The 144,179-nt window shown below is 35.0% G+C and overlaps 9 protein-coding genes, 1 long non-coding RNA gene and 1 other non-coding gene across 29 annotated transcripts; 7 read left to right on the plus strand and 4 right to left on the minus strand.

Annotated features, from left to right (window-relative positions):
• Positions 1-1,241: 1,241 nt before the first annotated feature.
• LOC104887205 (WRKY transcription factor 55) lies at positions 1,242-10,026 on the plus strand. Its single transcript, XM_010671801.4, is given in 4 exon segments — positions 1,242-1,851; positions 7,312-7,449; positions 9,115-9,631; positions 9,633-10,026. Coding segments are annotated over 4 exon segments (1,128 nt in total). The 5' UTR covers positions 1,242-1,441; the 3' UTR covers positions 9,696-10,026.
• An 868-nt stretch (positions 10,027-10,894) lies between these two features.
• LOC104887160 (rhodanese-like domain-containing protein 7) lies at positions 10,895-16,695 on the plus strand. Its single transcript, XM_010671758.4, has 5 exons — positions 10,895-11,317; positions 14,002-14,253; positions 14,342-14,440; positions 15,327-15,611; positions 15,990-16,695. The coding sequence occupies exons 1-5, from the start codon at positions 10,925-10,927 to the stop codon at positions 16,377-16,379; spliced, it is 1,419 nt and encodes a 472-aa protein (XP_010670060.1). The 5' UTR covers positions 10,895-10,924; the 3' UTR covers positions 16,380-16,695.
• Positions 16,696-35,573: 18,878 nt separating this feature from the next.
• Positions 35,574-45,288, plus strand: LOC104887162 (F-box/kelch-repeat protein At3g06240). 18 transcript variants are annotated; one of them, XR_008967905.1, is made up of 7 exons: positions 35,574-35,819; positions 36,821-36,939; positions 37,559-37,961; positions 41,235-41,510; positions 42,921-44,019; positions 44,167-44,255; positions 44,838-45,288. XR_008967905.1 is itself a non-coding variant. In XM_048638188.2 (7 exons), exon 3 carries the CDS (start codon positions 37,569-37,571, stop codon positions 39,024-39,026), a length of 1,458 nt encoding a protein of 485 aa, XP_048494145.1. In that variant the 5' UTR covers positions 35,582-35,819; positions 36,821-36,939; positions 37,559-37,568; the 3' UTR covers positions 39,027-41,510; positions 42,921-43,668; positions 43,760-44,019; positions 44,167-44,255; positions 44,838-45,288. The 18 variants fall into 18 exon arrangements, 17 of the variants coding, with proteins under 17 accessions (XP_048494145.1, XP_057248422.1, XP_048494147.1 ...); XM_048638188.2 differs by having other exon boundaries at positions 35,582-35,819; positions 37,559-41,510; positions 42,921-43,668; positions 43,760-44,019; XM_057392439.1 differs by having other exon boundaries at positions 35,582-35,819; positions 37,559-41,510; positions 42,921-43,668; positions 43,769-44,019.
• Positions 45,289-46,603: 1,315 nt separating this feature from the next.
• On the plus strand, positions 46,604-48,549 carry LOC104887159 (transcription repressor MYB6). The gene is made up of 2 exons (XM_010671757.4): positions 46,604-47,079; positions 47,638-48,549. The coding sequence occupies exons 1-2, from the start codon at positions 46,950-46,952 to the stop codon at positions 48,498-48,500; spliced, it is 993 nt and encodes a 330-aa protein (XP_010670059.2). The 5' UTR covers positions 46,604-46,949; the 3' UTR covers positions 48,501-48,549.
• A 1,310-nt stretch (positions 48,550-49,859) lies between these two features.
• On the minus strand, positions 49,860-51,776 carry LOC109134432 (repetitive proline-rich cell wall protein 2). Its single transcript, XM_048639935.2, has one exon. It carries the CDS (start codon positions 51,759-51,761, stop codon positions 49,860-49,862), a length of 1,902 nt encoding a protein of 633 aa, XP_048495892.1. The 5' UTR covers positions 51,762-51,776.
• A 14,840-nt stretch (positions 51,777-66,616) lies between these two features.
• LOC104887158 (proline-rich extensin-like protein EPR1) lies at positions 66,617-69,333 on the minus strand. Its single transcript, XM_048639936.2, has one exon. It carries the CDS (start codon positions 69,053-69,055, stop codon positions 66,920-66,922), a length of 2,136 nt encoding a protein of 711 aa, XP_048495893.1. The 5' UTR covers positions 69,056-69,333; the 3' UTR covers positions 66,617-66,919.
• Positions 69,334-77,132: 7,799 nt separating this feature from the next.
• Positions 77,133-80,733, plus strand: LOC104887157 (uncharacterized). Its single transcript, XR_789314.4, has 2 exons — positions 77,133-77,888; positions 80,452-80,733. It is a non-coding gene; the product is annotated as an uncharacterized LOC104887157 (long non-coding RNA).
• On the minus strand, positions 77,464-77,535 carry TRNAP-AGG (transfer RNA proline (anticodon AGG)). Its single transcript has one exon. It is a non-coding gene; the product is annotated as a tRNA-Pro (tRNA).
• Positions 80,734-88,546: 7,813 nt separating the features above from the next.
• Positions 88,547-111,422, minus strand: LOC104887156 (uncharacterized). Of its 2 annotated transcripts, XM_048638200.2 has the most exons (20): positions 111,379-111,422; positions 110,444-111,210; positions 110,146-110,352; positions 108,086-108,147; positions 106,935-107,412; positions 105,094-105,294; positions 104,228-104,483; positions 102,286-102,526; positions 101,988-102,151; positions 101,304-101,891; positions 99,899-100,065; positions 98,323-98,539; positions 98,031-98,231; positions 94,077-94,193; positions 93,629-93,871; positions 91,382-91,562; positions 90,431-90,627; positions 89,607-89,758; positions 89,187-89,460; positions 88,547-89,030 (listed from the first exon to the last, which is right to left on the minus strand). In XM_048638200.2, exons 2-20 carry the CDS (start codon positions 111,205-111,207, stop codon positions 88,776-88,778), a joined length of 4,965 nt encoding a protein of 1,654 aa, XP_048494157.1. In that variant the 5' UTR covers positions 111,208-111,210; positions 111,379-111,422; the 3' UTR covers positions 88,547-88,775. The 2 variants fall into 2 exon arrangements, with proteins under 2 accessions (XP_048494157.1, XP_048494158.1); XM_048638201.2 differs by lacking the exons at positions 108,086-108,147; positions 111,379-111,422 and having other exon boundaries at positions 110,444-110,617.
• Positions 111,423-134,291: 22,869 nt separating this feature from the next.
• Positions 134,292-135,296, plus strand: LOC125495259 (uncharacterized). Its single transcript, XM_057392561.1, has 2 exons — positions 134,292-134,474; positions 134,640-135,296. Exons 1-2 carry the CDS (start codon positions 134,292-134,294, stop codon positions 135,294-135,296), a joined length of 840 nt encoding a protein of 279 aa, XP_057248544.1.
• A 5,231-nt stretch (positions 135,297-140,527) lies between these two features.
• On the plus strand, positions 140,528-141,682 carry LOC125495272 (uncharacterized). Its single transcript, XM_048639938.1, has one exon. It carries the CDS (start codon positions 140,528-140,530, stop codon positions 141,680-141,682), a length of 1,155 nt encoding a protein of 384 aa, XP_048495895.1.
• Positions 141,683-144,179: the final 2,497 nt, after the last annotated feature.

The raw sequence follows: 144,179 nt of genomic DNA on the forward strand, positions 1-144,179 counted from the left end.
CATTTGAGTAATTAAAGTGGACACTCTTTAGTAATCCTTCAAAATAGGTGTTATTTTTATAGAACCCTTTATTAATCGTTTAAAATAGATATCATTTTCAAGTTTTTGCTTTTTCATATGTATAAATATTTTGTGTCATTTTTGCAATTGTTTTCTTTCTCTCATTGTCATTGTCAATTTTTAGAAATCAATTTTAAGGGTTCCATCTTTATGAGTGTCATGTTTATGAAATTCTCAGTCATTTTCCATATGATTATAAATAAGGTGTTAACATTATAAATTTTATTTTCTTAATAGCATGATGCATCATATTATACATACTAGTGTCATTTTTCAAGTGTAAGAGTCATTTTTATGAGATTTACAACTTATGATCGACAATCCGTGTCACATTTCTATTATAAAAATGTCATGTTTAAGGCTAGCCATATCATTTTTATAAGCAACTGTGTCCCTTTTTAAGTATAAATGTGTCTTTTTAATAAGTGTCATGTTCCAAACTTAGTAACTTTTTTTATGATCTTATTTATTATTTTAATGAGTGATAATATTATATGTTCCAGATCACGTTTTCAATTCAAGAATTTCATTTTATGAGAGGCATATTTTTATAACTTTTTGTGTCATTTTTCAAACATATTGGTACTATAATAGTATATATATATATATATGTATATATATATATATAATCATCTATGTTTATGAATTATGATGTTCTATAATACTTATATCTTTACAAGTGACATCTTCATTACGTAAATGATATAAAGGTATTATGAAAACAAAACATCTAATAAAAACACATGAAGACGACTATACTAGTAAAAGTCTTACATTAAGATTCTTAAATACTAGAACCACAAAGTGCGTTATTATTACTTGACAGAAATTTCCATTCCTCTAAATTCTAATCCTCTTAAGTCTTCTTCAAAAAGAATGAAAAACAAAATAAGAAGAAAACCAAGGAAAATTCTTCTTTGAAATCAATGAGGATAACGTCTTCTCGTAGACTTTCAAATTAAAGATGGAGAAAATAACTTATTATAATATAACATTTGCATGCATGACTTAGTCACACCCTTCACATACTCCTCTCCCTTTCTACACTTAAATTACCGTGTAAAATAAATTAAAGCCTAAATACTTTGAACATTCTATGCCTTTTTCCCTACTTGTTCTTTTTATAGCCAAACACTTCCTTCACTTTTTTTTCTCTCTCTCTTAATTCATACACAAGAAAATCTTCTTGAAAATCTTTATTTCCAAAAATATTTCATTCTTTTTCTTAAGTGTCTTAGTATTTACACTGACCTTGTACCAACCAAGTATAGTACCTTAACATACTTATTTAGTGCATATTAATTGTACTAATTAGCCAAATTTAGAAGTATATTATATAGTACATATTCAGATATTATTCTACTTAAGCATATTTATATATATGGAGGGGAGTAATAATCCTATAATTAGTTTACTTCTTCATGGTTGTGACTTAGCCAAAAAAATGGAATTTGATCTTTTAAACTTATGGGGAGCATTATCACCAGGTGGTACTAAGAATTTGGCTGAAAGATGTGATGAAATCATAGAGATCTTTAGCAGGGCAAAGTATCAGGTTTTGCTCAACCCTCTAGCATTTAAGATTCATCATTCTCCTCCTCCTACACAACCGCTAGAGATGGCGGCTGCCGCGGCGAGCTTGGAGTACCCGCAACAACATCCGCCACGAGGGAAAGGGAAGGAGGTTGCTGGAGAGGCTGTAGATGTATATATGAAGGCGGAGAGTGGAGGCCAAGAAAAGCAAAGCTCTAGCTTAGGGCAGCTAAGGACGACCTCTAAGAGGTCATCAAGGTATGAAGTAAAAAGAAATATACTTTATGTAAGATTATGAATGTCACATGTGATTAAAAAAAAAGTATGGTATTAAAAAATGATCATATGTCTAAATACCAAATACACCTTTTATATAATTCTCGCGAAATAGAAGAATCCCTTTGGTAAGATCAAAGAAAAAACTTTTTCTTCTTCCGCAAAAAAATTCTTCTAAAAATCCTGAACTTAATCTTACTTTTCAAAAAAGAACGTACAATACTTTTGTGCTTACAAGACAAAGTTCTAGTATGTCGTTCTAGACCTCATTTTAAATGAAAGATATAAGGTATATAGATGTGTATATGTGAATAAACAACATATATTTAGAAAATATCATTTTTATTACATAAGCATTTGGAGGTAGCAACAAATATTATAAGCCACATATATGATCATTTCATCATCATTGTTTGGTAAATTAAGGAAATTATTAGCATATACTAAATCATGATGAAAGCGTGTCTTAGGTACGTAAATTACTAGCTTGCTGATTTGACGAGGTCCAATCATTCCTTGGAGGGTATAAATAATAATGAATATAAAGACTCACATTATTATTTTTGATGGTATATCAAGACTCTCATTAAGACTTAGGCTATGTTTGGCAACACTGGCTGAAATGGAGCTGAAACTGATAAGGTGACTGAAACTGATTAGGTAGCAGCTGAAACTGTTAAGGTGCTGAAACTGATAAGCTAGCTGATTGCATAACCTGTTTGGTAAAATTATTTATGACTGTAGCTGAAATTTTAAATCAACATATCATTATATTTTGCAGAAATAAAATTATTATTAATATAAAACATATATTGTACTTTATTTTAAAATACAATCATTGTGCTTTCCAAATCAAAGAAGCAATGTCATCACGAACTTTTTCCATTTCTTTAGAAGTCTCTCTTGACGTTTCATTGTTTCTAGCATGGATAACGTCGGGAAGTTCTTCACAAGGCATGTAATCAGGATTCTCATCGACCATTCTAAAGATAAGGTCCTCTGTAGAATTTTTTCGTATGTAGTTATGCAAGGCAAAAGCGGCCATAATGACATCAAGTTGAGTCTCGACACTGAATTGTGGCATTTGCCCTAATATCTTCCATCTTTTTTTCAAAACTCCAAATGATCTCTCAATACAACTTCGTAGGGATGAATGAGATCGATTAAAGGCTTCTCTTTCATTAGTCGGTGGCATATTCGTGAATTCATCCTTGTGGTACCTTGTTTTCGGGTATGGTACCAAATAGCCTTTTCTGTCCGGATATCCTTTGTCCACCAAGTAGTACTTACCTGTGATAGAATTATCAAAATTAAAATAATTTACGAATTTAAATTTTTATCATTAGCACTATGTATAAAACATTCATACCTTCTGGGGCTTTGAAGCAAGCATCCCAACAATAATTTGGTTATCACTTTCCTGAATTTTTGTTATCTATATTTCCTAGGTTATTGGAAATTATGCGGCAACACTACTCAATAAAAACCAAAACATTAAACATCTATGTGATATATATGTAGGCTGCAGCAACACAGATTAAAATCATTCAACTGATGAGAAGCATCAAAATTACAAGCTTTCACCATATAAGCAAGAATGACGGCATAATTGAGAAGAAAGGGAAAAAATAATTTTATCAATAATAACAAATATCACAACTCTATTCATAATAAATCAATGATACATACCTGCAAAACTGAAAGTTTGAATTTTTTTTTGATCTCTAACCTCTGTAGAATGACGGTAGAATTGAGGAGAAAAGCAAAAAATAATCTTTAAGCATGTATTAGGGTTATTAAATATTTAAGAAAATATCTTTTAGATTTAAAAAGATAAAAAGAAAATAAAAAAAATTTCAGCACCTGATCTCAGACGCTATATTTTACTCCAACTCAATTTCAGTCCATTTTTGGACTTAAATTTTATTTAAGTTCCTCCACCAAACACCACTAATCATATAAGGTGACTTAACATTGTAGCACCTTATCATTTAAGTCACCTGAAATGCGTCCCCAAACAGAGCCTTAAGAGGTTAATCTTTGTTCTTGAACTTCTTGCCAAGAAATCTATTACCCCATCTAGAGGTATTATGTGCTCCTTAATTTTAGGTTCATGGATTCTAAAATTGATCCTAATAAAGTTAGAATACCATGTTAAGTACCCTAAGTAGAAAAATGTAGACCAAGATCTTTCTTCAATGGGTTTTTATTATGATCTTTTTTATCATTTCCTTTATTTTATCACTACATCCCATTTTATATGAGGTGATACTAATGAATGTTTGTGTTTTATTTTGTGAGAAAAGTTGTATTACCATGTCTAAAGATGGTAATGATTATGTGCAAAAGAATAATTGTAGTAAAAAAATTACATATATGGATTTTGGAGATTGACATGCATTATTATAGATACATTTAGGTTGTTGTTTCAACCTTTTTTTTTTGTGTACACATTTGTTGAAATGATATCTCAATACAAATTAAAGAAATGGCTAATACATGTATGATCAAGAGTACATTTGAGGGCAAATTTGGCACTTTTTAGCCTAATAAGAAGATATTGTGAGCCTCAAACACTTACCACCTGCTTGGTACTTGGTCATAAATGGCGGTAGTATTGGAAATGAATTTGTATGTAAATTTGTGAAGAAAATCATTATTCATTTTCATGGTAATGCTAATTCATCCTAAAATGTCTATTTTTCTTCTAAAATTTTCATCCACATCCAATACCACCGTGTAGGTTAACTAGCTTTTAGGCCTGGGCTACAACTCGAATAATTATATCTTTCATTATTAATATTTTACCCAGAAGTAATAACATCAAGTATCACTTGGTTTAGTGGTTAAGACATTAGTATATATAATTGTGACCAAGGGATCGAATCTTACATAATGCATTTTCTATTTTTTTTAGTGTATGTAGACATTGTAGATTACATGATATAAAACACCCTAAGAGAAGGCACCACATGATTTTGTTTCTTGCTTATAGGAACGCCTTTTGATATATGAACTAGTTATGAGGCCCGGGCTATGCCCCTGGTAAAAAAAATTCATTTATTAATATAATACTTTATGATAATAACACTAAATACAAGTTAGCCTAGTGGTTAAGACTTTAGTATATATATTTGTGGTCTCGGGATCAAACCCTATACTATGTAATTTCTATTTTTTTTATTGTACATGGATTACATGAACTAAAACTCCCTAGGGAGAGCGCCACGTGGTACAGTTTATTGTTTATGCACGTCTTTTAATATATTTGTATAGATAGATGGTAATGGAAACTGCTTCCCTTTGAAAAAAAACACAAGCTTAAGAGTGAGATTGCTTCCCCATGGAGAAAGAAACACGAACTTGGGGATTGAAATTGGCTCTACGTTTTTGTGTGACAAAGTCAGTTTAGGTGTACAGTAAATTATTGTGAAACCGATCCACCCTAGATGTTTTGATTAATTAGATATCACAATTTTTCCACCACGAGCTAATAAATCTTCTTTTGTGAACTTTCCAGTATGTTTAATTCTACTCCATTCGTTTCTTTTTAATTTATACACTTACACTTTTCATGCATGTTAATGCAAAACTTGAGAATATATATCTCCAAAATTGTATTTATAAAAATGATAAAAAGTACATGATAATAAAATACATACTACGATAAATATAACAAAATCCCACATAACTATATTTTTTATTCACGTATAAATCACAAATGAGAATTAAAATGCAATCTGTAAATAGTGTAATATATAAAAGTGTAACAATTAAAAAGAAATAGAACTAGTGTTATCTAGCTAGCGTCAAATTCAATAATGTATATGGAAACACATGTTTGTGCTATGCATCGCGAATCCTGGTGAAAGCAGAATTGGTCCGTGAACCTTAGAAAGGTATGAATAATAATCTAGTACTTCACTATCGCAATCTATCATAGTTGACATCAGCCGTCATAAATATACTCCATCATTTTTAAATAGTATTAACTATTGCTTAACTCGATATAATTCCATATGCTTAACAAACGATTATTTAGTACTTTACCCTATATTATATTGGTTGTAGGTTTTAATTAAATTAGGACTTATTTAGAAAAAAATGTTGATCAATTGATCCAATCCACCATGCAATATGACTTGCGGATTCAATCTTTTCTTTTAAACACTGGCCTTCATATGCACGCGATGCGTGCGTTAATTTGAAAATTTGTTATTTTATTAGATACTCAATTCGTACTTTATTTATGATTAAACTTAAATGTGAAAAATTCAACCGTTAGATGAATTTAGATATATTAATTCGCTAATGTAAAAAAATAAAAAAGTTGTGAGTGATTGTTAACATTAATTTTTTGGGAATGAATATTGAACAGAAAGAACAAAAATTATGAGTTGGTTTAACTGAATTAAAGAGTATCAAAGGTCGTGAATGTTCACACTTTTCATGTGCACGTTATGTATGCCATCTTTTTTTTATAAGGTATAAATATTTTGTCCATTTAATTTTTGATTGAAGTATTTGATGCATATACCATTTTAAACTTGTTTTAAATGGCAAGTTGGAATGAGAATTTTTAAATGATTTGCTTTTGTAATTTTTTTCATTCCATTAATTAGATCATTAAGGGTATTGTAGTCACTTCAAAAGAGGACACCACACCTCCTCCCTTGGCTTATATAATAGAGATATTTTGGGTGATTTCATGAAAGTTTAGTGATGAATATAGCTATATATGTACTTAATTAATTAGCTACACTTAATTACGAAGTCTTATAGTGAGATTGTCTCAAACAAGACTTACTACATACTTCATTATTATGATAGTTCGAGCCTCACTACCTACTTATGCTTGAAAGTAGGGATTTCCTTATATTTCTTCTTACTTTTAGGCGTTGACTTGTAGAGTTGGGTTGAACTGACTTACGAGAGGTGTTGGTCCAATAGAATCTCTCTTAATAATGAGTTTCTTGGTAGGGGCTCCAACAATTTTTTTACTATTATATTTGTTTACTTCGATTTTTTGGCTGCAAAACTTTTCTATTATATGCTTTATTAATTTAGACATATGAGCTTGTACTTTTCCTGCCTCTTTTCCCGTAATCTTTAGTCATTATATAGACTCCTCTACCTATTTGTGTTTGATCTTAGTATAATCATTGTATCATCATGGATTTATGGGTCTCTTAAAACTCGATGCTAGACGAAGCATAATAATATTTTTTTTAGAGAATGTATATCGAATATTCTCCTCCTAGATCTAGGATTTATCTTTGTAAAATATTATTTTTACAAGTCTTGTTAGTTTCCTAATATGATCAGGACTATCAATATATATTTTGCTCTATTAATATCGTTTTTTCTTTGTCGAGGGAGGGAGGGGGGTTTATTTACCCTTTTTGTGCTAACTAATGACATTATTTTCATTTTGAAAAATAGTAGAACTGATGATCTAGGGGGTAATCGAAGGATGAGGATGGCAGCTCCCAAGATTGGGAATACGGAGATGCCACCGGAGGATGGATTCACTTGGAGAAAATATGGCCAAAAGGAGATTCTTAATGCTAAGTATCCTAGGTAAGTCGGAAGTTTTATTCTGATTTTGATCATGTTTTGGAGGTTATTTTAGTTGTCATTTCAATGTAGTTTGGTCTCATGTCAAGAGAAGTGAGAATTTTATCGCCCACCATCTTGCCAAGTTAGTCCCCTTTGAAGTAGAGCAGGTCTGGAAAAATCACTATCCTTTGGAGATTTTCCAGTTCCCACCATGTACTTTCGGATATTTTAGCACATGATTAATAATTGGCCTTTTCCTTTTAAAAAAAGAAGTAAGTAGGCTTAATTAGTAATTACCACACCCAAACACCTAGGGTAATGTAATACATGTACATCACTTTGGTCAATTATAATATTACCTTTTCCATACTTTTACCAATTCATCGTTGAACTTCTTGACTAATTAAGCAATCATCACGTTTGACTCATTACGATTATTTCTTTCTAGATCATCTGACTAATCAATCTGCTTCTTTGACGTAGTCTAGCTAACTAACTCTAAACCTTCTTTTTGGTAGCATAAAATTGATAGGTACATATTTAAATCAAATCTCTAGATTTTCTAGTAGATTAAAGTCACTATTACACAATCTTTTTTTTGAATGCTACTTTGTTATTACCAAACCATGTCAAGAGTTAAATTGACTTGTACGGACGGTCATAATTTTGGGAAACCCTTGTTAGACTAAATTATCAGAATGATTATACTTATCTCTCTTTTATCATAAACTAATAATTGTTATATCATTCTAAACTTTAATAATTAAGGATGTATCATCTATACAAATATATTAAGGGTAAGATATCTAACACCTGATCATTAAAATGAAAAGTAAGAGTTTAACCATCAATACACTATGACTTTATTGTCTAATGTTTCAAATAAAATATGATGAAATCTTGTAATGATTATAATTAACTAAAAAGATTCAAACAAGTATATAAATCTTTAACACTCTTATTACGTAACTTACAAGAGAATATTGATATCATATTCTCTTACCACAATTCCTTTTAAGGTTTTGTTTTCAAACTCAAACCTTTCAATTTTTTTTACTTATTATCACGTCGTAACGTGAATTTTTTAATTTCTTAATGGATAAAAAATATAAAAAGGAGCAAAATAAGTTATGAAATTTAAAAATAATAATATATTTATTTATTTAACGGACCTGAGGCATAGACCGGACAAAAAAAACTAGTAATTTTACTAAAACATGTTAATAATTATTGTTTCATTATTTTTATCATATATTCATCCACTTGATTTAAGTATTAGGGGTAAGTTTAAAAAAATTAATCACAACCTGTACCTTATTATAAATTGTGTCAATTTCTCAAAATCCTAAATTAGTACATAAATGTGAGAAAAACTATCGCTAGTGGGATTACAACTTAAATTTTCAAATTTTTAACTTTCAATCTATTCTTATTCAACTTTTTAGTTACCTTTTGTTGAAGTTATAGTAAGACTAGTAACTTATATATTGACCATCAAGCCAGTCTTTGTAGTAAATTTTCAAATCTATGACTTTCAATCTATTTTTATTCGATTTTTTAGTTACTTTTTATTTAAGTTATAGTAAGACTAGTAACTTATAATTTGACCATCAAGCCGTCCTTATAGGACTTTGTCGCGTCATTTATGTTTCTTTAACATTTTTTTAACCTTTACATAACATGTAGGAGTTACTATAGATGCACTCATCAAAAACTATGCAACTGTCCAGCCAAGAAGCAAGTCCAACGCCTAGACGACGACCCATACACCTTTGATATCCTCTACCGTGGAGAACACACTTGCCACATGTCCAACACCGCGCCGTCGTCGGTCCCACCACCACCATCACCACCACCAACCGTTCATCATGACATCTTTGTTCCTCATCAGCCAATCACAACCGTTGGTTATGATTGGCTCTCAAGAGCTTCTTCTGAGGATGCATGCACCATATTCAGTCATAATAATAATCCCCTACAACAACAATTATACAGTGTGAGCAGCAGTACTAGTAGTGTCCTAGGTATGCATATTGTTGAAGCTGCTCCATCCTCCACCGTTAGATCTCATCAAGGAAGATCAGATCAAGTGGTTGATTTGTTAACTAATAATCATCATTCACTTGTTGATTGGAGTGAGATGTTCAATTCTGGGAGTAGTAGCACCAACAGCATGGAAATCATTTTTCCTCCAGCTAATGATAAAATGGGACAACAAGGATAGTATAACAACATTCATTTATACTTCATCTCGTGTAATGTTTTGACTTTAACATTTGCCGATATATAACTTTGACTTGATATTTTAATTAGAAAAAGTTGATATCTTAAGAATTAAGATCGAGTATTTATTTATTGAAATTAATCTAAAAGGTAGAATCAAAGTTAATTTATAATCATTACAAAAGTTTAAAATTTTCAATTAAATAGGCTTTAATTGAATAACGTGAAGTATTAATGATTAGAAGCAGGAAAATTGTGGTAGCAGTAATTAATTTTTTGTATATTTTACTTTCTAATCTAGAGAAAAATTTACTGTATTTATTTACGAATTTTAAGTGTTGTATCATACTATATGAAAAATTAAGGTTATTCTTTTATTTTGCATTATAACTTTTATTGGAAAATATATTTCAATATCTTCTACGACTCCGATCCTACCCTACTGTGTAGTTTGTATGGAAAATGAAGGTTGCTGCACTATAGCTTTTATTTATGAATTTTAAGTGTCACACCATACTTTATGAAAAGAAATAGTGTTTTTCGCCCGTGTGCATGTGAAAAACAAAATGTAGTATTTTAGCTTCACCCAATTTAAACGATCGAATTGCCACTTATATTTATAGGTAGTTTATAAGAGGAAACGTTTTCAAGAAAACATATTCCCAAAGTTTACATATACACCCTCTTAAAAGAATGAAATACTATTATAAAACTACAGTCGTGTGAAAAGAGGGAAAGTTAGTGATTCTATTAAAACTAGAAATCTAATACACACAACTCATATTTACAACTATCATTGCAATTTTCAGTGTAATTACATAGGACAAATTCATCACCATATGGGTTCATATTTGCTACCTGTAGATACATTAAGGTATGCAATTTACGAAGTATCAAATACATGTCTCCCGTGATGAACAACATTGCTTAATTTTCTCATATCAAACATCTTATAGGCAATAAACGCGAAAAAATAGATGATATCCTAGTGAAGTAGTGATATTGACATCACCCTTAATCCCAAATCTTATAGATTTCTCATTTTTCCTTCTTACAATTAGCAAGAACATTCAACTTATCATTTTTTCTTTTATCGCCACAAAAGCAGTAGAAAGTACAAAAAAGAAAGGGGGAAAATTTGAACCTGTGACCTACCTCAGTCTTAACCATTAGACCAACACATGTTTATACATCCTTGATTACATTCAACTTATCTGTTTAAAAACGATAAATTCAATTTAGATAAGTTTAGACGAACATACACAAGTCCACAATGTCACTATACCTCGCTCAGGCTCGAGAGTGGAGAGAGAAAAGAGCATCAATGCAATCCCCGGCTTTGCTAAGATATTACACTACTCGAACTGCTGTCGCAGCAGCTGCAGCAGGACTACTAACGCCCTTTTGTTCTTCCCCAATTTATTCAAAATCCCTAATTTCTCCTTCTTCTTTGCATTTCTCCGCCATGAAAGCTTCAACTACAACCTCTCAAAAACCTTCTCCTTTCATCTCCAATCTCACTCTTTCTCTCTCCTCCGCCTCCGATTCGATCAACTCAGTGGGGGACCCCACCTCCCACCTCGTCGTCGTCTCTTTCTACAAGTTCGCCGATTTTCCCGATCACGCCAATTTTCGTAACCCTATTAAGCAGCTTTGCCAGGATCTGGTAATTGTAATTCTATCTTCTTCTTTTTATTTGTTCCTTTAATTATCAAATTAAGAGTATGTTTGATTTGATGGAAAACATTTGCCGTGGAATACACAAATGAATATTAGTTTTCCGTTGTTTGGTTTGATGGAAAACTATTAAGCTAAGAAGAGGTTGGGAAGGAGAGAGCGGAGAGAAATGTTTATAAAGAGATGCAAAATATAGTCCGGTGGAAAACGCAAATGAATATTAGTTTTCCGTTGTTTGGTTTGATGGAAAACTATTAAGCTAAGAAGATGTTGGGAATGAGAGAGCGGAGGAAAATGGTTTTTCTAAAGGGAAATGTTTATAAAGAGATGGAAAATATATTCGTGTGGAGAACGCAAATGAATATTAGTTTTTCTTTGTTTGGTTTGATGGAAAACTATTAAGCTAACTAGCTAAGAAGAGGTTGGGAATGAGAGAGCGGAGGAAAATGGTTTTTTTAGAGGGGAATATTTATAAAGAGATGGAAAATGCAAATGAATATTAGTATTAAGCTAAGAAGGGGGTGATGGAGATGTTGGAAATGTGAGAGTGGAGGAAATTGGTTTTCCTTCGAATTTTGGAGGGAAATGTTTATAAAGATGGAAAATTCTTTTCCACCCTGGTTATCCATTTTAAATCCCTTGTCTAACCAAACAACGGAAAAACCTTTTCCTCCAAAAGAATCGGAGCCTAAGAGTTCCATTATAGTTCCCTTTTTGTTATGATTTCTAGGATATTCAGCATTTTAGGTTTTTTTTGTAGATATGTTGTAGATGTATACATTATAATGTTTGTATTGATTGTGAATTAGTTTTATTACTCAATGTTAGACTGTGGTATACATGGTTGTGTTGTATTATATATAGGGTTTTTGATTATGTGAAAGCTAAATTTGGGTTTTGTTGTTGCAATTGTTGGTAAAGTCTTTGATGGAGGTTATGAAGGAGAGAGGTAGTGGTGGTGTGAGTTAGTTGAGAGGTATGCGATTTGCTGAATCTGAAGCAATTAGTATGGAAAGGTAGATCAAATTATTGGGTTTATTCAATGATGAGTTTGGGTATGCTTTAATCAGAGAATATCCTTGAGTGTCGTAGGGAAGAAAAATTAGATGGAGCTGGCGGTAAAAGGAGGGGTCAGATGTCGGAGTATATGACTGTTGTTTTGTGTTATGATTAGTGATTGATGTGTAAGTGTTGCATATAAGGGAAAAAGGTACCACAATAGTTTGGCTTTTTAGGGCTTTAGATTGGGATACACTGACATTACATGTGATTGGACTAAGAAGATATAGTTGTAGCGAGATTGTTCTTTTCAACCCTTAAGTGGGAAAAGTTTTAGAACTAGCAGGATATAGCATAGGCAAAAGTTTGGTTTAAAATGCAATAATGCAGAAATTTTCTGTCTCATATTAGGATGGACTAGAGGATTTTGTGCAAGTGTATACATCTTAAATCTGGCCTTCTCTCCTAGCATAACCACGTGCTGGTGCTGACATCTGGAGAACAATGAACATTTATGATTTGTTTGTATTCTTTTGAAATATGGTTTGAATGCATGTGGTGGAAACATCAACAAACCGTAGTGTAACCAGAACCGTGATAGATTTCGACTGAAAATCAACTAGACTCGGTGATATCCCTTTCCCATAGTGGCATGAACTGATTTTGACATGAACAGATGGTGAACTTGAATTGTACACAAGTCGCTAACCCGATGTAACTTGATAATAATCCAGAAGGATCCAGGCTTTTAAGGTTGTTTTCTAAGTCTCTACCAAATAGACCGTGGCTCTAAAGATTGTTTGTTTGTGTACTTATACCTTCCCTGCATAGTCTATAGATTTATTTCGTTGGCTTGAGACACCTGGTATAAGAGTGAATTGCCGCAATAGAGGGTGAGAGCTTGATTTTTGAAATTGAATGCCCCTGACCCTTTTTCTTTGAAGTGGATTTTGATTGGCTCTTTGATTTGAGAATCCTTCAATTATCTTCCCCATCCACCTTAGTTTCTTCCTGCAACTTGCAAGGACTCTGTCTCCTCTTCACTTAACTTCTCTAGTCATCATGAGTCATGACGCAGTAGATTCCAATCCTTTCGAGACGAGTGAGTGTGATAATCAGTAACTAGTTTTCAACTAATGCTAAATGTAGGTTTTGGAAATAGCTTTGAGGCGAAGCTTTGGGATCAGATAAAATGCTCAAGTACAGGGAGTAAGTTCTCATCGGCTAAGTGGTTGTGACATTATTGATTATCCTTAATAAGAGTGATTTATGTAATTCATAATTATGATTACTGCCTTCCATTTGTCTTTGTCTGAGTTCGTTCAACTCATTTGTGTTGTGCTTACAATTTGTGGTCTATATAGCATCCAACACCGTGTTATAGTGTTGGACATTGGAGCAACCTTGATTTATTCCAAGATATGATCCCCTAAAACAACTCTTGCATTTCACCTATCAAAAAAGCTTGAAGAAGAAAAAGTTCCGATAAGGGCCAATAAATTCAAGAAAAATTTGTGGGATAGTCCAAAAAATATCATCTTGTTCTCATTGTTATTAAGTTGCTTTACATGATCATTGGTGGTTTTTCCAGGTGCCTTTTTCCGTTGCTTCGATTGATTTTAGTTTTGTCCTAAATTTACTCTATTTATGCCTTACCTGTCTGATATTGTTCAGCGTGTTTCAGGTGGTATCATTCTTGCACCAGAAGGAATTAATGGGAGCATATGTGGTCTTCGTGAATCAGTGGAACGCGTTCTTGAATTTATTCAATCTGATGATCGTCTGAAGGGCCTAAGGCAGATCGAGTCACCTGTGACTCCTGAAGATGAAGAAATACACCATGGACATACTAGCAAATCTCCTGTTGGCGCTGGAGAAGATGCACCATTTCGATGGGATCATGTTCGGGTCAAGCTAAAGAAAGAGGTAAACTTCTGGATGCATATGCAGTGAATTGTTTCTAATGAGATTGTTGCTTATGCGCTACTATGTGTGTGTGTTCACGTATTTGCAGATTGTCTCTCTTGGAATGCCTAGTGTTTCTCCCACGGAGAGAGTTGGAACTTACATAAGCCCTAAAGAGTGGAATGAATTGATCAGTGACCCAAATACGGTAAAAAATATATACCAGTAGTTTTTGTTTGACAAGTACGTAGAGAATGTGCAACGGGTATTTTCTTCAGTTATGTAGATTTGAAGTTGTCTGTTTCAAACTATTCGTATTCCGTTATCACTCCGCCAAAGTAATTCTATATTAAAAATATGTATATCATTCTCTGCATCCACTTAAAATTGGTCAAATTTATTATCAGGATTTGCTGTAAGCGTCCTGATTTTGGACATCACATACGTGGTTAAGCTTATTGTAATTTTGCTTCTCAGCAGATATTCTAGTCTGTTTGATTCAGTATCAAAATCAAGTTAAACTGATACCATAGTCAGAAAGTGGACATCATCCTCTGCATCTGCTTAGAAGTTAGTCAAATTATATGATAGAATTTTCTACAACTAATTTGATTTTCACCAGAGACTTTGAGACCGATTTTCCTCAGTGGTCTAGTGATAAAATCAGGTGATAACTAATTGCCAATGTTATCTAATTCGCTAATTCCCCACAAAATACAATATGTTATGTGCAAATCTTTCAGTGGTACATGGTGCAAATGTCACACTTCTGCATTGTGCAGTAGGTTATAGTTGCGAAGTATGTCACACCTGTTTTAAGTACCTTTTAGTTGAACCGGCACTCTATCAAGTTCACTTACAGCTTAAAATCTGTAGGAGAAATGATTCGAGAAATGAGATATAAACTCATTGCATGAATTAGTCCAATACAAATCTTAAAGTCTGTCGAAGTTCTCTTTCCCCTTTTTTGTCTCTATTGATTTTGAAGAAACCATCAACAACTTCCTCGTGGGTTAATGGTAACTGCTTTAGTTTAGTTTGATTTTATTGATTTTTGAAGTAATGTTACAAATATGCATTATAAACTATCTTAGGTGGTCATCGACGTGCGGAACACTTATGAAACCAGGATAGGCAAATTTAAAGGAGCAGTTGATCCATGCACAACTGCGTTCAGAGAATTTCCTTCTTGGATAGAAAATAATTTCCAATTGGCTGGTTCAGACAGCCTGCCATCCCAGGAGGTGCACGGAAACAGAAGTGAATGCCAAGAGAATATTGAAGGAGGTAAGACACCACCTCGGGTTGCCATGTATTGCACTGGTGGGATTCGGTGCGAGAAAGCTTCTAGCTATCTCTTAAGCAAAGGCTTCGAAGAGGTAAGCGCTCTTTTCTGCAACTTTGTTTCTTAAATATTAGAGACCAAGTTCAATACTTAAATGAACTCTTCCTGCTTGCATAAGCTTTGCTTTCACGGAAAAAAAAAATGAATCTTGTAATGGTTGCATATTAAAGCTCTATTACAATGGCCATCCAAAATAAAGCTCCATTACTCTGTGTTTCGATGTCTTTTCATGTTGCATGTATCATTCTCAAATGTTAGACCAAGGAAAAAATATTGATTGCTTCGCATTGGTGGTTTTGCCAAATAATACTCAAACAAGCTATCACTTCATAGCTGTTAATGTCAAATTTCATTAATATTATTTTTGCTCCCTCAAGGTTTCTTTGACTTGGTCATTCTGATGATATGCCAGGTTTATCATTTGAGAGGAGGGATTCTTAAATATTTGGAGGAAGTTCCCGAATCGGAGAGTTTATGGGAGGGAGAATGCTTTGTCTTTGACAAGCGGGTCTCTGTGGATCACGGGTTAGCCCAGGGCACTTTTAAACTTTGTTATGGCTGCAAGCAACCGGTGAGCGATGCTGACATGGAGTCCCCTGAATACGAGTATGGGGTTTCTTGTCCTTACTGTTTCTCGACAAAATCGGAGGAAGAGAAAGAGAGAGCACGAGCTCGGCAAAGACAATTCGAGGTTTGGGGCGTCATTGGTGGTCCAGACAAGGGACGTCGACCGACACATAGTACAAATGATTCACAAAGAGGCAGACCAGGCAGTATTTCTCAGCTGTCACAATCTGTTTAGGTTAGCTGGAAATGTGGAGTGAGGGAGACGTAGATTCTAGTCCCTTTTTTCATCTTTCAATTTTGTAAGGAATTTAGCCTACTTGGAACAGTAAGCGAAAATTTGTCTGATTATTGAACGAGACAAGTTAAACGAAGTGTAAGAGTTAAGCTGAAAGTACAAGTTTAGACTCTTTATCCAAAGGGAAGGGTTTGACGGTTAGCAACTTAGCATTCTTCGTTTTGGCCAACTCCTTTTTCTTATTCCTTTGTTGTGGTTACAATTTACTATTTATCAAGAAAACAGAAACACGAACAAATTGTTCCCATTCTTCCTAGTTGAGAGTCCTGAGGTATTGTGTGTGCATTTTGAGCTTCGAAAATAGGTTGCTAGAAGTATTTTGGAAATTATTCTGGAGACTAGTATTTTGGGCCATCATTATTATTTTTATTATAATTATTATTATCATCATCATCCTTTAGGTATTTAAGATGAAAAATCCTACTAAATTAGCATCTCTCACAAGTATAATTAGCCTGGTATGCAGGTAGAATCCTTGAAAGGAAGGAGTTGGTAAGAGAAACCTTGTCCCAAAAGAGCCTTCAATGGGGTTTGATCCCATGACCTTCAAATCATAAGATTAAATATTATTTGATTTTTTATATTTTTTGGCTATTAGTATTAGACCTAAGGAAGTAGAAAGCGTATTGTGTATAGAGCTTATCAATACTAGCCTGCCCGAATTTGAAAAATCAGCGGGCTCGGACACCAAAATGTGGCCTGAAGTTGGGGTTTAGTCTTGTACTTGGCGGTCTGACTTCATTTCTGATTGTGGGCAATATTATAGGCTCATATTTTGGCCCGGCTCAGTCCGACAATTAGAGCCTTTATAATTCCCCTCCTCATATGTACGCTACACTGTAGTAATGAGAAATAAATGAAATAATGAAAATTGTCCCTGCTCGGCCTACTTATGTTTTCTTAACTTTTCCATTTGTTTCTTAACAATTTAGGTCAATAATCCGATACTAAAACAAACAAAGCAACATCAACCAATGAATTGTGGCTAATCACCATATTTTATTACTCAGTACTGCAGCGCAACGTACGTATGAGGAGGGGAAACATAAAAGTTTTAATTTGCCGAGTCGGGACAATATATTGGCCTGCAATATTGATCACGTTCCAACCCGAAATTAAATGGGGTCGCCAAGTCCAAGACCAAACCCCAACTTTGGACCACATTTTGGTTCCCAAGCCTACTGATTTTTTGGTCGGGCTCGAAGACCAAGCTAGTCTTGATTAGCTCCACACGCAATATTAGGAGTGCTTAACGCACGAGCCGAGCCTGAATTATACGAGGCTCGGCCTGTGAGCTCAATAAGTGAAGCTCGGCTCGATTCGAGCTCGTGAACTTCTCTCAAGACTCAAGTTCGAGCTTGATTTGAGACAAATTAAGAATAAAGATCTTGCTGAATTATAGACTAGATTCAATAAGTATCATGAAGAAATATATTTTATTGGGATATTCTATATGGTGGCCTCCAAGTTTCACTTTTTCTACATGGTGGCAAAGCAAAAAAAAAAATATTATACAAAGTGACTCCTAGCTTGAGGAGATTCTACATAGTGACCAATTTTTAGTAATTAATGGTTCAATAACTAAACCCTATCCTTTCTCACTTAGCCCAATACCTTATCACTACCAACCAACCACCAGCCATGGCCACCACCTTCTTCTTCCATAACCATCCACTGCCGCGACCAATCTCTGGTACCGCCTTCTTCTTCCATAACCATCCATCGCCGCCACCTTCTTCTTCCACAACCAGCCACTGCCACCACCTTTTTTCTTCTCTCTCTTCGGATTCTCTCTATGCGAATTCAGTTGGGTGGGTTTATGGGTTTGTGGTGAAACCGGATTTGTGGGCGGTGGGTTTTGTGGGTAAGGGGTTTCGGGGGTGGGTGAATAGGATTTGGTTTCGTAAGTTTGTGAGGGTGAGGTTTCAGGGTGTGGTTTTGCGGGGTGGGTTTCCGGGTCAGTGAAGAAGCTGGATCTTTAATTTGGGTGGTGGGCTTCGGCAAGGTGGTGGGTTTCGTGGGTAGAGGGTTTGTGGGTGTGGGGTTTTGTCGACGCGGGTTTGCGGGGGTGAGTTTCGTGGGTGGTAGGGTTTCGTCAGGCGGTGGAGTTTGGGTTAGGGTTAGGGTGGTGGGGTTTGGGTCAAGGTGGTGGGGTTTGTGGGTGAAGTTGGGTGCTTGGGTTTTGTGGGGGTTCTCGGGGAGGTGGGGTTTGCGTGGGAGTGGTGGTTCTTTGGATGGGTAGGATAATGGTTGGGTGTTTGTGGTGATGGTTTGGTTGTTTTGTGGTTGAGGTTAGGATAGGTTAGCCCACTAAGGTCACTAGGTATAATTTCTCAAAGTTGAGGGTCACTTGGTATAATATTCTTTTTGACCTGCCACCACATAGAAAACTTAAAAATAAGAGGCCACCATATAGAACATCCCTATTTTATTTCGTTTTTACATGCTAACCAAATGAATTGCTTACAAATATACATTAAAAAAAATCAACAAACTACATCTCATACAAAAAGAAAAATCATGAATTATTCAATGTAAAAAATTGTATAAAAAGATACATATAATAACTTTTTAAAGTGTTTTAGCATAGTAATAAATTTTTATAGGCTTTAAGTTATATATTTTTTTTTTATATGAAATAATAATCGAGCCTGTTCATGAGCTTTGGAGCCGAGTTTGGCCTAGTTAGGCTTGGCTCGCTAAAGTCTCGAGTCGAGCCTGAATCTGAGCTGGGCTACCACGAGCCCGGCTTTGACCGAGTCAGATCTGAATTGTTTGCGAATAGATCGGGCTCATTATCACCCCTTCGCAATATATTCTCCAAAATAAATTAATTAACTAAACTACTAGTATGGCCATAAAAAAATAAGCTACTAATATGAACCGACCTCATGTAAATTTAAGTTGGAGACAAAAACATTATACGGATTACGGAGTACTTGAATAAAGACTACAAACGGGGAAAATAAATCACTCTCTTTCCCTAAAAAAAATAAAAATAAATCACTCTCTTTATTTCAAGAATCACTCTCTTCATTTTAAAAATCACACCCATTATTGAAAAAAGAAAGTGAGTAAAAGAGAAAGTTCCAAAGAGATAGAAACAAGGATTTTTTTATTTTAATAATGCAACTTTTTTCACGTTCGCAAATAATAAGCTAATCTTTGGCTTATTCTCTAATAAAACAGCCTTTATAGTCGAGGTTCCTACAGTAGGAACCTACTATAATAGGTTGCACCGTCCACGTGGCAATATGACCGTTGGGGGGAGTTAATTGCCCTCTTTATTTACCAACCTTTCCCTTTTCACCCACCTTTCGTTTACCCACCTTCCCCCTACCTTCTTCCTCCTTGAGTTTTTAGCTTCACGGAAATTTGCAGAAAAATTCCCCCCTCAAAAATTCATTCCACTAGGGGAAAAAAACGAAAGGGCTGCGGTGCAAGGGCTGCGTTTTCTGAAAAACGCAACCCTTAATAGTGAAAGGTTGTGGTTAGCCAAAAAAAACTGCAGCCCTTCGTATAAGAAGGGTTGCGATCAATGCAAAAAACCGCAACCCTTTTAGTGAAGGGCTGCGGTTAGCCGAAAATCGCAACCCTATAAGTAATAAAGGGCTGCGGTTTTTGGGCTAACCGTAGCCTTTTATGGGATTTTCTTTAAATTTTATTTGAAAGGAAGGAAAAGTATTTAGGCTTAAAATGTTAAGCGTGTATTTCACACAATCTCCTTCACTCATTCTCTCTCTCTCCTTGTCGACCTTCACGCCACTCTCTCTCCTCATTTCACCTTCACGCCCTATCTTCCCTCTCTCTCTCCTCTTTACAATTGCAAGTTCCGTCGTCTCTTCCGCCGCCAAACACAGATCTCTCTCCTCTTTCCGATCTTCTCTCACAACTAAATTAAACTTACTCTCTTTTTTTCTACTAATTTTCAATTTCAAATTTCTCTCAAAAACCCTCGTAATTGAAATCCCTTACAATTTATATATAGAAGATCGCTAATTTGGTACAATCGCAACAACAACAATTGCAGCAACAACAACAACATCTGAAACGGCGTCGACCGTTCAGCTTCTCTCTCTCCTCTCATCTTCACGCCTCAACTTCTCTCTTCCTCCTCTCATCTTCTATCTTCCTCTAACCCTCTCAATCACCTCTTAACCCAACGACGTCGACCGTTCGACAAGATACCGGCGGTTCGCCAGATGCAAAAATCGAACGTCGTTTCGCGAATTAGGGCATCAAGACTTTATAGTTCTTGGAATGCGTCTGGTCCTTCTCTCTGATCCTTCCAATGCGTCTGGTCTCTCTGGCCTCCTCGTTCTCCCGCAATCCTTCGAGTTCGTCGTCTCTATATCATCTATCATGTTTCTTTGTTTTTGTTGTTGATTGTTTTTGTTTGATTTTTCATTTTTTAGGGCGATTTATTTGGGAGAGACGTTTTGCAGCTATATTAGTATTAATAAGGTCAATTTTGTTCCAGTTTTCGTTCTCCTCGTTTTTGTTCCGGTTTCGAGGTTTGAGATATTGCTATTAAGGTCAATCATTGCTTTTTTTTGTTGTTGTTAATTTTGTATACTTACAAATTTGATTTTGAGTGTAAAATGTTGTTGTTTTCTTGTTGTTTTGTGATTGAATTAATGAATGTGATAATCGGTGAATTTTGCTACATTACTGCTAATAAGAGTTCAAGTTTCTGTTTCGTTGATTATGAGAGTAAATGTTGCTATTTTGTTGTTTGGTGATTGAATGAATGTGATGTTCGGTAAATTTTGCTATGATCGTATTGAAAATAGCTCCAGTTTCGAGGTTCAAGATACTTAGAAATTTGATTGTGAGAGGTTAAATGTCAGTTTGTGATTTTGTTATAATTTTATCAGTTTGGAATTGATTTTCTGTCACTTTGACATAAAAATGCAAAAAAAAAATATTTTTATTTTTTATTTTATTTGGGGTCCAAAAGGGCTACGGTTTAGGCCCAAAACTGCAGCTCTTCCAAAACTAAAGGGCTGCGGTTTTGAGCCTAAACCGCAGCCCTTCACGTTTGCCAAAGCGCTGCTACGGAAAGGGCTACTGGCCAAAAACGTACCCATGAGGGTTGTTTTGACAGCAACCCTTCCTTATTTTTCCACTAATGTTCTTTTTAAATTGACCCCAAAAAAATCATTAAATCACCCAAAATATGGCAGGAGGAGGAAGATCATATTCAGCTTCTTCTTCAAATTCAAGAGGAGTAGTGTACTGCAAGTGTGGTGGAATTGTGGTTGTACGAACACTGAAACATGAACCCAATATTCGGAGGAAGTTTCATGGATGTCCTTTATCGCCCGTTAGTGTTAATTAAAATTTTGACCAATCACCAGAACTTTTGTAGTTAATTAGGGTTTAATTTGTTAAATTGGATTTTTTTGTAGGATTCAAAGTGTGACTTCATGAGGTGGATTGATGAAGGTAATTTCACAAACGAATTGGATGACCTTTCGATTTCGCCTTCTAGATTGAGATGTAACTATATGAGAGTTGGAATATGAGTTGAAGTTGAAGGATGACAAAATAAAAAAAAAATACAGATCAAAAAGAAGAAATTGGAGGAAATCAATCAGGAGCTGAACATGAACCTAAGCCAATTGCGCATTGAGAGGATTAATTGTGCTGCAAGGACTGAGAATAATTTACCAATGGTGGCTTTTTTATATGGATATTTTTGCAATTGTGTTGTATAACCTAAAGTAATGTTGTGACTTGTTGTGTCTTTGAGTGTTTTACCTACATTTGGTGAATATATGACACCTTAACCTAAATTGGTGAATGTATTACACCTTTTATAATGACTAATATGTGAGGAACTTAGCATTTTAGCTTGAATACAAGTCATTGCAATTAATAATGTTGATAATGTCAAAATAAATTCAAGACTTAATGCCACAAGTCATAATGTCATACAAGTCAAAAAAAGTAAACCCGATGCATAATGTTTCCAAAAGACTATTGTCTTGCAAAATGCCACAAGGCTTCCAAACTGATAAAAAAAAATCCTAATCATAAAGACTACTGAGTAGGCTGATGGACAGTTGATATATATACTTGGCTTCATTATGAGCATGAAGCTTCAAGGTGAGGCATTGATCTTTGTGTAGTAGACTGATATGGCTGCATGAAACAACATTAAAATACATTAGCATCATAACAAAAAACTCCACATATAGCAACAACACAAGCGACAAAAAAAAACTTACATCAACTACATGGCCAGCATCAGATGTAAAAAAGACACCAAGACCTGCAGGTACTTGACTCCTACCCCTTCCCCTGTCTCTACTAGCACTACTTGCTCCCCTGCCTCTTGTTCCCCTCCCTTCCACCATCATTGTTAGCACCCCCGGTACCCCTGCCTCTTCTAGAACTAGTTGTTTTCCTCCCTCTTTGTTCATCATTATTAGCTTCCCTCCCCCTGCCATTAACTCCCCACTTTCTTCTAGTTTGTAAAGTAGATCTTCCACCACCACCCCTTGACCCGATTCCTCCTAGAATCATTCTTCCATTCCTACCCAACTGGCTTGGTTGGGCTGTTGCATAATGATGAGGTGCTACTCTTGTTGTTGCGTTTGTTGTGGTCACTACTGCTGTTGTTGTTGATGTTGTGGGCATTGTTGTTGCGTTTGTTATGGTCCCTACTGCTTTTGTTGTTGATGTTGTGGGCATTATTGTTGCGTTTGTTGTGGTCAATACTGCTGTTGTTGTTGATGTTGTGGCCATTATTGTTGTTGTTGTGGCCAAGGTTGTTAATGTTGTTGTTGTGTTTGTTGTTGCCCTGCTTCCAGGTGGTTGGCCATCATTTATGGGCCTTCCTTGGGGCTCTTTGGAGGTGGTGCAGGAGGAGTAGCAGTGTCTTTGTTTGGGCACTTCCTCTTATTATGACCCGTATGTTGACATATGTCACATGTCATTTCTATGCCAAACCTTCTCAATACACCAGGTTTCTTGGAGTCTTCATAAGGATCTTTCCTCCTATTTTTTCTAGGTCTTCTCGGACCTATTTTTATAGGAGGAGGAATGAGATCTGAATCCACCTTTGGTGCATGCCTTTCACCTACACAGGGGGGAATTGACCTTGCAACCAAGTACACAAACATCTCATTAAATAACTAAATTCACTGACTTTTAAAAAAGAGATTGAATGTAATAGTTGCTTACCTCCATAGGCTAACAAATAAACATCTCTACTATAACACTTGTCAACATAGTCCTCTGCTTGCTTGTTCAAGAAAAAGATGCATGCTATGGCATGACAATATGGAACATCCATCATCTCCCACATATTGCAAGTGGATGTCATTGCTTCAAGATCAACAACCAACTGATCCAAGAAATAGCTGACATTGAACATTGTATCTGTTGAAGGCATCACATCACATTGAGGTGCTTTACTTTTTTTGTTTTTTCAGTAGCACCTGAATTCTTGGACACAATGAGGAAGTACATTTCTCCATTTATTTTCTCTTCAACACTAGTTTCTGCATTAGTGCTGCTCTAATTTTCTCCATCTTTTAAAGTAAATGCTTTGTTCTTGCATTAATTATGTAGCCTTTGAAAGTTTTTGCCATGTTGTTTGTCACTGCATCACTTTTCATCCTACAATCCATGAAATCCCTACAAAACACCTTTGGGTGTGAGCTACAAAAGCATATGCAACATGCTCATTGATCTCCCTCAATTCTGCCAGAGCATCCTCATAGTCAGTGATATTGTAGGCTTTAACTATTTTCCAAAATGCAAGCTTGATTCATATCCCTTGAATTGTCTTTGCCATAATGCATATATATGTCTAGCACAGTGACGATGCTCAGCTTTTGGAAGAATTGTTGACATAACATGCAAAATAGCCTAAAAGGGAAAACAAGGTCTTAGCACTAAGATGAATGTAATATGATAATGATAATACATTTGGATGGATGAAATGAAATAATTACTTACAGGATGTTCATCATACACTATTGCAACATCATCACCATCTCCAAGCTCCAAATAGTTTTGTAGGAGCACAAAAAACCAGCCCCATGACATGTTATTTTCACCTTCCACCACAACCGATGCAATTGGGAACATTTGTTCATTCCCATCCCTTCCCACTGCAGACAACAATTGTCCTCCCAAGAATTTTTTAAGAAAACATGCATCCACACAAATGATTTTCCTACATCCTTGCAACCAACCAACTATCAACCCTTCAGAACATGTGAATAGCCTCTGGAATACAGGTGGACCATCACTTATGGCAACATCAGTCACAAAATCTAATATGGTCCCTGGGCTGCTAGCTTTCAATACTTGTGTATATGGCACAATCTTATTGCAATGCTCATGCATACTACCATGTAGCAACTTATGGGCTGCATATTTTACTTTGTATGCAAAATCTCTTTTCACCACAACCTTAAAACCTCTCTTAATGGTCTCTCTAATCTCTTTAGCTGGCCAATGTGGCCTACACTTGAATATATCTAAGAATTGAGTAGTAATCCAACTGGATTTCAGTTGCCTATTCTTAGTCATATTCCTATTGCAAGTGTGTATATCATTAACAGTTCTAACAACAAATGTGGACATCCTACTATCCCAAGCATCATATAAGTAAAAAGGACACCCTTTTAAGCAATATATTCCTACTTGTTGTTTTCTATTCTTATTACTTAAACCAACAGTTACATTCCTTTCTTAATAAATTGCATACTTGGCAATAACTTGTTTAAAGTCATGCTTGGAAGGAAATCTCTGACCTACCTTCCACGTGAACTTGGAGAAGTCTGTGTTGGAGCTCACAAGCACTGGCCTTCTTCTTTTTCTTTCCTCCAAAGTCATATCTTCATCATCATCACTTGTGTGGGGTGTTAAAATTTCATCATCACTCTCCTCATACTCAACTGACATACCCACTGGCAGGATTAGATGTTCCCTCTTCTCCTTCCTTGCTAGGTTGATGGACCCCTTGCTCTGTCCTTTCAAGCCCTTCTGATGCCTCTCTTTGCAGTTGATCAAAAATCTCTTTCAACTTCTTATTGCATTCTTTCACCTTCACCCTAACATCAAAATACTCCTCATCACTATTATCAGAATCCAACCACTCATCTTCAAATTCATCTTCCCTTAATTCAGGCTCATACTCCTCACTTTTAGGTTCAATTAAATCTAACTCAGTTTCCTCACCATCATCAACTTACTTATTGTTTTTAGGTGGTTTGTATGCAGGGTCACTCACACCAGTGTCATCACCAGACAAATCTGAAATATTGAGCTAATCTTTAATATTCAGCTCATTTCCATAACCTTCTGAGCCCAGTTTTGTGTTCCCAGCAGAAGTGAAAGGAAGAGAGGCAGTGTTATGCTTTAAACGTGAGATAGGATCAGTGCTTAGGGTTGGTTGGAAAAAGGGAGGTTCATTTGTTTTTTTTTTTTGGCTTCTTGTTGAGGTGGAAGGTTCTATGTGCAAAGCTAGGGTGGGGCCAGGTACTTGGTGCAAATTTGATGTGGAATCATGTGAGATAGGCTGACTGTTTAAGATTGGGAAGGATAATGGCTGGTGCTTTGGCTTTTCTTTTTTTTTGTTGAGGTGGAAGGTTATGTAGGGTCAAATTTGAGGGGTAAAGTTGATGTGAGTTCATTAGTCTTAGGTGGACTTCCACTAGTGTTGTCAACAACTTTCTTCCTAGGACTAAATCTCACATGTTCTGGTCCCCTCCTTATAGTCAACTTCTCAGGTCCTGTTTTTGGTGGATTTTGAGCAATGGGATTCAAATGGCTTTGTGGAATAGGAGGGGTCAGTGTAAAGAACAATTAGTAAACCCTTCTTAGTGTGACATATATAGATGTCAATACACATGTTCTCCTGACAAATGCACCCATCTCTAACACCTCATCATCATGATACAAATGTCTTAACCCAGTGTTTAAGGGCAGTCGTGGAATCAAGTAAAACATCCCAAAAAATTTCGGGTATTCACCACATTTCTTCCCTAACTCCTCTAAGTACCAGTAGCACAACTCATCAGGATCTACACTAAATGTCCGTACTACTCCACCTTCATAAACCATATCACCCCTCTTATCATTATTTTTAAAATCACCACCATGACAAACTTTTAAGGTCACATTATCCATCCTACCAGTTAAATCAAAAAAATTAAAAGATTGCAAATTTTTCAATCCCAAGCACAGCTTAACCAAATTCAAAAATTTAAGGACTTAAAGATAAAGGTTCAACAAAATTGTCTCCAATTACTCGAATTTCTAGCCAATTTGTTCACAGCTCCACCAAATCAAGCTCCACCAAATTAAGCTTCACGAATTGCATCAACAACGAAATGCGAGAAGAGAGAGAAATGCAAGAAGATAGAGAATTATGAGAAGAGAGAGAATTGCAAAAATAGTGAGAACTCACCTCACTATGTTGATTGCATGGAATTGATGAGAGAGAAAGCTTGAATGTCACTAATGGAGGAAGAAAGAGATTTAGTTTTTTTTTCTATTTTTAATTTTCTGAGTAAGTCAACTCTTCGTTTTTTTTGTTTGTTGAGGATTTAGGAGGGAAAGAAGTCAATTAATGAGGAGTAACTTGTTCAACAGGTTAATGGTAAATTATACCCAATGTAGGAACCCCGACTACAAAGGTTGTTCTATTAGGGAATAAGCCAAAAGTTAGCTTGTTATTTGCGAACGTGAAAAAGGCTGCATTATCAAAATCAAAAAATCCCAAAGGTTAGCTTGTTATTTGCGAACGTGAAAAAGGCTGCATTATCAAAATCAAAAAATCCTAGAAACAAAAGTTAGATATTTTGTATTTCTCGAAGAAAATCAACATTTTTTTGCAAGTAACCCACAACTTCCTCTTTCATACTTGTAATTCCTTCAGTTCTTAATCAACTTATGAAAATTTGTTGTTTGCTTTTCGAGTTATTAGTGTTTTTACGGTTGTTTTTTTATTGTTTGTTCAATTTTCTCATTGTTGTTGAAATTCTTGGTGTTATTTTTTTATGGATCTTTGTAAAATTGTAACTCTAAAAGTTGCTTGGGTAAAATGATGAACGCTTTTTTTTTTTTTGAAATTTTGATGCTCTTGCTGTTTTTTACTGTATTATTGTTGAAATTCATGCTGATTCCCTTACTAGTCTTTGTGAAATTGTAAATTTTTAGAAAAATAATTACGGTTTAAAATTTTCTTATGAGAAGGGTGTAGGCATAAAAATTTTAATATATGCCACGTCACACATTTAGTTGACCCGTTAAAGCCTTCAAGACAAATGTTGACTTTTATTTATGAGTGATCATATAAATTAAAAAATTTAGGCTTACTATTAAACTTGGCCTATTTTAATTAAATCATTTATTATTGGGTCATGGACTCATTAAATGAAAGTTGGACTCTTAATAGAGTTATGTCCATGAAGCCCATGAGGCAAGACAAATGGAAACCCTAGGATTCTCCTAACTCTATAAATAGAGCTCTCCTCACTTGCAAGGGGAGAAGGATAGAAAACTAAAAAAAAGGAAGAAAAGGAGAAGAAATCAGACTCCAGAGCCAGCAAGGAGAAAAACATAAGGCACATCCTAAACTTCTCAAGTAATCAACATCCTTGATCTTATCCTTGAACAAGATCAAGCATGAAGGCCCTTATTCATGAAAAACAAAGTTGTTCATGAATTACAAAGTTCAAATACACGTGGAGATTTAATCAGAGGATTAAAACATTAGAGATTGTAACCCAAAAATACAAAATTAATAAAATATTATTTTTTTCACATTTTTTGACTCTCTATTTTGCAGATCTAAAATTTGTGTTTACAAAGGGAAATATGCATTAAGGAATAACTTGTAGAAATTACGCGTATTTGGTAAGATGATGAATTTTTCTTTTCTTTTGAATTATTGATATTCTGCTCTTATATTTTATTATTTTATTTTCATATTTACATTGTTGTTGAAATTGTTATTTTTCGGTCTTTGAAATCTTCACTTTTTTTAATGGGTCTTAGTAATAAAGTAGTATATAAAAGGATGAAATTTTCTTTTCTTTTGAATTGTTGATATTCTGTTGTAATTTTTTTTTAATTATTTTATTTTCATATTTACATTGTTGAAATTCATGTTGTTATCATGTCTTTGAAATCCTCACTTTTTTTTCTTAATGGGTCTTAGTAAGAACGCAGTGCATGCTTTTAGAGGTAATGAACCTTCCCTTAATTTAATGGGAATCCCAAAGATGTTTTTGGAAGAGACATAGCTATACTTTTGGATTATTATCATTAGCATTGAAGGGGAACATGAATAAGAGACCTGAAGTATGCAGATGTTAATAATTACTGTATCTTATTTTGACTTTGATAACAGTTTCATAAGCTTTTGCTAGGTAGAATTTTGATCTTATTGATTATTTTACTTGATTGGTAATTGATTAATTTTGGTTGGTTTTGTTCCTTGTTAGAATGGAAATGCTACGCACAACGACATCGTGGGATCTTATTAGCATTTTGGTTGGTTCGATTGGTTGTTCATCTTATTTTCGGACAACCAATGTTGTGAAGGAGAATACAACGTCTCCCTCGTTCACCCTCATTGTTGAGGAGTTTAATGATCATGGGTAGGAGAATGAGGTTTGTGAGCAACATATGTTGTCAAAAGTAAATCCACTTGTGTGCAAATTGAGAAAAGATCCTGGATCTTCTCACTTTGAATTTGTTTTGGCAACCAATAAAATTTTGTTGGAGGAAAAAGAAGGCATGAAGGTCAACCGGGTATTTACAATGGGTGAGAAGAAAATGTCTGTTCAAATAAAATTTGTTCCCGATAATGTAGAGATGAGAGAAAGATACTTAGATGAGGTATTAGGTAAGATGAAAGAATTAACTATTTTCTTCAGTAATGTTGACTACAGTAGTTGGAAATCTACAAAGTTCAATAATCCTTCCATATTTGAGTCTCTAGCACAAACATTGACTATGACACTAAAGGTTAGGGACTTGGCAATTAGTTTCTTGGATGATCGAGTTGCAGTAAATCAACAAAGACAGTTTCAACAAAGACACTTGTAACCACTGGACCTTCTTCAAGTGCAAAAGCGAATCTGATTGCGGCCAGTACTAACTACCTCAGATATGATGTGTATGTTCTTTAATTGCCATCAACTTTCAAGACATCCACAATAAATAAGTTGTTGTTCTTGGTGAAAAATAGGAGCATCATAGTAATTGAAGATAGTCCTAATTCTTTTGAGATAAATGACAATGTCACTCTAAGATTTACTTATATATATTACTAACTATTGTATATCTTGCAGCTCTCCCACTGCATGGAAAATTTTAACTTTTGCTTTGGCATGGAAAGACTAGTCGTGTATAGTTCCAATAGCTTAATACCAATTCCATGTCCAAAATTTGCTGACAAAGCATTTCACATGGATGAACATGCACAGCTCAACAAAAATCAGAAGAAAAAAGGCTGAAGAAAAAGATGAAAAGCAAAGAAGTCCTAAAGAATGAGTTGTTTAACTCATTTGCTACAAAAGTACAGAGTGTATGATCCAATTTCTCTCTTTGGCAGCAATTTTCTTTTTGTGTCTAGCAACAATTAATAGATATAGGCAAGTACTAATATCAGCAACATACTGTCCTGTTCATAACAATCATAAAGTCTAAAAGGTCATTAAGTGATTCTTCAAACTCCCTTTTTCGATTACTTTTCCAACGATGTAAATGTTATCACTTTTTGGACTTGTTCAAACTACTCCTCCGTGAGTATGTGAATTTGAGATGACATGTTATGTGATTACTATTTTTGTAATAATTGCTTTGATTTTTTTTTTAAATTTTATGATTTTAGAAAATTTTCTTTTTCTTTATCTTATATAATGTTATTATTTTTCCTAATATTAATTCCTGAACTATATTTCCTTTCATGATAATTTCATATTAATAATAATTTTAATATAATCTTATAATTTTAACCTAAGTTGGCTGAAAACTTTTGTATGAAAAAAAATCATTTTTCAAAGTAACCGGTTTTCGGACCGAAAAAAGTCGAGTTTAGACTAAAGGACCGAAAAATCGGATTCCAAAATTTTGAGGATCGAGGACTGAACCGGCAGCCACGCATTAATCTGGGCAAAGCAATAAAACTTCAATAGAATATCAATCAATACGGATGTTGTGAACCTAGTCTGATATCTCCAATCGCCCGGAACACATGACATTACAGTTCAACATACTATTGAGGACATCAAGGTGATAGCCAACAAAACGATTGGTGTAGGATTACAAAAGTAGACCGATCACAAGTGCAATAGACTCACGAATTGACGGAACAGTGTCACAAATCTAAAATGACCGGTTATTTCTCTTTAAGTTAGTTTTTTTCTTCGATGTCAATTTTTTTTTGTGAATTTGATAAATATTTTGTTTAATACAACATTTCGTCGATTCTAATGTACTCTTTAATAGTTTATCTTTCTTTGAAGTATTGCTTTACTTTCTCTTATGTTACAGTCAAAATGATACACCAGTACACCACAAGATCTATTTTGGCAATGCATCATTGAACTTTTCCTACACTAATAATGATTCAAAAAGAAATCTCAAGTGCTTATTCCTTCAACCCCTTCTATCTTCTTATCTTATGCACATGGTACGTTTAATGATAAAGACAATTCAACCTTACATATGTCACAAAACATGGTGAATATATTATTGTTTTATTATCAACGAGAGTTGGCTCAAGTGGTAAGCAACTTGATGTCGCTTAAGGGAGGTCTCGAGTTCGAGCCTTACCGTATGCAGAAATTCTTGTTGGAAGACGCACCCACCAAAGTCAAATGTGCAACCGAGTCGGACTCAGATGTAGTCAGAGCAAAGCTCCGGTGAACCGGGTGGGAAACCACACAAAAAAAAAAATCGTTTTATAAAGAGTTACAAAAAAAAACTAATAAATATTGTATATATGGTATTTCCTAAGTCTTATATATAAATGAGGTTTATCAAAAAAAATAAAAATAGAAGAAAGCTTGTAATCGGATTATCTAATCCGGGTGGGCCAAAATTTCATGCGCTCGTTGTAAACACGTCAAAAAAAATTTGCTAATTAATTTACAAGGAAGCAAGGATTAATTTGCTAATTAAATCTATTTTTGGATTTTTGAAAGATCGATTACTAGGTCTAATGTCCAAGATAACTAGAAAATTGACAAATCAAATTAACAACACAAATGATGGAGATAAATCAAGGATAAAGAAACTAGGGGATTAGGGAGATTCACAAATCAAATGATCCAAAAATCCAACATCAAAATAAAGGGGAAAACCTATGAGGGAATCACAAGGGAAAATCATGCACTTAGGAACTCTAATTACTCTCTCGAGCTAATTAGAGGAGTTTAATTAGTCAATCATGACCTATTTTCAAATTTCCATGGCATGAACAACTAATCTAGCTAAATCAAGAACAACATGATAAATCAAACTTTCTTAAACTAGAAAATGCCTATTTTCATGGAAATCTTAGTCTAGCAATCAAGCTTAGTCTATTCCTAACTTCATCTATTGATCGTTCACTAGGAATTCCAAATATGCAAGTTAAGTGATAATCAATCGCCCAACAAACCAAAGCAAACAAGCTTAATCATCAAGCTAAACCCCAAATATTAATCCCCTAACTTAGATTTAGTATCTAAGGAACAAATGAAGGCTACATCACTTTCCCTAGTAGAGAATACTCATAAATCATGGCAACAAACCAAATCAAAGCTTGAAATAACTCCATCACCATAACCATGGAGAAATAAAGAGAAAAGGGGAAAATAATACTAATAAAAACAAGATCTAATCAAGCAAAGCATAAACTAAACAAGATTAGAGTAAGAGGAAATTAAATAAAATGAGAAATTACCAACGCTAAATCTTGCATAAATCTAAAAATGGGGTTCAGAAGTTTCAAACATCAACTTTCTCTCTCCTAGGGCTCTAAAGTTCAAATGCTAAAACCAAAATAAATCTCTTTTAATTAGAATGTAAACCACCTTAACCTAAAATGGCTAAAAGTTGTCTTATATAGTGCTAAAATAAACTAAGTGTAATGAATTACAAGTAAACCTCCATACTAAACAAGATTAGAAAGAAAAAGTCTTCCTAGAAAATCCTATAGCGACCCAAGCAGGTGACCTGACCCGAGCGCTCGGGTTGCCCCTGACCTGGGTGGGTCACCTAAACGTCCTGGGTGGGTCAACTTTGCAGCAACTATGAGAGAGTGTTCCTCAAAGTGATCCGGGCGGGTATATGTACCCGAGCCCTCGAGTCAGGTTTACCCGAACGGGTTGATTGACTCGGGCCCTCGGGTCGGCTTGGTTTTGACTTTAATCTCTTCTTTTGAGCTCCTTGATGCCCCTTTTTTTCCCTTGGCCTCCAAGTTTGTGTAAATGTCATCAGATCATGCTCCTAAATCATGAAATCAAACCAAGTACCCAAAGAAAACGTACAAAGGAGGAATATTGCACAACTTAAAGAAAATTATTAGCAAATTAGCCTAAACCAACTCAAAATCTACTATAAAGCCAACTAAAAACTATGAAAAAGCCAAGCAATAAACCATACATCATAAGCATCAATGAAAGATTAAAATAAGTGGCTCTTTCCGTCTTTTCTACTTGTTGTATTACCTATTTTACGATTTTCAAGACACATGTTTGATCTTAAATAACTCGAATATACTAAATCCATTCCTAAATAGAGTTTTCATTTTTCAATTTATGTATATCTTAAATAGATTTTTCATTTTCTTATTTGGTATGCGTCCGCCAATTAAAATATTATTTACCTTTCATTTTTTATTATATTATTCACTTTCCTACATTCTCTCCCTTCAATAAACAGTTAATCTATACTAATATATTAAAAAGCGTGCCAAACAAAGAACGGTGCCACGTGACACTTTCCCTAGGGGTATTTTACTCCATTTAATCCATATACAATAAAAAATTAGAAATTGGTAAGGTTCAATCCATTGACTTCAAGTTTATATACTAAAGTCTTAACAAACTACAAACTAGACTAAGTGATATTTAATGTTATTATTTCAAAGTATAATATTAATAAATGAAATTTTCTCTTACCCGAGACACAACTCGAGCCTAATAACTAGTTTCTCCTTAATACTTGTGTCCAGAAAAAAATGGGAACTCTATTTAGGGACTAATGGAGTATAAGTGTATGACATTACTAAAAATTTATAAAAAGTAGATATTACGATATCAGACATTGACATGAATCTAACAAGATCCAATACTACTATGTTTATTACTTATATATTTGTGGAAAAAAGCGTTCAAAAATTTATAAATTTTGCCTCTCTGACGGCAATAAAAAAAAGGAAGTAATTGGTAAACAATAATACAAGATTATTTACAAAAATTTTCATTTTTATTCTTGTTTTTTATTTTGTCTAAAAATTCTTAGAAAAAAAGGAATATGAAAAATAAAAGGAAAATTGGTAAAAAAAAAATTTAAAATTTCCATTTTGCGAAAAACAAACTTATAAAATTTTTGTTACCCACACCTTTAACTTCAGCTTCTTTGCGAGATGAAACCTCATACCTCTTTTCCGATGTTAACGACCACTTTCTGATGTTGACCCACATTTAGAACATTATTTAGCAATTTGAAGACTAGAAATAAATTATAATTTTAGGATATGAAATTTTACGTACTTGAATTTTATATCTATTATATAAGCCAAGGGGGAGCTATGGTATCCTCTCTTGAAAACACTTATACACCCAAAATCTCACAAAAAATAATAAAGAAAAGATTTTAATTAATTCTTTCCTCATTTACAAATATATATGAATAATAAGAAAAGCTATACATTACCAAAAAGACAAACTTATCTATTATATAAGCCAATGGGGGGAGCTAGTTCCCTTTTGAAAAGACTTTTTAAACCTTCATTCAATAAAAAATATTGCCTATTACGATTACGATTTCGATTTCCTAAATCATAACCCTTCTTAATTTAAAATATGTATATCAAAGGAAGTTCAAAGTGGCTAAAATAAACTTTCATAAAAATTTGTTTAGTGAAAGAAAAAGTTTATGATTGAAGAACAAATTAACATAACTAAAGCAGTTTTCAAATCAATTACAAAACCAAAGACATAAAATTTTAATTTTACCTAAACTTTGAAATGCAATAATTATACCAACATTCATTAACAAGTAATAAAAATACCCAGAAAACAACTTCTTCATCAAGTAATTTTTAGATTTTGTATTTACATCACACGATATTTAATTATAACTAATGATGATTGTAAATTACATCTTTTAAGATTACATTTAGATGAAATTTAATAATAATCGCCAAAATAATCCATGCACGCATTGCGTGCAAAGAAGGCTAGTATAAAAAGAGGAAACTCACAATTGAAAATATAAACCGATGACTAAATCAATTTTCAAACAATTATAAAAACAAAGAATTACAAAAAAATTTACTATCTGAACTAATAACTATATCAAATAATATGCATAAAAAACCCATAAAAGAATTAAGAAATTTAGAGAATATTCATTTTTTTTTTCATTTTTTAGAGCTTACAATCAGTTGAGATAATAAATAACTAAAGAGATGAATATACATCATTTGATAATATCGATTTAGAGTTTTTTTTGTTGAAGCACTATTCACCATAATATGCTTAAAACCTCAATTTTCCAATGAAATTAAATTGAACTACTACTCATAAAATACGCCTATACAAATATGTTTTTTTAAATAAATACAAAACATAACTTAGATTATTTTGTTAAATTATATATACCAAATACAAGATAATATATATTATCGCACGCATCTTCGTGCGCATATAGTGCTAGTTTTATTTAGAATTAAGAGATTTGCTGAATTAATGAATCTAGAATGAAATAAAAGGGCAAATAGGAGAGAAAAAGTGGAAAAAGGTGGGTGAATGCGAAAAAAAAAAAGAGATTTCATTTGGCAAATAAGAATAAAGTTAAAATTCTACGGTAAAAAAAATTTATATAAGGTTGTTTCTCGCAAATTGGACATTTTATAAGGGGTTTTTCTCACAAATTTTGCAAAATAAAACAAAACTTCAACAGTTCAACCAGTATTTCAGTTCTCTCAAACAAATAATCAGTTGTATTTGTATTCATCTCTCTCATTCTCTCACTCTTTCCTCGGATGACATGTTGCCTTTAATTTATTAATTATTCTTCTTTATTGATAGTCTTGAGTAAATTCTACAGACACTTGTTTTTTCTTTTTTCGAAATTGTGGAATTTACGGCTATGGATTGCGCTGTTGAGTGTTGAGACTTGATCCTTCTGGTACTTTTTTCTCCTTAATTATCTCTTTGTACTATTTGTAAAGTTTTGATTTTTGTTACATTTATTCTGGTATTCTTTTTCTGCCTTAATTATACATAAAGTTTTGATTTTTGAAATCTAATTAGTTAATTGGTTGTATCGATATGCAAAGTTTTTGTGATTTATTTTGAAATTGAGCTGTAGCATAGTACCTAGCATGTGTATGATTTGGGTAATGAGCTATTGCACCGTATGAAGGATCAAAAATAGATTGATTCATTCATGCAGCCTGTAGGAGTATTATTTTTAGTTTAAGACTTTGATTGGAATAAGGATTAGGAATTCAGGATAAAACGAAATCCGAATTTTACTTGAATTGTAGTATATTATTAGTAGCACTAGCATGTATTATACTTCCTCCGTCCCAAAATATAGTTCTATTCCCTTTTTTTCACGTTAATTTATGCAGGTAGGATATAAGAGGGATAAAAAATATTTTTTGTTTATTTAAATAAATGTTGTATGGTAAAAGATGATTTTAGGAGAGAGAATGGAGAATAATTGGTAAAAGAGCATTAATTGTAACATTTTGGTTGAATAAACAAACGAAAAAACAAAATTCAAGAAGCAAATAAATGAAGGGACACGGTTTTTCTAGGCAAATTACGGAAAAATGTGGAACTAAATATGGAAATGGGAACTATATTTTGGGACACCCAAAATGAGAATGGGAACTATATTTTGGGACGGAGGGAGTAATAAAAATAATGCAGGTATGATTTATTGTACCCGGATTGTGACTTTGACTAGAATTAATATTGTCTCGTGCTATAGCCTATAAGTTTTTGATCTGAATGAGGGTGAAACGAAATTGGAAATTTACTTAGTTTTTATTTTTTTATTGTTACGATAAGGATAAATATTAGCTATATTTTAGTTTAATAATAATGCATTAATGATTCTTATTGTACTAGGATTAGGTGTTCTATTATATTGATTGAAATTGGATTTTTGATCGTTAGGATAAGGATTGGACGTACTATATAAGTTATAGACAAGAAAACAAGGGAGAGGCAAGCAGCAACACTTTCAGCTACAACGTCAACGGACAATTGATTGCAATTGGATTTCTGATCGTTAGGTTAGTTTTCGTTTGTAAGTTGCATATTGTATTTACCAAATTTTCCATAATACTCTGTGCATGATAATGGTTTTTGTATGTACTAAGGCTATGATTCAACTTATCCTTACTTATCAGATCTTATATGAACTTATATTAATCTTATATTTTAGTTTATTATGTTGTCTAACATAGTTAATCCGTTTTATTCAACTTATTTTATCTAATCTGATCTTATTTCCCTGAAATAAGTTAAAATAAGTTGAACTAAATAGAGCCTAATTGATATTTTAGGACATACTCGTAGACAATTGATATTTTAGGACATACTTGTAGAGAGTAAATGTTAATGATTGACAATTTTTATTCTATATATATATATATATATATATGAATGGCAAGTTGAAAATCTTGTTGCTTGGTTTATTATGTTGGCACTATTCTATTTGGTTTTGAATGAATAATGCAATGGTTAATCTATCAATACCGAAATACAGAGTAGATTAGTTTGCATGCGAGTATGAATGTAAATGTATTATTAAACCCATCAATCACACTATTATGGCTTTGGTTTGTTTGAATCTAAATGTTTATGTTTTATTTATCTTTTGCTTATACTTGACTAAAATTCTAATGACAGTGCAAGATCAATGAATATGGGTAAGAAAGTTGGGAAACCAAGGATGAGAAGAAGCGGTAATAAGAAGACAGGAGTTGGGCCAAATTTTAGCGATATTCCTATTATTCCAGAAGAGGTATTAGCGTGGGATATTCTTCCCAGGTTACCAACTAAATCTCTGATGCGGTTTAGGAGTGTTTGTAAGTCATGGAACTCCTTGATCACCTATGACACAAACTTTCACAACCTTCATGTTAGTAGCATGGAGCGGAATCAAGGCAGGAGCAGAGGCAGAGGCAGTAGTTGGATTTCTCTTGAATCATCTTTATCTCATTCTTTTGCAGATCGAGTCAATCTTCATGATGAATCCTTTCGTTGTAGGCCCAAACCTGTCACTAGGCGCATTATTTTTCATGAAGAATCAGTGAGTTTTATGGATTCTAAAATTATTGATTCATGCAACGGGGTGGTATGCTTTTATTTTCCCATTGGAGTATCAACAAATAGGTACTTTCATCCCGTCGAAATGTCAATAAGATATGGAGGAGGAAATTCCTTTCTGTGTTTTTGTAACCCCAGCATCCAGAAATCTAAAAGGGTGGATATCCCATGGAAGCTTCCTCCATTTAGTAGTTCCATCTTCAAGATGATGATGGGGTTCGGATATGCAAACCTAAGTAGTGATTACAAGGTTGTTATGATCACCAACGATATATCGCGGGAGGATCATGTTTATGTCTACACCTTACGAAAAAATAGTTGGATAAAAACTGAAACAAAACCGCCAGCTTTATGGACAGAGAATTGCAGATTAGATGTGGGGACTTATTTCGATGGAGCTTGTCACTGGCTACGTAAAATTGCTGGGATTCGCAAATTGGTGTGTTTCAATCTCAATAATGAAAAATTCCGACACATGAAATTACCCAAAACAACTCATCCCGAAGGGTGGCCGGCTGAAAGGTCATCATCTTTTGATGACGATTTACAGATCCTTGTTTATAAGAATATGCTCTGCGTTTGGTTTACCTGTATAAATATAACGGGATCTAATACCATACAAATATGGGGCTTGAAGGATCTTGGTAACCCCAAATCTTGGACTTCTTTGCTCCATGTGTGTATGAAGGATGACGGACCAAAGAAGTGGCTAAATTATAACCCTACACTTTTCGGTATTGATGCCCATGGTTCATTGTTGTTCAACAGTAATGGTTATTTGTCCTCATATAATCCTCACTCTAAGCAATGGAAAATGCTTAAACTTCTTGTCCCTTGTCAATGGCGCTTGATCTCCTATAAAGAAAGTCTAGCTTTAATTGATCTCGATCACCAAACTGATGCTGGTGGTGCTTTCAATGGACCAAGACAAACGAGGCTGCCTGCACTGTCCACCGAATTGATTTCAGTATTGTGCCTTTTTGTTTTCACTTGTTTATTTTTTCAGGGAATCTTATTGTTCCCACTTCTTAAAACTTCTTTGTGCTAGTTTCCAAAAAAAACAAACACACAAGCACTCACACATTAGATTTGACTTGTAATACCTCAGCATGGCACTGATTGGAATTCTTCTATGTCTATTAATCCACCATATATGAGCATAACCAAATCAATTATTCAAATCAATATTCAAAACCCCAATTACAATTAAAAAAATTGATTCTTGAAGTCCCAATTATATCCCTCTCCCTCCTTTGGATCTGCCCGCCATTTGCTGTGTGGCTGTTGCTGGTCTCAGCTCTGTGTTGCTGCTTCGCGGTAGCCTCCGCTGCTTGCTGTGCTGTTGTGTTGCTGCAGCTGTGCTGCAATTGTTGCTGCTTGCCGCCGCTGCTGCTCCATTGAGCTGCTCTTAGTGTTGTGTTGGTGGATTTGTTGCAGCTGCATGTTGTTTGTTGCTGCTGCACTAGTTGTTGTGGTGTGTTGCTCTTGGGTGTTGTTGGAGCCCCTGCTCTGCTCGCTGTCCTGTTGTTGATGTGTGCTGCTGCATTTGATTTTGATGTGTGTTGCTGCTGTTGTGGTTTGATGAGGTTCTCCACTTCTTTGTTGTTAGTGTTGTTGATGATGTTATTGTATTTTTGCATAGCTGTAGCATACGAATAAGTTAGAATAGCTGGACAAAATAAGGTGCACCACTTTTATGTTTTTAAACTGTTATACAAATTATGGGGGCCTTTTCTTCTTTGTTCTTTGCGTAGGGGGTTATGCTTATGATTTAGCTTCATAAAGTAAGTTATGGTAGCTAAGTGGATGCAACTAAATTTCAACTCCTGCATGGTGATAGGGAGGATTTGGCGGTTCCAATTCAATCTGATATAATTTCTTTTTAGAAGAATTCTCACAGCATAATAGTATGGAAACTATGGTTTCAATGCGTCTACTACGGTACTACCAGTGCCACTTGGTTGTTATTGAGGTGAAGATATGTGAATGGCTTTAATTTTTTTCTATCAATATGAAGTTATCATGCAAATAACTGGTTTCTTTTGTGCAATTATCTGTAAACAGGGAATGTAATTGTAAGCGTTATATGAACTGAATGTATCTTTGCAGTTCTTTGCTAAGTTTGTGATCAAGATGCACTCTTTATATGTTCCAGTTATATGGAGCTAGCTTTCTGAATCAAATTTTATGCTTTGTTGTTCTACGCATAATTCTTTTCGACTTTTAAACTTTGTTTGGATAGAAAGAAATGAAAAGAAAGGGAGGAAAGAGAAAAGAAGGGGAACAACCTCTCTTGTTTGGGTAAAGGATTAGAGGAAGGAATGGGAGGGAGATTTGGAAGGAAAATGAAGCTCACCTTTCCCCTTCCTCCTCTTTCATCCCCCTTCTTATTTGCTATCCAAAAAAAGGATTAGAGTCATATTCCAAATGGATTTGTGCAAATCATGTTTTTCATTTTCGTATGAAGCACTTAGCCTTAGCCTATCACTTCATCCGAGAACAAGTCCGAGCTGGAAACATACGTGTCACTCATGTTCCAACAGGTGATCAACTTGCGGATGCATTAACCAAGCCTCTAGCTCGGGGTTGCAAAAACACAGGAAGGAATTTCCCCCTCCATACTTATTCTATCTTCCTATTATTTAGATACTCTTGTTATACTTAGTAGTAGATATTCTCTGTAATCTTCTATTATAGTACAATATCCTTGTATAACTATTCTCTCTCATAAATACAAAGTAAGCTTTTCATATGTAGTACTTATATAATTTGCGTCTGAGTTTGAATAACTATACGTGGGGCATAGATAGGAGCAAGTGAATATATTCTCGGTGGTGAAGAAGCATAAATGACACCTCCCATGCATGACCCTCATGTGTATATATATAGATACCCACTTCACCTCCTGAATCACAACACATCACAAACATACTTGCTAACTATGTTACTCAGACATGGATTGAGTGTCTACTCAGATACGGGTGTCCAAGTGTAAAAAAGTCAAGTTTTTAGTTTAAAATGAACTATCCAAGTAAAGTGTCATGTTGGACACGACACTCCGTTTTTGAGGTAAATGAAGGTGAGTAACACTGCTTGCTACTACACCTTAGAATTTTGTCAAGTTTCATTACCTTTCTTCTAAGCTAAGAAAATGGCTGAGGTGCAGATTCTTTACTGTCTTCCCCATTTAGAAGTATTTTTTTTATGCATAGTACTCATAGTATATGATTCTACGTTTTTATTGTATTTTCCACAGCAGCAAAAGATTCAGATGTACGGAACTTATGGTTTGCAATACCCTGAAAACTGTTCAAAGAAGGTGATACATTGTGGACGCGATTGGTTTCATCATATCTAATCCTAGTGGAGGCCGTTGCTCACGAGCTCGAAAATCCAGGTAACCTTGTTGATTTCAAAGTAGAACTACTAATCATGTTGCTTTTACTAACATTATTTCATTGTTTACTCTTCATTCATACATATAGATTAGACTCGGCATGGTGAAAAAATAACCAAGCTTTGCCAGGATTTGGTGATTTTTATTATATCCCTTCTCATTATGATTAGTATGATATTCAGTATTTTAGGTTTTTTTGTATGTATACTGTATAATGTTTGTATTACTATATTGGATTGATGATTGGGTGGATTGATAGTGATTTAGTTCTATTACTCATTATTAGCCTGTGAAATCCATGGTTATGCTATAGAAGTATTATTATATTTTTGAAAGCTAAAATTGGTCTTCTTGTTGTTGCAATTGCTGGTAACTTCTAAGGAGAGAAGTAGTGGTGGTTGAGATGAGGGGTATGCATATTTCTCGAATCGGAAGCAATTAGTGTGGAAAGTTAGAGCAAGTTATTGGGTTTTTTTTCCACCATCAATTTGGGTATGTGGTTAGACCGTAGTTTGTTTGCTAGGTAAAGCCTGCTTAGATAGAGGATATCTTTTGAGTGGAAGGGGGGAAAATTAGATGGAGGTAGTGGTGGAAGGAGCGATCATATGTTGTGTATGACTTGTTTTTGTATATGATTAGTGATTGATGTGTGAGTATTGCACATTAAGGAAAAAAGATACTACAATAGTTTATCTTTTAAGGGATTTGTATTGGAATACACAGACATTAGATGTATGTGGACTCAAAAACTGTACAGTTGTAGCGAGATTAGTCTTTGAAACCCTTAAGTGGGCAAAGATATAGAAGTAGCAGGATATAGCACAGTCAAAAGTTTGGTTTTGAACGGAATAGTGCAGAACTTTTCTGTCTCATATTAGGATGGACTAGGGGATTTTGTGCCAGTGGTACCTTTTAAATCTGGCCTTCTCACCTAGCATCAGCAAGTGCTGGTGCTGACATCTGGAGAACAATGGATATCTATGATTTGTTTGTATTCTTTTGAAAATATGGTTTGAATGTATGTGGTGGAAATGAACAGCGATAGATTTTGACTGAAAAGTAACTAGGCTCAGTGATAACCCTTTCCCATAGTGGCACAAACTGATTTTGATCTGAACAGATGGTGAATTTACTTGAATCATACGCTAGTCGCTAACCCGATGTAACTTGATAATAATCCAAAATGACCCAGGCTTTATGGTTGTTTTCTAAGTCTTATTTCCGCTGTGGCATTCAACTTACTGTCCTGGGTTTCTTCAGTTTCAAGGAACTTACATACGGGAGTAAAGTAGGTTAACAGGGACAAGATTTTTGAGCTACATTGGGATTTGGGAGTTTGAGGATAGTTGGCCTTTCAAATTCTTTGATTCATTTCCACTTGTTGTTTTGCTGCAAAAGAATTTTGTTGGTTTGAAAATGTGAAATTATTTTTTATCATAATAAAACAATTTTTTTTCCAGGTCTTCTTCTTGTGGAACTTATAGCATATATGATATTGGCAGTTGGCACTAAAGATTGTTTGTTTGTGTTATTCCTTCCGTGCAGAGTCTATAGATTTGTTTCATTGGTTGAAGACACCTGATATTAGAGTGAATTTCCCGCAAAAGAGACTGGGAGCTTGATTCTTGAATCCCTCTGAACCTTTTTCTTTGAAGCGGATTTTGAATGGCTCTTTGATTTGAGGATCCTTCAATTATCTTCTTCGTCCACCTTAGTTTCTTTCTGCAACTTGCTAGGACTCTGTCTCCTCTTCACTTAACTTCTCAAGTCATCATGAGTCATGACGCAGTAGATTCCAATCCTTTCGAGACGAGTAAGTGTGATAATCAGTAACTAGTTTTCAACTAATGCTAAACTTAGGCATTGGAAATAGCTTTGAGGCGAAGCTTTGGGTTCAGAGTACAGGGAATCAAGCTTTCATCAGTTAAGTGGCTGTGAAATTATTGATGATCCTTAAGAGTGATTTATGTCATTCATAATTCATGATTACTGCCTTCCATTTGTCTTTGTCTGAGTTCGTTCAGCTCATCTCTGTTACGGGTATACTTTGTGGTCTATATAGCATCCAACACTGTGCTACAATGTTGGACATCGGAGCAGCCGTGATTCTTCCAAGATATGATCCCCTAGAACAACGCTTGTAGTGTTTTTTTCACCTATCAAAAAATTTTGTGAAGAAAAAGTTCAGATGAGGGCCAATAAATTCAAGCAAAGTTTGTGGGATAGTCCAAAAATTATCATCTTGTTGTCATTGTTATTAAGTTGCTTTATATGATCATTGGTGGTTGTCCAGGTGCCTTTTTCCGTTGCTTTAATTGATTTTAGTTTTTTCATAAGAACTTTAATTTACTCTATTTATACCTTACCTGTCTGATATTGTTCAGCGTGTTCAGATGGTATCATTCTTACACCAGAAGAAATTAATGGGAGCATATGTGGTCTTCGTGAATCAGTGCAAAACACTCTTGAATTTATTCAATCTGATGATCGTCTTAAGGGCCTAAGGCTGATATCTAGTCGCCTGTGACTCCTGAAGATGAAGAAATACACCATGGACATACTTGCGATTCTCCTGTTGGCGCTGGAGATGATGCACCCTTTCAATGGATTCATCATTCATGTTCAGGTTGAGCTAAAGAAAGAGGTAATCTTCTGGATGCATATGCTGTGAATTGTCTTTAATGAGTTTGTTGCATATTATTTTTTTAATTTTTTTTGACATCTTGTTGCATATTATTACTATGCACTACTATGCGTTATTATCTTAGTTCTTGTGTTCACGTACTTGCAGATTGTCTCTCTGCCTAGTGTTTCTCCCTCGGAGAGAATTGGAACATGAGCCCTAAAGAGTGGAATGAATTGATCAGTGACCCAAACACGGTAAGTAATACTCCCTCCGGTCTTTATTACTTTACCCCTTTTTTTTGCACAGAGTTTTAGGAGAAATAAGGTTGTGGGTCATAGGAAAGAAAGAGAAACTAATATTTTATATTAAAGTTGAATGTATGTGATGAAAAGTTAGTGGTCCTATTCCAAAAATAGAAACAAAAGAAAGGGGTAAACTAATAACGGACATCTCAAAAAGGAATACGAATAAACTAATAAAGACCAGAGGGAGTATATACCAAATGCGGAACTTAAATGAACTCTTCCTGCTTTCATAAGCTTTGCTTTTGTGGAAAAAAAAAAAGGAGTCTTGTAGCAGTTGCATCTTAAAAGCTTTATTACAATGGCCATCCAGAAAAAAGCTCCATTACTCTGTTATTATGATATCTTTTCATGATGTACATATCATTCTCAAGTATTAGGCTAAGGAAAAAACATTGATTGCTTCACATTGTTGGTTTTGCCAAATAATACTTGAACAAGCTATCACTTCATAGCTGTTAATGTCAATTTCATCAATATCATTTTTTGCTTCCTCAAGGTTTCTTTGACTTAGTCATACTGATGATTGGCCAGGTTTATCATTTGAGAGGAGGGATTCTTAAATATTCGGAGTAAGTTATCGACAAAACCGGAGGAGGAGGAGGAAGAGAAAGATAGAGAGATCACGAGCTCGGCAAAGACAATTCAAGGTTTTGGGGTGTCATTGGTGGTTCGGACAAGCGACGTCGACCAACACATAGACATAGTAGAAATTATTCACAAAGATGGAGTAGTTCTCAGCTGTCACAATCTATTTAAGTTAGCTGGAAATGTGGAGTGAGGGAGACGTAGATTCTAGTCCCTTTTTTCATCTTTCAATTTTGTATTATTAAGCAATTTAGCATACTTGGAACAGTAAGTGATAGTTTGTCTAAACTCTAATTATTATTGAACGAGACAAGTTAAACGAAGTGTAAGAGTTAAGCTGAAAGTACATATTTAGACTTTTTATCCAAAGGAAGGGTGTTTGACGGTTAGCATTCTTCGTTTTGGCCAAAAGTTTTTTTCTTTTTTGTCGTTAAAATACTTTTACATAGAAAACAAAAATACGAACAACTTGTTCCCATTCTTCCTTAGCTAAGAAGCCTGAGATAATTTTTTTTTTATAGAGAATAAGGTACGGGTGATTTCATCGATAATAAGACTTTTGATCTTTATAATCATCCCGTAATGTAAGAACTAAAAAAATAATACAGGTATTATAAACTCTAGACATATTGGTCTCACTTTTAAGCCGCTCTGATATTTTGATTTAGCTTAGAGAGTTTTGTATTTGCATTTTGGACTTTGAAAATAGAAATATAGAATGCTACCATTTTACAAAGTAATGTGGAGTAGTATCTTTTGCCATCAATATAAAAAAAATATTTTCATGTAAATATATATTCTTTTTTCAAAATACATTATTTATATGATAAAACTGATACTATTTTCATTTCCTTTAAAAAAGGAGACGGTTGACTTCTTAAATAAAGGATGGAAATAAAGGGGTTTAAATAGCAATTTATTTTACTAGCTTAGTGTCATCATTTTAGTATATCAAATGAATGGAAAAAAAGGATGATTCTAGCTTTATTTTTGAATTTTGAATGTTTGGTTGCCATATTTCAAATATAATATAAAATAATTCTTTTTTCATATCTTTTTCTCCCTCCTTTTATTTTATTTAAAAATTTACCCATTATCTTTAATTATACTTACCTTGTCTCTTTCCTCAGTATAAAAGGCCTCCCGTATAGTCATTCCTCATGTTTTTTGCATAAAATGAAAGAGTAACGTATCTTGAAATAGTAGTAGATACTACCTCTCTATTTTTTAGTTGCACCATTTGTTTTTCACATTTGTCGAGACTTTTTTTAACGTTAATATTTTTTTATTGGGCGTAAGTAAAAAAATTATAAAAATTTAATATTTGGAATTCTCGCATTGAGACGAATCTAACAAGACCCCACTTGACTATGTTTTTTCTTATATAATGGTACACAATAGCTTAACAAAATTGGTTGATGAATAGTACCAAAAAGACAAATGGTGCAACTAAAAAAATACAAAGGTAGTGTGATGAATAAGCGTCTGATATATTTTAATTGGTAGATCATAGTGGAAAAAGAAAACGAGTTTAGTGGATATATAGATGAAAATGCATGGGGGGAATAAGCTTCCATTTCTTAGTATGTGATCTATTGTTTGTACGAAATTACATGTGTCGGTTTAATTTTGCATAAACATGAGTGATAAATCATTTCCACCGTTGATTATGTTGAAATATTAGGGTTAATTAAATTGAGCTTAACATTGAAGCTACCAAAATAGAACAACAAGCTACATATATCCTACATGCTGTATAATGGATTAATGGTCTAATATGAGTGCACCATAAGTTAAATATTTCCAGCTAATATAGCTACGTACTTTTCTATCATCACCTCTCTTATGAAGTTTAAATTTCCACAGTTCCATAATACACTTCATCAACTATATTCTTTATTGTTAACTTTTAGACTAGAGTAAAAGAATCATTAACATATTTAACCATGTAAGTAATTATAAATACACTAGTAGTTTTCCCATATGATTAGAAGAGTAATTACCTAGGACTTCACTAATCACTCCTTTGTTTGCTTGAAGAAAAAAGAGAGAAAAATAATGGGTCATCATTGCTGCAGCAAACAAAAAGTTAAGAGAGGTTTATGGTCTCCTGAAGAAGATGAAAAACTTGTTAGTCACATTACTATTCATGGTCATAGTTCTTGGAGCTCTGTTCCTAAATTAGCAGGTACTAATACTATCTTTTGTGCCTAGCTTTCTTTTTCGTTTTCGGCTAATTGTCTAACAGTTATGCGACTAATAACCCCAAGGGATGGCATTTCGAGGGAACTCCCCAGTTCGATTTTGAACTGGGGAGCCCTCAATAGTGCTATGTTACTTTGGTCTAATTACAATATGATCATTGAGGGTATTTTGGACATTTTTCCATGTGTTAGTTGCCTAACTAATTAGCAAATAGGATCTTTCTTGTTTATTGTTATTTCCCTGCTTGAAGTTAGTTTCTTGGAATCCCATATCACCTTTCTAAATAACATCGTTTACATCTCAATCTCGAATGACGACACTTTTCACTATTTCTATAGCCAAATGTAACGTTGATTACTAATTAATGCTAGATACTACTATTTATATTTGTTGAAACTATTTTCACGATAGAGGCGGATTTATAAATTTGTTTTAAGGGTGACCAACAGTTTGTTTTGTTATTTAGAAGACTGCGTAAAAATATAACCTATCAAAAAAGTTCGACAATTTTTTCACATCACTACTTTTGAATATTATGCAGGACTCCAAAGGTGTGGAAAGAGCTGTAGATTAAGGTGGATAAACTACTTGAGGCCAGATTTGAAGAGGGGCTCATTTACTGAAGAAGAAGAAAGAAGCATAATTGAAGTGCATAGAATTCTAGGCAATAGATGGGCTCAAATAGCCAAACATCTCCCAGGTAGAACAGACAATGAAGTGAAGAATTTTTGGAATTCTTGCATCAAAAAAAAGCTCCTTGCTCAAGGCTTAGATCCAAACACTCATAATCTTCTCCCTTCTAACAAAAAAAAGTCCAAAACTAGTAGTAATAAAGCTACAAAATTTCCTAATTATCATCATCCAATTTCATCAAATTCTACCACATTAGTTTTCTCTAATGATCATGATCAACTTCAAACTTGCTATTCTCCAAATGATAAAACAGTGTTGCAAAATACAATCAACTTTGATTGTAACTCCAATGTGACACAAGTTTATGATAATAATGCACCAATTACAGAATTGTCCACCCAATTCTTAGCACCATCAAGTAGTATGAACATATCTAATTCTTTCTCCAGTGATGTTAATCTATGTGAGTATGTTGTCGATGAAGATTCGATTTGGAGCACTACAACAACAAGCTTAGAGAACTTTGAACAACCAACAGAAATAACCCAAGTTATGGTGCAACAAGATACAATTGGTAGTGACCAAGATTTGGATACTTCTTTGTTTAACATGCTAAGTCTCAATTATGGCTTTGAGGATCATGACTTCCCTAGTAACATCGTACCGAGCACCGGAGTGTATGATGATATGGCTTCCGGCATGGATCAAGTTGCATGGTGTAACAAATCTATTACTTCTCCATCTCTAAATAACATGTCATATTTGATTTAAAGTCACTTTTAATCCTAATTATAAAATTTATCATAGTAGTTCTACATTACATCTTTCAAATGTTAATGTTGTTTTCTTTTTGAAATTCTTTATGCTTTATGTTTTAGTAGAAGATATTATGGGAAAGCTCAAACATAAACATATATACTAATTTTAAAAAATGACCTATTATTTAAATACGACGTAAATAAAGTTGTAACTGACTCCCTCCGTTTCATTTTGATTGTTACACTTTGATATTTTACACTATTCACAAACTTCACTTTGATCATCATTTGTGATTTATACGCAGATGAAAATATAGTTATGTAGGATCTTGTTAGATTAATTCATCATAACATGTATTTTATTAATATGTACTTTTTATAATTTTTACAAATACAAAACTAAAAATATATATACTGAAAGTTTTGCATTGACATGCGTGAAAAGTGTAAGTGTGTAGATTAAAATGAAACGGAGAGAGTATTATTTAGAGGCACTCTGTTATAAGTTGTAACAAGTTCCATCGTTATGGTATGTTTTAGAGTATGGGAAAAAAATACCCCATTTAGTGAATTATGAATATGCAAGAGTGTTACTTTATAAAATGTCATTTTCCCTTCTATGTTAAGCTTTGTATTGTTACCCATAAAAAAACAGCTTTGCATTGTTGTTGGATAAGGATTAGGAAGTCTGAGGGTGTATGCATGGCTTCTTGAGGAAGGGCTTTCGCCTAGCTTAGCTTGTTCGAGAAATGTAATCTACTCTTGTGAAACATGCATTGTATACTTCATTATTCTACTTTATTTAATCAGTTTGACAAGTTTTGCATGTATTGTTTCAAAATTTTAAGACTGATTGCTTTTTTTTAAGAACTTTCCAATCTATTTTAATTTGTCTTTTATATTAAGTTGATAAACTCTACACTTTTTTACAGATATATGAGGCTACTTCTTTAAATTGTTCCTTGAAACTAATGAAGCAATGTTCATAGATATGCTGATCCAACTGTAAGATTATATTTGAATTTACTCGATTTGAAGAGAAAATTCTGATAATAATTCAATATAAAAGTGAAAAGAAAGTTCAATCCGAATTATGTAGGAGGTGGAGTATATGTCAGAAGCAATTATCTGAGTCGAGTTCAAGTACCAGCGCCAACTAATCAACTAGAAGATTAAAGTTCAATCAGTAATTGTGTTTGCATTATAAAAGTGAAAAGAGATATCGTTTTTATTTAATCCTTCTCAAACTCTGATTATATGATCTCAAATGATAACATGTATAGTTCGAATCGGATTCAAGTCCGATTCACTATGAGGAAAAAATACAGTATGAATTCGAAAAACGGAGGGATCATTTAACCGTATACTTCTCTTAATAGCCGTATGAAGGACTTGGAGAATATGTAGGAGCCTTGTAAGTTGGCGTGTAAGCGGGGGAGTTGTACATGGGGGATGGACTGTATATTGGAGATGGGGTGTACACTGGTGCCTTGTACATTGGGGATGGGTTGTAATCAGGTGACTTATATACTGGAGATGGATTGTTTTTAGGTGACATGTATGCGGGAGATGGACTGTAAACTGGTGTCGTGTATACTGCAGATGGAGTGTATTCAGGTGACTTGTACATGGGGGATGGGGTGTAAATTGGTGACTTGTATACTGGAGATGGAGTGTATGTGGGTGACTTGTATATTGGAGATGGAGTATACACCGGTGACTTGTAGATTGGGGATGGGCTGTATACTGGTGTTGTGTATCCTGCAATTGGAGTGTATTCGGGTGACTTGTAAATGTTGGATGGGCTATAAACTGGGGACTTGTATACTGGAGATGGGGTGTATACGGGCGACATGTAAATGGGGGATGGTTTATAAACTGGTACCTTATATATTGGAGATGGGGTGTATACGGGTGACTTATACACGGGCGATGGAATGTATGTAGGTGCCTTATATGCTGCAGATGGCTTGTATTCTGGTGACTTGTACACTTGACATGGGGGGTATTCGGGCGACTTGTACACAGGGGATGGATTGTAAACTGGTGCCTTGTACACTGGAGCTGGTGCAGATATAGGTGACTTGTAGACAGGGGTTGGGCTATAAATTGGTGCTTTATGTATTGGAGATGGTGTGTATACAGGTGACTTGTAAACGGGGGATGGGCTGTAAGTTGGTGACTTGTACACTGGAGATGGGGTGTATATTGGTGACTTGTATACTGGAGATGGACTGTAAACTGGTGCCTTGTACACTGGAGATGGGGTGTATACTGGTGCCTTATACACTGGAGATGGTGTGTATATTGGTGACTTGTACACTGGAGATGGACTGTAAACTGGTTCCTTATACACTGGAGATGGGGTGTATATTGGTGCCTTGTACACTGGAGATGGGGTGTATAATGGTGACTTGTACACTGGAGATGGATTGTAAACTGGCGCCTTGTATACTGGAGATGGAGAGTATACAGGTGACTTATAGATGGGGGATGGGCTGTAAACCGGTGTCTCATATACTTGAGTTGGGGTGTAAATTGGTGACTTATACACTGGAGATGGGCTATAAATTGGAGATGGGGTGTACTCCGGTGACTTGTAGACGGGAGATGGGCTGTAAATTGGAGAAGAGGTGTATTGAGGTGACTTGTAGATGGGGGATGGGCTGTAAATTGGTGTCTTATATGCTGGAGAAGGGGTGTATACAGGTGAATTGTAAACGGGGGATGGGCTATAAACTGGTATTTCGTACACTGGAGAAGCGGTGTATACAGGTGATTTGTAAACAGGGGATGGGCTATAAACTGGTGTTTCGTACACCGGAGAAGGGGTGTATATTGATGTCTTGTACACCGGAGATGGGTTGTAGACTGGCGATGGAGTGTATTTGGGTGACTTGTAGACAGGTGATGGGCTATAAGCCGGTGATGGGCTATAAGCCGGTGATGGGGAGTATACTGGTGACTTGTACACAGGGGATGGTGAGTACTCTGGAGACTTGTATACCGGGGAAGGCGAGTACTCTGGAGACTTGTATACCGAGGACGGCGAGTACTCTGGAGACTTGTATACCGGGGATGGTGAGTATTCTGGAGACTTGTATACTGGGGAAGGTGTGTAGACAGGTGATGGTGTGTAAATAGGAGTTGTATATGCCGGAGAATAAGATGGTTTCTTGTATTCTGTGGCAGGGCTATAGTAATCACTAGCAGATGAAACTGCTACCAAAGTCATGAGGAAGAAGGACATGAAAGAAGATCGAGTGAGAGCCATTTTGGTGGAATGAAGATGAAGAAATGAGCTGTGGGATAGTTGGTTTGAGGATGGGCTTTATATAAGCTTGGCCTTAGTGTCATTCCATGATACAAAATCACGAGACATAGTAGTGGAATGCAAGTCTTCAAAACTTTATTTGGGTACCACCTTCGCAGTTCTTAGCACGAATGCACGATGTAGGTGATGAAAAATCAAACTGACTCGATCATTTCATGTGAAACATTACATTCAAATATGAGCTCTAGAAGGCTGTGATCATAATGCGTTATCATAATAACTAGTTGTTGGTCCAGTGCTCGGGATCATTTTATTTATTGATTTGTGGAATCAGATATTATATCATTACAAAATAATTCGAAACATCACATTTGTAATTGTTGCATTAATGTAATAGATGAACTTGAACCAATTAGCCATCTTTTACTACTAAAAAAAATTGGACCCTAATTTTATGGGATAATCACCAAACTAAGTTCTTTATTTATTTATTTATTGTTAAAGCCAAACTAAAACCTTTCAACAATAAAAAATGATGAAAATAAGTCGATTTGATACACACCTGTAGAATTGTAGTTAAAAAGCACCTGTAGCTTAGACTATTTTCATTTTTAATTACTGATCTAGCAAATACAATTAAAATTATTTGAAAAAAACAATATTTATGTAATACTAGCAATTTATGCACGCGCTGCCTCACCATTTTTGAACATAATTTATAACTTTTTTGGGCATAAACAAAGGAAAATTTTGACATTAGACATGTTTTTTGGGCTAGCTAATTTTGTTGATTTAGCCTATATCACTTAACCAAACCTGTCTTTTATTATTTATTTTATTTATACTTTCTTTAAGATTTTTAAAATTAAAACTGATGATCGATAAAAGAATGTTATGCAGATTTATTAAGTATTTTCTTACTTCCTCCGTTCCATAATAAGTGAAACACTTCTTTCCTTTATGTGAGAGCTTTTTTAGAGAAGTCTTTCACTTATTATGGAACGGAGGAAGTATATTTTTATCAGCAAAGTATTTTTTTAATTAAATCATTTCACTTTGTTGATTGATTATTGTATTTTCCTTTTTGGTTTACTACTTTATTGTGTATTGATTTGATCAAATATTTGATTGATCAAATTTTCTTTGTTAATTTTTTTATGCTATACTTGAGTTTGATTTTCTTCATCTTTTTTTGGTATGAGTAGTTGATTTACTAAGAGGTAAGTAAGTAAATTTATCAGGAGACACCATAGCTCCCCCCTTTCCTTATATAATAGAGATATTGAAGAAGTCAACATCTTTAAAGAAAAACAAAGATTCATCATATATTTATTTCATTTAAAGTATATGGTTTTGTGTTTATTTTAAGATATAAAAATTGTCATTTTGAGTTTCTATTGTTTAACAGCAACTGAATTCAATAATTATTTGGTGTACGTATCTTGTCTTTGAATTTATACATTTTTTCACAAAGACTAGTAAAGTTTATTATTAACTAATATGTTACGTCCCAATCATCATATAAATTATAACATAGTTTTGGATAATATAAAATCCTTGGTACTAAAAAGACAAGATCGCATGTACAATAATATAATCAAAATTACTATTTTTGTTAGATTTAGTTTATAATCACATAAGTAGGAAGTTATATGCTTTCCTAATGCCTCATATGGATAAAGGCCAATTATTATCAATTTTGCTTCTAATTTTAAAATATTATTATACTTTATTTATGAAAAAAATGATAAATATCATAGAATATCGTATAGAATGTACTGACTAAATTATACTCAATTGTTTTTACATTATTCTATCACGACTTCAAAATAATTAATTTGAGTTCATATGTAATATTATAATGTTTGAAAATCAAAATGTACTACTTAATGGGAGAATTCAACTCTAGAAGGATGTATATACAAAGTTCAATCTATATGATATAATGAGCAAAGCCAGGGAAGGATGTATCATCATATAGATTGAACTTCTTTTATTGAGCAAAGCCAAGTTCCAAATTATGCAAATAAAAAAAAATCATAAATTGCTTATGTAGCTTCTGTCAATCAAGGAAATAATTTGCATACATGATATAATTGACGTATTGCTTATTGACTAAAAAGGAAACAATCAGTAAGATAATATAATTTATGTATGTGTTTTAGGGAGTTGAGGTTTACATATCAACATTTATTTTTGAAAATATAACTTATATTTTATGAATAATTCATTTACCGGAATTAAAACTTATAAGGATCTATCATATGTTGATACGTGATCACGAGCCATTTTGCAAAAAAAAAAAAAAAAGACATCTTTCATGCAGCTTGATTAATTTGCCACATATATGACATGTCAGTTAAACAATATTATTAAGAAACTCTTTGAATCTCAACAAGAGAAAAGATAGGAAACAATTAAGTTAAATAAAGTTAGGAGCTAATTAGATGATCAATTAAATAAGTATATATTAAGAAAATAATATGAGATAGTATTATACTTATTATTCGAAATAAGTCATAAGTCAAAATCGTGTAACACATTGAGTGGCGGATCCAAGACTTTATAGCTGGTGAGTCACCACCGTCCATAACAAAATGTCAATCAATAATCAATGCATGAATTTAGAACTTCATAAAACGTTTCACTCTAGAAGTATACTCCGATCCAATTTTTCGAGATTTAAACCATATTCATAAAGAAAGGTGTTTTCATTTTAAAAACCATAATAAAATTAAATTCGAACTAATACAAAATACTTAAAACACGAGTTTTCAAATATAAAACCACAGATTAGCTAATTTCAAGCCAATAGGTATATTGGTACCACAACTTGAAGTTCTTCACCACACCTTCACCACACCCATATAAACTTTTCTAATTTTATCAATTAAAACTCAGTATACATTTACTTCCTTGCAAATTAACAAAAACCCATCAACAAATTATAAAATCAACAGAAAAAATGTATGCAAAGTGAATGGAAAAAAGGTAAATGCAGATTATTGCAAACAATTAATTGTCCAATGGGTGGCCTAATGCAATGGTGGTGCAAGGCAGCAAGATATGGAGATGAGAGGGATTCTAGGTAGCGGGAACAAAAGTGGCTCAATGGTTGAGTACGAGATATGGCCAAATTGTGTGATCTAATCTATCCTTTAAATGAAGTAGTAGGCCAAGCAAAAAAATTCAATCAATTTTTTTTATAAGATTAATAATTGGTCACGTGATCCACAATGATATTAACTACATCGATCAATTGCTAAACACACGGGACATAAGCCATTTTCAAAGTAAATAAATACATGATTATAAAACTTTAAATCACAAGATACCATTTCTACAATGATTTAGGAAAAACAACGCAAAATCTTAAATTTATGGAACAAAATTTTCCGTACAATTTGTACAGGTCTAATAGCAAATTAAAATTTACATTTATGTATATACTTATTTTTTTATTCCTAACTAACTTTTATATCATCGATCTATTTGATAGATGAACGAGTTAAATATTTTCACCCTGATTTTAGAAGAAATAACATAAAATCTTAAATTCATAAAAATAAAAAAATCCCCATGCAGTTGCACGGGTATAAAATTAAAATCATAACTAAGTGGCCAGCTACCAGTGGATGGCCAAATATGATGCATCGGTGGTGCAAGAAAGTAGAATAAGACTTCCATAAGTGGTTGCTGAAGCCGCCGTATGGTTGAGTGTTATTGGTGGTACGAATTGTGATTTTATCTTAGACTCTATGGAAAGCAATAAACAGAGCAAATACTATTTCTATCAACTTTTTTAAAAAAAATATAGGTGGGTGATGTGATCCACCATGACATTAATTACATCAGCCTAAAGACACGTGTTATAAGTCGTTTCTAAAATAATCTCAATACATGATTATGAAATCTTAATTAAATCACAAGTTAATATTCACCACCATGACTTTAAAACAAACTTCTTAAATTTTTCAATTTATAAGACAAAACATTTCCCGTGCAGTATGCATGATGCACGGGAAGTTACTATTATTTTCGGAAGCAATGTCGGAGAAAAAATATTTATCCCAAGAATGACACTAATCACGTCTGACTTCACTAAATTTTCTATCAGATTTCAAAGGCGACAATTTCCTTTAATTAATGATTTTTTTTACTATGACCAATAATAAAAGTCAAGGACAAACTCTGTCTCATGTAGGCATGTATCTTTCGATATCTGTTTTCAGCCATGGACGATTTTATGTTGTCGTTTCCAGAGTTATGAGCAAAAAAAGTCTCAAGATCCTTTTATTGGATGAAGAACATTGTTTGCGTGCAAATACGTCAAATGTAGTTTACAAGGAAGTGTTTGCAAACATATAAATTGATTTGGAAATTTCATTGTAATTTTTGTTCATCACCACTCATATTTTATGTTTTATGGTTTTGTATAATATGGGAAGTTAAATTAATGTTATTATGTGACTTCCTTTAAATATGTAATAAAACAATAAATACTCCCGTGCATTATGCACGGGTCATAATACTAGTATTAAACAATTCTATTTTTATCTTAGTTTCTCTTGGTTCTTAGGCTAGTTTAGCCTAGAGTTACCAACTTACCATGCTTAGTGTAGTTTAGTGCAAGTTCAAGTCATGTTCATCAGATTCACGTTTTAAATTGTTTTTTTTTTTTATCCATATTAAATTGTAATGGAGGTACAATGAAAATTTTATGTGATGTTCTTGCTACTTTTCTTTTTCTTAAGAGTTTGTCAGTTCATCCTACTTTTCTTTTTCTTAAGAGTTTGTCAGTTCATCCTACTTATTGCTTTCATGCCTTTTATAAATAGAAGTACTTATTAATCTCATTCATTTATTTGGTAATGTTTCCTTATTCAGATTACCCGTGCATTTGTTAAGAATCTTTATTCGTAAGGCTAGTTACCTCAAGGGACATACCCTCGAGGCAGCCTAAAATCTGAATTCTAAACGATAAGGTTTCATTTGTTTACAATTTTACATCAACAAATATCAAAGTCCACACGAGGTTCTAAGTGTTTCACCATTTATGATTATTTTTAAAAAAGATAATCTATTTCTCTCTACTCTTTCTCTCTATATATATCATCTCACAATTTTTTTTTCTACCATAAATCCTCTTAACAATGACAAAAAAATATAAATAAAAAAATCATCCTCTTATTTGTTGAAAATGAAGTATGTCAAAAATATATTAAAAACTAGTTTTTATTTATAGACCTAAAAAAACTAAAGACGCTCATATGTTTATTTCATTTTCCCCTTTTGTATTTTTAAATTTATAATTGTTTAAAAATTTATAGCCTCTCTTCTCTCTCATCCAACATGTGGCAAATGTTACTTCATGATTGGATTTGGGCTGATTTGCTTTCTTATGCGTTATGCCTGATCGTAAGTTTGGTCGTGCCATGACTTGAAACCATGATCATCATCGCATAATCTTTCCTTATGTTGTTACTATTAAAAGTCACATAATACGCTAAAAAAAAAAAATTAAGAGTCACACCATTATTTATTTATTTTTTATGCAAATAAAGAGTCATCATTTGATACTTGGTATTAACTCCCTACTTTGCTTTGTGTTGTAAAGTGGGGCAGTTTCCCCTCTCTTATTTGGGCCTCCCAATTGGAGGATCCTCATCAAGGGTGGCTCGTTGGGATCCATTGCTAGACCGAATGAATAGGAAGTTGGCAACGTGGAAAAGTAAGTTGTTATCAATTGGGGGTCGGCTCACATTAATTAAAGCCTCTCTCTCTAATCTTCCAATTTATTTCATGTCTCTTTATCCTATCCCCCATGGGGTAATTGACAAAATGGTGAGTATCCAAAGACGATTTCTTTGGAATGGTTGTTCGGATAAAAGGGTTGTGGCTCTTGTTAAATGGGGAGTTGCTCAACTCCCGAAAGCCAAAGGAGGGCTGAACATTAGCAATTTGCTCTATCGAAATTTAGGGCTGCTATTCAAATGGGTTTGGAGGTACTTTAGGGAGCCCAACTCACTATTGAAACACATAGTTCAAGCTAAATATAATTACCCATCAACATTCTGCTTGAGGGATGTTTGCCACCTGAGGAGTGGGGGCCCATGGAGAGATTTATGTAATTCATTGCTGAAGCACCCGGAGGTATCTCAGATGATGAAATCTGCTTCTAGGAAACAAATTGGGGATGGAAGGGAGACTTTATTCTGGTATGACATCTGGGCTCAAGATGATGCTCTGAGGATAATTTATCCGAGATTGTTTCGAAAGTCAGCTGCACCCCTTGCTACTGTCGCTTCAATGCGAAGCTGGAACAATCAAGCCTGGGTCTGGGAAATACCATGGTCTACTCCTCTTCGCTCCAGAGATCGAGCTGATCTGAACTCTCTTCTGGAATCTCTGAACCAAGTCTCAATTACAGAAGGACAAAAAGATCAACTCATATGGACACTGCACAAATCAGGTAACTATTCGGTTAACTCCTTTTGTTTAGAACTATATAAAAATTCACAGCCAATGTTAGGCGAGATTTTGCAAAAAATGTGGAGGGGCTTAGTTCCACTTCGAATTGAGATCTTCCATTGGTTAGTCTTATTGGGCAAAGTCAACACAAAAGCTAAGCTTGCCGCTCACAATATTATCCCCCCCTCAGAAGCTCTTTGCCCCTTGTGTTCAAATGAACAGGAGGAAATATCCCATCTTTTCCTCCACTGCTCCTTTGCGAACTCATTATGGGGATGGTGGTGTAATATATAAGGACTCTCATGGGTTTGGCCCTCCTCCCTAGACTCAGCTTTTGCGCAATGGAGCTTTCCTAGCAAAAATAAATTTTTCACAAAAATATGGCTTGCAATATTCCAAGTTATTGTTTGGTCAATTTGGAAGGAACGTAATGATCGTATATTCAATAATACGAGCAATTCAGTTCAGGAGACTTGGATTATGGTTTTACTCAGACTTTGCTGGTGGGTCAAGAATTGGAAGGAACCCTTCCCATATTCCCCTAATGAGGTAATACGTAATCCCAGATGCCTTAGATGGCATCCATCTTCAAATCCATCAGTTAGAAAGAATTGTGAGCAAACCCTGCGAGATGTCAATAAGTTAATATGGGAGGTGGGTGTATCAAAATCTGTCACTAACGGAAGAATTGAGGGTTCTATGAAGGATGGCAATAAGGTAATTCTTTGTGCCTTCTCATGCCCAATTCCGATAATGGAAGAAGCTTCAGCGGAGGTATTAGCTATTCACAGGGCTCTCCAGATTTCTCTCAATAATAACAGATTCAAGAAGTTTCCGATAGAAATTAATACAAAGTCGCAAAGGGTGGTGGAATGGTGTCGTAGATCATCGGAGGGTCCTCCAAACCTACAATTCATCCTCAACTTTATAAGAAATGTGTCTAGCAAAGGAATTGGCTGCGCTATCAAGCTCAAGGAGGTGTGTCCCACAACGGCCTCTGAACCCATCGTTAAAATGGTCCTCTGCAAAAACTCAAATTCAGTGGTTTGGTTTAACTAGGTCCCTTGTCTCATGTAATAGTCTCATGTAATAATTCTCAAAACAGTCTCATGTAATCGAGTAGTTGAGTATCTCTCAGTGTAGAATATGGACTTTGACTATGAGTATGGATGTATTACTGTTGGGGGTGAGTTCCTTCCTCTAAATCGGGTGTACTTGGTACTATAAAAGTGTCCCTTTCTGAAGGGACTACCTGGTTTCTTGATAGAGGGTACCCATCTTCCCTTTATGATATGAATAAAAACTATCAAAAAAAAAAACTCCCTACTTTGCTATTTGCTCCTTATTCCATGCATGTTACAACTCTGCGTTGTCCCATAATACGCTCAACTGATAACATGTATAGTAGGCTGATTTCCCATGCCTACAGCTTGTATTTGTTGGAATATAGGCTCCGATATGTAGTTAGAGTTGAAGAGTTTGAGCGTAAGTCTTTGTCCCACGTGAAAGGAATAGATTGTTGTTGATATCTTTATATTAATTCTTGTGCTAGTTATCTTAAATTGGATAAAGGCCTAACTACTTGAATCAAGTTAAGCTTTGAGCTTGGATATGCTTGTATTTGAATTATTAATATTATAATCAAAGTTATTAAAATCGCGATTCAAATCTTAAAATCTTAAGAATTTACGATTCAAAATATGGTAGATAATTCGATTCACGATTCTAGACAATTCTATACATTTTTCTTAACAAAGAAAATAAGAGATATATTTTGTTAGTTATTGTCAATATAGTAGGTAAACAACTATTTTTTCCAATTTTTAGGTCTTTTAACTTATAAATTTAGCATATTCAATTAAGATTGAGTGCAATATCTTGATTATACATGTTTGTAGAATCTTACGATTTTACGATTCGATTCTAAAGGTTGTTTTCGATTCAAACTAGAATCTCGATTTTAACAATATTGATTATAACACCCTACTGATTTTTTTGGCCAAATTTAACATTCTAAAGACTAACACTTAGCACTTAATCCCATTAAATACCTAAGCATTGTCTTTCTTTCGGGTTTATATTATAAATGATTTTTTAGTATTTAGTACTGCACTGCACAGATAACTTGTTCTATTGAACTAGTTCATTAAGATAAGAACCCGTGGCCGACTCAAAAGTTCAATCTATTGGCGCAAATTAGATCCTACACCGAGGTGTAGGATGAGCATCCTACACCTCGTCCATGTGGTTGGCTTTTGGCAGTATTTTTGAAAGTGGGCCATCTCTTTCTCTCTCATCACGTGAAACAATTTTTTTAATGTACAAATGCATATGGTTTGGTGTACAATAGTACACGAGTGTACATTTGGGGAGTTTCAGTGATCAAAGCAATGACCATCAGTGTACATTGTGATTTTATTGAATTTCGGTATGAGACTGTAATTGTACATATTTGTTAGAGTATATAATATTTTGTATATTATAGTATCTCAGTATATTTGTATAGAATAGATTAGTTCCTTAATTGTAGCCTAATTGATAGGATGTAATTGGTAGTATTTAAACCATTTTGGTTAATGAAAATAATCATGGGATTATTCTCTTTCATGGTATCAGCCAAATCTTGATCTTCTTCTACCTTCCGCAAATTTTTTTTTTTTTTTTTTTTCTCTTTCTTCTTCTCTATCTCACGGCCATGGCAAAATCCAAGGGTACAGCGTTTCATCCTGCCCTCGCCGTCTCCAATGTCAAGAACAACATTCCCATCACTCTTGACTTGGAAAATGTTCAATATGGAACTTGGGCTGAACTCTTTCGCGTTCATGCTCGCTCACATCAGGTTTTATCTCACATAATTCCTCCTGAAACAGTGCCGCCTCTTACCACCGATGAAGAGAAGGAATTATGGGCAACACTAGATGCCACCGTGTTGCAATGGATCTATTCCACAATATCCACCGATCTTCTCCACACCATAATTGAACCGGACTTGAGTGCCATGGCTGCCTGGAATCGGTTGAGAGATATATTTCAAGACAATAAAAATTCTCGAGCCGTTGCTCTTGAACAGGAGTTTACTCATCTCTCAATGGCCGATTTTTCTAATGCGTCGTCATATTGTCAACGCCTCAAAGAGTTGTCAGATCAACTCAAACAAGTCGGCACCACCGTCTCCAATGACCGTCTTGTCTTACAATTGGTGTCGGGCCTCACGCCCGCATACAATACCGTGGGAACCTTCATCAGACAAACGAGCCCTCTTCCTCCGTTTTACCAGGCCCGATCCATGCTCACCTTGGAGGAATCGGGTCTGGCAAAACAGGCTGCCGGCGCCGCCTCTGCCATGGTGGCGTCGTCCCTTGATGAAGACTCTTCTCTTGACGCTCCTGCTTCTACCTCTTATAATGGGGGAACCAAGAAATCTCACCGCCCTAATCATTCCGGCAATAAAAAACAGGGTGGTCGGGGTGGCGGCAAGGGCCGCGGTGGTGCCGGCGGGCGACGTCAGGGGGGGCAGCAGCAACCGTGGGGACCACACACTGGACATGGGGGACCGTGGCAGTGGCCATGGCCATGGACTCCCCCTCCATGTCCTTACCCATCAGCATCTCCATATTGGGCCAGGCCCAATGTTATGCCACGCCCCCCACAGCAGCACAATTCAGGAGTGCTAGGAACCAGGCCTCCTGCCTATGCAGCCAGTGGGCCCGCGCCTACTCCAACGGACATAGAGGCTGCCATGTACACTCTTGCCCTCAACCCTCCCGACTCCAACTGTTACATGGACACTGGAGCGACGTCTCATATGACTTCCGGGCAAGGTAATCTTTCGTCTTATTTTCCTTTGAGCAAAAGTAGTGGCATTCTAGTTGGTAATGGTTCTTCTATTCCTGTTTGTGGTTATGGTCATGCAACGTTGCCTTCCCCAAACCCTCCTTTGACCTTAAAAAATGTCCTCCATGCACCCAAACTGATTAAAAACTTAGTATCCGTTCGCAAATTTACAACTGATAACTGTGTTACTGTGGCATTTGATCCTTTTGGGTTTTCTATGAAGGATTTTCAGACGGGGATGTGTCTAATGAGATGCAATAGTCAGGGCGAGCTTTACCCTCTCACCAACTCCATATCATCCACTCCGGCTTTTGCGGCCTTAGCTTCACACTTATGGCATGATCGCCTTGGACATCCGGGGCCCTCCATTATTCGATCTCTTCATCAAAATAAACTCATTGAGTGTAGTGGTTTTAGTGATTCTAGTTTTTGTAATTCTTGTCCGCTTGGAAAACATATTAAATTGCCTTTTGTTGCCTCTTCATCTACTACTATGTTGCCATTTGACATTATTCATAGTGATTTATGGACATCTCCTATTTTGAGTTCCTCGGGCCATCGTTATTATATGTTGTTATTGGATGATTATACTAATTATTTATGGACTTTTCCACTTTCCAAAAAATCTGAAGCTTATTCCACATTTCTTGCTTTTAAAACATTCATTCACACTCAATTTGAGCGACCTATTAAAAACATACAATGTGATAATGGCAAAGAATTTGATAATGGACCCTTTTGGGATTTTTGTAAGCTCCATGGTATTAACTTCCGTCTTTCATGTCCTTATACCTCTTCTCAAAATGGTAAAGCTGAAAGAAAAATCCGCACTATCAATAACATCATTCGAACTATTATGGCTCATGCATCTCTTCCCCCGTCCTTTTGGCATCATGCTTTATCAATGGCAACTTACCTTCTCAATATACTCCCAAGCAAATTACTAGATCACCAATCTCCACTCAAACTTTTATATCAAAGGGATCCTACTTACTCTCATTTGCGTGTGTTTGGGTGTTTGTGCTATCCACTTTTTCCCTCCACCATGATTAACAAACTTCAACCCCGTTCCACTCCTTGTGTGTTTTTGGGATATCCACCAAATCATAGGGGTTATAAGTGTTATGATATCTCATCTAGAAAATTTTTTGTGAGTCGTCATGTGTTGTTTGATGAGACCCACTTTCCTTTTGCCAAAATTCATAGCCCAACTCCATCCACTTATTCATTCTTGGATGATGGTCCTTCTCCATATATTTCTCATCATCTGGCCCAACTTGACAATGAGCAAACCCCACTCACCACTTCTGGGTCCGTCTCCCCCTCCTCTCGGCCTAATCTTGCCCAGCAGCCCACTGCCATTTCGTTGCAGCGCGCCTCACCCCCGTCTTCTGCTACTGGGCCCAGCTCTCCTGCCTCTCGGCCCAGTCAGCTTCAGCAGCCCACTACCTCTCCCAGGCCGCCCCTCTCTCCAACGCATCCCACTCTCATACCCAACTCCACCTCCCCACAAATGGACCAGCCTCTGTCCCCTTCTACAAATCCACAAACAGCTACCCACCCTCCTCTTTCTCCTACTTATGAGCAGCCACGTCCTGGCCCTATCACCCGTAGCCAACGAGGGGTTTTTAAACCCAAGCCCATCTTTAATCTCCATACCACCACCACTAAATCTCCTTTGCCTCGCACCCCTCTCGCGGCTTTGCGTGACCCTAACTGGAAACTGGCTATGGATGCTGAATATGATGCTCTTATGGAAAATAAGACGTGGGAATTAGTACCTCGTCCCCCGGGTGTTAATGTGATTCGTTCTATGTGGATTTTTGCTCATAAAACTAATGCTGATGGTTCTTTTGAGCGCTATAAGGCTCGTCTTGTAGGTGATGGCAAAACTCAACAGGTTGGTCTTGATTGTGGTGAAACATTTAGCCCAGTGGTCAAACCGACCACCATTCGTACTGTTCTCAGTTTGGCTCTCTCTAAAAAATGGGCCATTAATCAGTTGGATGTAAAGAATGCTTTTTTACATGGTACTCTTAATGAGACAGTTTACATGCATCAGCCTATGGGTTACAGGGACCAAACACATCCAGATTATGTTTGCTTGTTGAAGAAATCTTTGTATGGCCTCAAACAAGCTCCCCGTGCCTGGTATAAGCGGTTTGCAGATTATATCTCCACTCTTGGGTTCTCCCACAGTACTTCTGATCACTCATTATTTATTTATCGCCGAGGCCCTAACATTGCTTATTTACTGCTATATGTGGATGACATCATTTTGACCGCCTCTTCTGATGCATTACTCCAGTCTATTATTTCTTGTCTTAGTCAGGAATTTGCTATGAAAGACCTGGGTGCTTTGAGTTATTTTCTGGGTGTTGCTGTTCACCGTCATGCAGGTGGTCTTTTTCTTTCCCAGCGCCAGTATGCTTCAGAGATTATTGAACGGGCTGGGATGTCGGCTTGCAAGCCCTCACTTACTCCGGTCGATACTAAACCCAAGTTGGGTGCTACATCTAGCGAGCCTTATGCTGATCCGACTCACTATCGTAGTTTGGCAGGTGCACTTCAGTATCTTACATTTACGAGGCCTGACATTTCTTATGCTGTGCAGCAGGTCTGTCTTCACATGCATGATCCCCGTGAGGCTCACATGCATGCTCTTAAGCGTATCATACACTATCTCCAGGGTACATTGGATCATGGTCTACATCTTTACCCTTCTTCCACATCCACTCTCATTTCCTATACTGATGCGGATTGGGGTGGATGTCCGGATACCAGACGCTCCACATCTGGATACTGTGTTTTTCTTGGTGACAATTTATTGTCTTGGTCCTTTTGACAATTTATTGTCTTGGTCCAACCCACTCTCTCCAGGTCTAGTGCGGAGGCTGAGTATCGTGGTGTAGCTAATGTGGTGTCTGAGTCCTTTTGGCTACGTAATCTTCTTTTAGAGCTTCATTGCCCCATCATGAAGGCTACATTGGTATATTGTGATAATGTTAGTGCCATTTATCTTTCTGGGAATCCTGTTCAACATCAACGCACTAAACATATTGAGATGGATATCCATTTTGTCCGAGAAAAGGTGGCTCGTGGCCAAGTCCGAGTCTTACATGTTCCTTCCCGGTATCAGATTGCCGATATTTTCACTAAGGGTCTTCCCTTAGTCTTATTTGAGGACTTCAGGAACAGTCTCAGCGTTCGACAACCTCCCGTTTCGACTGAGGGGGTGTGTTAGAGTATATAATATTTTGTATATTATAGTATCTCGGTATATTTGTATAGAATAGATTAGTTCCTTAATTGTAGCCTAATTGATAGGATGTAATTGGTAGTATTTAAACCATTTTGGTTAATGAAAATAATCATGGGATTATTCTCTTTCAATATTGAATTTTATTAGTGAACAAACATCAAACACACCAGTGTACAAAGATTGGAAATTACTCACTTGACATATTTTGGTATGGGATTGTAATTATACATATTGAATTTCATTAGTGAACAAACATCAACACACCCAATGTACAAAGATTGCAAATTACTCACTCGACATCAACTTCATGAATTGGGTTACTTTCAGCTGGGGGGTTGTCATTGTACATTTTGATTTTATTAATGAACAACCACGAAGCCAAGAATGTACAAGGAGGTTGAGTGTGGAAAAGAGAGAAGTAGTGAATTTCGGTATGAGACTATAATTGTACATATTGAATTTCATTAGTGAACAAACATCAACACACCTAGTGTACAAAGATTGCAAATTACACACTTGACTTCAACTTCAGGAATTGGGTTACTTTCAGCTGGGGGCTGTCATTGTACATTTTGATTTTGTTAATGAACAACCACGAAGCCAAGAATGTACAAGGAAGTTGAGTGTGGAAAAGAGAGAAGTGGTGAACAATATATGAGGGACATCAAATCAGTTATTAAATGGTGAACAGTAACTGTCAAATCAGTTACTTTTTGTATTTTTGACATGTACACTGGATGTGATGGGAATGTACATTAGCTGTCAAATCAATTACTTTTTTGCATGTTGAATGGTGCGTTTCATTCTTCTTGCCTTGCATTTTGGAGCTGGTGTAGGATGCTCATCCTACACCTTGGTCCAGGATCTACTAATTGATCTATTGGAGGCAATTTTTCTAAATAGGGTTCCTTTCACTTCCTTTGCTTATTTTTATTTTTATATCAGCAAATATCAAAGTCTACGTACTCATAAGTTTCCAAGTCTTCTTTATAGATTTTTAGTGTTAACTACCCCAACTTCGAGTAAGTTCTTTTCAATTTATTTATGTTTGTTTGAACTTATTTAAATTTATTTTCATTGTAGTAGAACTTATTAGTAAGTATATTAAACCTTATTTATGCTCATCCGACGTAATCTTAACTTATATGCTTATTATGTAAACTAGGTGGTTTTCCATGCCTACATCTAGTATTGAAATATTGCCTTTCTTTTGATTTTATATTATGTATGATTTTTTACCATTTGAATTTAACTCGATTCGAAGAAAAGAATTGATAAAAATCCAAAATAAAAAAATTGAAAGCTCGATCTAAATTATATAGGAGATAGTAGGACCTGATAATCCGACTAGAATTCCATCATCAACGCCAACTAATCAACTAAAAGGTTAAAAATACATTGTCATAAGATAATTGTGTTTGCATTATAAAAATAAAAAAGACATCGTTTTTATTTAATCCTTCTCAAACTCTGATTATATGATCTCAAATGATATCATATATAGTTCGAACCAGATTCAGTCTGATTCAATATGAGGAAAAAATACCGCATGAATTCGAAAAATTGAGGACCATTTAACTCTTTACTTCTCTTAATAGCCGTATGAAGGACTTGGAGAATATGTAGGAGTCTTGTAAGTTGGCGTGTAAGCTGGGGAGTTGTACATGGGGGATGAACTGTATACTGGAGATGGGGTGTATATTGGTGCCTTGTACACTGGTGATGGTTTGTAATCAGGTGACTTATATACTGGAGATGGATTGTATTTAGGTGACATGTATGCGGGAGATGGACTGTAAACTGGTGTTGTGTATACTGCAGATGGAGTGTATTCTTGTGACTTGTACACGGGGGATGGAGTGTAAATTGGTGACTTGTATACTGGAGATGGAGTGTATGTGGGTGACTTATATATTGGAGATGGAGTATACACTGGTGACTTGTAGATGGGCGATGGGTTGTATACTGCAGTTGGAGTGTACTCGGGTGACTTGTAAATGGGAGATGGGCTATAAACTGGGGACTTGTATACTGCAGTTGGAGTGTATTCGGGTGACTTGTAAATGGGGGATGGTTTATAAACTGGGGACTTGTATACTGGAGATGGGGTGTATACGGGTGACTTGTAAATGGGGGATTGGGTATAAACTGGTGCCTTATATACTGAAGACGGGGTGTATACGGGTGACTTGTACACTGGCGATGGAATGTATACGGGTGCCTTATATGTTGGAGATGGTGTGTATTCTGGTGACTTGTATACTTGACATGGGGGGTATTCGGGCGACTTATACACAGGGGATGGACTGTAAACTGGTGCCTTGGACACTGGAGATGGTGTGTATATGGGTGACTTGTAGACGGGGGATGGGCTATAAATTGGTGTCTTATATACCGGAGATGGGGTGTATACAGGTGCCTTATAGACGGGGGATGGGCTGTAAGTTGGTGTCATGTACACTGGAGATGGAGTGTATATTGGTGACTTGTACACTGGAGATGGACTATAAACTGGTCCCTTGTACACTGGAGATGGGGTGTAAACTGGTGTCTTGTACACTAGAGTTGGGGTGTATATTGGTGATTTGTACACTGGAGATGGACTGTAAACTGATGCCTTGTACACTGAAGATGGGGTGTATACGGGAGATGGACTGTAAACTGGTGCCTTGTACACTGGAGATGGGGTGTATACTGGTGACTTGTACACTAGGGATGGACTGTAAACTGGTGCCTTGTACACTGGAGCTGGAATGTATACTGGTGCCTTATACACTGGAGATGGGGTGTATATTGGTGATTTGTACACTGGAGATGGACTGTAAACCGATGCCTTGTATACTGGAGATGGAGAGTATACAGGTGACTTGTAGACGGGGGATGGACTGTAAACCGGTGTCTCGTATACTTGAGTTGGGGTGTAAATTGGTGACTTATACACTGAGGATGGGCTATAAATTGGAGATGAGGTGTACTCTGGTGACTTGTACATGGGAGATGAGCTGTAAACTGGAGAAGGGGTGTATTTAGGTGACTTGTAGATGGGGGATGGGTTGTAAACTGGTGCCTTATATGCTGGAGATGGGGTGTATATAGGTGATTTGTAGGCAGGAGATGGGCTATAATCTGGTGTCTTGTACACCGGAGAAGGGGTATATACTGGTGTCTTGTATACCGGAGACGGGTTGTAGACTAGTGATGGAGTGTATTCAGGTGACCTGTAGATAGGTGATGGGCTATAAGCTGGTGATGGGGAATATACTGGTGACTTGTACACAGGGGATGGGGAGTACTCCGGAGACTTGTATACCGGGGATGGGGAGTACTCTGGAGATTTGTATACCGGGGATGGCGAGTACTCTGGAGACTTGTATACTGGGGATGGTGAGTACTCTGGAGACACGTATACTGGGGATGGAGTGTACTTTGGGGACTTGTATACTGGGGATGGTGAGTATTCTGGAGACTTGTATGTTGGGGATGGTGTATATACGGGAGATGGTGAGTATTCTGGAGACTTGTATACTGGAGAAGGTGAATACTCTGGAGACTTGTATATCGGGGATGGTGTGTATACAGGTGATGGTGTGTAAATCGGATATGTATACTCTGGAGAATGAGATGGTTTCTTGTATTCTGTGGCAGGGCTATAGTAATCACTAGCAGATGAAACTGTCACCAAAGTCATGAGAAAGAAGGACATGAAAAAAGAACGATTGAGAGCCATTTTGGTGGAATGAAGATGAAGAAATGAGTTGTGGGATAGTTGGTTTGAAGATGGGCTTTATATAAGCTTGGCCTTAGTGTCATTCCATGATGTAACAATCAACAGATGTAGTAGTGGAGAGCAAGTCTTCAAGGCTTTATTTGGCTACCACCCACCTCCTCAGTTCTTAGCACGATTTAGCCGAGGAAAAGTCTAATTGACTTTATCATTTCAAGTGAAAATCAACATTACATTCGACTATGAGCTTTAGAACGTCTATTATGTTAAAGGGTTAACTCAAATACTCAATAGTTTGAATTTATGTAATCCAGTAAAAGAGTTACTGTGAAATTCAATATTCTTATTTTCTTTTTTCATTATTATATTGATTCCTTTCATTAGCTTTTTGTACCATTATATTGAACTATTATAAATTTATAATCAAGAGCTGATGTTTTATTTTCTTTTTTTATTGTTTTTGTATACTTTCATGTAAATTAGTTAAATGTTTTTCTGAATATTGTTACTCACATTTTTAAAACGGCTAATTGTTACTACTTGTTAGTGATATGAGATATTAGAGATTAGGAAAATATACTTGTAAGAATTATGATATATTTTCCACATAATGTTTGCATAATAATATCTTTGATTTTATTTATATATGTTAGGATATTATTTAGTAGGAACATGATCACGTGAAAACCACTGTGTTGTAGATTGGAGTAGCACTCGAATCATACAAGTGTAGAAGGATAGAAAATAACCTTAAGTGATTGAATCCACAAAAACTCACGGTTACGGCAGCCTTAAATTTAACAAGGATACAGACACACCACCTTGAAATCTCTAAGGAACCTAAGATCACCAACTAGCTTGCCAAAGCTAATCTAGCATAGGAACGAATTCACTTAACTTTCTAATCCAAGAAAGAAAACTGAAAACAACATAAACAAACACATTGTTTTTTTCAATCATCAAAAGTCCTTCTTTTTCTCTTTCATTGCTTTGCTATTTATAGGACTATTACAACCTCTTTTCTGATTTTCTAAAATAAATAAATTAAATAATACAAAAGGAAATAACCTAAATTATCTAACAACTAATCAGTCCATAATCCCATGTAATGGAATGTGGGAAAACACACTAAACTAGCCTTTTGAATGCTGTTGCACTTCCCTCAATATGTTGCACTTCTCCCTTGGTTTTAGGACGTGGGTGAGTGGCTCCAATCCACTACTTTAACCTTGATGAATCAGCAACAATGTGGAGAAGAGATGCCACCAAAATAGGGGTTGCTGAATTGTTATTTCACACGTACAACATGCTGTTGTAAATGCCACGAAAATAGGAACAACTCCCTATTCTCTTGGAACCATCTCCTTGCTTGATGCATATGCCTTTGAACGTGTAACAACATTACTTAGATTACATCCTAATGACTTGTAATATTCAGCACACATGCTGCCCATTACATGACTCAATTAACACACTTTGTCCTAAAGCCATCAACCGAAATAAAAGACTCTTTGTACAATCGCACAGTGGATAGCACAGTCCTAAAGACACTAAGACTCTTTGTACGTAACTTAAGTTCATCACAACTCAATGATACTTAGTAGTACAAGTTTAGGGAATTAAAATAACAACTTATAAGAAATAAAAGACTCCTAATTAACAAGGACTCTAAAATTTAAACTCTAAATTATCAACCATGAATTTAGCTCATCGAATCTACATCACACTCCTTATGTTGAAAACTGAAAACTGCAACATAAAATGAGTAAACAGTTAATGAAAATGAGCAAAAAGATAAAATGAGCAAAAAATTATTAAAATGAGCAAAAATATAAAATGAGCAAAAAACATCAAATGAGCAAAAATCTATAAATTGAACAAAAGTTTCTTAAAATGAACGAAAATATAAAATGAGCAAAAAACATAAAATGAGCAAAAACTTCGTAAAATGAGCGAAAATTTGCTAAAATGAGCAAAAGTTTCTTAAAATGAGCTAAAACATAAATTGAGCAATAAAAACATAAAATGAGCAAAAATCTGCAAAATGAGGAAAAAGGTCGATTTTCAGTTTTCAGCTTAAGGTTAGTTTTCGGTAGATATATACATGCATACATACATATTTTGAGCCCCAACCAGGAAACCCCTTAGTAAGAAAAATGACCCTAATAGACCGGCACCTCTCGCAGGTCAGCCACCCAGGGCCGGCCCTGGGCCAGGACAAGCGGGGCGCCTGCCTAGGGCCCATGAATTTGAAAATTTTGTAAGTCGTTTGCTCATAATTTCAAACTTATCTAATTTGGGGAGATGGTTGCTTGTGCTTTAGGAATGTCATGGTGTTAGGGATCGCGGGTTCAATTCCAAGTTCCAACTCATGACACTTCTTTCCTTTCTTAAATAGTTTCCATGGTTACTTTATTTTATTTTTTTGCAAAAAGTTCAACTTGACTTTTGATTTCCCCTTTCCATCACCATTCACCAATCACCAGTGTATTACCTTTTGATTTAATTGTATATTTCGATTTTCAATTTTATTCGTCAAGTTATTGGTTTATCAGGTTTTTATGGAGTACTCTTTTCGTCCGAAAATAGTTTGAACACTTTCCTTTTTCTTTGTTCAAATTCGATTTAAACACTTATTTTTAGCATTTCCACTATAAATTATGCTAGTTCTCTTAAACCCCTTTGGCCCACAATCTATCTTTTAACAATAAAAAATGGTAAGCTTTTTATCTCTTTTTCAATTAAAAAAAATACCACACCAACTCCTATCACATCTATTTTTTATAATATAAATAACATTTGATAATTATACTACAACTTATCACCTTAAATTAAGTGTGTCAACAAGTGTTAAGATCTTTCTGAGACGGAAAGATTATTAGATATTGATCATATGAAATAAGAGAAAGTTTTGAAGAAACGGTGGTATAAAAAAGTGCATATTATATTAATCTCTTGTGCTTTAGGGGTCTTTTTTTTTTCTTGTCCCGGGCCCAATAATATTCAGGAACGACCCTACAGCCACCCAACTACATAAGTCAACGCTTGGGAGTAGGAGAATAAGGAAATCCCTACTCTCAAGTACAAGTATAGATAGTGGGGTTCAAGCTTGTGACCTTGAGGTCACAAGGTGAGTTCCCCACCACCTCCACCAAGCAAGCTTGGTATATCACACACAAACTTATACTTCCTCCGTTTCAAAATAGATGGGACATTGTGATTAAAACGGACTCCTAGGCAAAATTTCATAAGTATGTTTAGGTAGTATAATTAATTCTAGTGGTCCCATGTGAAAAGGAGGGAGAAACCTCTCCCCCAAACCTGCCCACCGGAAACCACCCTCCCTACCTGCCCACCGGAAAACCACCCTCCCCCAAACTCGCCCGCCGGCCATCCACCACAACACCTCCACCACCGGTCACCACCATCACTACCGAAAAACTTAAAAACAACCACCACCCGAAAAACTCAAAAACAACCACCACCACTCAAAAACAACCACCACCACCCGAAAAACTCAAAAACAACCTCCTCCAACATCACTTTCTCTCTCCTCTTTTCCTCTTCTTCTTCTAACAACAACAACAACAACAATGGCGAAAAATGGAGGAACAACAACAACAACATTTATCGGAGTTTCGCGGCCGACAATGGAGGAACATTTATCGGAGTTTCGCCACCACCACCCGAAACCCTAACCCTAACCCTAACATTTATCCGAGTTTCGCCACCACCACCCGAAACCCTAACCCTAACCCTAACATTTATCGGAGTTTCGCGGCCGACAATGGAGGAACAACAACAACAACGCCGTGGTGGTGGTGTTGTTGTTGGTGGTAGTCATATGGTGATTGGAGGATCGGTTGAGAATTTGCCGGCGAATGTGTTTGGGAGGGAGATGAAGGAGAAGGAGGGGAAGAAAGGGAAAGAAGGCGGTGGCAGGTCGAGTGGTAGTGTGCGTTGGTCGCATCTGTGTCGATTGGTGATGTCGGTTAGTAGTGACGGTGGTGGTCTCAGAGAGGAGAGAGAAGGGTGGTGGCTAAGAGAGAGGGGTGGGTTGAGTTGAGAGAGAGAGAGATGGGTGGTGGCTAAGAGAAAGGGGTGGGTTGAGTTAAGGAGAGAGAGATGGGTGGTGGCTATGAGAAAGGGGTGGGTGGGTCATAAAAATGGTGGGAATTGTTAGTTTTAGGTTAGGATTAATCAGATTATTAGAGGTAGATTAATGTACATAACACAAGTTAGTAAGGGTAAAATGGTAAAATAGTAAGGCAAAAGTTACTAAATAAGGAAAAAAATAACAATGTATCATCTATTTTGAAACACCCCAAAATAGACAATGTCCCATCTATTTTGAAACGGAGGAAGTATGTTGTTTCAATTATCAACTACAGATTTCCCTAAAAAAAGAAAATCAACAAGAGGCCTCAACTTTTATCATGAGCATGGTACACCACTCAAGACTATTTTCCTACTTATTGCTTATTCAAAAAACTATAATTGAGCAATATTTAAAGAATGGTAAAAGCGTCAAATATAATAAATATAATAATAATTAAGCTATAAGTATAGTGTACAACATGTGATTATATCATTTTATAATAGGTCCAATTTACGAAATTAGACATATTATCTTTCAGAACCTCAGCGTTAATTGCTCCACTGAACCAAAACAATTTAGTATTGCAACAAAATTTATTAAGTAAAATTTTTTGTTACAACAAAAATTAAATTCTATAGCGATAAAGTTACATATATATTAGAATTTTGGATAATGAAAAAAAAATTAGAGTTTGATTTTAAAAAACCTTAGAATATTATAGAGAGCTCCATCTAAGCATGTCATGTTATTGTTTTTAATTATTAACTTTAAAATAAAAGGTTCACTATAGATATATATACATATAAGGTGTTTTGGATGAGTGAACATTACATTCTAATTTTAGATAAACAACCTAAATTATTATACTATGTAAATTGAATATAACTTTTTTTTTTTTACAAATTCGCAATATTATAATTTTTTTACCATTGGAGAGTGCTCGAAATATGCTTTGAAATAAGTTTCACATACAATATAATTTTACAACTTATGAAAATTGATTTATTTGGAAGAAAAATACAGATTATATATTCTTTATTTTAATTACATGTAAAAATGACTATGTTCTTTATGTGACAATATCAATTATATCTTTGAAATCATACTTTTAAAAATTGAGTTATATAAAGATAAAAATACATATTTATGATTGAGAACCTACAACATACAATGGTGGCATTAAATCAAATGAAAGTTTGTCAATGACATTGCAAAGGTATTATGCAATTCACTAATTATTTTATCGGTTTTTTCACAATATACCCATGACAAATTTATTTTTGCACCATATACCCTTTCAACTTTCCAAATTCACCATATACCCTCCACTTTTTAAAAAATTCATCCACTCACCCTTTTGACTGACGATGTTAGACTTTCGTTAGTCATTAGGCCCTAATCTTCCCCTAACCCTAAATAAAACTCTAACTCTAATTTAATACACTAACTTGAACCCTAACCCTAACCACTCCCCCCACCCCTTACCCCCCACTGCCCCACCACCCCCTCACCACCACCACCTCCTTACCACCCCCTCCCCTTCTCCCGTTGACCCATTCTCCTTCCCCCGCTGACCCCCTCCCCTTCCTCTGCTGTCGACATGTCGCGAACCCCCTCCCCTCCCAAACTGTTGTCGCGAACCCCCTCCCCTTCCCTCCTGCTGTCGCGAACCCCATCCCCTCCCCACCTGTTGTTGGCCTGTCGCAACCCCCTTTCTTGCCCTTCCCCCGCAAACACCGCGCAATCCCTTTCCCCTGAAATGAAAAAAAATTGACGGTTTGAAGGGTTTTCAGGTGCGAGGGTTTGAAGGGGTGCATGAAGGGGAGGGGGGTTGCGCGACGGTTGAGAGGGAAGGGGGCTATGCGACTGTAAGGGAAGGGAAGGGGAAGGGAGGGGAGGGAAGTGGGGGCGGTGCGACTTACGAGGAAGGGGAGGGGGCTGCGGTGGAGGTGGATGGGTGTTGGGGCAGTGGGTGGCTAGGGGTAAGGCCGGGGTGGTGGTTAGGGTTAGGGTATTAGATTAGGGGGTTAGTGTTAGGATTTGACTTAGGTTTATGTTAGTTAATTAGGATTAGGAGGGATTAGAACATAATGAGTAACGAAAGTCTAACACCGTTAGTCATAAGGGTAAATTGATGATTTTTTTTTAAAAGGAGAGGGTACATGGTGAATTTGGAAACTTGCGAGGGTATACAGTGCAAAAAAAAAAAAAATTGTTAGAGGTATATTGTGAAAAATCGTTATATTTTAATCATAGAATTTTTATTGTATACATAATTATTCATGTTTGTCTTTTCACATATATCTATATGTCAGGTCTTATTCTTTTAGATCTCCATGAACTTGATTCTACTAAACTAAGGGCATGTTCTCCCCAGCTTATTTTCAGTTCAGTTTAGTTCAACTCAGTTCAGTTCTGTTTAGCTCAGTTCAGTTCTGCGTAGCTCGCTCCATTATTTTATAACCATTTTGTTAAATATTATTATTATGTTGGTCTAATTTATTTTACTAATTCTTCTTCTTCTTCTTCTTCTTCTTCTTCTTCTTCTTATTATTATTATTATTATTATTATTATTATTACTATTATTATTATTATTTATTTTTATATCATTATTATTAAGTATTATTATTATTATTTCTATATATTATTTTGTTTATTATAGCTTTATTCATTATTATTACTATTATTATTAGGAGGAATATGGTTTAGGTCAAAAGCACAAATAAACTCACGTTTTTTAGCCCATAAACCAATCAAATCGCGTCAAAATGGGTTATGATGTAATTTTGCGCGGTCCGACCCAATCATTATTTTTATTACTAAATAATATTATATTATTAAAATATAATTATTAAAATAGTAATATTAATTTACTTCTTTGATATTATTGTTATTATATAATCATCATCAAGTATTAATTATCATCATCAAGTATTAATTTATTAATACAAATAATATAAAATAATTATTATTAATTATCATTATTATCATTAATTATGATTATTATTAATAATTTATGATTATTAATATTATTTATTTATAACTATCATTTAAAAAATCCAAAAATACTGTTGTTATTATTATTCATTATTAATTATTCATTATTATTACTTATCATTATAATAATTATTTAATATTAATAATATTATTATTTAAATATTAATTATATATTTATTACATTCAATCTAATTCAATTCAGTTTAATTCAATTCAGTTTAATTCAATTCAGTTCAATTCAGTTCAGCTGTTTTACGCCGAATAGAACAGGACCTAATTGAAAAATCAAGGTTTGCATTTCTAGGCTATTTGAGGTCGATAATAAAAAAAAGGAGAAAGTTTGATAAGTCTTGATACGGTCATGATGGATGAAAGAGGTATATTTTTCTCTTAAATTATATTTTCGATTATTAGTAGAAGTTAGTTTTATATTTAATTAATTATATTTATGATACCATCATTATGATCTTTTTTCACATTTCCATCTTCCATTTTATATGCGTTAGTGTTTATGTGCCATTAAAAGTTGAAGTTGTGACTGACACTCATGTTTTCTATAATTTTTCTGTCATGCATCTATATTAAATAAGTACTCTTTACTTTCTTTAAGTATCATTAGGGTGTTCTTCATGTTAAAATTGTATTAACTATGTTTATTTTTGAAAGAGAGTGTTAACTATGTTAGTCATACCAATTATCGGGATACTATTTAATAATAGACTTAGCTACAATATTTAGTTTAATATTAAAAAAAATAAAAAATTTATATATTGCAATAAAAAAATCTAGAAATAAGAGTATAATGACAAATACTTTATCCATTCTTTTTCTACTTCAATATTAGGTTTTGACATGATTTTTAAGGAAATGAAAAAATGGGTAGTTTAGCATAGATGTACACTTTTATTTAATTAACAAGAGTAGGAGATAAGAAAATCCTTAAAAAGTAAACGCAACTTTATAAGGCAATTTAATGTGTAATTAATGATGATTTTATCAACATAAATTAAAGTAAAGGTAATATTGTCAATTGTAGTTGCTATTTAACAAAAGTGAAGTGGTCCAAATAAATAAAACTACTCTAAGTGGTGATTATTGCAATAGAAAAAAAAACACAAAAAGTAGGTAAATAAAATGGTTTTGAAAAATCTCATTTTACAACAACACTAAATCAACAATATTAAGAAAAAAGATGCCAAAATAATATACAAAAAAAACCCCTGCAACACATTAAAAATGGGGCAATTTAATATGTAATTAATGATGATTTTATCAACAAAAATCTCATTTTACAACAACATCAAATCAAAAAATGGGGCATTCCGAGAATTGAACTCGGGACCTCTCGCACCCTAAGCGAGAATCATACCACTAGACCAAATGCCCATTGTTAATACTTAACTTCCTTATATTAAATAGATTTTATGATTACCAGAATTGGGCTTTCTATTCAATTCCTGTAGTAAACAAATTCAAACACTGCAACCCAAAACAAACATCAAAGAATCAATCTTTCACAAATCCCCAATTCCAAATTTCCAATTTCTAGGGTTTTATTTTCTTCTTCTCTGATTTTGAAAGATAGGAGAGAGAAAATCACATATACAAAAATGGCAGGAGCATCAGCAAGTGGAATGTTCAAGTTTTTGAAGCCATCGATGAGACCTCAACCTTCCGATATTAAAGCCGCCGTTGGTTGGGGTGTGGCCGCCGCCACCGCCGGCATCTATCTTGTTCAGGTCTTTTTCTCTCTCCTCGCTTCTTTTTTTTATAACATCGATTAAATTGTGTTGATTATGTTTAGTTATGCTATGATTTAAATTTTGGGATTAGATCGGATTGATGTGAATATTTGATGCAATATTTGTATGTATCTTTTTTGTGATGGATTTGTGTTATTGGGTTTGTGTTGATTTATATCTAGAGAAGGTGGGTAAGAATGAAGGGTTGATTGAGTTGTAGAATTTGGGAGTTGTTTTGTTAGGGATTTTAGTTTTGTGGAAGAAAAAGTTGATTTTATTGGTTGTGGATTTGGGTGAAGATAAGAATTGTTTGATTTATGAGGTGGGATTTTGTGGGTTTTTGTTATAGATGTTTAGTTTTTGGAGTAATGCTTGGGATTTGGGGATTTGGATTAGTTTGGTGATTCTAAAGATTTGTAGTACTTGAATGGATGAAATCGCACATTGCCTGCTTGTTCTTGGAGTTCTTCGTTCAAAATTGAGGCGTATCGTTCCGTGCTTTAGATATCAGTTTCATCCTTCAAGTGAGAGCTCTGCTCTTTTGGATTTAGTAATGCTGGGAATTTGGGTTAGTGTGATAGTATAAAAAGATTGGCACTTGAATCGATGAAATCGGACATTTGGTTGTCTGCCCTTGGAGTTTTTTTTACCAACTAAAAGCGTATTGATCCATTTGCTTGGATTTCAGGCTCATCATTTAAGTGGAGGTTTATAGTTTTGACATTTTTACTTTACCCATTTCGACATGAGAAATGGTTGAGAAGCTTTGCACTTGTGATGCTTATTATTGTAAGGTTCATTTACTGGTTTATGAGGATTTGCAATTCTCATTTGACTCATTCCCTTAAAGTGATATTGCTATGTGTTGCTTTTGTGAATTCTCGCCTCCGCCTGAATTTTATTGGTGTTGGCAAACACTCGAGCAGCTAAATTTGCATTAATATTTTAAGGTAGTCTTTGTTTTGTATTAATTGATGTTGATTGCTGAATTGGTAAATAATGAAGCAGTGATGAGCAATTATAGAGAGATAATGACTTGTGGATATGATAGGAACTCATTAGTCAATCCTCTAAGGGACTGAGGTCATTTTATGCTAATTATTAATGTTTTTAATTTGAAATTGTCTTCCTGGATATTATTTCACCGTTTTTCTATGAATTTATTTCACTTTGATTTGCTTTGGGGAGCAGTTCTACTTAATTTCTATTGTTGGATACGATCTTTTGAGACGAGTGAGGGAGGACTGAAGTTCCACTACATTAAGTCCTTTTGAGGAAAATGCAGAAGCTGCTTTACCTAATGGTTTTGTATTTCTAGTTTTAGATCGTTTTTGGTAAAGATGTAAGATAGGCTGAGCTGAGGAAAAGTGTACTGAATATGGTGCTGTCTGATTTCTTATTTTGATTTGGGCTATTGAGGATCTTTCTTGGACACATTTAGATTACAATTCTAGATATGTATTACATTGATGTTGGAAGGTGGGGATGTGTTCTTGAAGTTTTTTGCGGAGTGTATATATCTATTTTATGGGAAAAAGTTGGAGTTGCATCCATTGAAGAAAAGATGAGGGAGAATCGGTGAAGATGGTTTGGTCATGTGAAAAGGAGATCAGGAGATGCACCGATGAGAAGAATTGAAGAGTGGAGGAGTAATCAAATTGTAAAGGGTAGGGGAAGACCTAAGATGACTTGGCTGAGGGTAATTGAAAGTGATATGAGGTTACTTGGGATTGAGGAGAGCATGACGTTGGATAGAAGTGGGTGGAGGGGTAGTATCTATGTGGAGGAAGGGGTCTGATTACTGTATTTATTTGCTTTTCTCAATTGTGTTGGTATTAAAACCTTTTGCTGAAGACCTTTTCTAAACACTTTTTGGTGTAAACCTTGTTTTAAAAAAAAACTTTTATCACTCTTGACGATGCCATCTCCTCTGGTCACGATTCCAGTTGACGATTCATGTTAGCCGACCCCAATCACCTTGGGAATAAGGCTTAGTTGTTGTTGTTGTTGTTGTTGTTGTATATATCTATCTTATTTTACAATTTACAATTTATTATTGCCTACCAAATGCGATGTGAGAGTTAGGTCTCATGTTGTGAGGTGTGTAAATATATTTTCTTCATTTGAATAGCATTTGAGCTTAGACATTTTTCTGATATTGAATTAATTTGGCTGTAATTGTAATCTACATTAGGTATATAAGAGACATTGCATTACAGCAAGTTCAGTTTTTTGTCTGGTCTGAAGCTATGAAATTATTATGTACCTTAAGTCTTCCAAAGAGACAGACTTGCATGAGATCACTTGCTTGGTCTAACCGATATCGTTTGTCTCAAGTTTTTAATTAATCGTGATTAAGAAGTTTGTCTCGTGTGAAATGATGACTCTCATCTAAGTCTATGACATTATCAATTATCTTTTCACATGACTTTGGGAAACACATAGATTTACGTGATATTGTTTCTGGATATCTTGGGATGCAGATTTTGGCTACTTATATGTATGTATGCCGTCCAGTTCCATATTTGCCTTATCTGACATCTTCGGTTCTTTGTTGCAGCCCTTTGGTTGGATCAAGAGGACTTTCATCGACAAGCCAGAAGAGCAGAACTAAAAGATGTTTTAGCTTGCAAAATCCATCTGATGGTCAGAAGAATTCTGTACTTAGCCTTGCTTCTAATAATACCTTTTGATTTTGCAATTTGCTATCATTGAGATTATGAGGCTTTTTTTGTCATGAGTTTCTGCATTAGACTTTGCAACCAATTTTAGATGATTACTGTTGTTTGATGTCGTCTTGTTTTCTTTTGTACTTGCAATAAGCACTTCTGATTTGATTGGAGATTGGTCTCCTTGGAGGGGGGTTACAGTTTTCCTGTTTTACACTAAATGTACATTCTATCTAATTTTGCTGGATTTGCTCAAGACTGGGAAACTCCCAGATCTCTCTCATACATTTGTGCCTCGTGGTGTTGAATGTTTTTAACAAAATTTCAATCAAAGTACATCTTGACCATTAAAGTCAAATGTGGACTAAGAGACAATATAAGAACATCCAATGTTGTTTATATGGCCTACTAGGCTACTAGTTTCTCTCATAATGTCATCATTTCATATAAAGGATGTCAGTGGCCTTGCCAGCGTGCATTGGAGGTCTGGGAAGCGCGGTCTATGGTTGTGATGTTGGCCATTTAATGGCTAGGCTATGCGCCACCTGCTCCGTGCCATACCAATATGATGGTACTGCCCAATGGTGCACTTGATCCTCTCAATTCCAAATATCTCTTATACGAGCTTGGTGGCTTTTTGAATATGCGAGTTGTGGTATAAGGTTCACTACTAGGCAACTAAAATTTCTAAACCAATGTTTGGAAAGGAAAAAAAAGGTTAGACCAACCAAGTGATCTCTTATAACTTATGGTCAGAACCAAATTAACCATGGTTGATCAAGTGCGCCATTGTGGTCAAATCAAGTTAAAGCAAAAGTTGTAATGTAACGTGTGTTAAATACAACACACAAAAAATGCTAAATGCAACATTTAATTTTTTATAGAATTTAACCATGGTTAATTTTACCTTTTTATAGTTAAAAAAAATGAGATGCTTTTATAACTTATGTGTTTGTTGTACCAAACTACTCATTATAGTATAGCAATAGTACTTAAGATCACCAACAGATCATATCGTATTACAATATAAGGCGGCTTGCTTCTTTAATCTTGTATTACTGTTAAAGTCACCAACAGTAGCACACCTACAACAATTACATCGTGTAATTTCAAAATTATCATTTTTTTCTTTTTCGTATTGGGGGATCATTTGTCCTACATAATTCCCCTACGAGGGGGTCATTTATCATAGATGATTCTCCTATGAGCGATCATTTATATACCTTCTACACGGTGGTCATTTGTCATGAATGATCCACCTATCATGTTTACTATGATCATCAGTTCATCACCTCCCATGAAGAGTAGGTTAGTCTTTTACTCTTCTTTTTGCTGTGTTTAGCTTTTTTTTTTACTGCATATATCACTTATGTTATAAAAATATTATTATGTACTTTTGGAGTTAAGGTTTTGTGTATTCGTAATAGTGAGAATTTACTATTGGAGATTTTGAATTTTGACCTCCAAAGACATATATATATATTCTAGTGTCCTTAGCAATATAATAAATTCTAGTGTCTACTGATACAAATTCTCTATTCTATATTCAAAAGGGAAACTATTTCTTATCGGGTTCACTTGAGGGATTTTCCAAATTCTCTTCAGTGGACCTATTTTTCTTGGGTAAATTTGCTTTAAAAAAATTATCTTAGTCTCTTACAAGTGTTCAAGAACATGCTCTGAGAATTCATATCTTTATGAATGGTTTAGAAGTTCAGCATTTTGCATGCTTATACCCCTTAAAACTGTTTGAACAAATTTAGGAGTATGGTTTATTTATTTTATTGGTCACAAATTATTATAATAGACGCTCTAATTTTAATATAAAATTAGACAACCCAAGCCTACATTCTCCTAACAAATCCATTCTATTTCTCTCTAACCCAACACTATATCTAGGTATCTTGCACCATCCTAGGGTGCGTTCTGTTCAACTTAAAAAATTAAGTTTCAGGTCCAATAAGTTCAGATAAGTTCAGATAAATTTAGATAAGTTGCAATAAGGTCTAATAAGGGCAATAAGTTCCAATAAGGTCTAATAAGGTCCAATAAGTTCCAATCAGGTGCAATAAGTTCCAATCAGGTGCAATAAGTTCCAATCAGGTCTAATAAGTCCAATAAGTTCCAATCAGGTCTAATAAGGTCCAAATAGTCAATGTTTAATAAACATTTGTATTATTGTCCATTATTTTGTTATTCATAATTTCATATCACTATTAATTGATTATGTTATTATTAGAATTTTAATTAAAGTACCACAATGATTATATAGTATTATACTTGTATTAATGTCTATTATTTTATTATTTATTTGTATTATGTCTATTATTTATTATTTATTTATATTATGTCTATTATTTTATTATTCATATTACTATTAGCTGATTATGTTATTATTAGAATTTTTTATTAAAGTACCACAATGTATAGTATTATACTTGTATTATTGTCTATTATTTGATTATTCATATTGCTATTAAATAATATTATAATCATGGTCGAATAATTAAGGTTATCAATAATAATAATAATTATATATAATTACAATATTTTGCAATTCGTCTTTAAATAACTAGAGATAACATGTTTTCGTTACTAATAACAATGAAAGATATAAATTTTTGATTTTCTTTTTTTTTTTTTTTGACAGGATAAATTTTTGATTTTCTACTAGTGTTTTATAAAATCAAAACAAGACTATTAGATATATATTAGTGGTGAAAGTTATGTATAGGAAAATATATAAATAGTAAATTTTTTTGTTAAATTAATTATCATAAGAGATAATTAATAATCATTATTTTTTAAAGGACGAATTATAGTAATTATTAGTCCATAAAAATTTTTCAGGGATAGTATTTACGTTAGTGGTAATATTTATGTTATTCATGGTCAATAATGTTTTTTGTCTAATAAGGTCAAATAAGTTTCAATCAGGTCCAATAAGGTCTAATAAGATTCAATCAGGTCCAATAAGGTCTAATAAGTTTCAGTCAGGGCCAATAAGGTCTAATAAGTTTCAATAAGTTCCAATAAGTTTCAATAAGTTCCAATAAGTTCCAATAAGTTGAATCAGGTCCAATCAGGTTTAATAAGTTCCAATAAGTTCAGTTCATGTTCAATAAGTCCAGTTCAGATAAGGTCCAATAAGTTCAGGTCCAATAAGTTGAATAGAACGCACCCCTAGTCGTCCATTCTCTTCTCCTTCCGTTGTTGTCCTTTGAATCTTCAATTACAACAAACAATTTTTAAAAATAGTCTGACAGTTTTAAAGAATCGATTAAACTAGTCACTAAATGAATTAAATCAGACACTAAATGAATTAAAGAATCTTATTGCTAAGTAGATTTAACTGGTCATTAAATAGATTGAAATGATTACTAAAAAAATTAAAGTAGTCACTATATTAAGAAAGATGATCCATCTTCTTAATATTGGGCTTGGATCGCGCCTACCTTTAAATAAACCTGGTTATTGGACAGGGTAGCTCAATGATTAAAGGGATAGGGTCAAATTTACAAGGCTTTATTGGATAGAGCTATATTGAATAGGATCATTATTAGATAGGGTCGTTATAGGGCCAATAAAAAAACCAAATAATTTTGAAAATAGAAATAGGTTTTTTTTTAGAAACAATTACTTATTCGAATTAACATTCATTTAAACTCACTTTTGGCTCTCGCTGTTCCTTGTATTTCTTACTCGTTTGTCGTCTTGTCCATTATCGACCCGCTATCGGCATACTACCCATTCCCAACCTGCGCTGACCCTTACCCAATCTGTCCAATAACCAGATCTAATTTTAAATTAAAAGTAGACAGTCTTATACAAGATCAACTATTTATTGGTTAGTATTCTATTGTATCATTTGTATGGGCAAAAAAAACATTACATTGATATAATAAAAATGAGCAACAATATCCATCCATATATATTGAGGTACTTCACTAAGGAATTTCATGAGATTTCAAGACAGTTTTAGTCAATTTTTAACCATTCCCAAAAACAAAAGTATAACAACTTAATAGGACCATATGAATACGTTGATAAGTCTTAAGAGTTTATTCACTATACACCCGATTGTTAATTGAGTAGTGTACACAATTGTACATCCTCCCACATACTCCTACGCCCGTGCATGGTTAACACATACACATGAGCACGTAAATGAAGAATATACACCGAGTGTATGATGAAAATTATATATACTCTTATCATGATCTTATTGCTGAAGTTCCTTGAGAGCTTGAAAGACCTTAGAACTCTTATCAAATATTTGAGCCCTTCGATTATAATCAGTTGGCTCACGTCCTTCATCATCTCCCATAATTGCTTCTTTCTCTAAACACTCCAACAATTCTACTGATGTCGTTTTTTTCCCATTTTTACACTTTTTCATCTCTCTCCATTGACTTCCTTCTTTCTCTATTTCCTCTAATTCTCTCTCTAACTCCACCACTAAACTTGTGTTCTTCCCACACTTCATTATTTTTTTAGGTGGGACCCACTGATGGACTAGGGACTGTTTGGTTTTTGTGTTTTTAGGGAAGAAGAAGTTAATTGGGGAAAAAAAGTTATGGTTTTTGGTAATATTAAGGTTAGACAATGAGAATTCCATCCTTAATTTTGATTAATATGCTTTAATGAGATTTGAAAGTGTTGTAGAAGGATATATATATAGATGTTTTGAGCTGATTCATTTTGCCACGTGTCATTTAGATGCTCAGAATTTGGTTGCCACGTGTGTCAATGAGGGTTGTTGTCTTGTTTTATTGATCTTAAAATAATATTGATAAAAAGGAGGGCACGCCTCTCAAAAAAATGGTTATTATTTTTATTACATATTGCGTGACGTAAGCCGTGAGGGTATGGTACAAATTATTGGAATTTTTTCCTTAAATAATGCAAAAGTGGGTTTTAATTCCCAAAATATGCCCCAAAAAATTAAAATTCCCTGCGTACCGTCCACGTAGGACGGCACGCGAGAATTAATTTTTTTTTTTGTTTTAACCCACGGAAACCGCTACTCAAAGTAGCGGTTTAATTTTAAAATAAACCGCTACTCAGAGTAGCCTCGGAGTAGCGGTTTACCAGCGCAAAATATGGTAAGCAGATATCAGTTTTCATAATAAACCGCTACTCCGAGTAGCGGTTTTACCTAAGTTGAAAAAAAAAAAAATCTCGGCACTTGTAAACCGCTACTGCAAGTAGCGGTTTTACTAAAAAAAAAAAATCTCGCGTGCCGTCCTACGTGGACGGTACGCAGGGAATTTTAGTTTTTTTGGGCATATTTTGGGAATTAAAACCCAATTTTGCATTATCCAAGGAAAAAATTCCAAATTATTGCCATCCTAAAAGTTGTAAGATGTTCACTTTTAAGTATAATTGGGAAAAATTGATCTGACCGATTGATATGATTTTGCAACGATATGGTCTATAAGATAAAATAAGTTGATACATGTTTTTTTTTTACTTGTAACACTTTTTTTTTCTTACTTGTAACACTAATTTTCATGAATTTTGATATAAAATTTGAATAGGAGAGAGGTAGAGAGGAAAAAAGAAAGGGCTTCGTGAGATTGGAGAGAGATTGAGAGATAGAGAAAAAGGAAAAGCAAAAGTAAAAAGTGTTGTAACTTGCGAGTAATTAATTATTTCCCTTTTAGGAAAGTGTTGCAAGTAAAAAAAAAGACGGAGGAAGTACTACATTTTATTGTTTGATTATATAAATAGATCTTTTTTTTTTGACAATGGGGGAAGTGCATTAATTAAATAAAGGAAGTACAACCTAATGCTAATAAAACCCTACAAACACAAAAGCAGCTAAACTGAGCAATACATGCTCTTACATAACTATTACACAAGTATAAATAACTTAAACAAGGATAGAATTGCTCGATCTGGAGGGCCGAGTTAAGAGGTAACTGTAGTAAAACTCTTGGGTTGGTTGATGACAAGTGTCAGAACTCTGACGAACGGAGTGGGATGGATAGGCTGATTTCACAAATAGGGCAGCAAAGCATCCGCGAGAATATAAACTCGTGACAGGACCAATCCCATTGACCTTCTGTCACATGGGATTCTAAAGCTAGGTTTCTTGGAAGAGACACAGTCCCGTGTGACTCAATACCTTTTTGGGCGGGTATGTGAAGCTTCTCCATTGATGAGAAGCTCAGTCGCGTTGACGCGCCATTATTTAAATAGATCAATATGAGTTTAGTTGTTAAATAAATGAGTAAAGTTAGTGTTATGATTTTAAGTACGTAAAAAAGTGTTCGTTTGTCTAACATTAATCTATTGGATATTTAGAAGAAGAAAAAAAGAAGATGCAATTTTAAGGTAAGATATTGTATAAATTTAATTCATTTTTCAAATCTTGAATGTAATATATAATCTCAAGTTATGTAAACAAAAGAGATTTTTTTCCTTGAATAATGCAAAAGTGGGTTTTAATTCCCAAAATATGCCCAAAAATAAAAAAAATTTCCTACGTACCGTCCACGTAGGACGGCACGCGAGAAACCTTTTTTTTTTTTTGTTTTGCCCAGGTAAACCGCTACTCACAGTAGCGGTTTATACACATAAACCGCTATTTCAAGTAGCTTTAAAAATATAAACCGCTATCTCAAGTAGCGGTTTATAAATATAAACCGTTATTGTGAGTAGCGGTTTACCTGGGCAAAATCTCTGAAGTTGGGGATAACACTACAAGAAAATACGTATCAACGACGGCTAAAAGCCGTCGCTAATGACAAAAAACAGTCGGTGAAATAGCACCGACGGCTTAAAGCCGTCGTTGATTTCAGCGTCCGTTTTGGCCGTCGTTGTTGTTGTTGGAGTAGCGTTTTTCATTAATAAACCGCTACTTGAAGTAGCGGTTTATATCACTCAGCGCTACTTAAAGTAGCGGTTTATATCACTCAGCGCCACTAAGTAGAAAAAAAAAATTTAGTAAACCGCTACTTCAAGTAGTGGTTTTGTTGAAGTAGAAAAAAAAAAATTCTCGCGTGCCGTCCTACGTGGACGGTACGCAGGGAATTTTTTTTATTTTTGGACATATTTTGGAAATTAAACCCACTTTTGCATTATTAAAGGAAAAAATTCAAACAAAAGATTGATATTATCATACAATATATAACGAGTCCTAAAAACATCATTTGTTGCAAATTTGATTCCATATTGTTGGTAGACCTAAAATGTGAGCAGACTTTATTATACAATACCAAATTTTGTCGATCCATGAGAATTTATTTGAAGGGAGCTCAATAGTGGAATTCCCATCTCCCACTTATGAGGTTGAGAGCTCAAATTCAATCCTGAAGTAATTTTCATATCAATAGGAAAAAAAAAAAAAATTGACTATATGAGTGCATTCATCATACACCTAGTACTATTCAAGTTATTGTTTACTTATTTGCTCAATTGGAGCTTACATATTATAAAATTATATTTTCTTTGGAGATTTCAAATGAGCAATGAGCAAAAAAAAAAAAAAAACCTCTGATGTACCATGAGCATGATACACCCGAATGTATAATACAAAAATTCCCCCACTATACTTCATTTATCTTCTTTGGAGATTTCAAATGAATAATGAACAAAAAAAAAACCCTCGAATATACCATGAACATGGTACACCCTGATGTATAAAAAAAATTCCCCCACTATACTTCATTTATCTTCCATTCTTCACATTACTTGTCATTTTCAGTTTTTAGCTTTAATAATAAATGTCCAATGTTTTTGAAATCTCTTTGGAGTCAATCTACAATTCAGTAGTGTAGAGAATTTTTGTTGCACCATTAGAAGAAAAAAAAAAAAAGGCAGATTTCTGTATTGACCTTTTGCAGCCAAATGAACTCCGTAAAAGTTCTTAGCTCCAAATCAAATATAAATATCCCCTCAAAAAAAAAAAACAAAAAAAAAATTTATTTAAAAAATTTAAGAAAGAAAAAAAGAAATAACGAAAATGAAAACTAGTACCTCTATGTACAACGAAAATGCTACATCCTGATATTTACAAAGTAAATTCTTCTGTTCTGAAAAAGAAAGAGTGTTGCTATGTGCGGTGTGCACCTGTCTAACAACTTCCTACAAAGAATGAACTTCACTGATATAGCAAGAACCCTGAAAAATCAATGAACCCCTTACATTTTACAACTAAAAGTTTGAGAGAAAACTAAATTTACCCAAAGCAAACACTGTAAAGCAAATTTTACACTCTAGATTGGCCAAGCCTTCTCTCAGCAGCCACGGCAGCAGCCACCGAAGGTGGTAAATGTGTTAAACTCCCGGTTTGCTCATTATTACTATCTGCTGCTGCAGGAGGTGCTGCTACTGAAAATAATGACTCGACGTCTTTCAGTGTTAAAATTGGTTGGTCTTGATTCCTCTTATTCCCACTGATATAAGAACTGGCATCTCTACTTTTATTCAATTTGTATATGCTTTCTTCAACTGTATCCTTAACCTGCTCAACCAATGGAGAGAGAAACAAAGTTGAAAGGTTTTAACAAAATGAAATATGTAAAGCACAATAAATGGGATTTACATAAACGGACACAAATGCAAAAAACAAAATTGATAATGTAGTATAGGAAAAAGGAAGAGGGCAGTAAATACATACTAAGAACCTATGAACAAGTGTTCTACGAGTCTGCCCAACTCGGTGCACTCTGCTGATTGCTTGCGCTTCAGCTGCTGGATTCAGTAGGGGCTCGACAAGAATGACATGCTGTGCTTCAAGGAGGTTAAGACCATTTGCTCCATGTTGAACTAAGAGGAGTAACACTTGGATAAATTTAGACTCCGGCTTTTGTCGGTCATTTATCTTGCTACCACCACCCTTTTCTGTAATCTTTTCTCCTTTAAAAATGGTTATTGCAGCTTGTGAACTTTTTCTGTGGTTACAAATGATAAATCATTTAGTTGTATCACTAAGAATTATGTAGGGACAGCCTAAATTAGAAATGAGCCGTATTATTAAGGGATGATGAGATTAGAGAGTACTAGATATTTAGCAAACAGTCTAGAAATGCCAAGTTACCTTCCTCCTTTCATACGAACATAACTAATCTCATTAGCAGCAAAAGCATGCTCCAACACATCAAGGACGTCATTCCAACTGGAGAAGACAAGAACTTTAGCCTTTGGGTCACTTGACTTTATCGACAGGATTCTTCTTGTAATTGCTTCAATCTTTAAAAAGGAAAAGAATTAACATGAGCCTAACAATATTGACAAATACTTCAACTTTTTAAAAATTCTACGGTTCTGCTACTTCTAATTTGCACGTTTGCCGACACACAACTTTGAATATTAATATCTCTAATTGCATACAAGTATAAACTACAAAAATGAAAATAAATATTAAGACAAATTTAACTAGTTATCACACGACTATATTTTCTACATGGAGATAATACAAGATAGTCGGAGTTGATTCTGTGAATAGTTTCAGAAGTCAAAGGGGTAAATGCAAATTCAGAAAAACGGAGGAAGTAACACACTACAAGAGCAGACAAAATATTAGCAACTACATAATTTAGTAAATTTTTCAGGCTTTCAGCAATAGCTTATGTAAGAAGCTCAAGCTAAGAAAATTAACCACAAGCATAGGCAGCTTCTGTGTGACAGCAAGTACCAACATATACAACCAATAGAAATAGCAAAGCCTTGAATACTTGTGTCGGACATGATAGGGTCCAACTTGGCATGTAAATTTCCATAATTTTTGGCCCAAAATGAAGTGTCAAAGACTCAAAGTGTTTGCGGTGTAGGGGATCCAACAGGGTACTTGGAATAAAATGAAGAGAAGTAGCGGACCATCAAACTTCTAGCAATTCAATTTCGAATATAGCAGGTGAGTACCTTTGTACCATAGGATCCCTGGACAAACACAGAAGCCTCAACATTTTCACTCCTTCCAACCAAGGATTTATTCAGGCTATCATCAGCAAAGGCAATACTCTTCAAATGAGAATGTTGTCGGCAAGTCGGGCATAAAATCCAATTATCTTGCACCTTGCCATTAAGAGCCGCCTTTCGCTCAGTTATTGCAAGTAAACCTGCAAAGGTATTATACTATTACAAGCAAATCCAAAACTTCCAAGCATTGAAGCCAAAATTTGGAGTTAGAAAAGTGATACTCTCTTAACAAGCTTAGAAACTACATAGGGCAAGAAAGATAAAGCTTAGGGAATGTGAGGCAAATAATAAATTTGGATACCAAGTATTGTAAGAAAAAAAATATACACAAAGAAACTTTCAGGGGGAACTGATCATGTACTTTAACTTTCTAGTCAGCAAGTAATACTGTAATAGTTCAACATTAGCACACTGCTCATGACCATCATTAAAGGCCACAACCAGACTTCCACCAATTGCGTCAATGAGACTAAAGTTTTTTTATATTTGAATTATAATTAGTATATATACACATAATATCTCTAGTTAAGATTTAAGAGTGACAATGGCCAATGCTTTAACGTGATGGCCTATAATAACTCACATTGATTTTGATATAAACACAAAGTTCACAAAATGGCTTTCCACAAGTTAGATAATGGCCTATAATAGATATCATGCTGCCCAAATTCTTCATATAACAGCCTTTAAGTCATGAACCACCTTTATATGGTTCAGTAAGTAAAAGAGCCAGCTAGTAAGAGAAGATAATAAATTTAAACCCTTCACACAATGTGGACATGAGACAGCTTCCATAATCAATGCAATTGCCAATGTCAGCTAAAACCAGGCTTTGATGGATGTTGCCTTCTCAAGCAACATGATTGCCCAGCAAAATTAGCTAGAGCGACTTACATTTGCAGCAGGTTATATGTCCACATTGAAACACCATTTTTTGTTTTTGAAGAGCTTCTTGACATACAGGACAAATCTCTTCACCCACTTTGATACTGTTTGCATTCTCTGAAGGATGAGAATCTAGCGAAGCAGCTACCTTGTTATTTGACTCTGTTTTCTGTTTAGAAATTACCAGTCCCTAGAAGAAAGTGGTTCAATTCTTATCAAATAAAAATAATAAAAGAAATCAAAAATAAAATTAAACATATAAGAGGTTCAACTATAATTTAAGCCACTTAAAAAAGGTGAAGACAAAAAAGGCCCAACTATAAGCCACTTTTAAAATCAACCGAAGGCCATATAAATCTCTAATGTTACAAGGTCCGGTGACAGACCCAGTAACATTACTATAAAAAAGAACATCAAATTAGGTATACTTTTGCTGGAGAGTGCACTTCACGTCCAAGAACAGTAGACGTCTCTAAGCCTTATTTGACAACCTAAGGAGAAATACCAATTGGATCTCCACTGCAACCGAATCATTGTAATCGGAAATTGAAAGTAAGCTCTAAGCTGCTCCAATGCTTCGTGCCTAAACCCGAAATATTTTTAAGAGACAATCATCAACACCAAAAATTTCCACTATTAATGCATGGGTCTCTTAGTTATTGTTGGATATTTTAATTGCAAACATCTGAGATAATTAAACAAAGATGTAGTAATTCACCTAAAAAGCTTGGATGTGGCGTGCTAGAAGTCAAAACAATAGAACTATGCCTCGAGTACCTTCTTTCAAAGTTTACCACTCTTATATTTAAGGGTCTCTTCTTTATCGTTTTTTTAACATTCTTTAGTAGAAGAGGCATTACCATAGAGGATCCATATTGGACTTCACGCAAACCAGTAATATATCTGCAACAGTGTAATTTCAGCATTTGTTGTTCAAGATTATTATCCACAAAGTTCTCATGCTAAATTACTATAGCTACTTGTAATCTTGTTGAGTTGCTGAATCAGCTTTTGATATGTTGTGAAACACAAACCCCGACAAATTTTCGATGTGGTTTCCCCTATGCATGACCATGGATGTATGTGTTTCGATGCATCACCATCGATGTATGTGTTTTGATGCATCAACATCACGTATATGAATGTTTATTTCCTAAGAGCATTACTGGAGTAAGTCAATCATGTCCTCTTAAACGGCACACTAATAATCTATTTGACCTAGAAAACACCAAGAAATAATGCCAGTAGCGTATATAACCAGCAGTCGTAAGATTAGGAGCCTTTATAACCTTAAATCATAAGAAAAATTCATATAGAAAGAGGAAATAGGCAATTTATTCTTTTTCTTTTCCTTCAGGAGGTTAGTTCAGGCAACTCACTAGTCATTTGAGGAGCAATACAATAGTCCAACACCAATAAAACATCAGCAGTAATTTGCTCAGCAACAGATAATGGAAGAGTTCACTGTTCAATCTATTCTTAGGTGCCCCTACTGATCTTCTCGATTATCACTGCTCAAAATTTCCTGCAAAGAGATGTGGCGGAGAAGGAAACAAGTGCCAAACTCGAGGAACAGGACGAGGACCCAGAACATAGATATCTTGAACATCGGCTTTCTATCTTCATCTCAGATTATGTAACACATCAAGCAAGAATTTAAGCTTTTTATGCCTATGTCATTTGGCCTCTTCAAGCAAATTTGCAAATAGACAAAACTCCAGTTGGAAACTTGCCCATCATCACAAAAAGATAAGAGGAAAAAAAGTCTAATAATCAAAACACAAGCACTTCAACCCATCAATATAGTAGTTACAACTAATAACTACTCCCTTTGTCTCTTATTAGTTTACCCTTTTGGGTTGTCTCTATTAGTTTACCCGCTTCCCTTTTTTCTGTTTTTGGAACGGACCCACTAGTTTTATATTATTTTCTACATAAAGCATCATTTTTCTATTTGTCACTATCCTTCTCTCTCTTGGCCCACAATAAATTAATACTCTCTCTTTCTCCTTAGGACCCAGATACTATATAAATGTGTGCCCAAAGAAGTAGGTAAACTAATAAAAGACGGAAAGAGTAATAATCTACAGATCAATATGTCAATTAGACTAGATGAACTCCTAAAGTCATCCATGCATGATGCATGTACATCAATAATCCCAAAATTGAGTGATCTACTTAATCACATTTGACCACTCAAGTTCAAGCAGTCAAACTTTGGAACCAAAAAGAACATTATCAAAATCAAACTAGTACCTGCAAATACCGAAGTTTTCCTCTTATTCGTGCTAATGCTGCCAATGACACAAATTTTTCACTTGAATTCTCCACGCTAGCAACATCAAGTTCTTCTAGGCTTAGAGCATCAATAGAATTATCATCATTATTATCTTTTAAGCGTAATCTTGAAGTTGCCATCTTAATTTCATCATATGCGCGAAGAACCTGAGCTTGAGCAGTAGCCAACAATCTTGCATGAGCATATTCCTTCCTCATTCCCTAAACAGAAAAATGTGAAATTGCAATGGCGTAAGTATCACACAGAATAACTGGACCAAGTTATATAATCAACATCAGCTGGAGAAACTCAGAGGATAACATCAAGAATACCACATAACAATGTCACTGATCATATCAATAAAGAGACTTTAGAAAGGGAAACTAACCAAAGCAACTAAAATTCAAGACATTTTACAGGTCATACCTCGAGAAGGACCAGGTGTCTGTTAGCTGCTGATACACCATCTGTTCCTAAATGTGCCTTAAAATAACTCCTTAAAACACCGAGGATTATTTCCAGCTCGGAGGGGAATCTCGAATCCTACAAAGAAGTTTGTTAAGAGTAATAATTTAATGAAACAAAATAACTAATTTTAATCAGTCCATTGTACCAATACCATTATCGCAAATCCTGGATGACAGCTCAGACTTAAAATGTAGCAGAGCACCATTGTAGGCATAAATAAGGCTCAAAAATATATGAATCTTATACTTCTAGGACATAAAAGCACTAAATTACAAATCAAATAGCTATCTGTCCTGTGCAATACATGGAATTTATTTAATTTTATTTTTTTCGGGTGGCAATGGATGGATTTGAAATCAAGTCAAGGAGAGAAAAGGACTCTAATGACCTAAATTGAAGCTTAAGATGAAGCAAGTTAAGAGAGTAAGAAAAAATTCCTAGAAATTAAAATTGGATATCATTTCATAGTAACTAAAAGACTTTATATGTTTCATAATAGTTGCAACAATTTCTTTTTGGAGGCCAAACTTTAAATCTTGACCAAAAATTTACTACTCTGGTACTCCCTCTGTTCCTTATTGATATTCCTAGTTTGACTTGCACATTTGCTTATGCACATTTTGACTATAAAAATCTGTAATTACTAATTACGTATTTGTAAAAGTCATAAAAATTTAATACTCCCTATTGATCTGAACACTCGTTGGGACATATATTTAAGGTGATAAGTTGTAATGTGGTTATCAAATGTTATTTTAAAAGTAGATGTGATAGGAGTTGGTGGGCTATTTTTTTATTACATGAGAGAAAGTTGGGTAACTTTTTTATTGATAAAAGGTAGTGTGTCGGGCAAATGAGTGTAAAAGGAATAATATATTAATAGTAAGACCATGCCAAAAATGGAAGTGTTCAAACTAAACTAGGACAAACATAAAAGGAAAGTATTCATGACAAAAGTATTATCAAAGTACTAATTGAGATGAATCAAACAAGACCCACAAGACTATGTTTTTTCTTACATATATCGAGAAAAAGTTAGAAGATTTTATGTCATTCCAAATACTATCAAGATTCCAACTAGGAACACCAAAGAACAAAGGGAGTAGTGTTTATAAAAAACATTATAATGTGAGATCTTGCTAAAATCATCTCAATACAAATTTTTAGAATATCAACTTTACATAATTTATATTAATGTAAATATATAAATGGTCAAAGTTGCGCGTTGGAGTTTGGACTCTATTATCCGAACTCGGCAATTTTTGCCAAATACCCGAGTTGGTACGACACGACACCGAGTATGAAATACGAGTCGGGTCCTTCAAATTGCAGTCGAACACGGCAGTCAACGCTAAACCCTAGTTGTTAGATCTGAAAATTTGTTGTTGATTCATGAGAAATAGGTGAGTAATATTAGGGCTTTTTGCGTCCCTAGTGAGACGATTCCAATGATGTTGTTTTCATCCATTTGTTATGGTTGTTGATAGTTAGAGGAATGAAGAAATTGCAAAGCACAAAGGTTAAAGAAGGTGAACATTTGAAGGCTCGAAGTCAAGAGGAAGAAGACTAGTTTAAAATATATGGGAGCTACATAAGGTGCATGTGTGTGAACTAGTACTACATATAAAAATACTTGCCTATTTAATTATAAAAGAACGTGGGCCAACCTAAGGAGCTTTCAATATTTTATTTTATTTTCAAATATTACATACTTTTAAAGACAAAAAGAGAAAAAAAAGGGAGTTTAGCCACGTGGACTCAACATCAGCCCCTACATATTTAAGCTGGCCAATCAGTATTATATTCTCCTCTCTCCCTTTCTTTTTCTTCTCTCCTCTTTTTAGTGTGAAAGTAATAGATCTTTTTTAGTTTGTAATTTAAATTATTGAATTTATTATTAAAATATTAAGTTTGCGTACCCGTGTCTAAATTTCGGACAGAGTCCCCCTTGAAGTGTTGTACGTTGTATTGGACACTCGAATCCGTACCCATACCCGACACTCCTAGACGAGTCCAGGTAACATAGGCGTTGGAGACCATAATATAAAACATTGCAACTTGTTAAAAAAAAGGAAGCAGTTTAATTTAGGTTCATTATTACTCTCCCTTTTTTTTTTTTCTTATCGTGCCTTAACTTTGAATTACATTTTAATTAAAATTTGTTCAGTTTAGAAGACATTGGTCCAGAATTGACTAGTGGTAGAGATCAATCATTATAATTTAGAATTTAATGTATTGAGTCTTGACATGCTTTATGTCATTCATTTGTTTCTATGAATTCTGAAGTTATAACATAACAAAGCACAATCTGCCAACTCATTAACCAAGTGAAGGCGCCATGTAGCAACCTTTTTGAACTATGAAGGGCTACACCTTCTAATTTATAGTAAGTCTGGTATAAGACTGCCTCACAATATAGTTATGGTAAGACCACCTCAAATTTTTCGTAACAGAGTCACTTTATAAGTTAAAAGGGTCACTCTATACGTTAAAAGGGTAGGGTTACTTTTAGATAATGGGTCACATTGTATCTTGAAGGGGTCAATTCTACTATAAGTGACCCTAGCACAAGTTACCCTCGTCTTACCATAAATTATGAAAGCGGTCTTATATGATATTCCCTGTAGACTTAAGCAAACTTTCTGTTAGGCTTGGCAAGCAAATTACTACTTCTTGTGTTTCTTTTAAAGTAAACACTTTCCTTTAAAGGAAATGTCACAATAAATGACACATAGCTCAGGGTGGTAAAAAACTTGTTGTTTATTATATCTTTACCCTATTTAATTGTTCCACCTACTTAATTCTCAACCCCCCCCCCCCAATTGCTTAAACAAGTGGTCCCTCACTTTTTGTCTCTAGGCTCCTTGGTATTCTCCCACTTTCCCTCAAGAAATGAGGCGTATAGACTTTTTGATAAATAGGATAAAATTAAGGAATAAAAACTTGAATTGGGATAGAGACAGAGTGAGTTAGCTGAGGCCTCAGGGCGCGCCCACATCACATCCGATACAAAAAGAGAGTGCGTGAGAGAAAACAAGTGGGGGGGCCACTTTCACATGGGAGGATGGGGTAAAAATCCCAATTAAGGTAAAAGTTTATTTGTGGATTCCAAAAGAAAAAAGAAATACAGGACGTTTATTTGAGAAAGAAAGGAGTAGTGTATTACAAGGCAAGAATCAGTTAATAGGCATTACAATCCACCCCCCCCCCCCCCCCTCCTCCCTTCTTCTGAAAATTCTATTGTGCTCCCAAGAAAACATGGTGCACTCAGTAAATTTGTTCCATTTTTTATGAGTAAGATATTCTATTTCAACAAATGTTCGTTTTAGGCATATTTTCAGCGAAAAAATATGTTATATTTCCCGGGAAAATTGTTCTATTTTCAACGAGCAAATGTTCTATTTCAACAAATGTTCATTTTAAGAATATTTTTCAGCAAAAAGTATGTTCTATTTTCCGTGAAGATTGTTCTATTTTCAATGAGCAAATGTTCTATTTCAATAAATGTTCGTTTTACACTTATTTTCAGCAAAAAATATGTTCTATTTTCCGTGAAAATATGTCCTATATTTGATGAGCAAATGTTCTATTTAAGTAACTGAATTATGGTAATGTTACACTCCAACTAGTAAAATGTTCATTTTCGTAATTGAATTCTGGTAATGTTCCACTTCAATAGTTTAATGTTCGTTCTCGTAAGTGAACTCTTGTAATGTTCGTTCTAGTAAGTGAACTCTTGTAATGTTCTAATTCAACAATAAAATGTTTCGTTTTCGTAAATGTTCTATTTTACATTGTGGGAGCACAATTCTCATTGTGCTCCCGGGAACACAATCCACGGATTACCCTTCTTCACCCCTAAAACAGAAAAAAAACAATAAAAAAAGAGGATGTAACGAATGAAAAACTTACCATGAACATTTTCCCAGAATCCCTTTTGCTTCTGCCTTCAATTTCTACACTAGTTGATGCATGATTTTTTGACTTTTGTTCCAGATTCCAGTAAAAATGATTCCTCTCCAATCTTTTTTTTTGTAAATCTACAGCCTCCTCAGCACATGAGATAACTCCTCCATTGTTCCCTTTTCTGAGAAAGAGCCTAGCCTCGTAAGCCTAAGAAATGAAAAATAAGTAATAACTAAGAAACATGACACAAGCAGCAATCTCATCCTGTCACATGATTGAGCAAGAGATCAACACATACCTGGAATAACTCATCCATTTCACAGTGAACACACAAACGACCATCCACATTCACATAGCAATTTGGACAGTATCGTACACGTTCAACATCTTCATCTCTTGGTTTTTCCATTGTTTGATCAACTTCCAGCAGCTGATCTAATAACCTTCTTCGAGAAGCTTCCAGTGAGTCCAAACCACTTTGGATAGAATACTTGAGTGCATTTATACTCTGAAAACTGGAACATAATAATAGAATAAGAACAATTAATAGGTAAGACAATAAGGTAAGTAGTTTAGAGAATACCAGGAATTCATGAACCTTCCCACAAAACAAATTTCACCACAATTGCTAAAATTTATCAGCTACCTATTATGGAATACCATGAAATAGAAAAAAAAAAGAGCTAGATAACATTTTCAACATCTACTCCCTTTGTCTGAATATTAACTTTCCATTTAGGATGTTCCACAATAATCTTTCCAGTTCAGCACTTTAAAGTCGCATCTCTCCGTCACATCAATCCTAAGTCTCTCTCCAGTTCAGCACTTTCTCTTAGTACTTTTGCTCTCAGCTATCTGCTATCAATTTTTTTTATTCAGTATTCAACATTTGTTCTTGATCACTCTGCCAAAAGCTCATGGGAATTTTGTATTGGGGTGGAGGCAGTATTTCAATAAGATTTCACTCCAATAAATTGATAAATCAGTTGAGAAATCACAGAACAGAAAGACAAGTATGCTGTTAATAAGCACAGCTCTTAATCACATCAACAATCGTACTTCTTAATGGGCCAAGCATCTTCGAAATACGAGAAGTGGGATCCTCAGCTAAGCCTTGGATAAACCTTGGAAATCTTAATGCTATAATGCCTTTCAGATCCTCCTAACCATAATCCTAGTGCAATAATTCTTGCTAAGAAGAACGCCCATCTGGTGGCGATTCCACCCAGAACATCATGGGTTACTCCAACAGCACATCCTTGTACAATTTTAAGGCTTAGCATCTGCCAATTTATTATGGACCCAAATAATGGATTCAATAAGTTCTTGCCAATAGCCATGCCTGCTAAACACATACAAAATGAGCACCTAGAAAAAGAGACCATATGCAGATCATTACAGATGCAGAAATTGCCTATCATATTAGTACATAATTGACATGGCTTAGCTTAGGTTAATGTGAACCATCCAAAAGCTAGAGATAAGGATAGGAGTTAGCTCAAGTGGTAGAGCGCTCCCCCTTGGCCCCTGAGGTCAGGGGTTCGATCCTTACCCCCAATATTATGCTGGGGTATTTCCTTAGCATCATAGCCAATGTGCTGGTGTTTCCTACAGGCTAGTAGCCTTGTAGGGGTTAGCCCTTGGGCTGACTTAATTTCCTAATCAAAAAAAAAAAAATCAAAAAGCTAGAGATCTTAAATTCACAAAAATAAAGATTATCTCAAAAATGGAGGTGACCAAATTTTGGAGAACATAAAGACCTCAATAGACTAAATAGCACAAAATCAGCAATCATGAGAAAAAGTAGCAAATTTGGCATCTAAGTTTCAGTCCAACAATTATTTAAATGAAAAGAATCTGAATTTATAACAAACCAGGACGATGTTTTTGATGCTTTTGGAATGTTTTGGTTGGCTAAAACTGCATTTTCAATCTTCTGTGACAACTCGTTAGCTGCTTCTTTATTCTGTTCAATCTGTTGGAGGGCTCCCAGCCACCAGACTCTGTTTTTGTTCTCTCTATCGTTTAAAGAACTGCACACCTTCAAAATGCAATATGATAAAGGTGATTAAGTACTCAGAAAAGATACAAGGCAAGATTTAGCGGTCAACCAGGTACATGACAAAACATGATAAAGGGAACATCCAAGAGGGTAGAAGTAGAACAAAAAAAGTTAGTTAAACAAGAGTGGACTATATATTTATCATGAATTGATTTGCTATGAGTTGAAAATCTTCAATATGTAAAGAAAGAGAGTGAGACCAGACAACGGCTAGACGACATGCTTTATCAAGTGCATGACGAAATACTTGGTGAAAGTATCTATGAGATATTGAAATTAAAAGCATTTCAAGAAGCAAACTACATATTTAATGTGAAGCAGTGCAGATGCATTAGTGAGCAGTAGATCATCTTGCCTGGGCCTAGAGTGAAAAATAAGAAACCAGTCCCTCAAGGGACATAAAACATGTCAGGCATCACGAAAGAAAAAAGGGAGAGATATTAGCCAAAAGAAATAAGAGAGCAAGTGTTGTGAGCACTTGCAAGAAAAAGTTGTGGGAAACAAAAGAGGTTAAGATAATGCTACAAAACAAACAATGCCACTTGTGATTTTTTAGAAATTAGGAATCAATAAATATGCTATGTAGGCACACCAAGCTTTTCAAAATTTTATTATACCTCAAATAGGACATGAATCCAAGATACTGCTGTCTTAAGGTGGCATATTCAAATATATGCCAAACACAATAGGTAGCAATAGAAGGAGGCAGAACAATCACTGCATGTGCACTACAATTTACAATGGTTATTTGCTGCTTCCTCTTCCAATTGGCACTCTTAGCAGTGAGGCTAGCAGGCACCGCTTCCATAACACTAGATCAGGAATTTTAGGACGGGTAACAGCATCATTGTCCCTTGACAAAAATATGATCATTTTAATTGGTGAATCCAGAGACAGATTCATAATGGCCAGCCATTCTTATCCACTGATTTCATGATACAGAACACACGAGCATGCACATCTCAATTCTCAACATAATGCAGAAAGTTGACAGTAGATACACATGGGTACTTTATGCCAAAAATACTTCCACATAAACAATTTAGAAGATTTGCATTGACATTGAAATATCACCCTTGCTTACCAAAGAGAGAGGTCATTTCCATGTTATATTTGAGGATTTAGATGCAGTAGCGAGTGGTACTTATTCGCAAATAGTCACTATGGGAAATCAAGCTGATTTACAAGACATATTAAAGAGTTAAGAGAAGCTATACCTGCATATATGACTTCTGGAACTCCTGTTGAGCTTGTGACAACCTTATATAGAATCCAGATAAGTATTTCCGGCTTATAGCCTCACATATATCAGTCAAGCTTTCAAGACTTGAGACAAGTGGTGCATGGGGCTCTGTATCACATAATTTACCACCTTTTGAGACATCTGTCGAAACATTGCAGTTCAAGTCAGTGGTTTTGTCAGTAATAACAGCCCTCTCGAAGTAATTATCTCCAGTAACTTTTTGATTCTTCATGTGATCATGACATGCAGTGATGGCACTCATTTCAGAAGACTTCTCTTCAGGGATTTCATTTAGCTGTCCCCCACAAAATGATACTTGTTCCAAGATGTTTGAGGCTGATTTGAGAATCTCAGAAAGATTGTGATTTATATGAAGATTTAACAAAGGGTCCAGACGGAAATCATCAGAATGTTCTTCAGCTAAAGCTAATGCCTCATTATACAATGATGTAGCATTAGATAATTCGCCTCGGATGATTGCTATACCCGCTAGCCCATTCAATGAAGAAATTACTTTCCTTAATGCTTCCTCGCCCTCCACCTTGGTTTTACTTATAAGAACCTATAGATTTAGTAAAGATTCGATCAAATTTTAAATGGGATAGATCATATATCCCAATATCATAAATCGAGAGTACATGTTATAAGTGAGAATTACATATAATATTTCATCCATGGTCATGGGGGACCGTTGGAGAGAACGCAATCCAGATCCTCCCACTTGAGGGTGGCAGCATGCTTGACGAAGCTTCAGAAGTGAATTTAGCAACTTCGTAGCCTCCAAATGGGTAATAAAAGGATCATATTCAGATGACAAGGCTCCTGGAAGAAAGAACAGATGTTACAAGTTACAACGAAATCCACTGCACTTCCCTTTTTCTGCTAGTATAGGGATGGATCATGGGTGACTTCTTAAAAAGGCCACTTCATCATTCAGGCTAAAAGATTCTACAAACCTGAGCAATCTTTATTCAAAATCTCCCTTTTGAACCTTACAAGAATTTCGCGAGCAAAATCCACACAAGTTTCATGTTGCCTTTGGTAGAAGTGTTCTTCAACTGCAGAGAAAGAAAGCCAGGAGATTTGTTCTTCCTGTGGAGGAAGCTCAAGCTCATCTGCCACGTGTGACTTTGAGGAACGCCACATCAGTTGTCTGAATAACTGATGTGTGAATGCCATAGCTGCTACATCCTTCCGCTGTAAAAGTTAAGTGCAAAGTCAGCATCATCAAATGAGTCTTCGAAAACAGAACGAGTGTATTCCCTTCATTTTTTATGGTATAGTGATCACTGTTCACTTCTACAAATGTTATACTTCCTCCGTTTCAAAATAGATGCTACATTGTTGACTTTTCCACTATTCATGAATGAGGTTTGACCATGCATTATTTACTATTAGGTAAAATCAAATGTTATAATGTAATATGTTGTTGAATTTGTCTTAATGTATATTTTCAGAAAATCAAAATTTTATACTTTACTCTAATACATAATTAAAGATATTAGTAGTCAAAGTAGTGCCTCGACAAGCGTTTTAGTCAACAATGTACCATCTATTTTGAAACGGAGGAAGTAAATATTTTGTCAACTTCAGTTAACACAGCATTAGCAATATATATTGACATTATATATTGTATTCATAATATCAAAACATCTTATGCTCTTACACAAGGTAAATTTCACGTTACATTCGTAGAATGACTTGTGAGAATATTCTTTTGCTAAAATGCCTCAAATATATTATATAAGGCAACACATGGGGGACACCAAAAAATAGAAAAAGGAATAAAAGAAAAAGTAATAGGGGATACTAACTGTTTCATTTGAATGAAAAAAGGAGGGAAAGTAGGACATTTAAACTGAACATCAGTTTTTTGAGAAAACAAAATGTAAAGACAGTTTTTTCTAACCAATTAATTTTATTTTCTACTTCATATGTTATCACACGTTATTGCACGCATTGCGTGCATATAAAGCTAGTAGATAACAAAGAGAGGGGGGGTATTTTTAAATAAATAATAAAAGCTCAAGCAACTCTTGAGACAGCTCCTCCCCTTTTGAGACTTCCAAACTTGGTTGTGAAACGATCGCATTCATAACTAGCTTTACAGATCATACTTATATTTTGTCAAGCATTAAGTTAGATGATATTGGATTGAAGATCCACTGTACACAGCCTCTTGCAAAAAAGTGAAAGCTTAAAAGAGACTCTTAAGTTGTATGGATATGGCTGCATATTTAGACCTGACCTAGGTGGAACTCATGGAAGCCTCTTTGGAGGCATCAGGATAATGATGCATTTTTAACGGAAACTCATAAAGATGCACCAAGAAGAAATTGTCAAAACTCCTTTTCTTTTTATTTTTGCTTAGGGATAAACAATCTCATCATACACTAATGATGATAAAATTTTCCTTTTTGGGGTAAATGAGGTCTTATTCTTCAGCAAAATTTTCAATTTAGTTATTTGTTATGAACAATACTTGATACGAATGCAACAAAAACAACCCAAAGCCAATCCAGCAATACAAGGATAAATGAGAACCAATAAAGTCAATTACAAGTTAGTGCACAATACCTTTGGAATATTATTAAATGATAGATTCAAGACATAACCTATTGTAAAAAACATTGCATGCCTGTATTATATGCAAGATGTAATTCAAAGCTAATAAAGAAAACAAATAAAAACATGAAAGTAGAAACATAATTACTTCTAGCAGTAACAGAAGCTGAATGAAGGTATAGGATTTAAGAGTCTCAATCTACCAATCTCACACACTCATCCACTCGTTCGTATATAACCAGCAAAAAAAGGTATGACCCAGGGTCCCACTAATATCTTCCAAAGAGAGCACAGTAACATTTGAACTAATTTGAAGTATACTTAACCACCTACCTCATATGGTTCTCGAATAACTTCAGCCCACCACCTAAACACATCAAATGGAGCCGCTTTAAGGAATCTGAGAAGACCATATAAATCATCCAACTTCCTCTGGATAGGAGTTCCTGTAACACACCAGCGCTGTTTTGCATGTAGACGCGAGGCCATCTCTGCTGCGGCAGCAACATTATTCTCCACCATTTGAGCTTCATCTAAGCAAATTCTCCACCAAAAGACTCTGGTCAGAAGGGTTGGAACCACAGGATACCTGTAACAATATGTTCGTATTTTCTGTAAATTGCTCATCAAAACATCATAATATCCCAACATACAACCTCAGATATAGACTAGCGAATGTCTTACCAACAGAAATATGTGCACATCATCACAACAGAACATAAAACCTCTTCTCTGACAATGGCATTGCAGAGGAGAGACACACTGACATACAAGTAACCATATTTCCTCCCCCCTCCCCCGAAAAAGAAAATGCAAATGAAAATTGTGAAGATCCTGACCCAACATTGTATCCAAACCTTTACTTCCAAAAAAAAGTACTTTTCTCTTATCTTGACTTTTCAAACATCTGCAGAGATGATGAAGCAGGAAAGGGGGCGCATATCCATGACTGGCAGAAAAAAATATATATTGAATGGAATGGACAATAGAAGAGCTCTAAAATAAAAAGTTTTTTCTGAACCTTGGGCACGGGTTACTAGGCTTCCACCAAAACAAGGTATGGAAAAAATTAGATGCACGCAGCTTTTACCATGTTCCTTAAATATCAATATCATAATAAATACAATAAGAAGCACCATCAACTCACAATAAATATAACTTGGCAAAAACTAACAGAAAAATTGTTGGATGAGAGAAACCTTTTTCCGTATCTCATTAAGCGGCGATCCCCTTCATGCCTCTCTGAATCATGTGACAGATCATCTCTCAGTACATCATATGTCGTCAAGACAATGTCAGCAGAGACAAGTTCGTTGATATCCATTGCAGAGGAATTCAATAGAGAAACTTCTCTCACACCTTCATAGATACAAATTCTCAAGGAACCTGGTCTTGTATGACTGCAAGATAGATAAGCAATCAATAACGAGCTAACATCAAATGAAAGCTCAGCTACATATAGTTTGAGTAGAATGCAAAAAACTAGTATCAAAATTGTTGTTATGTAAAACAAAACGTGAGCAACAATAACAAACAACAAATATGACATCAGATATTTGCTAGACATCCTTAAGTTTGCAGGAAGGAAATCCAGATTTTGATGAATTGTTGGCAACATGACGAAATAGTATCTATAACGGGTCAAAACATGGATCACGTGGCTAAGAGCATGTTAGACATTATGCCACACAAGTCCTCAACATGACATAATTTTGCAGTCTGTCCATCTCCCCCCCTTCTCATCCTCTTCTAGTCTTCTTTCTACTTCTCCTCCATCACACCCTTCCTCCTCTTCCTCTTCCTCTTCCTTTGCCTATCCCCAGCCTCCCTCCAGGTGGTACATGACATGAAATCAAGTGTTTTGATCCATGCATATTTCAACTCGAGGAATATGTTCTTTGGTCCACGATATCAATTCTTGATTTCTTCTCAAAGTTGAAGTTGGCGGTTTTGCACCTTATTGGTTTGTCGGTTTTAACTCCATTAATCTGATGTGGGGCTTTCAAAAGTCATCACTAACTTTTGGTTTTGATTAAGGTGAGCGAAAAGAATTATGGGTTAAGAAGAATTTGGCTAATGATAATGGGATCATTAGTAATATGGGAATGATTACATATAGTGGGTTTTTGTTCTCTGCAACTATTGTGGCAGCAAAAGTTAGTGGATTTGGTTAGTTTGGTTATTTGTGCAAATAAAAAATTTAGCGGCAACAATCAACTTTTTTACAGCTAAGCTCAAGATTAGTGTCATCATGGGCAATGATTGGCTTAAAAGTGAATCTTTGGCACCATATTATTTGGGGAGAAAGAAAAGGAGAAACAGCAAACAGTATGTACACATCTTGGGAGCTACTATAGCTTTGGCAAGAAGAGCTGCTTGTTCTCCAAGGAAATCCAGCTTATTTTGTTATCCTAATATACTCATGATTAGGAGTTAAAACTACCTACTTGGACTAAATTAGGAAACAGAAAGGAGCAATTTGGTAAGTTGGTAACTCGTACCACCTATAAATCATGTACACCACCATGTTCTAATAGTGTAATTGGCTTATTAGTTTCACAAACCTGCTTTAGGACTTTATTTTGTTTGATTATTCTACCATAAATGTGAGCCTTATGTTTTCTAGGACTCTTACGTAATTAGAACAGTTCCTCAATAATAAGATTTACATGTAATTAATCATAGAGAGTACTCTATTGCAATTAGGAGACCTAGCAGGCCAGCTTAAAGATATTCTAGGTAATGCCTGTACATATGACATTAGGAGTATAACGTTTTCTTTATGAGATCAGTTTATGAAATTAAATTGAATGATAGATAAAAGCTTGAAGATCTTATTCATTTATTTGACTTTGTTGCTTTAAGTATGTTTTGATTATGATTAGAGTTAGGCCTTTTGCTTGAGTTTAACAACTGGTGTTACATTAGTTGTGTCGGTTTAGTCTAATCCATTTATCCATATCACTCCAAATGCTTGATTCAATGGACACAAATACACTAAAAACAAGCAAGATTATAATAATAGAGCCATAGTTCATACCGAAGTATTTCAGAATGCCACTGAGGCAATATTGGAGCAGGACATATAATAAGGGTAGCTCCAGACTCAACAGGAGACCTAGTAGCTTGGATCAACTGCGAGCAAATTTGACAGACATGTTCATCATTCTTCATGACAACGTCCGGATCATTTTTCTTCCTTTTGTTATTGTTGTGATGTTCCTTCGAAGCCTCCTTAGCCCTTCTTTTTCCTTTAGAAGGAGAAAAACCAACACAATCTCCATGCTGCCATGCATCACATACATCACACTGAACCCACAATCCTTCATATTTGTAACTTTCACTCAGTGCACCACATACGCATTCCACCCGCTCTCTCTTCAGTCTTTTAAGCCTGATTTTCTCTGTCTCTGTACCATCTGATATACTCACAGAAGAACTGCCACATTCAGATGATGACTTAGGATGAGCGTATATACATGCAAGAAGCTCAACAGTTTTCCCCAAACCCATCTCATCTGCAATATATACGGACAACAGAAATCAAACCCATGCAAACTTCGAATTGTCTACACTTTTAGTGTCTTTGAACTGTTGTGTCGTCTACATTAGAAAAACGCAATAAGCATAAAATTAATGAACTAATAGAAGAGCAGCTATACCATCTTTGTAGAAGATTCTTAATGTTAAATAATTGTCTATACTATCAGAGCCCTCATTATAGAGTGCCTCACATTTTCCTGGTGAGTTTGTACTTTGTAGGCAAAATCTTCTGATTTCTCAGCTTCACAATTTCAGCAGCGCAACTAATGCCCTTGTGCTCTTGCTGTACTAGTATTCATTGTCATCCAAGTCTCTTAAGAGGATATGATCTAAAGTTAGTTATCTCTGACATGTAGGAACACAACTAGGCATGTCTCAAATTTACGAAGGAATATACAAAAACCAACATAACAAAACACATCTTCAAGCAAATTGATAATTGTTTTTTATAATGTTTACACAATCACATCATCAACGTGGACCTAAATATAGATGGTATTCTTATATGCGCAAACATGATTCGTTTTCCCAAATACCAACTCAAAAGTATTCTTCCATCTATATCAACCTCTCTTGGAACCAACACTGCCCTGATGTGGTACCGGCTTTTACAATGAACAAGGATAAAAGTTAATCAAAGGCTCTTACCAGCAAGAATACCGCCGATGACATATGAAGAGGGGATCTCTTGAGACAACGAAACGTTCCCACTAGCAGAAGAAATGGGAAAAAGAGAACGAATAAGAGCAAAGTCAAGACTGATGAAGAAGATGAAATGCAGAAATATCAACTCTTTCAGGAAGAAGATGAATAAATTAATTTAGTGAACTAAAGAAACAGAGACATAATGTGTACAGACTACAGAGACACTCGATTATTGCAAGCCTAAATTGTACCCCATATTCAGCCTTGCTGCAAATTGATTCTAGAAATCCACATATAACTACAGAATACTGTGACAAATACAAAAGATAACCGGCAAGATGACTAACACATCATGGAAAGAAAGAAAACATAAAAATGATGATATTGCATCTGTCGGCTAGTCCGTGCATGAGGATGTGTTATTCAGCTGGAAAAAAGTTCCTGGTCAAGAACCACTCTATTTGGGACAGATTAACAAATAAAGTACACATATATTAATGATTCGGACAACAACAAATTTCTATAGATCAAAGTAGGCTTCCCATGCGACAGAATGCCACTTGATCCAGATCATGATCCCATGAGACAGAATTTGCTCGCGACAGCTTTGAATTTGAAATGTCATTATAATCTTTCACTCGTTTTTCATGGTTTTTTGTATAGAACCATCTGCGATCTCATCTGCAATTTCTACTGCTAGAGTCCTTAGAGTGTGTTTGTTTGGGTGGAAAACATATTCCTTGATAAGAAGATTTCCCATGCGACAAGTGCTGCATTTATTATGCCAAAACATATTCCTTGAAAGTAGGTTTCCCATGCGACAGAATGCCAACCCCCGTGTTGTCTTTCTAATTTAACTCTTCATTACTCATCATAAAAAAAATTGAACTTCCCAAAAGTCTATAGATCCCCCTTCTAAGGTTTAATCTTGAAAACTAGTGCTCCATACAATCCACACACACACACATCCAACATTTATATTCATTTGTCTGATCTAGCCCTTTATTATTTCATGTAAGAGAGATATCTTCTTCACTGTACAAAACATTTGATCCATCTTAGGTGAGCCGCCCCTAATATTCATTGTCATCCAAATGTCTTAAGAGGATATAATTTAAAGCTAGTAATCAACAGATAATGCCTACAAACTCACCAAGAATATTTTCAAGAGGACATTATCATAGTATTCATGAATAGTACATTAAATATCCTTTCAAAAATATTTGTAACCCCCTGATAAATTTTCAAACTTCATATTGTACCTTCACGCTGCAATCAAATATACTCCCTCCACCCCTCAAAGGATTGTCCATTTGCTAGTTTTATGGTGGACTAGTTTTTATGTGCACGCGATGCATGCGGAAATACGTAGAATATTATTTTTTGGGGGGGATGTAGAAAATTAAATTAATTGTTAATTATATTTGATAAATTAGGGATATTTGAATTGTTGATGGTTTTCTTTCTGTAATGACTTTTTTTATTTTTTAAATTAATGAGGATGTTTCCTTTTTTATTTTTAAATTTTTTATTTTTGAATTAAAGTAAGTAGTTAGAATAGAGAGGTAATGAGGGTAAAATGGGGTTTCTAATATTTTGGTGTCCTACCCCTCTTCCCATATAGAATAGAGATTCACAATCCACTGCCTTGATCCACTTGGCTACATCTGCCCCTTTCTAATTAGTTCTTTATCTTTGATTAATTTTTTACTAGTAAAGGAGCAATAACCAATTTCTTGAAAGAACAGGAAACCGGCACTGGTTGAAGGCTCTCTAATACACACCTTTGACCATTAATATCTTTTATTATGCATTAAAATACAACTATAAAAAACAGGGAAAGGGGTATATATCTTGAACTTTCCTGGAGCCTAGCTTAGGGTATCGGTGGGGACAAGATGATGTTGCCGAAACATTGATGTAAATCAGTGATCCCACTTTATACTCATAATCATCTAAAACAAAAGGCATTCTCTGTTCATCCTCTGAACTAAATCAGCAGTTCCATTCGGGAGAGGGGGGTGCATTTACAGATAACATATTGCAAAAGTCCAAAGACATACCTAAATGGATTGTAAAACACTTTTGAACGAGAGTCCAGAATATCCACAGCCACAGACAAAGGAGAATAAGATAGACTGTGTTCCCACACAGCCGAATCCTGCAAAGCACACTTCTCCCTTTGTACCATCCAATAAGCAGCCCGAAGCTGATATGGTCTAAGCTCAGGGAGCAAATCAGGCAAATCAGCATCCAGCATCGGGCAATCTCTACACACGAACATATTGCAATAAGCTCAAAATGGTAAGTAAATCATCTATTAGAACACATATACATAAACAAATCCGTATACACACTCACTTTGATCGCTTAATGGCTTCATAAAATCTACCAACGTCGAACTTTGAACCTTCAAAGCTGCAATTATCAACCTCTGAATCGGAATCCTTTTCCATTTCACTCAATAAACAGACCCCATACCGAGCCTCAGACGTTGTCAACTCAGGCCGAAGCCAACCCATTACACTCATCATGCTCTTCTTCCATACCTGCCTAGTGCTATCTATAAGTGATTCACAAGCATCAAACACACTCTGAAGCATCTCCACCCTAATTCTAAGTGAAGAAACATCCTCAGATAATTTAACCCCGAAAATTGGCCTCAACGTCAAAAACTTCAAACTAACCAAATGAGCTAACCCAGAAACTCCATCATCACTCCCATCAAACTGTCCACTAACAATCACATCAAAATCACCAATTTCACCACCTGCCCTAGTTTTCACAAATTCCAAATGTATATTTTCAGATGATAAAATTGGCCAACGCCCCAACTTTATTCGACCCACATGTTGATTAACATTACATAATCTAATCCTTAAACAATATTCATCATTTAATTCAGACCCAAAAAATTCTGAACTTAAATTTAAATTACTAAGTACAATTTCAGATATATCTCTATGTTCCATTAAATCCCAACTTCTCCTATCAATATCAACAAAAAAGGGGGTATTTTGAGTATTACCATCATCAAATTTAGCTGAATTTTCAGCAGAATTGCTAGTGGTTCCATTTTCAAACACTCCCACAGAGCGCCGAGGTTTCTTTTTAATCCTGCCCATCTCCTACTTTGAATAAATTTGCCAAATTCAATCAATAAAACATAACGTTCCAAAAATACTGAATTTAATTGATTAGTGGGTTGTAGAGGAAGAATTCTAAAACTAAAAACCCAGAAAATTGGAAATGAAAAAAATTACTGAGTACGGGGGACATTGTGAAAAGGGAGTTACCTAGAGGAGGGAAAGGACCGTAGGAGTTTTGGATATATGATGGGTATTTTCGGGACATGATACATATCTAATAGTTAAGTTACTTTTAACACTGTTTAACACTATTTGTAGTTACAAAATAGAAGAATTTTTTCCTTGAAGAATTTAAAAGTGGGTTTTAATTAGAGGTGGACATGGGCCGGATCGGGCCTGTTTACGGGCTCGGCCCACGGGCTTGAGTAAATGGCGGGAGTGGCGGGCTCGTGCCAGGTCGGGCTAGAAATTTTAAAAATTTGTCCACGGCCCGGGCTCGTGCTTCCCGCGGGCCGGCCCATGTTTTATGTTGTATTTTTGTATTTTTGACAGTTTTAGGGTAAAAAACAAAGGAAAGGAGCGTTCGGCCCGTGGGCCGGCCCACGGGGGCTCGTGCTGGTGCGGGCCGAAAATAAAATTTCTTGATCGTGACAGGTCCGCGTCCCACGTAGCGGACAACGGGCCGGGCCTCGAGCGGGCTCGTGTCGGGTCGACCCATGCCCACCTCTAGTTTTAATTCCCAAAATATGCCCCAAAAAAAAAATTCTCTGCGTACCGTCTACGTAGGACGGCACGCGAGAAACTGATTTTTTTTTTTTGCCCATGAAAATCGCTAATCTGAGTAGCGGTTTACCTGGGAAAAATATTGCAAGCACATATCAAACTCTAGAGTTGGGGATTTCTTCAGTAAACCGCTACTTAAAGTAGCGGTTTACACAACATTTTTTTTTTTTTTGTAAACCGCTACTTCAAGTAGCGGTTTTACTTAAGTTGAAAAAAGAAAAAATTCTTGCGTGCCGTCCTACGCGGACGGTACGCAGGGAATTTTTTTTTTTTTTGGGGCATATTTTGGGAATTAAAACCCACTTTTACATTATTCAAGGAAAAAAATTCCAAAATACAACTTACACAATATTATTTGTAATTGCATGAACTTATTATTGCATTTTTTTGGACACTTTTTTGTTTAATTAATAGTTTAATTTTTATTATCACGTGTATATTGACAATTTTACCCTTGCTAGATGTTAGTAAAGACCTGATTAAATTAATTATGTGAAATTTTTATAATAGAATTTTTTTGCCATAAGTTATCTTATGAGGCGCTTTTGATTGCCATAAACTACTCTATTCAGCAAAAGTAGATTTCGCATTAACAAACTGTAGTATTAGTTGTCAGCTATTGTACTAATTGTTAGCTATTAGATACTAAATAATTGACTGAAAATTGCTTTTATGATAATTAGTATTTGATGAAATTTGTTGTTAGTTTAGAAAAATAACAAAAATAAGTTATATTATCGAAAGCTACTCTAAAAGCTACCTCTATCCTAAAACTAATATTTATACCTCTTTCAAAGCATTAGTTCAATTAGAGCTAGCAAAAGTCGGCTCAACCCACCAACCCAACCCGAACCCAATCCAATAATAGCGAGTTAGGTTGAGATTTTCGATCAATTTAACTAAATGAGTTGACCCAACCCAACCCATTTATGTAAATTCAACTTGATTTCAACCGTCCTAACCAATTTATTTACATTCAGCCAGTCTAACCCATTTACATAAATGGGTTGGGTTGACCCACATAACCCACTATTTTCCATCCAAATTTTTCACTTTTCATGTAATTAAATGATTTAGTTTCTCATCAGCTGTTATGTGGGAAAATATGATATGAATTGTGGCCTAAATGTATATACATACTCAAAATCTTAACTAATCAAGTTTCTTTGTATGAATTTTTTTTTTAAAAATTGTTGAAGGGTGGTGGGTCGAAACAAAGTCCCCCCGTATATTATTATAAGGTGGGTATCAAAAATCCCAACACATTTACCTGACACATGTTTGGTTAAGGTTGAGGATTTCAATCCATTTACGTTAATGGGTCAACCCAACCCAGGCCAGGTCGTCTTGTTGTCAGGTTAGGTTCAAAAACCAGAAGGTACTTCAAACACTAATTCACCAAATATTATTTTTCACCATTATTAGAGTTCTGACTGAGTCCAAATACTAAAGCAACTTCAGAAACTTTTGGCGAACAAGATCATAGTTGTTTGGCCTAAACAAAAGTAATTGGTAACCATAAGCTTTTAACTGTTTGTTGTCGTGTTAGTTGTTAGCTTTTTAAATGTGAAACTAGCCCTCTAAAGCATAAGTGTTCGGTAATAATAGTTGTCGACGAAATTTTAATGTGTAAATAATATGTAAAAATTGACAAAAATACTCAAAATTTAATAATCTCAACTTTTAACAAAAATTACTTAAAAGCTAAAAATTATCTAAATACATCCAAAAATTACTTTGACAAATAGTTGTCGTCAAAATTTTAATGTGTAAATAATATGTAAAAATTGACAAAAATTCTCAAAAGTTAATAATCTCAACTTTTAACAAAAGTTACTTAAAAGCTAAAAATTATCTAAATACAACCAAAAACTACTTGGCAAACATTAAATTATCAAAAGATAAATAATTACTTAAAAACTACTTAAAACACTACTTCAAAAAACTGCGCCAAACAAGCCCTTAATCTCTCTCTAAAACTTCAGATTTTGATGAACACACTACACTCTCTTGGGGAACTAACCGCCTAACTAACCTGTTAGGCCTTTTTTTTCCCTATATAACTCCTAAACTTACTTCTATATCAGAATTATTCTAACAACCTTTCTTGCATTACAAAAACCTTTCTTTAGCAATAAAACACACAACAAACAAAAACTTCATCTTCTTATTTTCTTTCAAACCTTCATTTCTCTTCTTCAATGGGTTCCATGTCAAAAACTAATACCGCACTCCTCTACTCTGGCATTGCAATTGTAGTTCTTATGTGTCTTGTGTTGGCTTGCACTTTATCCTCTAGAGGAAGACTTTGCTTCAGTAGCTTTTTGGCAATTTGCTGCTGTATTGGTAGAAATTCAAGGGTTGCTCATCATCGTCAAGAAGTTCAACTCAACTGATATTTTCCATTTTCTTTTCATTTCATTTCTTCTTCTTCTTCCTTTTTTTTTTTTCTGTTTCTTGGGGCTTTTTTTTTTCTTTCTATCTTTCCATCTGGGTATTAGTTCTTACTGTTTTCAACAAATATGAAGGTACTTCTTTCTTAATCTTGAATTGTTTTTTGTACTAATTTTATTGAATTCTTTGGGATTTCATATGGGTTTTCTGTTTGGGGTTTTTTCTTCTACTCTGTTTTATGAAATACAAGTATAATTATACTGGGTATATTGATTTTGTAAATTTCTATTAGAAAGAACAAATTAAACCCGAATTTACCATAATTCATGTATCAAAATTAATAACAGCATGATTTCTTTTGTTATTGCAAGTTTAAAGTGCTAATGAATTTCTTTGTGTTTGTGTGTAGATGTGTATGTTGTTTGCAATGGTTGCAAGAGTTCGTTTCAGATGTTTACAGGTAATTTTGTTCTTGATATTTTGCCTTTTCCTGTCAACTTATGTGTTTACAATATATACAACAGTAGTTAGTTGCCTAGTGAAAACAACATTATTCAGTTGATAAAGATTTGGAATTTTTTTGTATGACTGCTATATTAATGTTCAAGAATCAAGATATTGTTGAAATTTGCTTAGTTTGGTGCTCTGGACTGTCTTAGAGAATGAAGGAGCCTCTGACAACATGTCGAATTTCGCCTACATTGTCTGATGTTACTATGATAAAACTATTTGTATCCGAGGCTTTTGTGTCTTTCATGATGATGCAATGTTTGTTCTTGACTTGACCCATAACTTTGGTTGATTTACCCAGCTAAACAACACCTCAAAAAGAGGATCTTGTTTGCTGATGAATGTAATAGTATGCTAGTGGAACTATGCTCTATCTGATTGTATGTCATTTGTGTTTTTAGCTATGGCAGAAGGCCGGTTAGCAACTGCTGAAGAATACGAAGCTATCTACCATCTTTTTATACATCAGATTTGATATTTGGACAAAACCAACTTTTTGCTGCTAATTCTTTGTGAGTTTGAAGGCTGCTAATTCAGACTAGAAGCTCACTACCAACACGACTGCAACATTCCACATATATATGTAGCGAAGGCAGTTTCTTTTCTTTCAATATTGCGTCAAAGAAGTACATACTTGAAGGTGATCATAGACAGCTGACATCTGATTGTCCTTCCTCCATATTATAGTATCTTTGGAGGCAATTTTTTCTTCTAATTGTACATCCATAGCTTGGTAGTGATCGATTGATCGTATATAGCCAACAGATGACATATGATTTTGTAACTCCTCCACATTGTAGTATATTTGGGGGCAGTTTTTTCTTCTTCTAATAAGTTTCAAAGAAGTAGATGACATTAGACATTTGTTTAGTCATGGAGGTAATCTTAGACATTAGACATTTGTAGTATACCATGGAGGTGATCTTATGCGCGCAGATGACATTAGACATTTGATTTTGTAACTCCTCCACAATGTAGCATCTTTGCTGCAAATTTCAAGTGACAATAAATGTGAAGTGATTCTCGAACAATTAGTCTCTTTTGAGTTTTTGACAATCAGTGGCCAGTTATAGTGATTCTAGAACTAGTGTTTTCTGCCACGCTTAATGTTGTTGGTTATGTTTTGTGTGTGCGAACGTTGGTGGGTCGCTTTGGAGGAATTACATGCTTCGCTTAGTCGATATAGACGATATTACTTGCATCCTGATCTCCTATCTTGCACGTTCTAATTTGATTACTTGCATCCATAGCTGCCGTTTTTTGTGCTAGCTTTTAGTAAATGTTCCAGATTTCCAAGTGTTCAAAGAAATTGAAGTTTGAACTTACCCTATGCCTTACCATATTTTCCTCATCTATTCTATGTAATCTGATTCTCTTTATGAGAACAAAGACTACAGAACTCATTCTCTTTCTATCTTATGTCTAACCTCCCCACCCTAAAGTGTCTTAGTATGAAATTGGTGTGCTAATCCGGTTGCATCGAGTTATCGTTTTCAAGTTAGAAGTTTCGAATCACGCAACTAAGAAATGAGGTAAGATGATTCAAAATAAGCAACAATGAGCTAAAATGATCAAAATTTGCATGAAATTGTCCAAAATCAATTGAATCAACTAGAACTAGTTCGGCTGGACCCGAACCCAGACTGAGAAATTGTACCCAAAACCCGCACACTTTCGGGGCGGGCCAATGTTGAACACCTCTAATCTAATCTTATTCCTTATTGTTTTGTTATTTTTTTAAAAAAATAAAATAGATAAATTTTTTTAAAAAATTTCATCTAAACAGTTTTGCGATTCACTGTGTGATTTGGTTTTACAAAGATTGAAACACAACCCAAACCACGCACAAACAACGCACAATTTTAAAACGACAAATCGATCTGAATTGCAAAAAAAAACAAATTGAGTTGTGGTTTTGTGTGGTCCAAAGCACACTCTAAACACCCCTACATGTTTGTTTGTCGGACAATTTTATCTTTATTGTTCCATGTATATTGACAGATTTACCACGGCTAGATATTAGTAAACACGTAACTAAAATAACTATTTGTGAAAAAATTGTAATAAAAAAATCTCGCTAGAAGTTAACTTATGAGGCACTTTTGGTTGTAGACCACCACTTATGGCTACTCTATTCGGCAAAAGTAGTTGTCGCGGTAGCAAACTGTAGTATTAGCCGTCAGCTACTGACTAATTGTTAACTGTTAGATACTAGATGTTTGACTGTGAAAATTGCTTTTGTGATAATTAGTGCTTGGTAAAATTAGCTATTAGTTTGGGAAAATAACAAATATAAACTATATTATCGAAAGATACCCCAAAAACTACATCTGCCCCAAAAGTTAATGTTTATATCTCTTCCAAAACAATAGTTCAAATAGAGTTGGCAAAAGTCGATCCAACCAAACCGACCCCAACCCAACCCCAACCCAACCCAATAATAACTGGTTAGGTAGAGATTTTCAACACATTTAACTAAATAGGTTGGCCTAACCCATTCTATTTATCATTAGTACAAAATCCACAATTTGCGTCGGATATGGTCCCGACGCAAATGTGTCATATAAGATTTACGTCGGGCGAGGATCTGACGCAATTCTTAAACTATTTGCGTCGGACAGTTAGCTATGTTCAACGCAAATGACTCCTCTAGCCCAACACTAGTACAGCTGTACAGGGTCTTAAGGAGCAATTTTGCGTCGCACCCTCGGCTTTATGCGATGCAAATAGTCCACACAAGCACAACATTCAGCAAATTTGCGACATTTATTGCTCTGACGCAAATAGTCCACACAAGGACAACATCTTAAGGATTCATCTGTGTTATTTATGGCTGTAAGTCCGACGCGAATGCTAGCCTTTGATTATTTTTCTTACTAGCTTTTTTGTTTTCATGACCAGAATAAATTCTCAAATTTGTGTAATATTCAACAAATTGTAAACAAATTACCATCAATTTACCACCAAAAAATAAACTAAATTCTCTACATTCCCATATCAAAAGTTCATCATATTTGCGTAAAATACATCAAATTTACCATCAAATGAGAGGAAAAGACCCCTTAAATTCCCCGGTCTAAAAAAATAAAAATAACTTACAACACTAGAAACTCAGCACTAGAAGGAAAAACAAAGCACTTTTAATAGAGATTTTTTTGATACATCAGAAGAAGAAAAGAAATTCAACAACATATCAAATTCAGCGACAAATTATAGATCTATAAAAAAAAAATCAACTGAAACTAAATTCTAGAATCTTGATCTCTTCATCTTCAAACACGCACTCGATAATGAGTTGATCTCTTCAACATCACTCGAATTTGATATGCTTCTTCAACCTCGCATAATACAAGAATTCAGCAGCGAGTTGAAATTAATGGTGAAATCAGCCGCAAAGACCGAACATGTAAAGAAATCTGTAACACCCCCCAAAATCCATACACGTCTCAACTATTTTGTGAGTGTTACCGCCGCGGTGAAAAGCAAGGTTTATTAAAATAAAGATATTAACTTAATACATTATTATGAAAACTTAATTGCAGCAGAAATAAAATGTTGACTACAACTCGAGAATCATTATTCACCATTTTTTATTTAAAACCATTAACTAAGTACTCCCTCTGTTTTTTTATTATTCTCACTTTACTGTGCGCGTCTCTCAATGCACCGGCCTCTTTGAACTTAAATATCTTTTATTATATATTAGTAAAAATTATAACGATTAAATATTAATAATGTATTAATTGAGACGAATCAAACAAGACCCCACATGACTATATAAATTGAACAAAATTGAAAAGATTTTCTCGAAGTATGAATAGTACCAAGATTCTAAGTGAGAAAGATAAAAAAAACAAAGGGAGTACTTTATAAATAAACTCTAGAAGGTTCAATAAAAACACTTTAAAAGTTCTGGAAAAGCAAAGAGTATCCCCTATATGCCCGAACTCATGCAGCCAGCAGCATCCACAACATACTTAATCTGCTCCCCATTGAATATGAATGGTTCATCATAGGTCAACAAACAAACACAAATACTCTAACAAACAAACACAAATGACAAACAATCTGCTTTGCTGAGTACGTACTTAAATAGTGAAATAATAATATACTAAGCATAGTCAAAATAATATTTTTTTTCTCTGTAAATAATATTAAAAACTAAATTGTAATATGATTAGCTACAAAGTAAGTTGTATAGTTAAATTATAATTGTAGGCTTACCCAAACTATTTGTTTTCCCTATAAATAATATTAAAAATACTTTCAATTATATTCTTTATATTTTCTTATTTATAAATACTAACTCCCAAAATTATGGAGTATTACAAAATCAACGGCGAGTTGAGAGATGAGAGGCGAATGCTGAAAGCTTTAATGGCAAAATCAGTGACAAAACTGGAAACCCTAAACAAATCAGCAACGAGTTGAGAAATGAGAGAACGGTGAAAGCTTTAATGGCACCAGAGGTTGAGATGGGATGTGAAATTCAAGCAAGAGAAAGACGAGATAGATCCAAGTTGGTGAGAGAGAGAGACGGTTGGTGAAAAAGAGATGGAGAGAAAGACACGGTTGGTGAGGGAGAGAGAGAAACGGTGAGATCTAGGGTTGAGGAGTGAATTGGTGAAGGTGGCCTTATAGATTGTAAGGTGATTTGCGTCGGATGGGTCCACTAGATTCGATGCAAATCGTTAATTCGTTGTCATAACTGGGCTGAGGATTTGTGTTGGGTGGGATAGGCAGATCTAGAGGTGTCAAAAACTGGGCCGACCCACGGGTGAACCCGCATGCGACCCAGACCCAACCTGTTCCGAGCCGAGAGTGGTCGGTTGGAAAGCCGACCCATTCCGACCCAGTGTTCACCCGTGCCCAGTTTAACCCGTGGAATTAGTAACCCAACCTGAGTTGGGCCGACCCAGTTGTACCCGTACCCAGTTGCACCCGTGAATAACGATCCAGACCAACCGTTTCCGACCCAAAATGACCCGCACCCAACTTCACCCGCCAATGACCCAGTTAAACCCACCCAGTTATGCCCAACCAGTTATCACCCAACCCAGTTACCACCCAACCCAGTTGTGACCCAACCCAGCTATCACCGACCCAGTTGTGACCCAACCCAGCTATCACCGACCCAGTTGTGACCCAACCCAGCTATCACCGACCCAGTTGTGACCCAACCCAGCTATCACCGACCCAGTTTCGACCCAACCCTGTTACACCCGACCCAACTAAACCCGACCCAATGCCATTCCGACCAAGTAAACCCGACCCAACACCATTTATTTGTTTTTGGGGTGCAAGATCGAAGACGTATAAGATTACCATTTATTTCAAGTTTCATCTTTCTTTTATTTTCTTAAAAAATCGATGGAACACATTTTTTCTGACAAGTACATTAATATTTGGAGTAGTTCTCGATTAGGCGGAGATGAAACACATAGTTTCTGTTGTTAGACATGCATTTAAGCCATGACTTCTGTACACCATAGGGCATAAGCCATAAGGTATCTTAATTCTTAACCTCCAACTTTTTTTTAATTTATGTAAATAGTTGAATTGAATTAATCATTATGTACATTTTCAGCCCATTTATATTTGGTTCTGTTTAGAAATTAGGCAATTACAATATTTTTAGAGTTTAAATGTAATTATAAATGCTGTATAGAAATAAATAAAATCAGACTTACTTAATGTTTGAACGTGTTCGGTCCTTGTTATTTAATGTTTTAATGTCTAATAAAGAAATAGTGAAGACGTCTCTCTCTAACGATCAAACATTTGTTTTACTTAGTATTTAATAAATATTAGAAATAAAATAAATAAAATCAGACTTAAAGTATTAGACAAAAAAAATATAAAATTAAAATTGAACAAAAACTGCCATTAATCATTCCAAGCTTCCAACAATATTACAAAATCAGCAACTAATACGCCCTAATAAAATAAGATTTGCCTTGTTTGATCCAATTTTTCAAACCAACCAATTTGGACAACTAAACACTATAAAATTATTAAAATTCAATTATTGTAAATTATTTTTATTAGAATTAAATGAACAAAATTGAGTTAACTCAACCAAAATTGTTTTGTAACCAAACTAATTTATTATTATTTAGATTAAATTGTACTCAAATTCACAAGTCAATTATTTTTACAAGTCACCCAAAATCACAGCAGCACCACCTACCGCCGTTGAACAACCGCCCCACTCCCTTATCCTTCACCACTGATAAATTATTCTTACTATTTTGTAATATCTGTAAAGTAATGTTAAATTTTTATAAAGGTGTAAACAAGGGAAACTATACAGTATATACTTACTTCAATTGCTATCACTGCAATTTATATCCAGCTATGATACTAGACAATGGCCAATATATATCTAGATCAAATTGTAATTGAATTAACAAGTCAATTATTTTTACTTTGATTTTTTTATTAAACTTATTAAACCGAACATAACATCAACTTACAAAACTATTTCTAAATCCCAAACCAACGATTTTAAATAGCTTAATCAAGTATTTGTTAACTACTGGTTTTATGCAGATCTTGTTCCATTAACAAACACCACCAATAATATTTATCATTTATGAAAAAACAAGAGATTCTAGATACAATATCATAATACAATTAAATTAATAAGAATATAAAAATAAGAAAAAGACAGTAAACAAACAAATAAATTTAATAAAAACAAGAAGAAAAAGACAATAAACAAACAAATAAATTAATAAAAACAAGAAAAATGAATTACAAAATTCTCAACTATTTAGCGCAAAAAATAACAATATACGAATTAAAAATCTAAAAACTAACATTTAAACAAGATATATTAATAAACGAATTGCGAAAATAATGTATATTGACAAGCTAAATCAAAAATCTAAAACAGCATTCAGACTTGTTGAAGATTTCGACAATTAAAAATCTAAAAAATAATATCTGAACAAACTAATTATGAAACGATTTAGAACGATGAACAAACTAAACTAAAAATAGACAAAAGAAACTCTAACCCTAACCAGAAAGGGTAGATAAAAATAAAAAAACTCAAACCCAATTCACATTCCTTCAACAAACCCAATTCCAACTCAAATTTCTTCAATCTCAAACTCCGAGCTTTAGCAGAACTAGAAGTATTACTACTTCTGACACTTTTTACTCAAACACGATGGCGGTTGTTGATGACGGTTGTTGATGGCGCTTGTTGATGGCGGTTGTTGATGGCGGTTTGAACGACGGTGGAAACTTCAAGTGGTTGTTGGGTAAGCAAATAAGGGGTTGTGATGGTGGCAAAATATAAAAAAGTGATGGTGACTGTGAGAGAGGATCTGAGAGAAGAGATAGAGGGAGGAGAGAAGGCAAAATGAGATGGAGGTAGTACTGCCGTCGAGGGAGATGGCAAAATGAGAGAGATAAAAATTCTGGGGACTTCTTTTATACCTAAGAATATTAGGGTTTTAAAATTCAATCCCATCCGTTTAATCAAAATCATCAACGGATGAGATAAGGTCTCTTCTTTTTCCTCTTTCATATTTCAATACACAATTAATGGTTAGATTTTAATCCTTCTCATATCAATGGTTCTAATTTATGATCCATGGTATCATTTTTTAGCCAATAGAAAAATAGAATAAAAGCACATGGATTGATGACCTAGCACATGGATTGATAATCTTATATCCTTATCATCTTAATAGTTATTATCTTGGTTTAGTAACTTACAATCTTTGTAATTAGTTAATTATTATTATTTCATTATAATTTGAAATTTTAATTATCTTTATTGAAGTTATTATTAGTATTATCAATCATAATGCTTATAATAATAAATCATAGCTATTTACAAACTTATATAAGAGAAGACCACAAATATTATACTAGTATTAAACTATAGTATAACATAAAAACAATTAACTTAAATAATATTATAGCTTATAAAGACAAGGGAGTGTTATTGTTGTTAATCTTATACTAGTATTAAACTATATTTTACTTGTTTAATAAGTTATAATTAACTATTTTACTTAACTTATGGTTGTTACTTGTTACATGTTCTTATGATTAACTATTATCATTTTCATTTGATGTTTATTTGTAGTATTGTTCTCATTACCATCATAGCTATTTACAAACTTATATATCAATCATAATGCTTATAATAATAAATCATTTATATAAAGTTTGGAATTGATCGTATACTCGTTATTATTGTCGTTGGTTATAATATAGTAGTATAATATTAATACGAATAGTCGTTCTACTCCTTTACTCATTAGAGTCGTTTTACGCAGTTGATAAATAAGAGTTGACTAAAAGACTACATTAAGCATCACGGTAATCAATATAGTGTTTTTATTGATTTTTCGTTGTCATCCTTATATTTATCGCACACACACATATGTGTATATATATATATATATATATATCAATCTTAATACTTTTATTAATATGATTCATTTACAAAATATATAACAAAATCAAGATGACTCGATCAGGAGTTACCCGAAGTTGGATTGGCGTTCAACAGCGAATGGACCCGATGTTTCACAATAATCGAACTAAGATGAGTAAGATCATTACTAATTCAACCCGAGTACATTTCACTTAACTCAACCGCACATGGAACCTAAATACGATATTCGCAAACCCGGCTAAAAAAATGTCAAAGGGCAATTATACCCGAGAATGGATCGACTTGTAAACGGAACGTTTAGACCTGTCCGGCACCCGGGAATCCAATGATTCAAATGTGTTCGACCCAGTTGAACAAAACCTGACCAGTCATACCTGGGGCACTGACAATCAGAATCCTGACCTGTCCGGGTATGACCTGGTTCGCCGTGGGTATACCCAGAACCTGTTTACTAACCTGTTTTGACACCACTATCTATACCACAATATCACAATACCTCAATACCACATCCACATGTTATAAGTTTATAACAATCTCGACCCAAATCAATACGCCACGGAGCCGCCGGTTCGATATTTAGTCGTTCCAAGTAATTCCGACCCAAGTTATTCCGATATCGATTTCTTTCGACCCAAGTAGCCCGAAAGCCGATTTATTCCGACCCAAGTAATTCTGAAAGCCGTATTATTCCAACCCAATTTATTCCGATATCGATTTTTTCCGACTCAAGTAACCCGAAAGCCGATTTCTTCCGACCCAAGTAATTCCGAAACCCGATTTCTTTCGACCCAAGTTATTCCGATTTCGATTTCTTCCGACCCACGTAACCCGAAAACCGATTTCTTCCGACCCAAGTAATTCCGAAAGCCGAATTATTCCGACCCAAGTTATTCCGATATCGATTTCTTCCGACCCAAGTAACCCGAAAGCCGGTTTCTTCCGACCCAAGTAATTCCGAAACCCGATTTCTTCCGACCCAGTCATTCCGAAAGTCGATTTCTTCCGACCCAAGTTATTCCGAAAGCCGATTTCTTCCGACCCAAGTCATTCCGAAAGCCGATTTGGACCGACTTCACCTTATTCCATTCCGACCCAAATTCACCCAACCCAGATACCGGCCGACCCATTCTCACCCGACCCATTTCCGACCCAGTTCCGAGCTCCTCTCACCCAGTTTCACCCGACCCAAGTTCACCCGACCCACCCAGTTCCGACCCATGACACGGTGTCACCCAAATTATTCCGACCCAAATCATTCCGACCCAGCTTGGGTCAACCCAAACCCAGCCAGTGACCCAGATTGACACCTCTAGGCAGATCTGATGTAGATCGTAGGATACAGTGATTTGCATAGCATATCATGTACCTTCGACGCAAATTCTTTGTTCATTTTATACTCATTGGCTGGAGTCTTTCACCATTTGTGTCGCACCTTCGTGCATGTTCGATGTATATTGTTGGATCCAAAAACCTTGGGCTTTAATTATCTGCGTTGAACATTGGTGAACGTCCGACGCACATCCTATCTGCGTCGCACACTAGGGCCAATCCGACGCACATTGTCGAATCAAAAAACCTTGGGCTTTAATCATCTCCATTAAATATTCGTTGACGTCCGACTCAAATGGTATTTCCGTCGCACCCTTAGGCACGTCTGACACACATTATTGGATCCAAAAGCCCTTTACTCCTTATATAATAGAGATTAAAAATATATTATTAAATGAATTACCGAGTCCTCAACTCATTAATTATAAGGTTGGGTTGGATTGTAAATTTTAACCCATTTACCTAAAGAGGTTGGGTTAGGGTTGATGATTTTAACCCATTTACGTTAATGGGTCAAAATGAACACAACACAGGTCGATCCATTACCAGTTATAAGTCAAACATTAAAAGTTACTTTAAACACTACTTCACCAAACATTTTCCACCACTATTAGAGTTTTGACTTAGTCTAAACACTAAAAGCATCTTCAAAAACTATTGTCGAACAAGGTCATAGGGTCTGTTTGGCATAACAAAAGTAGCTGGTAGTTGTAAACATCAAACTTTTTGCTGTCAAGGTAAGTGTTAGCTTTTAATTATGAAACTAACTGTCTAAAGCATAAATTTTCAGTATTAATAGTTGCCGACAAAATTTCAATGTGTAAATTATATGTAAAAAAAGGTAATAATATTAACTTTTAACAAAACTTACTCAAAAATTAAAAATTATATAAATACATCCAAAAGTTACTTTAACAAATAGTAAAATAATTTTTCAAAATATAAAAACTACTTAAAACTCTACTTCAAAACTGCGCCGAACAAGCCCCAAGTCTCTCTCTAGAACTTAAAAATTTCTATGAACAAAGAGGCCTAACCGCCTAACTAACTAACCTCTTCAAGCCTTTCCCCCCCGGCCCCCTATATAAGTCCTAACTAACAACCTTTTTCGCGTTATAACACAAGAAAACCTTCATCTTCTTCTTACTCTCTTTCAAACCTTCATCTCTCTTCTGTCTTCTCCCTCAAAAAATAAAAAAAGCTTCATTCTCTTCTTCCATGGCTTCTTACTCGGGTTATATACCGAGCAGAACTGACGCATTAGTCTATTACACTGACATTGCATTATTACTTTCTCTTATACTTGTGTTGTGCATTTCCTTTATATGCAATCATAATAGAGTAAACAGTTGCTTCCAGAAATTTTTCAGCAGTATTTGTAATGCTGCTGCTGGTGCCCCTGGTGGTTCTGAAATTGAACTCAACTGAAATTTTCCATTTTCTTTTCATTTCTTTTTCTTCTTCCTTTTTTTTTTCTGTTTCTTTCGACTTTCGGTTTTTTTTTTGCTTTCTTTCCATCTGGGTCTTAGTTCTTACGGTTCAACAAACATGAAGGTACTTCTTCTCAATCTTGAATTCATTTTTGCACTAATTTTATTGAATTCTTGGGATTTCATGGGTTTTCTTTTTGGGGTTTTTTTTCTACTCTGTTTTATGAAATACAAGTATAATTATACCGGGTACATTGATTTTGTAAAGTTTCCACTAGAAAGAACAAATTAAACCCGAATTTCCCATAATTCATGTATTCAAATTAATAACATCATGATTACATTTGTTATTGCAAGTTTAAAGTGCTAATGAATTTCTTTGTGTTTGTATGTAGATGATCAGTATGTTGTTTGCAATGGTTGCAAGAGTTCGTTTCAAAAAAAGATGTTTACAGGTAATTATGACTCATCGGTTTTTGAGTGTGTTTTGATTGCTAAAATCTTCTTGTCTTAAAGTTACATTTTATGTTAAACTACAGTATACGTTTTGTTCTTGATATTTTGCCTTTTCCTGTCAACTTATGTGTTTATATATATACAACAATAGCTAGTTGCCTGGTCAAAACAACATTATTCAGTTGATAAAGATTTGGAAATTTGCTTAGTTTGGTGCTCAGAACTGTCTTAGAGAATGAAGGAGCCTGTAACGACATGTCGAATTTCGCCTACATTGTCTGATGTTACTATGATAAAAGTATTTGTATCCAAGGCTTGTGTCTTTCATGATAGTGCAATGTTTGTTCTTGACATGACCCATAACTTTGGTTGCTTTTACCTTGTTTTTCTTCTTTACACCCCTAAACTTTTCCCAGCTAAACAACACCTCAAAAAGAGGATATTGTTTGCTGATGAATGTAATAGTATGCTAGTGGAAATATGCCACTGAAACTGTTCTAACTGATTGTATGTCATTTGTGGTTTTAGCTATGGCAGAAGGCCGGTTAGCGACTGCTGAAGATTACGAAGCTGACTACCAACTTTTTGCTGCTAATTCTTTGTGAGTTTGAAGGGTGCTGATTCAGACTAGAAGCTTACTGCGAACACGACCGCAACATTCCATATATGTAGCGAAAGCAGTGTCTTTTCTTTCAATATTGCGTCAAAGAAGTAGATATAACAACACCAGGCACCAGCTAATAATTAATTGACATATGATTTTGTAACTCCTCCACAATGTAGCATATTTGTGAATTGATTCTCGAACAACTAGTCTCTTAAGTTTTTGACAATTAGTGGCATCATAATGTATAGTGATTCTCGACCGAGTATTTTCTCCTATCTTGCACGTTCTAATTTGATTAGTTTGCATCCATAGCTGCTGTTTTTTGTGCTAGCTTTTAGTAAATGTTCCAGATTTCTAAGTGTTCAAAGAATTTGAAGTTTGAACTTACACTATGCCTTACACTATTATATGTAATCTGATTCTCTTTATGAGAACAGAGACTACAGAATTCATTCTCTTTCTACCTTATGTTGGAACTAAGCCCCCACTCGCCCAGGCCCCCACCTAAAGTGTCTTAGTATGAAATTGTTGTGCAAATGAGCAATCCGGTTGCAACGAGTTATTGTTTTCAAGTTATAGGTTCCGAATCACGCAATTAAGAAATGAGGTAAGTTGACTCAAAATAGGCAACAATGAGCTAAAATGATCAAAGTTTGCATGAAATTGTCCAAAAATAATTTAATCACCTAGAATGGGTCTGGGTCGCACCCGAAACGCGGGCCAAGAAATTGTGCCCAGAAACCCGCACACTTTCGGGCCGGTTAGGGCTAACGAGTTGGGTCGTCCATGTTGGATACCTCTAATCTAATGTTATGACTTATTGTCTGAGTAGTTATTTAAAAAAAAAAAAATAGATAAGCTTTTTTTTTAATAAAAAATCATCTAAATAGTTTTGTATTTCACGGTGCGATTTGGTTATACAAAGATTGAAACCTAACTCAAACCATAAACACCCCACAATTTTGAAATTGCAAACCGATCCAAACCGCGAAGAAACGGATTAAGTTGTGGTTCGGTGTGGTCCAAAGCACACTCTAAACACCCCTACATTTTTGTTTGTCGGACAATTTTATCTTTATTGTCCTATGTACATTAACAGTTTTACCCCTGCTAGATGTTAGTAAACACCTAATTAAATAACTATTTGTGAAAAATTTGTAATGAAAAAATCATGCCAAAATTTATCTTATGAGACTTTTTGGTTGTAGACCACCACTTATGGCTACTCTATTCGGCAAACGTAGTTGTTGCTGTAGCAAACTATAGTATTAACCGTTAGTTATTGACTGGTTGTTAACAGTTAGATACTAGATATTTGACTGTGAAAATTTCTTTTGTGATAATTAGTGTTTGCTAAAATTACCTATTAGTTTCAGAAAATTAAAAAAATGGACTATATTATCAAAAGCTACTCCATAAGCTAATGTTTATATCTCTTCTAAAACAATAGTTCAAATACAGTTGGCAAAAGTCGACCCACCCAACCCAACCCAACCCAATAATAGTTGGTTAGCTTAAGATTTTTGACCCGTTTAACTAAATAGGTTGACCTAATCCGTTCCATTTACCATTACAGAAAACAAGATTTGCATCGTATGTCACACCATCATTTGCGTAGGATATGGACCTGATGCTACAGGCCTCGAGCAAATGTGTCATAGAAGATCTACATCGGACGGACGCACATGACTCCTTCAGCCAAGCACTAATACATGGTCTTAAGGAGCCATTTGCATCGCACCCTCGGCTTTGTGCGATGCAAATATTCCGCACAAGCACATCATTCATCAAATTTGCATCATTTATGGCTCTAAGTCCGGCGCAAATAGTCCACACAAGCACAACATCTTAAGGATTCATCTTCGTCGTTTATGGCTCTAAGTCCAACGCAGCAAGCCGTTGTTTTCTTTGACTAGCTTTATTGTTTTTACGACCAGAATAAACTCTCAAATTTGTGTAAAGTTCAACAAATATGTAAACAAATAACCATCAATTTACCACCAAAAAATAAACTAAATTCCCTACATTTTCAAATCTAAAATTCATCATATTTGTGTCATCAAATTTACCATCAAATGAGAAGAAAAAATCCCATAAATTCTCTGATCTAAAAAAATAGAAATAGCTTGCAACACTAGAAACTCAACACTAGAAGAAAAAAAAATTAGCACTACAAATTTAATAGTGGCTTTTGGATACATTAGAAGAAGAAAAAAATTCAACAACATCATCAAATTTAGCGACAAATTCTAGATCTATAAAAAAAATTCAACTAAAACTAAATTCTAGAACCTTGATCTCTTCAACTTCAACACACACTCGACGGTGAATTGATATCCTCAACAACACTCGAATTTGTTATGTTCTTCAACCTTGCATAATATTCGAATTCAGCAGCGAGTTGAAATCAATGGTGAAATCAGCCGCAAAACCTGAGAATCTAAAAAAATCAGCGGCGAGTTGAGAAATGAGAGGCGAACAGTGAAAGCTTTAATGGCAATATCAACGGCAAAACCCGAAACCCTAAACAAATCAACAACAAGTTGAGAGATAAGAGAACGGTGAAAGCTTCAATTTCACCAAAGGTTGAGATGAGATGTGAAATTCAAGCGAGAGAGAGAGACAGACGAGATAGATCTAGGTTGGTGAAAGAGAGAAATGATTGGTTAGAGAAAGAGGAAGGGAGAGAGAGACACGGCTGGTGAGGGAGAGAGATGTGGACATGTGGTGAGATCTAGGATTAAGGGGTGAATTGGTGAAAGTGGGGTTATATATTGTAACACTAGTGGAAAAAATCTTATATGTCACTTAGTAACAGATGCGGTTTTTATAAAATCGCATCAGAAAATCAACAGTAAAATGAGAGGGAAATTTGGGACGACAATCTGATGCGGTCCTCTTGTGGACCGCATCAGATTAAAAAAACTGATGCGGTCCTCTTGTAGACCGCATCAGATTAAAAAAAACTGATGCGGTTTTTTAATAATCTGATGCGGTTCAGAGGACTGCATCAGATTTTTATTATTTTTCTCTCAAAATCCTTGGCCCAGCACGCTGAACTCGGATGGCCCAGCACGCAAGCTTCGGCCCACGCACGCTGAAATCCTTGGCCCTCGTCACTCTTCTCTCCTACTAACCCTAACTCCCCTCCTCACACTTCTCTCCTCCTAACCCTAACACTCTCCTCTCTCGCTCACTCATCAGATACACACTCATATCTCTCTCTCTCTCATTAGATACACTCGCCTCTCTCTATCTTATCAGATAAACTCTCCTCTCTCTCTTTCTCATCAGATACACTTTCCTCTCTCTCCACTCTCACGCCACCACTCTCATGGTCTCACCCTCTCGAGCCACCACTCTAATCCCTCATCACCCTAACTCTAACACTCTTCTTTCGAAACAATCGAATTTAGATTTGAAACAATTGAACCCTAAATAATCGAATCCACAAACGCCATTAAAGAAACTCAAAGAACAAAGCACCATTAAAGAAAATCAAAGGAAGAAGCGCCAATAAAGAAAATCGAAAGAAACGCGAAGGAAGAAGCGCGAAGCGAATTTAGATCTGAAACTAGTGATTTTTTTGTTAAATTTCTCTAATTTTTTGCGTTTAATTTCTCTAGTTTTTCCGTTTGATTTCTCTTTGCGTTTGATTTCTTCTTTTTTTTTTCATTTATATTCTCGTTTTCTAGTATTTTCGTTCAATTTATTTTTTTAATTTCGTTTTTATTTTGTTATTAGTTTTTTTTTGTAATTTATTCTCGTTTTTATTATGTTATTAATTTTATTTGTAATTTTTTTCTTTTTTATTCTGTTAATAATTTTATTTGTAATTTTATTTGTAATTTTTATTTTGTTATTAGTTTTATTGTTATTTATTTTCATTTTGTTTGTATTTTCTCTTAGATTTTTGTTTTTTTTGGTTGATTTTTGTATTTATTTGCATTATTAATTCGATTCAAGATTTATTTGTAATTATTTTTTAATCTGTTTTATTTGTAATTTTTTGGCAATGATATAAATATTGTAACATGTTTCATTGGTTTTATTTTTGTAATTTTGTTGTTGTTGTAACATTGTTGTTGTTAGTGAAAATGAAACGTAGTAGTGAAGACCTACAGCTTGCAGGTATGCACTTTTTTATGACATTACTTTAGACAATCTGATGCGGTTCTTAGATAAAATCGCATCAGTAAATTATTTACTAATGTGGTTTTTACCTTAAAACTATATTAGTTAATATGATTTACGGATGCGGTTTTAAGGTAAAACTGCATCAGTAAATATTATGGATCTGCTGCAAGACTACCTGATGCGGATCAAAACTGCATCAGTAAATCCGATTTTGACCGCATCAAATGGCCTTTTTTCCACTAGTGTAAGATCATTTGCATAGCATAGGCCCAGTAGATCCAACGCAAATCATAAATCATGATAGGGCGTAGGATTTACGTCAGGTGGGATAAGTAGATCTGATGCAGATCGCTGGATACAGTGATTTGCATCTCATATCATGTATCTTTAACTGAAGTCCTTAACCATCTGCGTCGCACCTTCCTGCATGTCTAACGCACATTCTCGGATCCAAAAACCTTGGGCTTTAATCATCTACTTCGAACATTGGTGAACGTCCTATCGACGCACATCCTATCTGCGTCGCATACTAGGGACATTTTGACACACATTGTCGGATCCAAAAACCTTGGGATTTAATCATCTATGATGAACACTCGTTAACGTCTGACACAAATGGTATTTGTGTCGCACCCTTGGGCACATCTGACGTTGTAACACCCCTAAAATCCATACACGTCTAAACTACGTTGCATCGACTTTGGGAGTGTTACCACCGCGGTGAAACACAATGCTTATTGAAATTAAAACATTAACTTACTCTTTATTATGAAAAATAAATTGTAGCGGAAATAAAATGTTAACTTAACTACAACTCGAAAAATCACCATTGTCCCCTTTTCATTTGAAACCATTAGCTAAGTAAATCATAAACAAACTCTAGAAGATTCAACCAAAACACTTTAAAAGTTTATAAACCAAAGAGTCTCCCATGTAACCCCGAACTCATGCATCATCATCAGCATACCTAATCTATTCTCCATTGAAATATCAATGGTTTATCACGTACATGTCAACAAGCAAACACAAATAACAAACAATCAGATATGCTGAGTACGTACTTAAACAGTTAAATAATACACTAAGCATGATCAAAATAATAAGAATCATTCCTAGACAAGATACTACGATAGTATTACATTTTATTACTTTTATAATTTGATTGGCAACGGATGGGCACCGTCATCTATCTAGAATAATCATACGGTATACTTAATCTTTAATAGAAAACTTGGTCTATTAGATGGAATATAAATGTGGTTTCGTTCTGCTTCACACCCATCACCTTACCCCCAAGATCGAACGGAACCTTCCGCTTACTTGAGTTATAAAAAGTTATAAGGACTCTATTGTCGTCACAGTAGGCCTATGTAGGAGTGTAGAAAAAGTCTCACACTCCCCCTATTGTTCACTACTTGTAGCCTGTAGGGATTCCAACTACAAGTTTATTGCTAACTATACTTCTTAGTGATACTCATTCATATAACATAAAGCATATGATTATTTTATCTTCCTTCTTAGGTACTTTACTTAAGTCTTTATAGGCAACCTCTTGTAACATCCTTGATACAACATTTAATCATAGGATTCTAATCCAATTCTCATTTCATGCTTGTGATACGATAGAATTACGCATTCCAATAATGATTCATTCCAACTCACAAGGAAATACATACAAATTTCCAATTGATTTCATGTTACCAAACAATCTTATTAATCATAATAGTTCCCTATGATGTTCTAGGTTCTAATGAAAGAATTCATAACTTAAACATGCTACTTTTTTTTTCCTTCTTCCAATTTTCCTACAAATTAAACCAATAGGGTAATGAATAGATGGACTCTAAAAATAAAGTATTTGTATAGTAAACACATTTTTCATATTATAAATATTAAATAAATCAAATTAGCATGTATAAGTAGTACTAGCATCAAGCAAGTAATTTATTGAGCGTATTTTTCATATTTTAAATCAATTTTATTACTTAAGTAATCTAACTCTTAAAACGTTCAGTTTGCGCCTCCGAATTACCTGTGCATACACCACTAACTAACTACACTAACATTATGGAATTGAAGTTTGTTAGAATTAATATCCCACAACATTATAATTAATCAAAATAATATAATCATGTAAATATTCGAATAGATAAACAATTAATTTAAATAACTTAATTTTGATTAAGCTCATAACCAATTCTCCATAAGTCATCAATAAGCTAATTGTTTCAAAATAAAATAAATCTATATTATAATAATACGAAGTCATAAAATTTAACCTAAGAGAAAATAAAACTAACTTAGATAATAATTAACTAGAATAAAAACTACATTATCTGTCATCATTAAAATAGTGAATACAACACCTACAAAACAAACCAATAGGGTAATGAATAGATGGACTCTAAAAATAAAGTATTTGTATAGTAAACACATTTTTCATATTATAAATATTAAATAAATTAAATTGGCATGTATAAGTAATACTAGCATCAAGCAAGTAATTTATTGAGCATACTTTTTCATATTTTAAATCAATTATAGTACTTAAGTAACCTAATTCTTAAAATGTTAAAATATAAGAAGAAATTCTATTATAAGTCTCATAACTTATACAAAAAAGAAAATATAATGGGGTAAAATAATGTATAAATTAGAGTCTTATCAACCATCTAAAAAAAATAAACTTTCGTCGAAATTATAACACGGTTTGAATATTACTAGCCCAATCATCATCATCATTATCAAAACGAAGATATCTCCTAAACGCAGTTTGAGCAAGCATAATTGTCATACAAAGTATTGTAAAGTAACTAAAAGATATCCTAATATAACTCGAACTAGAAAAAGATATTTACTAATCCAAATCCTATTAGGCTATTACTATTCTCTACGTAATCTAATTAAGCAGGGACTCCTTGAGACCTTGATAAATGAATCACCCCTTAGTAGTTAGTAGCAACAAACGCAGTTCAGCTTGATCACCAAAAAGAAAAGAAAAAAAAAAAAGGATCACAAAGAAACAGACGCAGTTCAGCTTCATCCACCAACAATGACAGGAGTTTGGAGTGAGGGTGATGTTGTAGAAGTGTTGGATAACAAAGGTTACTGGAGAGAGTCTATGATTAACGAAGTTATGGAAGATGGTTTTTATTTTGTCTGGGTGTTTGATTCTGCGCGTCACCTTATAGTGGAGAAGACGAGTGTTCGAGCTCGGCAAGAATGGAAAGATAAGGTATTATATCCTGCTCTTTGTATATACATTCGATCAACTGTTTGGTTTTGGTTTCTTGAGAAATCTTGCATATAATAAATAGTATATATGATCTGCTTAATTCATGTGTATTCTGTAATATGATTCTAATTGTTTTAACTCCTTGCTTGTTTTAATTTGGTGCAGAAAGTAGCAGATCAATCTGTTCATGTGCTGTCTAAATCATTGAAGAGGTCATCTCCTGATTATGCGTCAGCTGACAAAGCTTATTCAAAGTCTAAGTGTGTCCAGAAACGAAGATTATTAGTAGATAAGGAGGTGGATCTTGATGTTATTCATGGTGACGCATATTCATTCACTGGAAAGGTAGATAATAATGTGCAAATTACTACTGATAAGAAAACAATCGGTGATAGTAATGGTAAAGGAAAGAGCCGAAAACATGAGCTAAATGATGATTGTAGTAGTACTGCATCATCTGTTGCAAGCTGTAGCATCACCAGTGCGGCGATTCCTGATGATAGCAGGTTGCTCAGCCATTCTTCAGCAGGGTGTAGCCAAGATCAAGATCATAGTGTTTCTCTTTCGAGTGAGGCCGAGTCTTATAGTCTTGATTTGGGAGAGGAGGAGGAAGTATCTAGTGATCATGAGTTGAAGTTACATGGTTATCGTTGTGTTTTGGAATTATTATACAAGTCTGGTCCCTTAAGCTGGCAACAAGAAATTGAATTGACAAAGCTCCGTTTGAAGTTATCAGTTTCAAATGATGAACATCTCGCAGAATTAAGGAGGTTAAAGTCAAGTAGAAATCTAGGTTTGAGTTCAGTTACTAAAACTCATTAGCTAGCTCTCTTTCTATCAGTATTCTGAAAAAGCTCCATTACTACTCTTGTACGAGCAACTTGTAATAATGGCGACATTGTTATAGTGGATTGGTGGTCACAAGAATCACCCGCGGTTTTTTCCCGTTCTTTGGGTTTTCCGCGTCACCATTTGTTTGTGTTCTTAGTTTCTTTATTATTTGCATTTTTATTATTTTTTGCTCCTCCCATAAACTGCAGGTATATTGTTGCTGTTGTTGTTGTTGTTGTTGGCTCCCCATAATCTTTTAGGTAGTGTATTCATCATGTTTGTTTACTAAGGAATTTCATATATTAATGAGTTTTGTATTTTCAAAGTAATGTTTTTTTTTGCTTAAGGGTTGCCATTTTCTTGTAATGCTTGTACATTCTTTAATCTTTTTTAGAAGTTAGTTTTTATAGTACTATACTATACTCTAAGAGATTGAAAATTTAGTAAACGTAACCTTCAAAATGAAAGAAACTTGATACCAACCAACTACTATGAATTTATTGGCTTATCTCCTCTTGCAAATTGACATTGTCTTTTCATTCTACAAACAATAATTGACAAATTGCCCCTAACGATCCTATCACATTATTAATAATTTTTGTGTTCCTATAGGCCCAATTCAATTTGTAGGGCTTAAGTGTTGTAACATAGCATAGCGTGTGGACTGGTCGGTTAAGGGTGGTTCGGTCATGGTTAGTTGACTCTCTATTGGGCCAGGATAGATATGTGACCTTGTTGTGTAAGGAGAAGTATGATCCATAGGTTTTCAATTTGTCAGGCTTAAGTGTTGTAACATAGCATAGCGTGTGGACTGGTCGGTTAAGGGTGGTTCGGTCCAACTTATTGGCCCTGAACTTATTGGACCTTATCTGAACTGAACTTATTGAACCTGAACTGAACTTATTGGAACTTATTAAACCTGATTGGACGGACCTGATTCAACTTATTGGACCTGATTGAACCTGATTGGAACTTATTAACCTTATTGAAATTTATTAGACCTTATTGGCCCTGATTGAAACTTATTAGACCTTATTAGACCTAATTGAAACTTATCAAACCTTATTGGACCTGATTGAAACTTATTTGACCTTATTAGACAAAAAAAATTGACCATTAATAACATAAATATTACCTCTAACGTAAATACTATCTTCTGCTTCTGGAGATGAATCTGATCAGCCTATTTAAGTCCTCAATAGGACTTTCAATGTTCATCCATCTCTTTATAATAGCAAGAACTTGTTTGCTGTAGCAACATTGGAACAGTAAGTGTGCCTGGGTCTCAGAAGCATCTCCATATAATAAGCACAGTGGGGATGCAGTTGGGTCATAAATCACACTTCTCTCTACTGTGTGTAATCTGCCTCTCATAACCAGCCAATTGATGAATTTGTATCTATTGATGCTCATCTGTTCCACACATACAGATCCCAGTGTACATGTGGTTTTTGTTCAGTAATCTTATGAAAAATCATCTTCTTGGAATAATACTGCATACTCTGAAATGCATGCTTGTTGTTGAATACCTGCTTAAGTTGTTCTTTAACTGCACAGAGTTTCCTCCAGTATCAACTCCCCCCTGATGTAGGTCTGTAATCCCACCATTGTTCATCATGAATATATACAACATGAACCCATCTAACCCACACATTATCCTTCTTTTGTGCAATGTCTCACACATGCTTTCCTAGGCTCACCACATTCCATGCTTTCACATCTCTAAACCCTAAACCCCCAGAGGTTTTACTATTACAAAGCTCCTGCCATGCTACATAACCCCCTTTGGCACAGAATTGATTACCAGACCATAAGAATACCCTGCACACCTTTTCAATATCTTTGATGACCCTTTCAGGTAGAATGAAAATCTGAGCCCAATATCCATGGATAGTCATGAGAACAGAGTTAACCAATTAATCTCTACTAGTATAAGAGATGTTCCTTGAAGTCCATATTCTTATCTTGGCAGTCATTTTATCCATAAGGCAATCACATTGAGCAGTAGTGATTCTCCTTACCTGAATAGGCACACCTAAATACCTGAAAGGCATATCTTTCTTTCATGATGCTAGACACATTCTGGATTCTTTATATGAAAACTAGTCTTACATGCACGTAATGCGTGCGAAAGCGTATGTAAAATTAAATAAGTGGTGTAACAGAGCTGTCTTTGCATTTTGTTTCTTCAAAAAATTGTTGTATGCAGTACTTTTTTTTTTTCTCATGTGTTGCCTTATATAATAGAGATTAATTATATATTATTAAAGGAATTAGCGAGTCCTCAATCATTTATTATGAGGTTGGGTTGGGTTCGAAATTTCGACCCATTACCTGAAGACATTGGGATAGGGTTGAGGATTTCAACCAATTTAGGTTAATGGGTCAAAATGAACACAACCCAAGTCGACCCATTACCAGCTATAAGTCAAACACCAAAAGTTACTTCAATCACTAGTTCATCTATTCATCAAACATTATTTTTCACTATTGTTGGAGTTTTGACTTAGTCCAAATACTAAAACATATCAACTTCAAAAACTCCGTTTGAAGTTATCAGTTTCAAATGATGAACATCTCGCAGAATTAAGGAGGTTAAAGTCAAGTAGAAATCTAGGTTTGAGTTCAGTTACTAAAACTCATTAGCTAGCTCTCTTTCTATCAGTATTCTGAAAAAGCTCCATTACTACTCTTGTACGAGCAACTTGTATTAACGGCGACATTGTTATAGTGGATTGGTGGTCACAAGAATCACCCGCGGTTTTTTCCCGTTTTTTGGGTTTTCCGCGTCACCATTTGTTTGTGTTCTTAGTTTCTTTATTATTTGCATTTTTATTATTTTTTGCTCCTCCCATAAACTGCAGGTATATTGGTATATTGTTGTTGTTGTTGTTGTTGGCTCCCCATAATCTTTTAAGTAGTGTATTCATCATGTTTGTTTACTTAGGAATTTCATATATCAATGAGTTTTGTATTTTCAAAGTAATGTTTTTTTTTCCTTTAGGGTTGCCATTTTCTTGTAATGCTTGTACATTCTTTAATCTTTTTTAGAAGTTAATTTTTATAGTACTATACTATACTCTAAGAGATTGTAAATTTAGTAAACGTAACCTTCAAAATGAAAGAAACTTGATACCAACCAACTACTATGAATTTATTGGCTTATCTCCTCTTGCAAATTGACATTGTCTTTTCATTCTACAAACAATTGCCAAATTGGGCCTAACGATCCTATCACATTATTAATAATTTTTGTGTTCCTATAGGCCCAATTCGATTTGTAAGGCTTAAGTGTTGTAACATAGCATAGCGTGTGGACTGGTCGGTTAAGGGTGGTTCGGTCATGGTTAGTTGACTCTCTATTGGGCCAGGATGGATATGTGACCTTGTTGTGTAAGGAGAAGTATGGTATCCATAGGTTTTCAATTTGTCAGGCTTAAGTGTTGTAACATAGCATAGCGTGTGGACTGGTCGGTTAAGGGTGGTTCGGTCCAACTTATTGGCCCTGAACTTATTGCACCTTATCTGAACTGAACTTATTGGAACTTATTAAACCTGATTGGACCTGATTCAACTTATTGGACCTGATTGAACCTGATTGGAACTTATTGGAACTTATTAACCTTATTGAAATTTATTAGACCTTATTGGCCCTGATTGAAACTTATTAGACCTTATTGGACCTAATTGAAACTTATCAGACCTTATTGGACCTGATTGAAACTTATTTGACCTTATTAGACAAAAAAAATTGACCATTAATAACATAAATATTACCTCTAACGTAAATACTATCCCTCAAAATTTATTATGAAGTAATAATTATTAAAATTCGTCCTTTAAAAAAAAATTATTAATTATCTCTTATGATGATTAATTTAACAAAAAAATTACTATTTTATATTTGCCTATACATACCTTTGACCACTAATAAATCTAATACTCTTGTTTTGATTTTATAAAGCACTAGTGGAAAATCAAAAGTTGATTAACATTTACTGCTAACAAGTTAAAATTGGCACATATGAAAAATTCTCACCCCACTTTCATTTATGTGAAGGTAATACGACAGAGTGGAATGGGGTTTAAGAAAGTTGCTTCTCACTATGGGCTTTGATGGGCGATGGGTGAATTTGATAATGTCATGTGTTTCTTCTGTTACTTACTCTTTTATCATCAACGGTGGTGTCTGTGGTTCCGTCACTCCTGCCCGTGGGCTCCGACAAGGTGATCCTCTCTCTCCGTATCTATTTATTTTGATTGCTGATGTGTTCTCTAAAATGATACAGAACAAGGTTCAGGAGAAACAGTTACATGGTGCAAAAGCCAGTCGCAATGGTCCAGTGATTTCACATCTTTTCTTTGCTGATGATAGTCTACTCTTTACCAGAGCCTCCCGTCAGGAATGTGCTATTATAGTTGATATTCTCAACCAATATGAATTAGCATCAGGGCAGAAAATTAATTATGAAAAATCGGAGGTGTCTTTCAGTAGAGGTGTTAGTACTATGCAGAGAGAAGACTTGACAAACATTTTACATATGCGGCAGGTTGACAGACATGAGAAATATCTTGGTATCCCCTCTATCTCTGGCAGATCAAAGAAAGTCATTTTTGACTCCCTTATGGATAGAATTTGGAAGAAACTCCAAGGTTGGAAGGAGAAGCTCTTATCTAGAGCTGGTAAAGAAATCTTGCTCAAGTCAGTTATCCAAGCAATCCCAACCTATCTTATGGGGGTGTATAAACTCCCTTGTGCTATCATCAACAAAATTCACTCTGTTATGGCAAAGTTTTGGTGGGGCAGTTCTGATGCTACTCGCAAGATTCATTGGAGGAATTGGGATGCAATGTGCACTCTGAAATGCTTTGGGGGTATGGGGTTCAAAGACCTCAGAGTTTTTAATGATGCTATGTTGGGGAGGCAAGCCTGGCGTGTTATTCGTGAGCCAAGGTCCCTACTTGCTAGAGTGATGAAGGCGAAATATTATTCCAAGTGTGAATTCCTTGACTCCCCGCTTGGAGTGTCAAACAGCTATTCATAGAGTAGTATATGGAGCTCGAAGGCATTAGTTAAAGAAGGGTTGGTGTGGCGCGTGGGTAATGGTACTCAAATCAATATATGGGAGGCGCCTTGGGTTCTTGATGAATTTGGTCGTTTTATCACTAGTGAAAGACATGGTGACCTCACTATGGTAAGTGAACTTATTGACTTTGCGAAGATGGAGCGGAAAATCCCCCTTATTGAGGCCTATTTTAGTGAGCGAGATGTTCGTTGCATTCTAAGTACTCCCCTTAGCTCCCTCCCTTTAAAAGATGAATGGACTTGGGCATTCACAAAGGATGCATCTTACTCGGTGAAAACGACTTACATGCTTGGGAAAGGTGGCAATCTTGACAACTTCCACCAAGCTTGGGTTGATATTTGGAGCATGGAGGTAAGTCCAAAAGTTAGACACTTTCTTTGGCGTTTATGTACTAACACCCTCCCGGTTCGCGAATTACTCAAATATCGTCACTTAAGTGATGATGATCTGTGTCCACGTGGCTGTGGTGAGATTGAGTCACAATCGCACGCTATTTTTGGCTGCCCTCTCTTACGTGATTTTTGGTGTGAAAGTGGCTGTGAAAGCTTTCGAAGTTTAGCTGTGGCTGGTCCAATGAGTGAGGCCCTCGTGAATATGCATGAACTGGATATGGGAGTTCGAATTAAGGGGGCATTTCTTTCTTGGGTGCTGTGGAGTGACCGGAACCTTCTTGTTTTCCAAAACAAAGTCACTCCCCCAGTAATCCTCCTTGAGCGTGTGAACCGGCTAGTGGAAGAAAATGGTGCTTACACTAAAAAGATTTACCCTCTTTGGGCCCCTCTCGCTAATGCTAGCCCACGTATATGGTTAGCTCCTCCACCTGGGATCATAAAGCTTAACGTGGATGCTTCTCTAATAGTTGAAGGATGGGTTGGTTTGAGTGCTGTTGCGCGTGACTCGGGCGGGAGTGTACTCTTTTCAGCTATTCGCAGAGTGCGCTCTTATTGGTCAGCGGAAATTGCAGAAGCAAAGGCCATTGAGATGGCTATTCGATTGGGGAAACGTTATGCTCTGCAGGCGGTTATTGTGGAATCCGATTGTCAAGTGGTTATAAATCGCCTCTCCAAAAATGCTATCTATCTTGCTGATCTGGATATTATCCTTTATAACATTCTTTCTTCTTGTGTTTGTTTTACTTCCATTATATGGTCTCATGTAAAACGTGATGGGAATGCTGTTGCCCACCATTTAGCTAAGCTAACTCCTTTTGGTGTTGAACAAATTTGGGAGAACCACTATCCCCCGGAAGTGGCTCCTTATATTTTGATGGACAATTTGTCCTTGGATTAATGTTAGCTAGCTTTCCTCTCAAAAAAAAAAAAAAATGTGAAGGTAATAGAATGCATTAACTTCTTATCTCTCACTCTACATTTATATCTTTCATTGTTATTAGTAACAAAAATATGTCATCTCTAGTTATTTAAAGACAAATTGCAAAATATTGTAATTATATATAATGATTATTATTGTTAATCTTAATTTTTTGACCATGATTATAATATTATTTAATAATAATATAATCACCTAATAGTAATATGAATAATCAAATAATAGACAATAATACAAGTATAATACTATACATTGTGGTACTTTAATAAAAAATTCTAATATATGAATAATAAAATAATAGATAATAATACAAATATTTAATAAAATAATAGACACTAATATAAGTATAATACTATATAATCATTATGGTACTTTAATTAAAATTCTAATAATAACATAATGGATAATAATACAAATGTTTATTGAACATTGACTATTTGGACCTTATTAGACCTTATTGGAACTTATTGGACCTTATTAGACCTGATTGTAACTTATTGCACCTGATTGAAACTTATTGCACCTGATTGGAACTTATTGGACCTTAACAGACCTGATTGGAACTTATTGCCCTTATTGGACCTTATTGCAACTTATCTGAACTTATTGGACCTGAAACTTAATTTTTTAAGTTGAGGAGAACACACCCTAATCCCAGTCCTAGCCCATCTCCACCCTCACAAAGCCAACCTCGTCTGGGGATTGGTTCGCTTGCCAGTTTGGTGGCCCAAGGATGGAATTTGCGTCCGCCTGGCCCAGATGAAGTTGGGCCAAGCAATTGGATGGACCGCTACTTGAAAATGGACCAGCATGGAATGGACATGGGTAAAAATATTGTGGCTGAAGCTAAAAATGCATCATAATTCTCCAAACTCTCCTAGGGATCTTGGAATTTCATCCGATATAATCACTAACAGATTTCGTATCTCACCCCCTCTATTTGCAGATGTTTTCAACCCTTTCTTGCAGGAACAACCAGGTATTGAAGTTCGAGGAAGTTGGTGATACTCGGGGATTATCTGAACCTCAGAGCCGCCAAATTGTTTTGGGTCTGCCATGTACCACACCTATGTTCAGTGGTAAGTGACGCAAGGATGGATTACTTGAACGAAGCAGTTCTGTCGATAGTATTTTCATGTTTGTAGGTCAAAACACGCAAGTTCGCAGGAGAAAATGGAAAAAAGGTATGAAGAATGGGATGCAAAAGGTGGGTTTAACATTAGAGTGTCTCCTTCTAATAATGATTTTCAAGCAAAGGTAATTTCGGACGTGTCTATGGCTCGTGATTTGGGTGTTGAAGCAACTTTTATAAATGGGCAAACCAAAAAAAAAAAACGCCTTGCTACAATTTCTCCTTAGGATCCTAAAGGTGACTGGAATAAAAAACAAAGTAAACCTTCGAGCCCTATTTCATATGATGCAGTTATGGCAGATACACCAGAAACTAATGAGCTGGAAATTCATCGTCAAATGAACGAGTATTCTGAAGAGGCAGCTGGTACAAGGGATGTGGTTGACCTTTCTCAACCACCACCACATCAATGAGTATCCTATCATGGAATTGTCGGGGGCTAAATCGTAGTCATAGTCTGACAATTCCTTACATGTTTTGGTTGTTATCTCAGTTTAAGCCATCGTTTATTTGGTTTTTTGCAAGAAACCAAAGCTAGTGTCAATGATGTACATAGGTTGCTATGTTCTACCAATCCCACTTGTTTTTATGGTGTTGATATGAGTGAAACACAGGGGGGGCTTAGTTTTGTTTTGTTGGGGGCCCAATGTGGTAGATTTAGTTGTTCGAGTAACTTTATTTTTGTTTAGTAAGATAACTGTAATAATTGGTACAGTCTGGTACTGCCTTTTCCTGTATGGTGCTCCTCAACTTAGTAATCGTTTGGCATTATGGCACATTCTTCATCACCTTCTCAGTCATTATGATAAATACTTGATTATCGGAGATATTAATCGATTGGATCAATATTTAGACAAAATCGGGGGCAATGCCTTTATTCGTGGATGGGAAGATATAATCACATGGAAGGTAACTCTGAATTTGCAAGATATTCCTTTTTCAGGACCTCGTATTACGTGGACAAATAATCGGGAGGAGGAGGATCAAATCAAGGAACGGCTAAATCGTGGTTATGCATCTATGGAATGGATAAATGAATTCCCACATGCTCACATCAGAAATCTTCCAATCCTTCACTCCGATCATGACCCAATTTTGTTACAAATAACGAATCACGAGCTTTCGCTTCGACACCCATATCAGGTAGAAAATTTGAGTTTTTATTACAATGAAGTCCGGTTAATGGTTCAAGCAACATGGAGTATATAGATAGTTGGTTCTCATGCCATTAGTGGAAAAAAACGGAAGGGCTGCGGTTAAAACAGCCTTAAGGGCTGCGTTTTTGGCCAGCAGCCCTTCACTAAAAGGGAAGGGCAGCATTTTTTA

The sequence above is a fragment of the Beta vulgaris genome, chromosome 2, assembly GCF_026745355.1.
Source record: "Beta vulgaris subsp. vulgaris cultivar EL10 chromosome 2, EL10.2, whole genome shotgun sequence".
In the NCBI taxonomy this organism is placed as follows: domain Eukaryota; kingdom Viridiplantae; phylum Streptophyta; class Magnoliopsida; order Caryophyllales; family Amaranthaceae; genus Beta; species Beta vulgaris.

Bases quoted from the DNA above. Each gene is read 5' to 3' on its own strand.
- LOC104887160 (XM_010671758.4), top strand. From the start codon at position 10,925: ATGTCACTATACCTCGCTCAGGCTCGAGAGTGGAGAGAGAAAAGAGCA. The intron at 11,318-14,001 runs GTAATTGTAATT...GATATTGTTCAG, and splicing joins AGCAGCTTTGCCAGGATCTG to CGTGTTTCAGGTGGTATCAT. The intron at 15,612-15,989 runs GTAAGCGCTCTT...ATGATATGCCAG, and splicing joins TAAGCAAAGGCTTCGAAGAG to GTTTATCATTTGAGAGGAGG.
- LOC104887162 (XM_048638192.2), top strand. From the start codon at position 37,569: ATGAATATGGGTAAGAAAGTTGGGAAACCAAGGATGAGAAGAAGCGGT.
- LOC104887159 (XM_010671757.4), top strand. From the start codon at position 46,950: ATGGGTCATCATTGCTGCAGCAAACAAAAAGTTAAGAGAGGTTTATGG. The intron at 47,080-47,637 runs GTACTAATACTA...AATATTATGCAG, and splicing joins CTCTGTTCCTAAATTAGCAG to GACTCCAAAGGTGTGGAAAG.
- LOC109134432 (XM_048639935.2), bottom strand. From the start codon at position 51,761: ATGGCTCTCACTCGATCTTCTTTCATGTCCTTCTTCCTCATGACTTTG.
- LOC104887158 (XM_048639936.2), bottom strand. From the start codon at position 69,055: ATGGCTCTCAATCGTTCTTTTTTCATGTCCTTCTTTCTCATGACTTTG.
- LOC104887156 (XM_048638200.2), bottom strand. From the start codon at position 111,207: ATGGGCAGGATTAAAAAGAAACCTCGGCGCTCTGTGGGAGTGTTTGAA. The intron at 101,892-101,987 runs GTAATTCTCACT...CTAAATCTATAG, and splicing joins CCATGGATGAAATATTATAT to GTTCTTATAAGTAAAACCAA. The intron at 98,232-98,322 runs GTATGTGTTGAT...TTCATTTCTTAG, and splicing joins AAATGGATGAGTTATTCCAG to GCTTACGAGGCTAGGCTCTT.
- LOC125495259 (XM_057392561.1), top strand. From the start codon at position 134,292: ATGACAGGAGTTTGGAGTGAGGGTGATGTTGTAGAAGTGTTGGATAAC. The intron at 134,475-134,639 runs GTATTATATCCT...AATTTGGTGCAG, and splicing joins GGCAAGAATGGAAAGATAAG to AAAGTAGCAGATCAATCTGT.
- LOC125495272 (XM_048639938.1), top strand. From the start codon at position 140,528: ATGGAGCGGAAAATCCCCCTTATTGAGGCCTATTTTAGTGAGCGAGAT.